Source organism: Chanodichthys erythropterus, chromosome 15 (assembly GCF_024489055.1).
Source record: "Chanodichthys erythropterus isolate Z2021 chromosome 15, ASM2448905v1, whole genome shotgun sequence".
Taxonomy (NCBI): domain Eukaryota; kingdom Metazoa; phylum Chordata; class Actinopteri; order Cypriniformes; family Xenocyprididae; genus Chanodichthys; species Chanodichthys erythropterus.
Window position 1 is genome coordinate 12,847,507 of NC_090235.1, and position 134,994 is coordinate 12,982,500.

Consider the following 134,994-nt stretch of genomic DNA (forward strand, 5'->3'; position numbering starts at 1 on the left):
ATATGATTGATCATAAAACATTCACCACAGAATTATGAACGGGTAAATGTTTGTAGATGAGTAACTGTGTTTAATCTTCTGTGAAGATTGCTTAAACACTATAACCAGGCTTTTGAACTAAAATTTCAAAACCATAACACCATTTATCAAAAAGCACACCCATTTCCCTAAACTATAAACACTATTCCCCTTTTTGACACGAATCAGATTTGTTGAACCGTCACTGCAAAACTCTACACACAAATCCCTTCATTTCTCATTGCCTACACCATGTGGTCATTTATAAAGCACTAGCATTCAATATTGTTCACTCAAGTCAGCGCAGCTTGAGCTCATTTAGCACACAGTTACCCACGTGGAAACACTAAGAGTCAAAATTTATCACAACAATCAGAACCTTCAGTAGAGAGAAAAAAGAGCCTGAGTCACTTCATTCAGTTTTGAAACAATGAATCCAGAAAGACATGATTGAAAAGCTTGAGCATACCAGAGAGGAGGAGGAAGAGGATGAGCAAAAGCGGTAAGGAGTGGAGGAAGAGGTGAAGGAAGAGGATGAGGATGATGGGCAAGGAGACAACGAGTCTCAGATGAAATTTGTGCTACTAGTTGACCATGTCCTTGTCCATATGCGATGAGTTCAGCTAAACTTAAGTTGCTTCACCATCGCCTTGATCATAAGAATCTTCAGAGAGGAAAACAGATGTGTACCTCAGTGTACTCTACTAAAACTTCTGAGTGCTGTACCCTGTTACAACACATGCATCAAACTGCCTTACATACAGATAGAGTTTCTGTTTCTGTCTGCCATTTTGTAAAAAGGATGTGTTACAGTTAGTTATCAGTACTTGTATTTTTGTAGGACACAAAGACGATGGAATAGAAGAAGCCTGACAGGACATTTCAGCTGATGTGTGCCAGGGGTGGATCAGGCATGCAAGAGGATTTTCCCCCTGTTGTCTGGATGGGGCCAGTACCACCTGTGATGCTGACGAGATTCTCTGGCCTGACCCAGACCAAAGATGTGATGCTGGGGCAGAATATTTTTGTTGTTTGTTGTAAAGTACTGTACAGTACATTATGGAATAAAAAAATGTGCAAATGTATACGTGTGTTCATCATGTGAAAACTTCCTTGAGGAGGAGAACCACAAGCAACATAAAGTTAGTTTGGTTTTTGGTTTTGGTTTTTGTAGTATTGTTTTGAATTGACCTCATCAGTATGTAAGACTATGTTGTAGTGTGTGTGTTTTTGAGGGCTTGTGTGTGATGTCTGAGGCCAAAGTTTGTTTTTTCAGCAAGAGTGAATGGTTTTGAGTGTAGAACTTCATTTTGACCTGAAAATAGGATGTTTTGGGGGAATTGGGTGAGATGTTATGGATTTGTGTTTACTGTTTTGAGAATATGAGGCATAGTTTCAAGAAATGTGTTTAAGCAATCGAGAAAAACTGTAATGTGGTAGGGGGACACTAAGACCTGGGGGAAAATTGGTGAGGCATGACCGGAAAGGGTGTGGAGATTACAGTTTTTTCCAATTGCTAACACACAATTTTTCAAACTAGTCTGGTTTTATCAAAACACTTAACACAATTCACAAAACCACACACCCAAACTGCAAAATACCTCATATATCCTGCAAAATGAAGCACTGCAACCGAAACTACACAGAGCATTATCAAAATCAAACTTTTGCATGAAATGGCACACACTTCATTCATATTACCAGATTTTTGCCTAACCACCTACACACTGTTGGGCATAATGAAAAGCACCCCCATCTTTAGTATGCTTTGCCATAATACTAAAATATGTATCAGATTGTTCACATGCACAGAAATATTTGCAGATACACACACATGCTGTTGCAACATTTTTATTTTTTTTCCTTCACTACAGTAAACAAGTCAGTACAACATAAGCACAGCAGATATATTTACATGGGACTGAACAAAAATATTCTTACAAAAAAAGTAAACTGAAAAAGAAAATTTCTGAAAAAAATATATTACAGTAAAAAAAACAAAAACAAAAAAAGGCAAGAAAAATAATTAGGCAGCATCTTGCCGCACAGCCGGGTCTGGCCACAACGCCTCGTCAACATCACAGGCAATATCTTCCCTTGCCAGACATCGAGGGAAGAAGCGCCTTGAGTGCCTTATCCATCCCTGAATTGCACCCACATCAATCTCATCACATGCCTCTTCCATGGCCTGCACAAGAGGCATGCGCACAAAGGGCTGCCGGTCGTATACCTTCCACCGCCATGCCGAAAAGAATTCTTCTATGGGGTTCAGAAATGGTGAGTATGGTGGGAGGTATTGCACGAGAAATGTTGGGTGGTCAGCAAACCAGTTTTGGACTGGGGCTGCACGATGAAAGCTCACGTTGTCCCATACTACAACGTACCGGTTTCTTTGATGGTCTGCATCATTCATACGCTCTGGTGGTATGAGAATGTTGTGAAGTCTGTCCAGAAATGTGAGAATATGGGCTGTGTTGTATGGTCCAAGTTTGGCATGACGGTGGAGGACACCATGCATATTGGAGATGGCAGCGCACATTGTGATGTTCCCACCACGTTGGCCAGGAACATCTATAATGGCTCTGTGGCCAATGAGGTTTCTCCCTCTTCTTCTGGTCTTTGCTAGGTTGAACCCAGCCTCATCTATAAAGATGAACTCATGTGGGATTGCATGAGCATCCATTTCCACTACTCCCTGAAAACAAAGAACAAAAATCACTCAATATGGTGTTATCCAGTACACTGGGAAACAATGTTGTGTGTAGTGTACTGCAGTCAATATAGTACTTACATCCACATATGCTCGTCTGAACTCTTTGTTTCTTTGAGAGTTTCTCTCAAACGGCACCTTATAAAGTTGTTTCATTCTGATTTGGTTTCGCTTGAGAATGCGAGCCAATGTGGACAGACTAACTCGTTGAATGTTGTTGAATAAGGTGTTGTCTTGGATGATGTGGCTTTGAATTTCTCGTAATCTGATTTCATTATTTTCCAAAACCAAGTTTACAATGGCAGCTTCCTGTACCCCGGTGAACATTTGGCCCCTTCCTCCACCATGGTGTCGTCTCTCAGTCCTTTAGAAAAAATAAAATAAAAATATATATAGGGCTTGGACAATGCAGCCTAAATATTTTCCCCCACAGTAGAGTACATTGTACAGGAAACTTGTACAGTTCATGAATGGCCGATGTCATACACTAAGTAAACAGGTGTCACCCAACTGATACACTATGACATGGGGTATACTACATGTGTACTACATGAAATTTTGGTTACATACCTGTTCTCCAGTCTAAAGGTCCGGATGACAGAGGCGACAGTAAAACGGCTCAAGTTTGGCTGCACTCTCTGTCCAGCCTCACGCATTGTCAACCCATGGTTGATGACATGATCTACTAAGGTTGCTCTGATTTCATTTGAAAGTGTTTGTCTTCTTTGGCCATGAACTCCTCTACCTGCTCTACCCCTACCTCTCACTCTTCCTCCCCCTCTTATTCTCAACCTCCCTCTTCCTCTTCCTCTTCCTCTCTCTGCAATGTCTTCCATTGTTGTTGTAAAAAAAAAAAGGTTCTCACCTGTGGTCTTTTCATAGTGCTTACATCCTGATTGAAGTGTTAACAATTAACCACTGAGGTGTTTGGCCAGGTGGCACATGTAATTGGCCAATTAGCTCATGTAGTGTCATTTTGAATGGCAGTGTTTTGAAATGGCAAACATGTGACTTTATGTCAGATTGTTGTGTCTTATGCAGAGAACTGTATTTAGTGAATTTAAAAAGTGCTATTTTGAAATGCAAAATGTGTGTAAAACAGAAAAGGTGTTTAGACTTTTGGAGACTTGAGAAGAAGTTTTGCTCTCTGTGTGTCAGTTTAAATAATTGTGCTGTGCATGTCATTTTAGTGTGTTAGCAATTGGAAAAAACTGTAAGAGATCGTTATGAAAAATATAATGAAATTAAACACATTTACAAGGCAGGAATAAACACTGCTGCTGAAGTGAAAGTTCATATTTCAAATTTTATCAAAGTTTTATTATTCTCATATATCAAAGTTTATATTAATTGTCAGCTCTAAAATGTGCAACAGGCCACAGTTGTACAGGAGTCAGTGTCATCAGAAGCATTTTAAGATACAATTTAAACAATGAACAGAAGCAGCTGATTAAGCATTCTTATTAAAGTAGAAGCTATACAGATTAGAAACAGCTAAAGGAACGAAATCAAAAACTACTTTCTTTCTTTTTTTTTCTTTCAGAATGGAGCCAGAATGAAAGAACAATGTCTGTTTAATGAACCAGAATGAGTAATTTCTCATCAGTGCCCATAAACATGTTCACATCTCAGACTATCACTGCTGATCCAGTTTGTACCTGCTGCAGTTTGGACTGATATTTGATTTGATTTCTCAAACGCTCATTGCATAAACAATAATTTTGATGTGGAGATACCCGTATGTAGATGATGATATGTGGTCCTCATCATAATAATCTTTTCCTCTATTATAGTCTTTACAGTTCATCTTCTGACTGATCATCTTGATCAGTCTTATCTTGTGACTGCTCATCTTGATCAGTCTTCTCCATTGAGCCATAATTGTGCCCGTTTCTCATCAGACCTAAAAAAAAAAAAAAAAAGTGGATGTGGATGTAAACTAGGGTTAGGGTTGAACGACATGTTTCCTGAAAACGGTGTGCAACGGGTTTGAGATACGTTTTCTCTTGTTTGGTGGGTGTGTCAGAAATGTCAGAAATGCCCAATCAGCGGCAAGATGCATATAAACCACGCGGTATTAAAGAGACAGCTCGCACAATGGGTATTAATGTAACAAAAATACTTTACTTATATATTTTGCTGTTGTATTGTGAAGTGACACTTTAATGAACTTTTCTATACTCCTCTGATTATATAATGGTAAATATTACAATATCATAGCACAACAGTGATCAGCAATAATGATAAGCCTAATACTCACAATAAAAAAGCAAGGCAAATGTTGTATCACAATAATTAGTTTCCACAAATCCCTTCACTCGATTGGGATGTTCTCTTTTATTCTGGACAGGGCAGTGACTGTAACATTGAGAGTATTTTGTAGTATTAAACACGTATTTATACCGATTTAATCAGGCTCTGAAAATTCTTCAAAAAGAACACAAAGAATGGCCTTCTCAGCTGCCATAGCTGCAACTCTTGCGTCATCAGAACAGGCGTTGCGTTCCAAACGGGATATATCGCCCTCCGAAGGGCACTTCGGGGTGAAAATAATCATGGCCGCCATATTGAAGGGTTGTTCCATACCGAAGGGCTCAAAACTGGCCACTTCAAAGGGCCCTTCGGAATGAAGAATTTTGAAGGGTACAACTGATGGACACTTCGAGGACCCATGATCCTTTCCACAGGGAAGTTGTTTGACTTCGCAGAATGGGTACAGGAGGGTTGGAGTTCAATTTTAACTATAAAGTATTTTTTTATACTACTGTAATATTTATATGAGTTAGATTTGGTACATTATTATGGTCAAAACGACATTGTACTTCAACAAAAATACTTTACAGCTCCTCTTATCAGTCCATTCAAATGTTTCAAATACATAGACACAATATACATCATGGTGTGATAAATCAATAATAAATAAATTAACGTTAAACAAAGGGCACAGCTTGCACAATCTATCCTCCTTGATTGTCTCATTAGGATGACGCAGAAGTGCATTCCAAAAAAAGAGTTTTTTAGACCCCTACACCCTTCATCCCTTCGAAGCTCTCACTCCGGAGGGTAAACACTTTGAAGGGATTAGGGCATAGGGATGAGCCCTTCTGAATGGAACTCAGGGAGGGTGTTCAACACACCTCTGTTTCCGTTTAAAAAACGTTTTGCAACGTTTTGTCAGGGCTGAACGCAGCCCTGGTGTGTTTACTGAACCAATCAGAATAGAGTAAATTGAGAGTCAGCGAGAATCTCATTTGATTGGCTACAAGAAGAGGGACCCGCCTTCCTCCTCACACATGCAAAACTCAGTGAGTGAGAGAATTGTGCCAAAAGTGTAAGCGCAGCTAAAAGAAATACAGAACTGTACAAATCCGGATATTTCGGACCTTTTTGCCCTACGTACACAACAACCCAGCTAACAAAAAGGAGTTGTCAGAACGTTTTGTTATCATTCTCTTTAAGTTATGAAAACGTTATTTTGGAATGTTTTCTAAACGTTCAAAACGTCCAGTTTTTTTAATGTATCAAGAATGTTTTTTCTTGGTTTTTTTCTTTCATTTTCTGAAAGTTCAAAACCACCTGCCCCGCTAGAAATTTTTTCCCAGAACATTCCCCACTGGTGTTAAGGACGTTGTCTAATAATGTTCCCAGAACGTTCAGAGACGGTCATGATGTGGAGGTCTTTTAAGGTTTGGGGAACGTTATTTGGCGGACATTCACAGAACATTTAGGGAACCATATATATATATATATATATATATATATATATATATATATATATATATATATATTTTTTTTTTTTTTTTTTAAAAACATCCCTGCTGTCCTCATCAAAAATGTCGATTAATAAAAGTATCTACTCAAATAAAAACTAATTTTTCTTAAATGTCTTACAAAAGACAAAAAAACAACAGCACATGTATGCGCTAATGCAACTGCTGTATCACTGCATCAGTAACTACACAGTTACTGTCTTTAAATAAATCAACATGCAGCAGAGCATCAGTGTTTCTGGATCATCACTGACTGAAGCTCAGGATCTACTCTCCAGAAACAGAAACAACATTAAACACTAACAGATCTCTGTAGATCTCTGCATCTTCACTTATTACAAACCACTCTGACTTTGTTTCTGTCATACAAATCTTCTTTATGAAGCGTTGATGTTTTATCAAATTTATAAATGTCACCGTTATGGAGGTAAGCGTTGGGCTCCTGAACCTTCACATTTTAATTATTTTTCTCCAATTGTTGCAATTGTGTTTTAAAGCATTAATTGCAAAAGAAAAATCTGATTTGTTTGCTCATTGTTGACTTTCTCATCATACAGTGGCCTTATTCTTTGGTCTCTGAATTTTGTATTTTCTTTCATGTTATTATAGTCCAATGATGGTGTATAAAATCCTGCCATGCTTTGATATTTTGAAAGCTTTCATTATTGGGCAGAAATTATTCAAACAGTATCATACAGATTCACACAGACATCAAGATTCTGCGTATGATCCTCAACAATGGTGACAACATTTTCAGATAAACAGATTAACTCTGAACATCACAAAACAGCTACTAAAGTGACAAAAAAGATTTTTGTTTAGTGTCACCATCGTTGAGGATCATACGCTGATTCATGATGTCTGTGTTAAAGTTAGAAAAAAAAAAACCCTCCTCAAAACTCATCTGTATAAAGAATTAAATATAAAAAGGCATTAATAAAACTAACAATTAATACGTTCACAGTTTGAAGCTTTAGTGATGATCAGTGAATCAGGACATTACATGATGACTGAATCACCAGCACTAAACAACTCAATTTATCGTTTATTGCTATCACTATCATGTCTTGATAACACAGTTAAAGCAGCCACAGACACTAATGTTATGTGTCAAGAATCAAGAGCCCATCTAAAGCAAACGATCTCCTCTATAACGGTGACTTCAAACTTTATTATTTTCTATAAAACACACACGCAGAAGCGATGTTCTCGTGACCTTGTTCAACTTTGCCTAAAAGTTCTCTAAAAGTGACAAAAATTCTGACATTTTACAGAACATTTGTGACATAAACGTCCTCTTTTGGTAATGAAAGTGCTGCAGTTCAAGGTTCCTTATATGACTTTAGGGGGACGTTCCAATTTGGGTCATTTTATGGTCACATAAGAACGTTCAAAACATTGAACCTCAAAAACATTTAGCAAATATTAAAAACATCATAAAGACGTTACGGCTATAGCAATGTTGTTCTCACAACGTTTTCTCTATATAATGAGAACATTCATTATGTACAGATTACAATGTAAGGACGCTTTTTATAAACATTGTACTCAGAACGTATTATGATAACATTATGAAAACATTTAGCAAATAATAATAACATTAAAAGCATGTTCTCAGAATGTTATCCTAAGAACGTTTTCGCTCAACATTAGGAGAACATCAGTCAAGTACAAATAACGTGATAAAGACGTTTCAAGAACGTTGTTATGAGAACATTTTCGCTCAACATTACGAGAACATCAGTCAAGTACAAATAACGTGATAAAGACGTTTCAAGAACGTTGTTATGAGAACGTTTTCGCTCAACATTAGGAGAACATCAGTCAAGTACAAATAACGTGATAAAGACGTTACAAGAACGTTGTTATGAGAACGTTTTCGCTCAACATTAGGAGAACATCAGTCAAGTACAAATAACGTGATAAAGACGTTACAAGAACGTTGTTATGAGAACGTTTTCGCTCAACATTAGGAGAACATCAGTCAAGTACAAATAACGTGATAAAGACGTTACAAGAACGTTGTTATGAGAACGTTTTCGCTCAACATTAGGAGAACATCAGTCAAGTACAAATAACATGGTAAGAACGTTCCAACAATGTTATTCTGAGAATGTTTCCTCTCAACGTTATGAGAATGTATTTTAACTATGAAAACATTATAAGAATGTTCTTGAAACATTATTTTAGAAATGTTTTTTTCTAACATTTACAAAACTTTAACATAACGTTAGTGAAAGTTATGTGTTGTGTGGGTGTTTACACTCACCACAAGGTACTCCACTTTCTTAATAAATATTTATTTTATTTAACAAGGGTTCCTTTTCTTTAAAAAAAACTTTTAGACACTTAATTACACCAAAAGAAACAAAACAACCTACAAAACTGCAAATAAACAAAGAAAATTCAAAATAAATCAAACTCAAAATATGGGTTAAATCAAAACTGAAGCAATCTGTTACAAAAAAAACAAAATTATACAAAAAAATATCAATCACACATCACATAATTCCCAAAGAATAATAATAATAATAATAATACAAACAAATAATTTCCAACTAATTTCATACCTGTTACAAAAAAAACCCACTCTTACTCTATCCAATCTGGTTACTAGGATTCTCAGGGGTGCTTCCGATCTACAAATACATATAATACAAATACAAATAATACAAATAAAATAACTTTACATTTCTTCTCAAAACCCCACAACCAATCTCACACTTCATACCTTTTAAGACACCCAGGTTACACTCTCTTGGTCGCTCTAGTTACTGGGGTTCTCGGGAGCACTCGCGGTCTACAAACACACATCCTTAACCAAACACCCCACACTATTTTCTTGTCAAATCAAACCCCTTAAAAATGACTATATAACTCACCCTATCCTCCGTCAGTGCCGCATTTGTTTGGCGTGTATACCCATACCACGGTGTCTGTGCATCGCTCAAAATCTTCCGTGCTTGTCTCCCTTAAGTATTCCCATAGTTCCTCCCCGACCCCGCCTAACCAGAGCTCAATACCACATATGGAAACGTTCCCTGTTAGCTGGGAAGTCATTTAGACATTTGCAACAGTTTGTTTTTACAGATACAGATCCGTTTTGCAATTCTTCAAACTGTTGTTTTTGCTTGCAAATCACTGTTCACATATGGCGTGCAATGCTTTTGCCCGAATCTTGGCAAAAAAAAAAACGTGTCAAAAGTGTAAGCGCGGAAAAATTGCCCACTGAGCAAATTACGTCCAGAAGACGTCTTTTTGAGGTCTTGTCTCAGGTTGAAAAGACGTCCACTGAGGGGCCAGAATGAAAGTTTTTATGACGTCTTTTTTTGACGTCTTCTGGACATCCGATATAGACGAACACGCAGAATCACCAAAGGAGAAAAATCACAATTTTTAAGCCACCATCGTGGAGATGAGTGTTTGTTTTAGTTGTGCTCTTGTCCTTTGCCTTATTAATTTTAGAGTTTGTTTGGGCTGTTAACTCAGTCATAACAGCCAGACAAGCAAAGAGAAATGATCAGGTGTTGGTTAAGTTTTCACATAACCATTATTTGATCTGATTCACTGAACTCATTTAGAGCCCAATCTCTGAGTTAGATTTACATTATTGATTACAGCAGCACTGTGATTCTACAGCACAAGATCAGCTTTTACAATATGATTCAAATGATTTCAGAAAAGGTGTGTTGAACAAAAAAAAAAAGTTTTCATTTTAGGCACACACAGACATCAAGAATTATCCTGTGAATCTCAACAGTGGTGACCATCAAAAAGCATGTTGCAGTGCATTCTGGGAGCCACCAATCAAAATTCATCCATGGCTCCCATCATGCATTGCTACATGAATAAATTATGAGCTGAATTGTCTTAGTAATTTCCTTTATTCTCATATTTTATTTTGTTCTGTTTTTCTGTGACTTTTTAGTAGCTTGTTTTCTAATGTTCAGAGTTGATCTGTTGATCAGAATATGTTGCTTGTCACCGTCATTGAGATTCACAGGCTGATTCTTGATGTCTGTGTGTGCCTAAGAGAAAGATTTTTTTTTTTATCCTTTATATTATTTTGTTAAAGCTGATCTTCTGCTGTAGAATCGCAGTTCTGCTGTAATCAATAACATAAATTTAACTCAGAGATTGGGCTCTAAATGAGTGATTCAGGTCAAACAATGGTTATGTGAGACCATAACCAACACCTGCTCATTTCTCTTTGCTTGTCTGGCTGTTATGACTGAGTTAACAGCCCAAACAAACTCTAATATTAATAAGGCAAAGGACAAGAGCACAACTAAAACAAACCCTCATCTCCACGATGGTGGCTTAAAAATTGTGATTTTTCTCCTTTGGTGATTCTGCGTGTTCGTCTATATCGGATGTCCAGAAGACGTCAAAAAAAGACGTCATGAAAACTTTCATTCTGGCCCCTCAGTGGACGTCTTTTCAACCTGAGACAAGACCTCAAAAAGACGTCTTCTGGACGTAATTTGCTCAGTGGGGGAAGTCAGAAGAATACAGATCTTATTTATTTTGACGTAGCATGAAACTGCAGTTTCACAATTCATGAAATGCAGTTACGAATAACAGTAAAATGCTGCAAATAATTTTTTCTTGCACTTGAAACGCGATTTACACCTTTACAAAACTAAGCTCGCGCGTGCAAATTTAATTTACGCTTACAGTCTTGTGTACACTTCCACAAATCTTTCCTTGCACATGCGATTCTTTATGGCATCATTTTAACTTTATAAGCTTGACCTGTAGTCTGTGTAAAGTCTAGTCTGTCTGGTATAAATAGTACCCTTACAGTGAAAATTACTCCATTATATGTTACAAGTCACCAATTCTAAATCGACTTGAGTAAAAGTCAGAGTATTTGATTTTAACAGTACTTAAGTATTTTACTCATTCTGAATGTAGGTTCAAAGATGCACTCATCAACACCTGAGAGACAAGCCAGTGAAAAAAAAACAAAAAAACATTGATTTGTAAGATGAGAAATCATGTTCATTTTCTAAAATCAAAATAAAACTGAACACCTCAATAAATCAAGATCGACACAACAACCTCTTAAACATCTAAAAACTCAAGTCTCATTTAAGCTCAAGTGCACAAAAAGGCCAAAATAAAGCGGATAAATTAAATAATGTTAAGTAAAATTAAATAGTCAAAGCTTACTTGCAAGGGATGAGCTGGTTTCATCCTCATTAGCGGCTGCAGTCGTGTCCTCATCTCCTACAGTACATGAAATACCAATTCAGCAAGTTTCTGCTAATGCACTTACATTCAGGTAAAGTAGCCTTGTTTACAAGTTTGGGTGAGTAAAGTCAAAACGCACAAGATATCACTTCTTTATAGCAGAAATAAACTGCTGCAGAAAATGTTAGGTGCCATGAAAATTGTAATGTGTAATTGCATTACTCATCACAAATGTATTGCAGTAAAAAGTACATACTTGTTCAAAAATGTTGTCAAGTGCAGATTAAAAGTTGATAATATATTTGATACTCAGTACTACAAAGTAGCCAAAAAGATACCTAAATACTGACCATAAGTCCTCTTTTTTTTTTTTTTTTTTTTGCCTAAAATGTCTGAGATTCAGCTTTTGCTTTCTGCAAGAGCCCAATCACACGAAAATGCATATCAATAATACCAGTGTGCAATGTCGTGGAATGTGTACCAAAATGAGTTACGCACAGTTTTTCGCGTGCATATGATACGCACTTTATGGCGTATTATTTGCACGAACCGTTAAATATGGAAGGCCATGAGGGCCAAATATACGTGAATTTTAACACGTCAACAACACGTTAAATACGTGTATTTGACGTGTATTTCACACGTAAAATACATGTTAAATACACGTATTTAACGCGTGAAATACGCGTGAAAAATCAACACGTTAAATACGTGTATTTGACGTGTCTACTTCACGCGTGAAGTACGCGTTAAATACGCGTTAAAAATCTGTTTGAACGGGTCATTGTCATTGGCTGCTGAGAACTTGGGTCAAACCATTTCTGTGAGCTTAAGGGGGTGTACCATTCATTTACTAAGATGCCACCATTTAACATGCTAGATCAGCTTATTCTGCTCTTTTATTTGGTCATTTTGTATAATGTAATATATTTAAACTGTTGTTTAATGAAAAAATAGATTTAATTTTTCCACTTATGCATTTTTTATTTTATTATTATTTTATTTATTTTACAACGCCCTTACGTTTACTGACAATAAAATGCAGCATTATAAGCTCACTGAATGCAAGTATGCTCTCTCTCATATGACCTGCAAAGTTTTTTCTCTGGTGTGTGTTGGGGTGGGACACTGAAGAAGATTGGTATATGACTTGAGTCGATAGACCTGCTGCAAAGTTTTGTTCTAAAGAAATAGTACAGTTTAGTCATACACAAATATAATTTTAAACTGATAATAATGTAGATGCTCCCTCTGTGTTTGTGTCAGAATATGGTGCGGAGCGCAAGCTCAAACCTTTGTGACATACTGTATCAAAACTATGTGAAATAAATTATTTCTAGTCGACTAGTAGTAGTTCATTTAAGCCATTAGTGACTAATCACATTTAAATTCATATAATTTCTTAAATACTAGAGAGAATAAACCATATTAATGAGCGTTTACGCAATATCTATATGACTCTGTGGAGTCTTGGGTAGCCTACTATATAGATATAACCTTGCATTAAGAACCGGCAAAAGTAATGATTATAAAAGTGGCAAAAAAAAGAAAAGAAAAAAAAACAGCAAGGAGACATTTTAATTGTTAATTAATAAACTAATGTTTTCTGAATCAGTGTCGGCTGCAAAGATGTTGACATTGCTGACTCTCATCATCTCCGCAGAGATGCACATTTCATTCGATTAGGCCTACATAATCAGAGAGTAGCCTATTGAATTATTTCGTTTAAAAGTAGACATTTCACGCTTTCTGTATATTTCTTATGTATGTGAGGCAAGCAGCCTATACGCTGAGTTTCGGTTCATTTAGCCTATAAGGCACGCTCCAGTTCACCTGCGAGTGATCGCGCCCGCGCATCTATGTCAGGATTATATTTTCTGCTATATTTTGCTTCTTATTTATTAAATCCAGGCAATTGGTTGATGAAACATTGATTAAAGTTAAGATACAATTTTTACAAAACGAAATTCACTTAAGTTTTGTTTTGTAGAAAGCCTTTCTTTAAAGTGAATTTCGTTTTGTAAAAATTGTATCTTAATTTTAATCAATGTTTCATCAACCAATTGCCTGGATGTAATAAGTAAGAAGCAAATATAGTAGAAAATATAATCATGACATGTGCCAGCGCGATCACTGGCGCGTGAACTGGAATGCTTACAATAAATGAACCGAAACTCAGCGTATAGGCTGCTTGCCTCACATACATGGGGAATTTCTCTATAGAAAGCATGCAATATCTACTTTAACGAAAACTAAATAATTCAAAACGAAAAGAAATAGGCTACTCTGTTTATGTAGAATAAACCGAATGGAATGCTCATTCTCTCTCTAAGCGTGTCCATGAGGAGACGAGGAGAGTCAATGTCAACTTCATCTTTGCAGCCGACACCGATTCAGAAAACATTACTTTATTAATAAACAATTAAAATGTCTCCTTGCTGTTTTGGTCACATTCATAAGACCAATATCGAATCCCAGGCTATATGCCTTTTTCAGTTGACACCTCCCACTCAATAAATTGCAAAAGGCTTAAAGCTTTGTGTTGCTTTTGATATGGAACAAAGACTCAGATTTAAAATTCTGTCCATTTCATTAAGAAATTCAAGCAATAAATACCGTTTTGGCGCTTTTTAATGTGGCATAATAGATTGTTGTAGATTCTGGGTACTTGCATGTGCGTTATCAAACACATAGCAAAAGATTCGTGCCAGTTTCATTTTTGTTCTGGATCTTAACCTTAATATATATGCTATATTTATGTAAATAACTGCAGAAAGGCCGCACTGCAGATAGATATGCATTTCATATGTCGGAAAATCAAATTAAATCGGCTGAATTGCCTGTGCGAGCAAGGCAAATCTACAGCGCAACATCGATGCACAAAAAAAATTATTTACTAAAATTCAATAATTTTTTAATCAAATATTAATTTACCGAATTGAATTAGAACAGAATATAGCCTTTTAATATATGTCTTTTTTTTAAACGAAATAATTCAAAGCGAAAAGAAATAGGCTACTCTCTGATTATGTAGGCCTATCCGAATGAAATGTGCATCTCTGCGGAGATGATGAGAGTCAGCAATGTCAATTTTTGTTTTATTAGTAAACAATTAAAATGTCTCCTTGCTGTTTTTTGCCAGTTTCATAATCATTACTTTTGCCAGTTCTCAATGCAAGGTTTATGCGTGCCCCTGCTATATAGATATTGCGTAAACCAGGGATGGACAACTCCGGTCCTGGAGGGCCAGTGTCCAGCAGAGTTTAGCTCCAACCCTAATCAAACACACCTGAACCAGCTAATCAAGGTTTTTAGGATTACTAATCCTAAAGACCTTGATTAGCTGGTTCAGGTGTGTTTGATTAGGGTTGGAGCTAAACTCTGCTGGACACTGGCCCTCCAGGACCGGAGTTGTCCATCCCTGGCGTAAACGCTCATTAATATAGTTTATTCTCTCCAGTATTTAAGAAATTAAATGAATTTAAATGTGATTAGTCACTAATGGCTTAAATGAACTAGTACTAGTCGACTAGAAATAACTTATTTCACATATTTTCGATCCAGTATGTCACAAAGGGTTTGAGCTTGCGCTCCGCACCCATGTTCTGACACAAACACGAGAGAGCATCTACATTATTATAAGTTTAAAATTATATTACTAACCTGGGGTGCGTTTCCCGAAGCGAACTATGGTCGCATGTTCCGTCGTTACCCACACAGCATGGGACTCCTAGGCGGATCCGCATTCAAGTCGCCAAATCCGCGTGACTGTCACATCCGTTTTGGCGCTGCCCAGAGGATCAGATCCGCATCCGGGCGGCACCATAAATTCTACTGTCAATAAGCGGATCCTGAGCGGACCCATGTCGGATCCGCGGACGCGCACGCGCCTTTACTGTAACGGTTGTATCAATTTGCGGGTCCCAAACGGACCCGCCGCGGAGGAAAGGTTTAAATCGCGGATGCAGCGCGGAGCCAAGGCGGGTCCGTGATCCGCCTTCGTTGCGGATCCGTCACTGCGCGCAAGTGGACTCCGATACGGGTCCGTTCGCGGCAGAGGTGGAAAGTCCAGGGGTCAGAAAGTAAAAGTCCTGCCATATTTTTTTTTCCACCCGTTGAAGCGCTGTTAAAGTTAATGAGGTAATTAAGTGATTAATTGTGTGATGATTGAGCATTATTGAAGACACCTGATGATAACAAGCAGAATCACCAAAGGAGAAAATCACTATTTGAAAGCCACCATCGTGGAGATGAGGGTTTGTTTTAGTTGGGCTCTTGTCCCTTGACTTTTTACTATTAAAATTTGTTTGGACTGCTGTAACTGAGTTATAACAGCCAGACAAGCAAAGAGAAAAGATAATCAGGTGGTGTTGGTTATGTTTTTACATAATCATTATTTGATCTGAATATCTGAACTCATTTAGAGCCCAATCTCTGAGTTAGATTTACATTATTGATTACAGCAGCACTGTGATTCTACAGCAGAAGATCAGCTTTATCAATATAATCAGAGGGATTTCTTAAAAGTTGTTCTCTTCAAAAAAAAAAATAGTCTTTCGCTTAGGCACACACAGACATCAAGAATCAGCCTGTGAATCTCAACGACGGTGACAAGCAACATATTCTGATCAACAGATCAACTCTGAACATTAGAAAACAAGCTACTAAAAAGTCACATAAACAGAACAAAATAAAATATGAGAATAAAGGAAATTACTAAGACAATTCAGCTCATAATTTATTCATGCTGCAATGCATGATGGGAGCCATGGATGAATTTTGATTGGTGGCTCCCAGAATGCACTGCAACATGCTTTTTGATGGTCACCACCGTTGAGATTCACAGGCTGATTCTTGATATCTGTGTGTCTACAACATGTGAGCGCATCCTATTTTTTTTTTTCTAAGAACAATTTTTGATGAAACCTTTGAATTATTTTGAAAAAAAAAAAAAAATGAATCACAGTTCTGTAATCAATAACGTGAATCTAACTCGGAGATAAAGCTCCAAATGAGTTCAGTGAATCAGAACAAGTAATAAGCATGTGAAAACATAACCAACAAAACCTGATCACCTTTTCTTTCTGCTTGTCTGACTGTTATAACTCAGTTAAAACAGCCCAAACAAATTCTATTAGTAAAAATTGAAGGGTCAAGACAAGAGCCCAACTAAAGCAAACCCTCATCTCCACGATGGTATCTTAAAAATTGTGATTTTCTCCTTTGGTGATTCTGCTTGTTATCATCAGGTGTCTTCAATAATGCTCAATCATCACTCAATTAATCACTTAATTATCTCATTAACTTTAACACTGTTTCAGCGGGTGGAAAAAAAAATATGGCAGGACTTTTACTTTCTGAGCCCTGGACTTTCACTTTCTGAGCCCTGGACTTTCCACCTCTGTGCGATACCTCCGTGGTGGATCCGCCACGGAGTCCTTTTGCTGTGTGGGCATAATAATTACCATTTACATAATATAGGCTATATAGGACTCAAGCGCATGCATAAACCTTGCAAAACCGGCAAAAGTAATGATTATGAAAGTGACAAAAACAGCAAGGAGACATTTTAATATTTTATTAATAAACTGATGTTTTCTGAATCCGTGTCGGAGGCAAAGATTGACATTGCTGACTCTCATCATCTCCGCAGAGATGCACATTTCATTCGGATTAGGCCTACATAATCAGAGAGTAGCCAATTTCTTTTCGTTTTTAATTATTTTGTTTAAAAGTAGACATGTCACGCTTTCTGTATATTTCTCATGTCTGTGAGGCAAGCAGAGTTTCGGTTTATTTAGCCTATAAGGCGCACTCCAGTTCACGTGCAAGTGATCGCGCCCGCGCCTCCACTTCAGGATTATATTGTCAGATGTATTTGCTCCTTATTTATTAAATCCAGGTGATCGGTTGATTAAACATTGATTAAAATTAAGATACAATTTATACAAACGAAATTCACTTTAAAGAAAGGCCTTCTACAAAACAAAACTTAATGAAGTGATCAAAATCATGTCTGACCCACTCCATGTCTCCCAATATATTGCGCATCTGATGTTTTGATCTTAGTCACGCAGTTCACTTTTCATAATCAAATATTAAAAACTAACATTATAATAGGCCTATTTAAACATAAAGAAAACGTATTTGGTTTTATTTTTAATGGCTACCAACACGTAGAAATTTCATGTCGTGAGCAAGAGATCATCATGAGTCGAGTCGGATCAAGCATCATTTATTTTTAGACTTATCCTACATTATTATCAGTTTAAAATTATATTACTAACCTGCACTATTTCTTTAGAACAAAACTGTGCAACAGGTCTATCATCTCTAGTCACACACTTCAGCTAGCTCGTGTCCCTCCCCAACACACACCAGAGAAAAACTTTGCAGGTCATATGGCTGAGAGAGAGCATACTCACATTCAGTGAGCTTATAATGCTGCATTTTATTGTCAGTAAATGTAAGGGCGTTGTAAAAAAAAAAAAAAATAATAATAATAATAATAAAAAAAAAAATAATAAGTGGAAAAATTAAATCTAATTTTTCATAAAAAGGCAATTTAAATATGTTATTTCTATAGTCTTAAAGGGCCAGCAGTCATACTAGAAACCTGCTGCTGTCATACAACAAAAGAAAAAGAGAAAATCACTCACTTCTCTTGACTGAATAACTTTTGTAACTTTATATCTTATGAAAATGCATATTTAATTAATGTGAAGACTATGCAGTTTTTTTTTTTGTTTATATCTTACTTGCTATACTGATGGTCAAGTTGTAGTGACGCTTTTTTTTCCCCAGAAAGAAAGTTAAACATATATATTGGTTTTATTATTTTAATGTTTTTATATATTTAAAAAAAATATATATTTTAAATTATTTTACAAACTTACAGCAATATCGTATCGCATATAGAATATCGCAACAACTTTAAACACGTCTTGCAAAGACTTTAATGCCTACTTGATTTAAGTACCAGAGAACACAAGGAGTACTGAACTTATTTTTGACAGAGTTATTTGTCATTATTATTCCATTGTTGAGGGCCGAAAAGTTGAATGGAAAGGATGTAGCCTATTATTTTATGTATTAAAGTTCAATAACATAATTACATGGTTTTGAATACAGTTGTCAAGTATTTAGGCACCAACACCAACCAACAACAGTACCTAAATACATTTACTCAAATACTTGACACCATTGACTCTGTGCTCATCAAATAAAATCCAAATAATTTAAATCGTCAGTATTAAAACCATGGAGTCATGTGACGTGCACATGTGCTGAAACAGGACACAAAATGGACCCCTGTTGGTCATGTTTTGGTATTTTTTGCACTTTTATTGATTAGTATTTGAGTTATTCTGTCCTGAGATATGTTTGATCAATCAATTGGTGCCTTATTATATAAAAAAAAAAACTAAAATAGACAATGTTGCCTGGAGGCAACACCATACCATATTAATATATTTCTAATGTAACACAGCATATACGTGAAACAGTCCATTAGTCTATACATTTTAAAATGTCTTTAAAACATGGATATTTAAAAAGAAGACATTTAAAGCAATATTGTTGAACATTTATAACTCACCATTTGATCTTCTCCTATTGTAGGTGAAGTAACCAATCACAATCACAGCGAGAACTACAACTGCAGCTACTCCTGCTACAATATACCATGGTAGATGTTCTGGTTCACAGTTAGAACATGTTCCATCTGCAGAGTTACAAAAATAATAAATTACTCATAATAATAAAAACTCATTATAAATGTTTTTTTATGAAGTGCTAAAAATGAGTTGAGACACATTATTTGTAATTGTAGTGGTTTTTCTATATGCCGTGGCAAGGTGGTAAGATGTTCTCCACTCATAGTTTGGAATAAACAAATAAATAATGTACATAGTGATCTCTGCTTCAATGTGCGGCGAGGGGGGCGTGGTTCAGCGAGGTCTGCAACGGGAGAGAGAGCGTCAGGAGATGCTTGGTGAGTGAGCGGGTTAAATATAAATCAGGAACACCTGTTTCTCATTCCAGTAATCGGCGCGGAGACAGGATAAAACGCCGCGAGAAGCAGGAGTGTGTGTGAGAGAGAGGGGAACTGCTGACTGAGACGCTGGTCACGACAGCAATACTGAAGTGAAGCCCTTTGTGGTCTTTCTGTTGAACAGTTTTGAGTTATTGAATAAAGCTCAGTCAGCAGTTAAACGCAGACTCCATCCTCTTCCTTCCAAACGAACTTTTTTCTTACTACACTGGTGCCGAAACCCGGGAAAGAAGACTGGTGGCCGCTGCCATGCAATCAACTTCCCCACCCCGTTTGCTGACATCATCGCCTCCCTCGTGGTCTTACATCAAGAACAACATCAGGCCCTGCTGGACCTGAGGAACGACCAGGAGCGCTGTTTCCAGACCATCTTGCAGACCCAGCAGGAGGACCGCGAGAGGTTCCGGAGCTGGATCGACCGGGAGGATCGCACGGAGACCGGCGGGCAGCCGGATGTGCCCACCCACCTACCCCTGAATAAAATGGGTCGCCTGGACAACCCCGAAGTCTTCCTCGACCTGTTTGAATGTTCCGCTGAGGCGAGTGGTTGGCCGCGGGACCAATGGTTGATGAGATTGGTCCCGCTGCTCTCGGGCGAATCACAGGTGGCGGCACAGCAGCTGCCAGTCCAGAACCTTCTGGTCTTCAACGATCTTCGGCGGGCCATCATCCAGTGGGTCGGTCGGACCCCGGAACAGCACAGACAGCGCTTCCGCTCCCTGGAGGTGGGTGAGTCGGGCCGACCCTTCGTGATGGGCCAACAGCTCCGGGACTCGTGCCGCAAATGGCTGCTGGCGGAAGGAAGCAACATCGACCAGGTCGTCGATCGTGTGGTACTGGAGCAGTTCTATTCTAATCCAATGGCTGTGCATCTAGGACAAACGGCAACACTAAATCGCCTCATGACCCGATTTTTTTGGCCGGGCATTCACGAGAATGTGCGCAGGTGGTGTGCGTCTTGTCGTGAATGTCAGTTGGTAAATCCACCGGCCACCCCAAAAGCGCCTTTGCGCCCTCTCCCATTAATGCAGGTCCCCTTCGAAAGAATTGGTATGGACCTCATCGGGCCATTAGAGCAATCAGCGAGAGGGCATCGCTTTGTCTCTCTGCAACATTTCCGCTAAGAGTGTTGCGGACGCTCTGTTTAGTTTAATCTCCCGAGTGGGGATTCCGAAAGAAATCCTCACTGATCAGGGCACGGCGTTTATGTCACGCACGTTATGCGAACTTTATGAATTATTAGGCTGGTTCGTACCAGCGTCTTTCACCCACAAACGGACGGGCTGGTCGAACGTTTTAATCGCACGCTTAAATCCATGATTCGTAAATTTGTTCAAGAGGACGCCAAAAATTGGGATAGGTGGTAAGAACCCCTGTTATTCACAGTGCGAGAGGTCCCGCAAGCCCCGTGGGGTACTGGACGTCCTAAGAGAGACTTGGGGAGGATGGACCATCTCAGGCCAAAAACGAAATTCAGTATGTGCTGGACTTGAGAACAAAACTCCACACTTTTGGGTGGCTATCTATGGAGAATTTGTTGCAAGCCCAGCACAGACAGAGCCAGCTGTATGACAGGGGGACTAATTTACGCAAATTTTCACCAGGAGATAAAGTGCTTGTATTGCTCCCCACTTCAAGTTCGAAATTACTTGCAAAGTGGCAAGGACTGTTCGAGGTTACACGGCATGTTGGCGAGCTCGATTATGAGGTGATACGTTCCGATAGGAGAGGAGCACGTCAAATTTACCACCTCGATCTCCTTAAAAAATGGAATGAGACAGAATCGGTGATGTTGGCGACGGTGATTAGCGGAGAGGATGATCTCGGGCCAGAGGCGAATGTCAAATAATAATCCCTCGCTCTGGCCCCAGGAGGAGATCACCTCTCGCCCTCCCAGCTCACTGATTTGACTAAGTTACAAGCAGAGTTTGCTGACGTGTTTTCTCTCCTACTGGGTCGTACAGACCTCATTCAGCACCACATCGAGACAGAGCCGGGCGTGGTGATTCGCAGCCGGCCGTATAGGTTGCCTGAACACAAGAAAAAGGTAGTTCAGGCGGAATTAGGGGCAATGCTTGAGATGGGAGTAATAGAAGAATCCAGCAGTAACTGGGCGAGCCTGATAGTTTTGGTTCCCAAAACGGACGGCTCAGTTCGTTTCTGTGTGGATTATCGCAAGGTGAACTCAGTGTCGAAATTCGGCGCGTATCCAATGCCGCGGGTGGACGAATTGCTTGACCGGCTCAGTACGGCTCGATTTTATTCGACACTGGACTTAACAAAGGGATATTGGCAGATCCCCTTGTCGCCATTATTCAAAGAAAAGACAGCTTTCACGATGCCGTTCGGATTACACCAATTCGTTACACTTCCGTTCGGGCTGTTCGGGGCACCGGCTACCTTTCAGCGTCTCATGGATAAAATTTTGCGGCCCCATGGTGCATATGTTGCTGCCTATCTGGATGATATTATTATCTTCAGTAATGACTGGCAGCAGCATATGCAGCATTTGAGGGCCGTCCTGAGATCGCTGAGAGGGGCCGGGCTCACGGCCAACCCGAAGAAGTGTGCGATTGGGCGCGTGGAAGTAAGGTATCTGGGCTTCCACTTGGGGCAAGGACAGGTGTGTCCCCAAATTGATAAGACAGCAGCGATTGAAAAGCTAAGTACCGCACCATGGAGAAGGAGTCAGGTGGGCCGTCCTCACCCTCCGCTATTATCTCCTGGGACGGGAATTCACTCTCTGTTTGGACCACGCTCCCCTGCAGTGGCTCCACCGCATGAAGGATACCAATGCGCGGATCACTCATTGGTATCTGGCTTTACAGCCTTTTAAGTTCAAGGTGGTCCACAGGACGGGTGTTCAGATGGCTGTGGCCGATTTCCTTTCCAGAAATGGGGGTGGGGGGGGGCTGCAGGCTGAGTGGCCTGAGTCGGGCGGTGGGGGTATGTGGCGAGGGGGGCGTGGTTCAGCGAGCTCTGCAACGGGGGAGAGCGTCAGGAGATCCTTGGTGAGTGAGCGGGTTAAATGTAAATCACGAACACCTGTTTCTCATTCCAGTAATCGGCGCGGAGACAGGATAAAACGCAGCGAGAAGCAGGAGTGTGTGAGAGAGAGGGGAACTGCTGACTGAGACGCTGGTCACGACAGCAATACTGAAGTGAAGCCCTTTGTGGATTGTGTATACCAAGACTGGAGTGAAGCCCTTTGTGGTCTTTCTGTTGAACAGTTTTTAGTTATTGAATAAAGCTCAGTCAGCAGTTAAATGCCGACTCCATCCTCTTCCTTTCAAACGAACTTTGTTCTTACTACACAATGCTTTATAAAAAAAATTAAATAATAAATAATAATAATAAAAAAAAAAAAACAGTTTTAAAAGCATGTGAATCTATGGTAAGAACCATATGTTCCCGCCACCTGTCCCTTCCCCAAAATAACCAAAGGAAAGTTTAAATATATGGCATGAGCAGGTGACCTGCACCTACACCACAGTGAACATCGCCATCTAGTGGTTAAATAATCACTACATTAAACTCCTACAGTAATTGTTTGGATTGTCATGTTCTCTTGCTACAACATTGTGAGTGGCTGAATTTATAGTGATATTTACCCCAGACTACTGTAACTGGTTCAGTCAGACTGCTGTGAATGAGCAGACAGTCATAAGATCCTTCATGGTTTCTGTTGATCTCCACACTGATTCTCATCTGAAAGGTTTCATCATCATTTGGTCTGATTCCAGAAGATGTTTGGTTCTCAAGTTCAGTTTTGTCCAATCTAATGAACATCTCAATATATCTGGGGTAGAAACCAGTGGCCAGACACGTCAAAAGCAGCTTATTTCCATAACTGGAAACTTTCTTTGCAAAGACATGAATATCTGGAGAACCTGGAGCAGAAAATAATAAAGCAATTAACAAACATTTACAAAGTATTTAGTTCAGTCTCTGTGGTTTCCATGCTGTGAAAAATTCATAATCTAACTAATTATAATTCATAATCTAATTTCTAATCTAACTCCTATGTAATCCAATGTGACAGTTTAAACTTTAACCAAATTAAGTGTGTTTCACAATGCAAAGGACAGAAACAGATACAAACCTCAGAAAGTTAAATGAAACACTCAAATGAGAATATCACTAATATTTCTGCACCTGTCCTCGCTGGTGATGATAACGATGATAAATCACCTCCCAGCCAACATAGCATGGTGGGGCCCAGATGGGTGTCACCTGGGCTATCTAACTGGGGCCCAGACATTTTTGTCCACGGTTTCCATGGAGGCCCCACATGGGTTATCCCAGATGAACTGAACACTGCTCAGTGTGCACACTACAGGCTGTTAAATGTAACACAGAAACATACTGGAGTTAATGAGATAATTAGGTGATAATGAGCAGAATCACTGAAGGACAGAGAAACAACAAGAACTACAACTTCAGCCACAGCCTTCGATGAAATCAACTAAAGATAAAAGACATTAAATCATTCAAGATCTGATTAAACATCTCCACAAACAGCATTACCAGCTTCACTTATCACTAACCAGACTGACTTTATTTCTGACATTCATCTACAAAAGTTGTTACTGAGAATTACCAGAGGTTTAGATGTTGATGATTTGTTGAAAATACGTTTGGTTTGATCTCACCGTGATCGAGGTCAGCGCTTACTTCAGTTAGGCAGTTTGACTCTTGACTGTTTTAGTGTTTTTTTGGCTGCTTTTGCTGGTTGTTATAGCAAGAGTAAGAGCGAATGTGTTTAGCTGTTGGCAGCTGTTCAATGATATGAATCTAATTATCATCATGTTATGGCTTTGTTCATTGATCTAATGATTGAGCTTCATATGAAAAAAATGTTAATTTTGTGCTGGATCTTCTCCAGAACAACTAAAAAAAAAGTTACAAAAATCAGATCATCATAATAAATCTAAAAAATACAATGTACATTAAATGCTTTAAAACAGCTGCAAGATTTATTCACACACAGACATCAAGAATCAGCGTATGATTCTCAACAATGGTGACATGCTTCATGCTGCAATGCATTCTGGGTGCCTCATACAAAACTCATCCATGGCTCCCAGAATGCATTGCAGCATGAAGCATGTCACCATTGTTGAGAATCATACGCTGATTCTTGATGTGTGTGTGTGAATAAATCTTGCAGCTGTTTTAGAGCATTTATAGTATCATTGTATTTTTGTTTGAAATGTTTAGTGAACAATATATTTTTGTAACTTTCTGATTAATACATTTTTATTATTGTAATTCAAGAAAAGATCCAGCACAAAGTTAACAACATTATGCTCATAAAAAGCTCAGTCATTAGATCAGTGAATTAAGCCACTAAATGATGACTATAGTTTTATGATTTAGCAGCCAACCACATTGTCTCTTGTTTTTCTTGCCATAACAAACTGCCAGAGACAAAATTAAAAGTTATAGTCAAAAGTCAAACGGCCTAACTGAAGTAAGCGCTGACCTCGATCACGGTGACATCAAACCAAACGTATTTTCAACAAATCATCAACATCTAAACCTCTGGTAATTCTCAATAACAACTTTTGTAGATGAATGTCAGAAATAAAGTCAGTCTGGTTAGTAATAAGTGAAGCTGGTAATGCTGTTTGTGGAGATGTTTAATCAGATCTTGAATGATTTAATGTCTTTTATCTTCAGTTGATTTTATCGCTTTCCTGTAGCTCAGTGGTTAGAGCATGGCACTAGCAGTGCCAAGGTCATGGGTTCGATCCCAGGGATTGCACATACTCAGATACAAATGTGTAGTATAATGCAATGTAAGTCGCTTTGGATAAAAGCGTCTGCCAAATGCATAAATGTAAATGTAAATGTATCGAAGGTTGTGGTTGAAGTAAGCCATAGTTGTTTCTCTGTCCTTCAGTGATTCTGCTCATTATCACCTAATTATCTCATTAACTCCAGCATGTTTCTGTGTTACATTTAACAGCCTGTAGTGTGCACACTGAGCAGTGTTCAGTTCATCTGGGCTAACCCATGTGGGGCCTCCATGGAAACCGTGGACAAAAATGTCTGGGCCCCAGTTAGGCTGCCCAGGTGACACCCATCTGGGCCCCACCGTGCTATGTTGGCTGGGAGCTCTTACAGAGAAACAGTAAACAAATGAGAACATCAGATCAGGGCAGAAAAATAAATTTAATTCTAAGAGAAAATACGTTTATTTTTCCATTGGCAAATATTTGTTCTTGGTTTAAGCAAAAATATTTTATGAAATTTTGATATACAAAACAAGACTTAATATCTTGTGTCATTTTGCTTCTTAAGTTTGCACTGGAAAACAAGACAAAAATAAAAAGAAAGAAATTTTTTTTTTTTTTGCAGTGAAAAATACAAAGAAAATCTGATCAGAACTTACTCTTAATTGTGTTATTAAACTTTAAGATCCAGTCAATGCAGTTCTTGAAGAAATCTTTGAGGAACTGGTTTTGTTCTGTTTGATGATCCCATTTCATTTTAGTATCTTTGGTTTTGCGCATTTTATCAAACCACTGCATAGTTTTATAATTATAGGAAAGATAACTTCCATCATATCCATAATCATTAACAGTCTTAAGACTCTTCACGGTCCCATCAGGAAGTTTCTCCAGTTCACAGCCAATTATTCTCTGAAGAACATGAAGCTCTACAATCACAGAACAACACTCATGACAAACTTGAACAACAGTAAAAACATTTATGAAGTTTGTGTGGTTTTTTTAGCTGTTTAATAAATTTACATATTTACAATAATTTTATATATATGTAATTGTTTAAATGTCTTATTTTTTATATAGAGAAATGCATGTTTCACTTGTTCAAGTCTTTGTATTAAATGTTAATTTTTGTATTTCATCCATTCATATTAAGCACACACTGTAAAAAAAGTTCAAAATAATTTTGGAAATGACATACAGTGAGTCTCAAACACCATTGTTTCCTCCTTCATATGTAAATTTGATTTGTTTAAAAGACCTCCGAAGAATAGGCGAATCTCAACATAACACAGACTGTGACGCAACAGCCGGGATCATTAATATGTACGACCCAATATTTGCATATGCCAGCCCATGTTCAAGGCATTAGACAAGGGCAGCCAGTATTAACGTCTGGATCTGTGCACAGCTGAATCATCAGACTAGGTAAGCAAGCAAGAACAATAGCGAAAAATGGCAGATGGAGCAATAATAACTGACATGATCCATGATATCATGATATTTTTAGTGATATTTGTAAATTGTCTTTCTAAATGTTTCATTAGCATGTTGCTAATGTACTGTTAAATGTGGTTAAAGTTACCATTGTTTCTTACTGTATTCATGGCAGGGGCGGAGCCAGATAGTGTAAACATCCGGGGCTTAGCCCAAATCAATATTTGTCCAATGACATTTTAATTTTCTGTTAACAGCTTTACTGACATGAAAGGAGCTTTTGTTGTAGTATTGTTGTTCAGAAAATGTACATTATTTGGCACTGTATTTGGCATATCACAGTTTCGATTTTAGTTCGTTGGTAAAATACAACTTAGAGACCATTTAAGCTTTGTAGGCCTATGTTTTAAATTTTCGGTTTATGATGAAACGGTGGCGGCGCGCACAGGGTCATTGGGAAACACTGAATGAATGTTTAGCTGACAAATGTACTAAAGTTGTAATATCAGCTGTTCATATCATAACAAAAACCCTTCAACCGGACCGAACGAGAGTCTCGAGCTGGGGGGGGGGGGGGGGGGGGGATGGTGCAGACTTAATGATGCCCCAAAAATAGACAGTTAAAAAAATTAATTTAAAAAATCTATGGGGTATTTTGAGCTGAACAGACACATTCAGGGGACACCTTAGACTTATATTACATCTTGTGAAAGAACTTTCTAGGGCGCTTTTAACATATACTGACAACCACCATAATAATGCAGGTGGTAAAAGAGAAAGCCACATGAAGAATCAGAGTTCATCTCAAGTAGCTTTTCCATGAGCTGAAGTATATATTAATATAAAGAAGGTGCACAGAGTCATTCACGCAAACACAAAACACCATCATGGTAACCCACAATACTTAAATAGTACAATAAACATTCATTAAACAACAGAAGATATAACATAAAACCCTAATGTACATAACTGATAACAAAAACTATTAAGAAACATGATTATTTAAACAAAATACTTACAAAATTTACAGCATTTTACTGTGAAAATTACATAAAATGTCTGGTAAGAGCTTTACAGTTTTTCCCATATAATACAGGAAGTTACTGTTAACCTATTTACATATTTATTTATTTTTTTCCGTAGCATTTTTACAATATTTTACCATTAAAATCACATTCATTTTTTACAGCATTATATTTTACATTGTCTATTTGAGTACTATTTGTAACAACATGAACATGAAGAAAACAGCATTATCACTAATACAGTCAAATGGGAAACAAACACCATTCGGTTACACATTTATTAATATATTAAACATTGCCTACATTTATTTATATAAATTAAAACGTTGTTTATCGTTGAATAACAATGAACTGTTGTGATTACATTACACATTATCAATAAAAGATTAAACGTATTGTCAGTAAACAATGTCGATCCAATCAAACACTCACCAGGACACTCCGGAGATGGTGTGCACTTTGACAGATTGTAGAGCAGATTTAGGGACTCTTCTCTAATTTCAGGTGGTTCTGGAGCTTCGGCCCAGTCAGTCAGATTCTTTCTTACCCAGACTCTTTTTTCATTACTGTAGTAAGCGATCTGTTTGTCATCGGACTCACACACACCACTGAATACAGTAAATGCGTCTGTTTTGGTCTTGACTGTAATCATGTAGTGAAGGTAATGTTCATCTAAAGAAAATATAAACCACAAACAGTGAAAACAGGGCGCGACATATTTTCTCTTATCAGACCGTATGTAAAACAACAGGCGACAATATGGTTTCTAGAACTTCCTAAATTGATTATAGTAGCCTTCTTTGATCGCATTTAGACCAGAAAGAAAGGTGCACACAAAACTAATAAATTAAGTGCTTATACCTTGCTTCGCATTGCTTTGAAAAAAGAATAAAAAAAAAAAAAAAAAGCAAACGCATTTTTATGTGTATAGGCCAACAGAAGATGTTATATAGGCCTATATATATTGCCATTTATATTTCGTACATGCACGTGTGTCTAACGTGTCCTTAATCTCTCCTCAAGGCTTCTGACCTTCATTTTCATCCCTGATGGCATGTGTCACAGAAAAGTCATTGTCAAAGACAAATCCTTTTTTGAAGCTCTTGAAAAGACTTCTGACATTCTCTCTAGACTCCTGTACTGGCATATGATTTTGCTTGTTTTAACGAAAAACTCACTTAATTTTGACTTATTTTTTCCTGAAAACAAGAAAAAACATTACTTGTCAAGAAAATGCTTCTTGATCTAAGAACTTTAAGATATTTTGACTAGAAACAAGACAAAAACTCCAAGAACAGCATGTTTTGCAGTGTAGCATATTTGTAAAGTAACACTGTCGACGTGTTGTTACTTGTTCATGACACTGAGAAAGGCCCTTTCTGTTCTGATCTCAACTAGTTCTGAGAGAAAACTTGATGAGGGCAAATACAATAGAAATGACACTGGTTTGATCCCAAGCACTATCATAGTGGTTGCTCCGTTACATACGAAAAAAAAAAAACCCAATCAAACAAACAACAATAAAAAAAGCAAGCAATTCTTGTTAGCAGGTCCTCAATCCAATCACAAGCTCTACACTAATAATCTGAAGTTAAACCTCCTCCTGGTAGGTTTAATTTAAGCCTCAGTTTAGTCCTGGAGTAGCTCTAGTCTTCCTCCAGGATATCAGCTTATTAAACTCTGGACTAGACTAAGTCTAGAACTATTTTAAACCACAGAGAAAGCAGATTTCTGTTAATCTGGTTTAAAGGGCCATTTTATTCCTTAGGACTAGGCTTAATCTCTGTCCGAGAAACCACCCCAAAAAAGGTTTAGTTTCACTGGTAAAATTAAAGTACATTATTAAAGTAAAATTATAAATCCTGTAAAAAAATAAATAAATCGTGAAATAATGGAAATAATGTATCAAACAGTAGGCCTACACATATTTTTTTTTTTCTATTATAACTTTTATGTCATATTGGTTGCTTGGCTGTTTCCTTATTAAGGTCCAGAAATTAGTCAAGTTTTTCATCATGTGTGTGATGTTCTTTTTTAATGTTCATGTTATCATTATGTTATCAGTGTTGGGAGTAATGCATTACAAGTTATGAATGGCTGTTTTTCCTTCCCATTGCGCTACTTTTCCATTGTTTTTCTAAGTAAACACGTGCTAGACGCTTAGGGGCCGTTCACATATCGCGTCTAAAAACGCGTGGATAGAGATCTATCCCTTGCGTTAGCTTAGATATATTTATGGAGGTGAGCAATAAAAACCTCCCTGGCCTGTACAGCTATGATCATCTGTTTTGCTGAGCTTTCGATGTTATTACTGAAAGGCCGAAGCTGATCGGTTGGTTCTTGTCACATGACCTGCGGTGCGCTTGCGGCATTCTGAAAAATTGAGATGTTTTCATCTCGATGCGCCTGGAAAACGCACCGCATGCGCGTCGCTTTCATTATGAGCGCGCGTGCCGCGCGACTACATTTGAAATAACTGACTTGTTCCAAACCGTTGCGCTCACGTCTTTCGTCTTTTACAGCGTCTCGCGCATAACATGGCGTTCTAAAAACGCGGAGTTCAAGTTCAACCTTTTTTAAAAAAACGCGTCCCGAGACCTTGCGTTTTCCCCCCAGTTCCACTGCCCTTGTCTCGCGTTTGTTCAGTGTGAAGGAGCCCTAGCACGAGTTACTTAATCAGATTCGTTTTTTAAAGTAAAGTTGTAAAGTATAGGCTAGCCTTGTAAAGTAGACTAATACTTTACTTTTAGATGTCCAAAATATTTCAGTTACTTTTTAAAGAAAAATCACGCTGTTTTCCCATGTACTGATAGACCTTACTGTCCCCATGTAGAAAGAAATCGGGAGAAATGTTGCACTTTATTTCTCTTCCCCTCACTTCTACGCATAGGGCTTGGGAAACTGCTACAAAAAGATCGATTTCCCTTATGTAAGATAAAATGTGGATGACGGAACTATAATCTGGAAACAAAACAAAATCAAAAGTTTTAATTTATAAATTTGTAGATAACGGAATGCTGCGGATCAGAAAAAAAGAACTCAGTTCTTACCTTGATGCGCATAGATTAGCCATGAGAGAAAAATAAGCAAAACCATTACTATGTCGTCCATAACGAAAGTGTTTTTAACAAGAGCGTTTTTAATTTTTTTTTTTTTTTTACATGTATTTATTTTGTTGCTATTTATATTTTAGACACACTCCCTAGAAGTACAGTCAAGTTTGTACAGTCTATTTTCTGGTTGTGTCGCGCTGCTTCTATGACTGGAAGAGAGCTCATAGGTTTATATATGTATATTCCTGGACGTCAAGCTGCAACCATTGGCTCGATGTACAACAATCTCCGCCCCCTGCGCCCTGGTTGAGGCTGGTGCTGCTGTTTAGTATCATCTTACAGCTGTTTTTTATTTTTTATTTTTATTTTTTTATTTGTTTGTTTGTTTGTTTTTTTAAATGAAAGCTGTTATCCAAGTGATGACATGTTTCACGCATTACCTTTCCCTTTGTGTGTCTTCCTTTTTAAAGGCATTTGATTGCACAGCAGCTAATGATCTTGTCACAGTTAGGACACTTTGTGCCTGTTGTTGGGTTAAGATGTGGTTAAGCAGCACATTCCAGTGAACGCACGGCAGTTGATTTCCTGTTTCTCGTGTGTTATACAGAGGCTGTACATTGTAAGCTACAAATAATTTAAACACAATAATATACTTTAAACTTTTTTATTGAACTTAAACATTAAAAAAACTTTGATATGCATGTTTTTGTTCATGTAATCATATTCATTCATATGCTTATAAAACACTGTAATGCTTGCTTTACATAGAACTGATTTGAAGTCAGATGTATGGGAATGTACAAGATGTATGGAAAAGTGTTTTAAACTTTCTTACCATGTGTGGAAAATTACAGTTGGGTAGCGTTGTGTTACATACAGAAGGGGACGGAGACACAGGTAAAGTGCAAGTAGATGTTTATTGAACAACCAGAGAGTGCAGGTGAGTGAATGCAGGTATATTTCGTGACAGATGATGATCGCGGAGATGATGCTTATCTTGTTTTCCCAGGGATCGTGGATGGCAGGCAGACGTGGAGTTGACGAGACACAGAGACACTCACGGGAGACACGGAGAACACTAGGAGTCGTGGAGAACGCTGGAGACAGGTAAGAATTCGTTAGAGGAGTCCTTGAGGTAAGCATAATGGGTAGGTGTGTTAACGAGACCGGACAGTGATTGTGTGAGTGAGAGTGTCTCTTGTAGTGCCTGTGATGATGAAGTTGATGTGTGACGGGTGTGGATGATCAGTACTCTGGTGAGGGAGTGCGCTGTGATTGGATGACTGTGGAGCCTGGCGTGTCTGTGACACGTTATAACCTTGAAGGCTAGGAAGAGATATAAAGGTGGGAGAAACCCCCCCTTCTTTGTCACACTCTTCAGCAACGTTGAATCTCTGTATGACTGCTGACCTTTCTTTGTACAAGAAATAAAACTTTTAAAAGCCAATTGGGCAAGTTTGTCTCTTTTGCAGTAAGAGTCTTTTTTTTTTTTTTTGCCACAACCATCACAACAGAAACAAAACAACAGTGCAAGACCCAGGAAGTGGTCTGTGTCAGGAGCTTCCTGTTTTGACACTTTTTTTGTTTTATATAACTGGCATACATACATACAGTGGGTGCATAATTATTATGCAAGTTGATATTTTGATCATATTTTTTTTCCAAGCACATTTGACCAATTCCAAACCACACCAATCTTAATAATTACTATTCTACTAAAATACAAATGTTGTATTTAATCATTTATAAGTGAAATATAATTGTTAAGGAAGGCTGGAAGGGAAAAATCCAGGTGTGCAGGCCTCTCTGAAGGCAAGTGCATAATGATTTGGATACACTCGGCTCAGTTGACGGGCATCAACAGGCCTCTCTGAAGGCGAGTCCCTGACAGTATGAGCATTTGTCAGCCAACAAAGACTTGCTGTCAGGTAGCTGGCCTTTGCAGGCCTCCTTGAGAGCATGCACACATCCTAGCACGGCTAAAGTGGATCACTTTCCTGCTGCTGGCTCCCTCTGTGACCTCCACTGACTTTAGCCTACAGCCTGGTTTACCTATTAGGTCAAGCTTATTACTTCCCTCATCTGAGGGCTGGGTGCACTCCCTGCAAGATAATTAACACTTTCAAATGGCCAGAAAGCTACTAAAGACATATTTAAAACAGTCCATGTGACTACAGTGGTTCAACCTTAATATTATAAAGCGACGAGAATACTTCTTGTGCAGCAATAAATAAATACATTTCAAAACACTGCTTCATGAAGCTTTACGAATCTTTTGTTTTGAATCAGTGACTCGGAGCACATATCAGACTGCCAAAGTCAAGTGAACTATTGAAATTTCAAAACACTTATGACATAATGAAGCTTCACTTACTGAAATCATGTGACTTTGGTGCTCTTATTCGAAAACAAAAGATTTGTAACACTTTGAAGCTTCATGAAGCAGTGCTTGCTAAGAAGTGAGTTGCAGTGTTCAAGGAATTGAAGCAAGTCAGTCAGTGTTCTTGTACTCACATTTTGCTCATGTGTTCAGTTAAAAGCTTTGAAGGTAATAAAGCACACGTTAATGAAACTAAGTCGCTTTATTAAAACATCACAGACAGAGTTCAGCAGCTTCATTCATCACATTTAGATGGTAAATGAGTGAAATCAGTGGGATTCTCCTGACTTTCTTTGGGAATGTCTGCGCATCAGAAACAGGAATCACTGATCATTCAGTCTAAGATCGGCACAGATTGAGAGTTTAATTGAATGCATCAAAGAAAAAAACACTCAAGCCACTGAATGAAATGTTTTGTTCAATTAACCCTTTGAAAGGGCTTGTTAAAGGGCTCAGAGAACAACGATCATAGAATAACGTGTAGGAGATTAAAATGATGCTTTAGTGTTTTGTGACATCTGTGACCAAGTATTTTTTGTTTATTCATATATTTTCTATTCATTCATAAATATGTTAGAGAAATAATTATTATTGGAGTGCAATAAAATATATTCATTTCATAAAAATTCAGTACCCATCTGAACAGCACTAAAGGGTTAAGCTTTTATCCAAAGCAATATGATTGGAATAAATGGGAATTCTGTGCATAAACATCCAGACACAAGAGTAACTTCTTCATTACCACCATCACCACAACATACAAACATCACAAATCAACCTTTGATGCTTTATGCATATTTAAAACATTTTATACATTGTACTCAAATGGTAAGGAAAATAAAAATAAAATATGAGGTAGAATGCGCTTTTTAGCACACCGGAGTCCTCCTTTTGCGAGTCACTTTCACCGTTTTATATCTGATGTCCTCATCTGAAACATCAACAGAGAATTATGCATGTAACACATATTGTGTGTCATCCGTGTGTGTATGCATGTGTTGCTGATTCATAAGAAGTTCTCATATGAATATGAATAATCCACGCAATTATTAGTGCATGAGCCAAAATTAAAACTACTTCATTTCTATTGGTGCACATTAACCTGTTTACATCCCAGTATAGTCAGTAGATGCTCTTGATCAAAACACATCAACACACACTGGACTGTACCTGCAGTTTGGCCTGGGACTGAATCTTCATCATTATCACCATCACTAAGTCGATCTACCATTTTTTTCCCTTTATATTTCAGACACAAGTGAAAGTTTATCTCGACTCTTCCAGGTGTATTGAGCGCATTACTGCCCCTCACTGGCTGCTTGATGGAATCACACTTTCGTTTTCATTCCTGAGGTTCATGATTTCCAGTCGTAAAGGGATTTAAATTCGTTGTCGACCGCATCTTTAAAAATGCATCCTGGACACGCCTCTTCGTGAGTCTCAGCCAATCATCGTCTTAATCAGATCCTCCTCCCTCACGTACTAAATGACATTCTGTTGTATATTTCAGATCTCTGTCTAATCAGTTTCTTTAATAAAAGCTCTTACAAGGCAAGTGTGAGTAACGCCACACAAACATTCAGAATAACATGCAGCAGATTCATCCATCACATTTAGATAATATATGAGTGAAATCAGTGGGATTCTCCAGATGTTTAGGTCTCTTTGGGAATCATTGATCATTATGTTTGAGATCTGAACAGATTTAGTTAATAAAATATGCATTAGAGACAAAGAAAAAAAACTTCTGAATGAAAAGTTTTGTTCATTTAAACTCTGAAAGGGCTCATTAAAGGACTCATGAACACTTAGTGAAGATGCATTCATTTATTACAGTGCACTATGAAAACAGATGTACAAAAAGACACATTTATGTTTCACTGTCAAAATCTGCAGAATGAAGAAAAAAACAAACATTATAAATGCATTTAACCTGTTGAAGTGAAATGAGGCACTTTACTGTAATTGTTTGTGGCAAGCAATATCAATAGCACTGACTTTAAGAATTAAGTTTCATATCATATGTTATACATGCAGAAGGATTCTGCACATATTCACTCAAAAATGAACTGGGACTTTACCCCATTTTACTGTAACTGGTTCAGTCAGACTGCTGTGAATGAGCAGACAATCATAAGATCCTTCATGTTTTCTGTTGATCTTCACACTGATTCTCATCTGAAAGGTTTCATCATCATTTGGTCTGATTCCAGAAGATGTTTGATCCTCAAGATTAATTCTGTACAATCTAATGTTCATCTGAACATCTCTGGGGTAGAAACCAGTGGCCAGACACGTCAGAACCAGAATACTGTCATCATCAGGAGCTTTCCTCACAGAGACATGAACATCTGGAGAACCTAAAAAAAACATAAAATTTTTTAAAATAAAATATTTCCAAATGATTTGTTTCTGTGCTGTGAAAAAAAGTGTTCATGTTCTTAAAAAATACTGATGATGACATCATGATCATTTTTTTAGGTGAACTATCGCTTTAACCAAAAATGTTATGCATAATTCATAATCTAATAACATCATTAGCTGACATACATATACTGTATATATAAGACTTGTCTTTTATATTTTAGACCAAATTAAAAGGGTTTCATTATGTGAAGAGCAGTTTATTAGTCAAAATCAGATCCGTTCAGCAGGCAGAAAGCTGAAACCAGACAGCACATCAACAACAGGACTGATCCAAAGAACAGAATCCAGCTAGCTAAATCTGGTGCAGAGCATCTTTTCTCTGCTTGAGATTAATGTCTTTCTGTGCATTGTCCTTGATAAATAAATAAAAAAATAAATAAGAGATCAAACCAAATGAGAACATTTTCAACAAAAAAGTATTTGTTACTGAATTATGATAAATCACCTCTTTATCAAGATACACAATCAGTTTATTAATTTAAAATGATGTAATCAGAACTTACTCTTTTTTGAGCTGTTAAATGTTGAGATCCAGTCAGTGCAGTTCTTGAGGAAATACTTGATGAACTTGTTGCGTGTGAAGATCCCATTTCACTTTGGTTTCTTTGGCTTTGGGGTTTTTATCAATCCACTTCATATAGTGTCAGAATTAAAGGATATAAAATCCTCTCCATCAAATCCATATTCATCAAAGACAGTCAGATTCACTGTTCCATCAGGAAGTTTCTCCAGTTCACAGCCAATTATTCTCTGAAGAACATGAAGCTCTACAATCACAGAACAACACTCATGACAAACTTACAGTGAATATAATGTCTGATAATGAATGAGAGTAAATCATGAATCTCACCAGAACACTGTGAGTTTGTGCAGTTTGTCAGAGTCCTGATCTGATGAATGAACCAGTCTCTAGAATCAGGAGGATCTTTAGGTGAATTTGTCCAGTCAGAAACAGTCCGACCGTCTCTGACCCAGACTCTTTCTTCATCACTGAAGTGTTTGATCCGTCTGTCATCAGCAACAACCACAGCACTGAACTCTGGGAATGTGTCTGCTTTAGTCAGGACTGTAAACATGTAATGGAGGCTGTAAACATGTTATGTTTTATATGTTCTTCTCTGGAGAACATATAAAACATAAACTGTGTCAACAGAAGCGCGCGCTTCCTGTCACATGTAAAACAACAGGTGCCAAAATTAAACTAGTCTATGGAAAACAAAATAATATATGCGATAAAACTGTACTTTATTTTAGGCTAGGCTATATTAAATTTTATAAAATTATAACATTTATTATAGTTTGTTTATAAGTGACTGCAATTTGATGGTTGCGATTTCAGTTTCTTATCGACAGTCTAAACTAATAAACTGTGTTCTTACCTTGCAGCACATCGCTTTCGCTAAGAAAAGGGAACATGTGTTTCTGCTGAGAGAAATGTCTGATATCAGTGAAGATCTTTATACTGAAGGATCAGGTTTCACCATAACACACACACACACTTAATCAAGACTCATTTATTTCCTAATACTGCACATTTAAAACATGTTGTCCAAAGAATTTACATCTGTCAGAATCTGTCAGACACTCTTACTAGTGGTACATTCCCACTGAGCAAATTACGTCCAGAAGACGTCTTTTTTAGGTCTTGTCTCAGGTTGAAAAGACGTCCACTGAGGGGCCAGAATGAAAGTTTTTATGACGTCTTTTTTTGACGTCTTCTGGACATCCGATATAGACGAACACGCAGAATCACCAAAGGAGAAATATCACAATTTTTAAGCCACCATCGTGGAGATGAGTGTTTGCTTTAGTTGGGCTCTTGACCCTTGCCTTATTAATATTAGAGTCTGTTTGGGCTGTTTTAACTCAGTCATAACAGCCAGACAAGCAAAGAGAAATGATCAGGTGTTGGTTAAGTTTTCACATAACCATTATTTGATCTGATTCACTGAACTCATTTAGAGCTCAAGCTCTGAGTTAGATTTACATTATTGATTACAGCAGCACTGTGATTCTACAGCAGAAGATCAGCTTTATCAATATAATAAAAAGGATTTCACATAAAAAATTTCCTCTTAGGCACACACAGACATCAAGAATCAGCCCGTGAATCTCAATGACGGTGACAAGCAACATATTCTGATCAACAGATCAACTCTGAACATTAGAAAACAAGCTACTAAAAAGTCACATAAACAGAACAAAATAAAATATGAGAATAAAGAAAATTACTAAGACAATTCAGCTCATAATTTATTCATGCAGCAATGCATGATGGGAGCCATGGATGAATTTTGATTGGTGGCTCCCAGAATGCACTGCAACATGCTTTTTGATGGTCACCACTGTTGAGATTCACGGGCTGATTCTTGATGTCTGTGTGTGCCTAAGAGGAAATTTTTTATGTGAAATCCTTTTTATTATATTGATAAAGCTGATCTTCTGCTGTAGAGTCACAGTGCTGCTGTAATCAATAATGTAAATCTAACTCAGAGATTGGGCTCTAAATGAGTTCAGTGATTCAGGTTAAATAGTGATTACATGAAAACATAATCAACACCTGATCATTTCTCTTTGCTTGTCTGGCTGTTATGACTCAGTTAACAGCCCAAACAAACTCTAATATTAATAAGGCAAGGGTCAAGAGCCAAAAGTCAAAATTGTGATTTTTCTCCTTTGGTGATTCTGCGTGTTCGTCTATATCGGATGTCCAGAAGACGTCAAAAAAAGACGTCATAAAAACTTTCATTCTGGCCCCTCAGTGGACGTCTTTTCAACCTGAGACAAGACCTCAAAAAGACGTCTTCTGGACGTAATTTGCTCAGTGGGTTAGATCAACACATGTTCCCTGAATCAAACCCGTGTCCTTGTGCTTGCTAATGATCCTGATTATCCATGTTACAGGAACACTGTAAGGAACGCAGGTTGATATATAATCATGATTCAGCAGCATAATGAAGTAAACGTTACAAAGAGCAGTATAAAACACACAAAGACAACATGTTTTACAGACTCAAAAACTAAAAACAGAATAATGAGTCTCCTGACAGGATTTAAAAACATCATGTGAAAGAAATGACGTTGATTCCAGCAGATGGTCATAACATGAATCCAGTCATGTAGACTTTAACTTTGAATGCTGAAAGTTGAAACACAATAATAAAACTTACAGTAGATCATGTATTGCAAGAGAAGAGAGGCTTTATGAGGTGAGGAATGAGAAATAAAAAATAGGCTATTTTTTGTTCGATTTAGCACTATCTAGTGATTAAACTAGCTTTAACATGTCTAATTTTTATTTGTTTATTGTTTCATAATTATTTAAACAAAACAATTAATCTAGGGAGACCTAGTGACACTCTTCGTTTGAGCATCAGTAACTCAGTGCCTGTTCCTGTCACAGTTCAGACATTAGATATTGCCATCCATTCAATGTGAACTTTGGGATATCACACACTCAAAAAAATGATTCTAGCTGCTTGTTCATTTTATTTAAATAAAATAAGCTGAACCAACACAAATCTTTAGTTTTTTACTTAATTGGCATTCGCACTCAATTGTATTATGTTAAATGAAATTAAATTTGCAAAATGTTAGGTCAACCTAAACCATTTGTGTTGGGACTACATGAATCATTTATGTTGCATTGATTGAACCTGGGCAGTGGATTTCTAGTTCCCAGCATGCTTTGCGTAGGGAAAGATTGGGACAGTAAATGTTGAACTTAAGTGCTGTTTAATGTGTTTTTTTAGTAAAGGGAAATACCTTTTAAAGTTTGAAGTTCAGTTATATTTGACATTTAAAAGAGTTTATGTTATGTCGATTTTTTGAGGTTACCATTATGCTGAAGTGTAGACCTTGTGGTTAGGCTCTAGGTGGCTACGTAAAACAAATTTATATTGTTCTCAACAAGCATTAACTGTGCTCAAGCCAGTAATGAGAAGTTCTTTATCTGATCATTACTTGCATGCTATAAATGTTACTTACCATATGAATAAGTGTTATTTTAGTTTAGTTTTTACAGAAATATAAATAAATTAGTTTGAGGGCCAGCACAAAATTTACACAGTCTACATATGGTCATCAGCTTTTCCCCTCTCAATGGTCATGAAACATGTATGTCTGTGTACAACAGCTACTCAAAACCTAAGCACAAGCGCACATCTTCACCATGATGGTAACAAAAAAACAAAAAAAACAAAGCACTGGTTGGATCAACAAGAATGAATTATGTTCAGGAAACATACACAGAATACGTCAAATGAAACTGGTGTGATCTCATTCAATTAGGATGAATTTCACTCATTAGTACAATAAACCTAGCTTAAGTTCAAATAAATCAGTTCAACTGTGTGGAAATAGGTGTCATAATTGAATTAAGTTAGACCAACAAGTTATTTTTTTGAGTGCATAAAAAAAAAAAAATATATCGTTGGATGGAAATGCAATAAGCAGAAATTCTAAAAAAAAAAAAAAAATCACACACACACACACACATACACACATACACAAACATGAGCTCAATTGAAGCTGATAATGTTTTATACGATAAAAAGATGTGCATAAACTATGATGGAAACATTTATCCCTCAATGTTTTTGTCTTAAAGGATTAGTTCACTTTCAAATTAAAATTTCCTGATAATTTACTCACCCCCATGTCATCCAAGATGTCCATGTCCTTCTTTCTTCAGTCGAAAAGAAATTAAGGTTTTGGATGAAAACATTCCAGGATTATTCTCCATATAATGGACTTCAATGGGCACCAGACGGTTCAAGGTCCAAATGAGTGCAGCTTCAAAGAGCTTTAAACGATACCAGACGATGAATAAGGGTCTTATCTAACGTATACGCAATTACGTTGAAAAGGTCAAGCTTGACAGGCGGAAGTACAGAGACGCTGTTTACGAGTTAAAATTGCAAATACTAACCCTGCGTCTCAATCAGCTCCCTAGTTCCCTAGGTCGTGAATCAGTATATCATGAAAGTGAATGTGGCTGATTCCCTGATCAGTGCCTTGACTACTGAACTGGGGAGCTGATTGAGACACACGGTAAGTCAAACGTGTTTACAAAAAAAGGTAAAACAACTAATAGTTCTTCCATCCTGTGTTGTCAGTGCCATCAGACTGTAATACCCTTCTCCATCAGAACAAAAACACCTCTAAAGGCGGTCACACACCGGCCGTGCACATCATATATGCGCGAGCTCAATTTTGACTCGACTCCTGATAGAAGAGCTGAACAATGGCAGTGTTTTACATCAACAGGGAAACATTACATATGCTTTAATATTTCGCACTGAGGTTAGTGTACATGGAAAATGGCACAACAAAGCAAAAGGAAAGAAAAAGCTACGTTTATTATACATTTTTAGACTTTATTCAAGCTGTTAAACTAAGAATGTAAAACTGATGTATCTTGCAGCAGTCAGAATGTACATTAACGATGATTTGAGAGAACTATAATATACATTTAATGTAAAACAATGTACATGGCGCTCTGTGGCGCGGCAGGATTTTGAACAACTTCTTGAGTTGTAGCTGGGCGCCGCGGTCAGGCGCCGAATGTTGCACAGTAACGTTGGAAATCCATTTTGGCCGGTAAGGCAGCAAGATGGAAACAGGGACTCACCGACTGATTCTAATGGCGGGATTGAAATGGTCCAGTTGTGGCAGCATTTAGATTCCTCCTCTGTTGGCAATGGTTGGTATTTGCCACATGTTCACCACCCATAGACTGGCACCACCACGTCTCATTAGATCTTCGTCTACCCGATGCTTGAGAGGTGTGCAATCTCTTCCATCTGCCTAATTTCTTCCTCTGTGTATTCCGGTTCAAAAAGGCAGGGCAGGGTGAAAAACTCGTCACCTCGTCCGACATTGTTGTTTTACCTTTTTTTTGTAAACGCCGTTTGACTAGGCATTTTCAATTTCAACTCGTAAACACCGGCTCTGTACTTCCGCCTATGTCAAGCATGACCTTTTCAACGTAATTGCGTATTACGTGACGTCACGAATGCGCATTGCAGAACAGAGCAAGGCGAGCATTTGTGCTTATAAAACTTAAACTTGTTTATTTTTTTTTAAACGACCGATCGTTTCACTAGATAAGACCCTTATTCATCGTCTGGTATCGTTTGGTATCGTTTAAAGCCCTTTGAAGCTGCACTGAAACTGTCATTTGGACCTTGAACCGTTTGGGTCCCATTGGAGACCATAATATAGGGAAAAATCCTGGAATGTTTTCATCAAAAACCTTAATTTCTTTTTCGACTGAAGAAAGAAAGGCATGGACATCTTGGATGACATGGGGGTGAGTAAATTATCAGCAAAAGTTTACTAAAAAGGTGAACTAATCCTTTAACAGGGGATGTGACTTTTTTTAAAAAATAAACTGTTACAATTATCTCCTCCCCAAACAACCATGACATGGTTTAATTGAGTAAACTCACTTGGTGTAAATGATCATGTTAATGGTTTTCTTCGTAGAATGTTTGATAAAATTCTACCTGGTAACAGCTGATTGGCCAAAAATACCATTTTAGTTTAGCACACTATTATATCGAAACAGCAATAAGTATTAGATGTAATACTAATTCTTAGTTTGTTTTCCCCCACATTTATGATTTACTACAAGGTCAAATAATGAGATAAACAAATGACTTGGCTTTGCAATTTATAATACTCATTACTTTTTAAAGATGATGAGTTTGAGTTTGACGTTAAATACTATATGCTAATTTGAACCAGAAGTCACTGTTAGTTTGACTTTCTGAAGAGTGTAACACTGTGACACTGATCTGTGTCCGCTGAATGTGTTTGCTGTGGCACTGTGATGATGAACCTGGACAATGCCATCATCACTAGAGCACTAGTGCTCAGCATTTTTTGTGTTTGCATTGATTGTATGAAAAGTTTGTTATTTGATGCATGTTGATATATATGTATTGAGGGACAATACCAGCAGCAATTGTTCAAATATGGTAAATGTAAAAGAGTCACTGTTTTAATATATTTCTTTATTTTTTGTTTGTTTGTTTGTTTGTTTATTTGTTTGAGTGGTTGTTTTGCATATTATAGCAGAGGTTAGATCTTACCTTCCAGGGTTAGTATTTTAGAGGTTGGCTCTGGTAGCACGTGTAGCCAGAGCTTGCCTTATGATCAGTCATACCATTTTCTAAAGTGGGGAGAGATTTGTTAATGCTATGATGTGTTAAATGTTTCTTATGTGTTTATATGTTGTGCTTGTTGGTATTATGATAATTGAATGTAAGAAATTAATTGCTGAATATGTATTTATGTGACATTCTTATGCTATGAAGTTATGTGAGAAGTGTTACGGGGAAAGGTTCCACCCAGGGCCGTGCACAGACCTTTTGAAGGGCATGTGCTGAAACTGAAAAAGGGCACCCCCCCTCCCCCACAACCCACCAAATAAATAACACAAAATAATAGTCTCAAAAGCTATATATATATATATATATATATATATATATATATATATATATATATATATATATATATATATATATATATATATATACAGGGTTTCAGGGCTTCTTTAAAACTAATTATACAGCAAACTTCTGTGAGCCATGTGCTTGAAGATGTTTATGACTTCACTGTGATCCACTGGGATGTCACTCTCAACACACATTAATACACACACATTACTTTCTGCATGATAAAATATAACGAAGCACAGTGACCTGATGATTCTGTTATGTTTTTAGTTTACATTACTGTAGTAAAACCATGTTTATACGTGTGAAGACGAGCGGGGAGTATACAATACCACAAAAAATATATCTAGCGAGCAAACACATATTAACATCGTAAACATTAACCATACTGTGTGACCATATAATATGATTAAATGTTAATGAATGAAGTGTATCAGCAGATAGCCATCATAAATCAAAGAAGAAATTTCTTAGAAATATATTTTACCTAGCTGACGAGGATCACTCAGTCGCTTTGTGTCAAACTCAAATGCAGTTATGCTGGGTTTTTGACACTTCAGTAAAGTTGGTTTTATATTCACACATTCGGACATCCGTATTCAATAGCTTGTTAATCACACTACATTGGACATTCAGTGGACATCCACAAGTAAATATGCCATTAAAACAATACTTGCCTATTTTGATCGACTGTGAAAAATGTTGTAAGTTGACAATCGTTGGTTGTCAATATCATGTCGCTGCTTAAAATTCGCAAACATTAATTTATTGCACATTTATTGGAAAGTCTGAATATATCAGAAGTCCGAATGTGCGAATATAAAACCAACTTTACCGAAGTGTTTTTGACATGGTTTTTGACCAGCGAATGTGTGCAAGTGTGCAAATGTGCAATGTGCAAAAACATCACCACATTAGGCTACGTCATCATCAATAGGTTATGAGCGCTCAGTTTTTCCGGTTGTAAAATACGTTTGGCCAAAATCTCAATTTATAAAAGATGTAATACTACTGTACTGTATGCACAGGCAATTTAAGGCTATTTGTAGGCTATTGGCTATGACTAACTTAGATGGCAAATGCTAGCCCCCTACCTCTCTCTCCGCCGCCGGTCTCAGGCCTCAAATGCATAAAATATGAAACTTTATAGACATTCTCGTGTTTCTTTCGTAGAGACAACGTTGTAGCCTACTTATTCAAACAACAAGATATTTATTTACCGTTGCAAGACGTTCAGCTGCTCTGCTGTGGAACTTCAGTTCGCTGCACTCAGGGGGCGGAGTTAAGAGGTTTGACTGACAGTTTGTGCGGATCCAAAAAGATTTTGTCACAAGCTCGTTTTAATACTTTTATTAGGCTAAATATATTTGTAAATCAGACAGACAGACGTAAACGGCGACCAATAGCATTGATTTATTGAAGAAAATAAATAAATAAAATAAAATAAAACGCCTCCAAAAAAAAGGGCACTTCGTAGTGAAAGGACAAAAAGGGCATGTGCTCTGCACAGGTTGAGCCCTACCTGTGCACGTGCCTGGTTCCACCCCGTGACAATGGTTTGTCCCACTAGTGTTTGGCGGGAAACGTCTAGGCTACTATTAGGCTTGTTTGAGATGCGCCTAGCCTCGCCTGAAGTTCAGCCGAGAGTAGGCGGCTGCAGTGTGGGGAGGAGTGAAAAAAGTGCAGGCAAGACGGACAGTTCTCTGTTCTCGTAGTGGATCAGAACCTACGAGATCAAAGGCGGATATCACGGGATTCACACTCGTGCGCTGTGTTGCTGATAAACTGGATGTAATTTAAGTTCTGTTGCTTTTATATGAAAATAAACATAATGAACAAGACACCCAAAGTACTTGTTATTTATTTCCATTCAAAAGATGTGTGTATCACTCAATTTAACTTTAATTATAAACATGTTTTTATATATATTTTTTATAAATGACAACAATCATAACCCATACAGAGATCGCAGTGTCAGAGAGTTTGGGAACATTCACACATTACTTTTACACATAAAAACATGATATTAGAGTTTTAAAATCAAACATTTTAAATCAGATCAATAAATCACGGTTGTTTAAACCAATAAGCATAAAGCTGTGTCGTCAGCAAGTCGTTTCCCATCGTGCTTTTGGTCAGCGCAGTCGGTGGAGAGCAACTGCGCTCGACTGCAGAATCCGACGCGTCCACCTCGCTCTCGCGAGAGGTTTTTGACACACGTCGGCATGACATCAGAGCAAGGCGGCCCACCCTCGGACACATTTCTTATGGAACGCGAACGGGGCCATACCATAGACTGTAAAAAAATATGGACGTAGTGTCCGTGACGTCACCCATAGAGTTCTGAACAGCAGTTTTGACGCGAAAATGAGGCCGATGCCATCTTAGCTGCGCGTCACAGCACGTCACTCCCGGATAACTGAAAATGGGCAAAGAGGCGGGACGTAGTTGGAGCCCATGCGACTGGTTGCTGAAACCACGCCCGCCTAGCATATCTATCTTAGATACTATCTAAAATATTAATAAAGATAACAATATCATTAGAAAGTACTAAAGGTTTACTGTCAATGTACAGTGTTTTTTAAGATAACGTTATAGATGCTCCAACACCAGTAGGCTAATTAATTTGTGTGGTGTGTGCAAATAACACAAAAAAATCAACTGGGACTTCATACCTTTAATGAAATAGAGATCGCGAGATGAATCCAGTCCATTGCACTTGGGTAAAATGTCCATTTCAAAACATAAAAAAACTACTTTTTGTTCATAAAAGCGTTAAATCCATGAAATCTTTATATATTATCCATCGTTTGCATTATATCTTCAGAATGATTTGCTCTCCATCATCGTTCTTCAAGAAAGGATGCAATCTGAGCATCGTTTATAATGTAAAACTCTATACGTACATATATAGGTACCAGATATCTGTATAACTCTCAAATGTTCTCTCAACATATAATTTTTCAAAATAGTGCAGCAGTTTTAGTTATATCCAAGCAGTGCTGTCAGAGTTGTATATCCTCCTGGTATTGTCACTGTAGTAAATCTCAGGAACAAAACTTTTAGCCAATGCCACGACGATCCAACAACATGTGTTCCGCATGAGAGCACATGTACACAGACTGACATCTGTCTCGAGTATGCAGCAAGCCATATATTGTATAAAATATTCCAGAAAAAAGCACAAATACCGCTGAGATGCCAAATTCAGCGGCTGAAATTAGCTGCTGAGTTGACATGATGGCTCACAGACAGCAGCGCCAATCCACCTGTCACTCAAGTGACCACGCCCTTAATTATGCAGAACTTTAAGGCTTAATATAATTTAAACGGATGAGTTATAAAAAATTCACCCCCCTCAGAGTTGTCATGAAGGGCAAAATTAGCAGTATAGACCAAAACTCAATTTGAACCAGAGTGTAAACATGTTTTTTTCTGCTGTAAACTTGGCTGTTTTAACATGATGGTCAATGAGATTCTGCTCCCTTTTGCAGCCTGTCCCTAGCGGCCAGTCGATGAATCGCAGTTTAAGTTACTTCCGTATTGGCTTCACGAGAAACTGGGGGAGGTTGCCGCTTGGGCCATACGTACCATCGCGTCACATATGCAAATATAGTCTCAAATACAACAATTTCATTGGCTGCTGTGTGTGTTGTCGCGTTGACGAGGACAAACAGTGCGTGTTGACACGGTCAAAAGTCACGCGTTTCATTTAAAGACATTTGGCCCCGTTCGCGTTCCATAATTTCTAACCGGCATGCATCTTGCGGTGATCACCAGTGATCAGTTCTGCACAGAATTTGCTCATCTCAAACAAGCCTAAAGTAACCCCCGTTCCTAGAAGGAGGGAACGGAGACGTTACGTCGATACTGACGTAATGGGGTCCCATTACGTCAGTATCGATGTAACGTCGAACGTGACTGGCTGAATGGGAACTGGTCTATTTAATCCATTGTCTGAGTATGTTTGGGGCATTCTGTGTATGATGCAAGTGTATGATGCAAGTGTTTGAACATGTTTGTCTAAGGTGAGACACGCAGTTGTGGATGTGCCACTAGGCATTGTTTAGTGCCAGGTTTTGCTGCTCACAGCATTTTTTCTTTGTGTTTTAGCACAAGTATAAGTTGAATCAATTTTTGTATTATATTTTGTTTTATTTTCAATTTTTCTTTATTATTATTTTTTTGTACTTTGTTGGCTGCACCAAAATAAAGCATGACTGGCATTTGGGAAAACCACTCCTATGTACTTAGCATTCCTAACTCTTCCCTGGCCTCTCCACGACACACAACATGACAGGCACTTTTGATCAGACCACAAAACAGAAGCATCTCTCATATGTTTCACTGCTGTAAAACACCATTTCACAATTCACCAATGTCCATTTGACTGAAATGATTCAAGAAATTTTATGTAACACATTTAATGTGATCTTGACCCTCAGAGTCATATTTTAATGGAGCATAAAGAACACAATAAACAAGAACTGTCATAAATATTGTTAATAAATAAGAGCTTTAGAAAAATAGAAAATGCTGATGGGTGTAACGAATGTAGCGGTTCGTACAGTTATTAATCAATTTATGGATGAAATATGAATATAATAATTCATAAGGTTTTATGAATAAATTATGATTCATATATCGACCCAACGGGGAATTAAAGATATATTGTGAATCAATTACAACGAATTATAATCAATTACATATATGATTAGTTCTGGTTTAATAATTATTTAGAGAAACTGTTCGTTTGTCCAGCAAACTTAGTCCCTCACAGAATATTATAAACGGAGTTATTCTCTGGCCATGAAAATAACTTGCTATTATAGCATCAAAGCATAAAGCGATCGAAAAACGTTAAAGTGACTTGGTCTTCAGTTGAAAGAACAAACAGAACAATCGAGCATGAATTAAGTGTTTAATATATGCAGCTATGACTACAGGGATTATACTACGTCTAAAATATATACAGAAGGTATACACATATATATACACAAGAGTGAAAATGAAGAAAAGACAGGAAAAGAAAGATGATCAAAGAATGGCAAATTACACAGTCAAACCTTTTTGAGAGAGCAAGCACAGAAATCAGTTTAAACAAATTTCAGGTAAATTCTAATACTTGCGTATTGGTTCAAGTCCGTGTGTAGCAGTTTCAATGCGCCTAGCTGGGTTGGTCCTTTCCGAGAGGGTTTCTCCGGCGGGGTTTTCAAAACAAGGTTTAAACTGAAGAGTAACTTAGCCGAAGAGAGAGAAGAGAGAGAGAGTCTAAGGAAGTGGTCCTCCTGAGCTGCGCGCGTGGTTGGTAAGCGCGGTCACCTGAGGCGTCCGGAGAGACGTGCACGAGACGATCGGGAGATCACCGGGAGAACAAAGGAAAAGGTGTGTGTCGTTGTTTTTATGGAAACCCAAGCTAACACACCTCCTGAATTGTAGCGGCCAATAGATGCGCAGCACTATTTGGCGGGCAAAGTTCCTTGGTTTGGTCTCCTAGATGAATTTGCTTACTTAATGGCTATCAGACCGGATTTCGAGATCGAGTGCTTTCTTCACAGTATCATTAAACACATAGAAAAATGCATATGTCAGCCATGTGACCCACCTCAGTGAATAACTCGAGTCCGGAGCTTTACGGAGAGACCAAACTCGACAGATCAAAAAGGCATAGACAAGAAGTTATGGTTTACAGACAGAATTCCACTATTAAAATGCAAACTAGCACAAATACACTCATTTAAACACTAGGAAACATGCATAGGCCCTAAAATATATGATGTATATATTTCAGCATAGTGGTAGTTTACATATACAGTTAAAAATGTATGATTGTGTGTTTCTGTGTGTGTCTGTGTGTGTGTTTTTTTGTGTCCCTGTGTGTGTGGGGTGTTGGAATGTGGATCTGGTCAGTCTCTGGGGGGGTGCTCCTTTTGAAGTCACCGAAGTGAGGAAGTTGGGAGTTTTTCTGTTTACCCTCGCAGGTCCACAAAAGTGTCAAGTGGGCTCATCTTATGGCAGACTGTTCGGAGCCGGGATGGTTTTACAACCCAGTCCAGCATGCTAAAAGCGTTCTGAACATTCCAAAGTTTATTGATTATCCTGATACGTGTGCATATGCTACATGGGGAAAAAAAAAGAAAACTGTGTGCATTCAAAATAAAAGCAGAATTAAAGGACATGAAAGACATTTAATTTAATGCCTAAACCTGTGCACGTCCCAGTCCAGTCTGTAGATCCATCAGCATTGAGCTCATGAGTGAATCACATCAGCAGAAGCTGCACTGGTCATCTGTATCTGATCACTCACTGCACCATTAGAGGAAGAAATTATCACCCGACCTATAAGATACAGTATAAAAACAGATATTATGTTCTTGTAAAAATGTAAATACAAACATTTTTACATTTATTCACACTACTCGTTTGTTTGATAAATACTATAATATGGATAAATTTACCTTATAGTCTGTCGTCAAATGAAATCCACGTCATGAAATCTTACCATCATCAAAATCTCTATCACCATGTTCACTTATATCTACCGTCATTTACTGCCAAACTGCCCATACATTTTAAAATGTCTTTAAACAATGCTATATAAAAACAATGGATTTAAAGCTACAAAGATCATGCTGCATATGTATAACTCACCATCTGAGTTTCTCCTATTGTAGAGGTAGTAACTCATCACAGCTGAAACTAGAGCTAGAACTAGAACTACTAGAACAGCAACTGCTACTCCTATAGGCCACTGAGGTTCTGTTTCACAGTTAAAACATCTTCCATCTGCTGAATGAAAATAAAAATAATTAAGACAACCGAATATATATTTTTAAATAAATGTTTTATATCAAAATCATAAACTGTTAAACTGAATTGAGGCACTTTAATTGTTTGTGGCCAGCAACTTTATTCCATCATTATCATGTTCTCCTGTTACAAAAGCGTGAGTGACTGAATTCATGATGATGTTTACCCCATTTTACTGAAGCTGTCAGACTGCTGTGAATGACCAGACAATCATAAGATACTTTATCATTTCTGTCGATCTCCACACTGTTTCTCATCTGAAAGGTTTCATTATCATTTGGTCTGATTCCTGAAGATGTTTGATCCTCAAGGATGTTTCTGTCCAATCTAATGTACATCTCAACATCTCTGGGGTAGAAACCAGTGGCCAGACACGTCAGAACCAGCTTACAGTCATCAGCAGGAACTTTCCTCGCAAAGACGTAAATGTCTGGTCGACCTGGAGCAGAAAATAATAATGAAATAAACATTTACAAAAAAAAAAAATTCTGTCTCAGTGGTTTCTGTGCCGGGAAAAATAGGGTTGTGAACGTGATCCACAGAAGTAAGTTGCTCAAAGACATAATGAGTAGCCAGTTCCCTTTTAAATGGAAACTCACACTGTGTTCTAGGACACTAATGGGGAACACCTCAGTGTGACTGATGTCTGAAGCACGTGTTGAAACATACCAATCGTATTGGCTGGCGACAACCTATGACGTCACTACTAGTGCGACCGTGAGGTATAAAAAGGGCACCTAGAGAAGATGTCATCCTCTTCTTCATTTTCAGGGTGGCCATGTGGGTGATCCTGACCAGCATAGGGGGAAAGAAAAGGGCTTTCTTCCTAGTGTGCTGCTTTCGCCCTCTGAATTGTTTGGCACATCTGTTGAAGCAGTGGTCAAGTTTAGACGCAATCAGTGTCCTGGAGCTGGCAGAAGTAGATAACATAAAAGGAAGTTATTACATCTACATCTACCTTTTCTTTTTTTTCTCAGATGTTCCCTGTAGCCCAAACACAGAGTCCTTCCATTTGGCCTTGTGAGGTGAATGGTAAGATTGTACTTCCTCAGTGAGGCATGTTTGGGCAGTGGCCATAGGGATAATGTCACTGACAGCGAATTACTGGTGTGCAACTTTGGGGAATTCAACTCAGGCAATCAGGCCATTTGAGTTATTTTTCTTGTGTTTAGTCACAGTCAACATGGCATGCATTCCCCTCAGCATGGCAGAGTGGGCATTTGTTCCCTATTAACATCCTTAGACGCAGTGCGAGCTCTCATTAGAAAGGGAATGTCTCGGGTTACAAATGAAGAGTTCATTTGCAGTTAAAAAACAGTTAACTCCATTTTTATTAATTCTCACAAATCATGTTTTTTATTGTGCATTCCAAGTAATATCAATCAAACTGCAGTTGGGTTGTTTTGATTAAGTAATAATAACTCTAAAAAATACAGTTAAATTAAAAAATTAAAGTTCATTGAAAGGATGTGTCTGCCACCGAAACACACAAACAGCTGCTCAGAGTGCCTGAACTGAGTCGTGCGGTCAATGTAAACTCGCAAAGCTCGCACTGGGCATAACTCCTTATGTGAACTCCGCTGACTCCTGGGTGAAAGCCAAAAGAGTTATCACTTGCGCTCTGAACAGCGTTGACAGCGATTTAGGCACGTAACCTAACCTCGGTTTGTGTGTGACGTTACAATCATCTGGCCCAAACTGCATGCAATCAGCGCTAACAGAAAGCGCTTGCAAATTCCCCGCGTGTTTTACTGAAGCAAGGGCGAGTAGCAGCGCGGTTTTAAGTGAGAGCTCCTTTAAGCCGACTGACATGAGCGGCTTAAAAGGCAGCCGCATCAAAGCTTCGAGCACAAGAGCTAGATCCCATGACGGCACCATGGGGGGGCGAGAGGGTCTAAGTCCTCTTGCACCTCTTTCAAAAATTTTACCACTAAATCGTGCCTGCCCACCGAGTGCCCATCGATAACGGCGTGAAAAGCTGAAATAGCTGCCACATAGACTTTAAGAGTGGAAGGCATACTGCCGCCGTCCAACCGATGTTGTAAAAAATCCAGAATGTCTGACACGGGACAGTTTTCCGGTTTGTGACCATTCGATTCGCACCATTTCACAAATACTGCCCATTTAGAAGTGTACAGGCGTCTTGTAGAAGGGACCTGCGACTCTGTAATCGTGTCCATAACACGGCGGGACAGAACGCTCGGTTCTACCGGTTCCCCTGCACTACCCACACATGAAGTTTCCACCATTCGGGGTTGGGGTGCCAAATCGATCCGCCCGCCTGCGACAGGAGGTCTTGTCTCAGTGAAATCATCCACAGGGGAGCTTTTAACAGTTCTAGCAGATCGGGAAACCACGGCCTGTTCGGCCAGTACGGGTCGATTAGAAGCACTTGTGACAAAATGTTCAGCGGGGGAAATGCACATAGGCGAGCATTCGGCCATGGCATCGTCAGTGCGTCCCCTCCCAGGGGAGAGCGCGACAGAGATAAGAACAGAGGTTAATGCGTGTTCTCCTCCGTCGCGAATAAGTCCACCTCCGCCTTCCCGAATCTTTCCCAGATCAGTCTCACTGTCCCGGGGTTCAATCTCCATTCTCCTTGAGGGATCCCGTCCCTCGTCAGCATGTCCGTGCCGCTGTTCAGGTGGCCCGGAACATGCGCTGCTCGGATGGAGAGCAGATGGTGGTCGGCCCACAGTAAAAGCTGCGCAGCCTGCTCGTAAAGGGCTCGCGAGCGCACTCCGCCCTGGCGGTTTATCTACGATACCACCGAAACATTGTCTGTATGAACCAACACATGATGACCCCGGACTTGTGCAAGGAAGCTTCGAAGAGCCAGAAAGACTGCACTCAATTCGAGGCGATTTATATGCCACATCTTCTCCGTCTCCGTCCAGTAGCCTGATGCCGGAACGCCATCTCAATGAGCTCCCCAGCCCGTCATCGACGCGTCCATCGTGACCACTTTCCGCCGCGTAACCACGCCCAGCTGGGCGCTGCGTTGGTACAGGTCGGGATTCCGCCATAGCGCGAGTGCGCTCAAGCACCTGCGAGTGACCACAACGCGGGCATGGCCCGTTCTCCAAGCTCTCCTCGGCACCTGTGTTTTCAGCCATAACTGGAGGGGACGCATATAGAGCAGCCCGTGGTGGCATACTGTCGCAGCGGGACGGCCCAGACTGAAAGCATTCAGGGCGGACATCAAATCGCAAACACGCTCCTGACCTAGATGCACTCTCATTGCAACCGAGTCCAACTCCACCCCTAGATACGAGATTGACTGGCTGGGGCATAACATGCTCTTTTGTGTATTTACGCATAGACCCAAGTTCTCCAAATTAAGCAGTAGAGTGCGTTTGTGGCTGTTGAGCATATCCTCTGAATGGGCTAAAACTAGCCAATCATCCAAATAATTGAGTATGCGTATTCCGCTCGCTCTCAGAGGGGAAAGCGCTGCATCCACACATTTTGAAAACATGCGAGGAGCCAGGGCTAATCTGAACGGCAGTACTGTGAACTGATATGCAGTGCCGTCGAACGCAAATCTCAGAAAGCGCCTGTGACGAGGGGCTATCTGAATATGAAAATACGCGTCTTTCAGGTCTACTGAAATAAACCAGTCTTCGGGCTGAATCTGCGCGAGGATCTGTTTCAGTGTCGTCATTTTGAAAGGCCGTCTGAATAAAGCCTGGTTGATGGGTCTCAGGTCCAATATTCTTGGCGAATGGGCGCGTTGAGAGGCGGCGAGTGTCTTGCATTGCCGAATAACGGGAAGCGCGAGCTTTCCACAGAATGTGCGTTTAGTGACACGGGTGCGTGTATGTGAGAATTGTCATGGGTGCTCCGCTGCAGCGGAGGACCTATATTCAACACCAGAGCGCGAGCATCGCCGATTACACGGGGGAGCTGCGAGCCTGACTGTATCTGCAGCATCTCGCCTGAGCATAGAGTGTGAGAAGCTGCCGTTGCTGTGAGGGTGTAACAGTCTTTATTACATTTTGACCAGAAACAACAACAGAAACATTCTCGTAGTTGCCTGCAACCACCAAGGGGACTTCGTGAGAACACCTTGGCTCTCCTCCTCTGCACCCTCCCGTCAGGAACGAGGCTTTTGCTCTGACGAACTAGGAGCAGTCATGGGACGGCCGCCTTTTTTAAAGCCGTGACGTGACTTCGGCGGTCTCTGCCAGGGAGTTTTGTGGCAGGCAGAAGGCTCCGGGTCCGGCGCTGATGGGGTGGGAACAGAGGGAGCTCGCTTCGGCGGCCTGTTCGAAGTAGATGATGATCTACTGTATGCTGGAGGTGGCGCGGGCGCCCGGCGTGGGAGGAAGTGACTCATCGCCCTGGAGAAGTGCTTTGCAATCGCTTCCACGGCGTCCCCAAAGAGGCCGGAGGGAGATAAAGGAGCGTTGAGCAATGCCTTCCTGTCTGCATCTTTTAACTCGGTAAGTGTCAGCCACAGATGACAGTGGAGCACTACCATGAAGCCCATGCTTCATCCAATCGCCTGGGCTGTTTTCTTCGTTGCCTTCAGGGCAAAATCAGTCGCAGCGCGCAGGTCCTTAAATGCCTCGGGGTCCGCTTCACCCTCGTCCAGGGATTTCAGGAGCTGAGCTTGAAAAACCTGAAGCACCGCCATCGTGTGGAGTGCTGAAATTGCTTCATCTGAGGCGGTGTTCGCCCTATCTGCGATATGCGCGGTCAGGCGGCAGGGTCTCGACGGCAGCATAGCGCCAGCCTTCACGGAAGCTGACGAGGGGCAGAGGTGTGCCGCGATAGACTCCTCGACTGGCGGAATACACGTGTATCCACGGGCTTCAGCGCCATCAACTTTAGTGAAAATCTCCGAGCCGCTGGCGTGGGCGCGAGCCGAGTGGGGCGCAGTCCAGGTCCTAGCGGCCTCGTCATGCAAGTCTGGAAAGAAAGGGGCTCGCTTCCTCAGAGTGGCGGCTCGGGGGCCTGAGTGAAGGAACCAAGAATCCAGCTTGCTCTTCGCCGGTTCGGCGGGGGAATCCCATTCCAGACCGAGATCGCTCACGGCCTTAGTAAGAATTCTGACAAGCTCATCTTAAAACGCCGCCTGCCCCTCCGCCTCAGGGTGCTCCTCCGGGGAGTTGTATGCCCAGTCCCTCTCGGACGCCATTAGGGACATGGCCTCATCGGGATTGTCATCCCCCGCTGCGCCAAACGAGACCATCTCTGACACGCCAGGGGCGTGTGAAGTATACTTCGGTGAAGTATACTGGAGGGTGGGGTGGTGAATCACACCTAATTCCCACGCAATCGCCCATATGTGGCCATCCCACCAGCGGCTCATCGGCGGCAGTGGGACGTTGCCTAGAACATTCACCAAGGGCGATGCTCCTCCGAGCCCTCAGCACCCGCACTGGGAGATCCTCGCAGTGCAGTCAGCCCAACCCGGCGAGTGCTGCTTCTGCATGGGCGAGTCCCAGGCACAGAATACAGTACTCGTGGGGGTCCGGAGCCTCGATGGGTCCTGAACACAGCGTGCAAATATTGGACATGCTGGAATGCCAAGAGGGTAATCCGTCTTCTTGCGTCTTCTCCACAGCTGTCTCAAAGTCGAAGTCCATAGAAGATCGTGAAAAGGACGATTCTGAGCGTATGCCACCAGGACGGCACATTATATAGTGGCAGGTACCGCCCCCTTTTTGCCGTCTTGGCTGGCATTGGCCAGTGAGAGTTGCAACTTCACTGGCGTTGTGCAATAGGATTTCAGGAAGGATTAGGAAGGAAGGGAGTCCCCAAAGCGACAGCTTCTGACGCATGTCGAGAGACCGTTCTCGAAAGGGAACCCAAGTAATTGCTTTGTAATTGCATTTAAAACAGACTCAAACACACGTGTGCGCACAAACGCGCACACACACTAACAGATCGACACACACACACACACACACAAGAGCTAATTAAAGTGATCTGATTAAAACTTACTTTTATTTGTGTTGCTAATTGTGGAGATCCATTCAATGCAGTTCTTGAGGTAAACATTGATGTACTGGTTGCGTCCAGTTTGAAGATCCCATTTCTCTTTGGTTTCTTTGGCTTTGGGGTTTTTATCAATCCACTTCATAGTGTCAGAATTAAAGGATATAAAATCCTCTCCATCAAATCCATATTCATCAAAGACAGTCAGATTCACTGTTCCATCAGGAAGTTTCTCCAGTTCACAACCAATTATTCTCTGAAGAACATGAAGCTCTACAATCACAGAACAACACTCATGACAAACTTGCAGTAAAAAGATATATTCAGTTTCATAACATGTCTTATAGTTGATAAGAGTAAAACTTCAATCTCACCAGAACACTGAGAGTTTGTGCAGTTTGACAGAGTATTCAGCAGATCTTTGTACCAGTCTCTAGATTCAAATGGTTCTGGAAGAGGTTCAGTCCTGTCATGTTTAATCACATTCGCACTTATCCAGTTTTCAACTTCATTACAGAAGTAAGTGATCTGTTTGTCATCATATATGCCCACAGCACTGAACGGAGGGAATGGGTCTGCTTTGGTCAGGACTGTAAATCTGTAGTAGACATGGTGTCTCTCTGAGGAACATAAAACACAAACAACAATAAAAACACTTTTTACTGGGACAAAAAGTCTTGTCATGTAGGGTGAATAAAATATGAATATACTTGTTTAGAAATGAATATACTTATGTAATTAAATTGCAGCCTTTTGCAATTTGATAAGTGCAGGGAAGGTAAGGTTAGGCTACATATGATGATGAAAGCCCTCCCAGAACTCATTGCACTGCAGTGCCTGCAGTTCAAAAAAAAAAAAAAAAAAAAAAATCTTTGTATGGAAGTCTATGAGAACACTCTGGGCGATTCTCGGCCAGAGTAAAACCTGTTCCCAAAGGTGCTCAATTGGATTGACAGCTGGTGACACTGGAAGCAAGTTGAGTTTAGTGAAGTCATGTCATGTTTAAGAAACCAGTTTGAGATTATTTGAGCTTTGAGACATGGTGTATTATCCTGCTGGTTGTAGCCATCAGTAGATGTCCACTGTGGTCATAAAGGGATGGACATGGTCAGCAACAATACTTAGGTAGGCTGTGGTGTTTAAATGATGCTCAATTAGTACTGAGAGGCCCAAAGTGTGTCAAGAACATATATAACACACCATTACAGCAGCAGCACCACCAAACCTATTCACATCACCTATTCACTTTGGGTGCTTTCTAATATGTGAAAAATAAACCCATTTTATTCAGACATCACCAGAGTTATTTTTGGGAACATTAATTATTATTAAAATTTTTCAAACAGCTGGCCCATCTTGACAGAATGACTGACAGTGTGGGGCGGGGACTTGATCAGCTCTGAATGTATTTTCAAATGCACATTGAATTTTGCTACATTCATTGCGAGACATTTAATGAAAATGCAATCGCAAGTGTCTTAAAGAGTTAGTTCACCTAATTTCAAAACACTGATTCACAATGCTCTGATGCTTTCTGAAGCAGTGTGTCGAATCTGCAGTTCGGAACGCCAAAGTCACGTGATTTCAGCAGTTTGGCGGGTTTGACCCGCGATCTGATTCATGATTCGATACACTGATTCATTTATGATCCAAAGCTTCCTGAAGCAGTGTTTTGAAATCATCCATCACTACATAAGTTGTTATTTTGTTTTTTTGGTGCACCAAAAATATTCTCGTCACTTTAATATATTAATATTGAACCACTGTACTCACATGAACCGATTTAAGTATGTTTTTAGTACATTAATGGATCTTGAGAGAGGAAATGTCATTGCTCCCTATAAAGGCCTCACAAGCCATCGGATTTCAACTAAAATATCTTAATTTGTGTTCCGAAGATCAACGAAGGTCTTACGGGTGTGGAACGACATGAGGGTGAGTAATAAATGACAGAATTTTCATTTTTGGGTGAACTAACCCTTTAACTGTGAGTGTAAATGCAATTAAGAAAAATAACATTTAAATGATCATTTTGCTACAATTTTAGCTTTAACATGTTAAACATATCTAATAATTTCTGTAATACATTTTTATTAGGGGTTCAAGCACGTAGCGCTGAAACCGTATTGTAATTGTTACATTTTCCAATTATAGGCATTCTCTCCTAAAAGTGATCGGGCAGACCAAACCTTACGTCATAGAGACTTGAAACATTGAAGGCTGGTAGTACTCCTACCGCCTACAACGTCACCAAGGCTCACCCCGATCGGCCTGACGGGGGCGCTACAGCAGTCAATAGTACGAAATGGCTCATAACTCCTGAACCGCTAGGCCCAGGCTCAAGTGTCTTATATCAATGGAATCCTTGGCTCAAGGTGGATGTCTCGGATTTGCTGCGAAATTTTCAGGTATTTTGGGTTTGTTGAAAAACCTACTTTCGCGAACTAGTCCTAGGTTTTTCGCCCGATTGGAACCAAACCAGTGCAGAAATGTTCTCTTGGCTAAAATGGATTAAACCATAAACTTGCTTAAACCATAACTTATTATGTGCTTAAAGGGCTTAAATGCTTGAACCCCGGTAAATGCTGCTTGCAGCTTTCATTTTAATTTTGCAACTTATAAATCATTAAAATATATGTTTAAATTATATGTTAAAACTAGTGTAGAAAATAGCAAATGTAAATTATATTATTATTAAATATATTAAATATTATTAAATTATATTATTGCTGCCAATGTTGCACATATATGGGTATGGAAAATGTAATTTTAAATACAGAAATGCATTGCTATTTTACATATTGCACTTGAAATTGAATATTGCTACCCAAATGCTTCCATAATTTGAGACTGAGAAACTACGAGACATTACACATTTTGGTAAGTTATCTTTCAACCAGTGTTAATTTCATTAACGAAAACCATGACAAAAAATGTTCATTGATGACCTTTTTTCTCATGATGCTGCCTTCACGTGCTCTCAAAATGATCGTAAATACGAGGTAAAAATTGCACATATATGCCCTCCTATTTTGATAGCACATAAAGGCAGAATAAGACAAGTCGATGACGAGATGACACCATGTCATTAAACGATAACTGTAGGCTTGTTTGACTTCATGCAGCACTGACTGTGACATATGGCATCAAAGTACCGCAAGAGTGATTCGAAAGCAGCCGACTGTGTCTGCCAGCGCAGCTTCTTAAGAGCAGCTACACGAGCTCTGATGACGACACAGCTGTTCCACGATTGGCCGGATTCACCGCATGACAACAATCATTCTCACACCTTTAGTTCCACTAATCACAAATCTGTTGCCAAAAAACTTACCTTTGTCAGCAAAGGTGTTTTATTACTGAGGAAACTGATGATTCTTTTACAGATTGTCTTTGACTTTTTCCTTTAGCTCCATTAACAGTTCCCCTTCCGGTTCAACTCGATCATTACTCATTCTTACCTATGTATGTGTGCAACCTTTGTGTATGTTATGTGTTTGTTAGTTTAGCTATGTGTTTCTGAGTTAGTTAATAAAGAATTGTGCACAATACATCAGGGGCGGACTGGCCATCTGTGTGATCTGGAGAATCACAGAACGGCCGCCTACTCCAGGACGGCCGGCGGGCCGGCCCACCACCTGCCACGCACGCAGTCATCACCTGTTTTTTTCCCCCACTAATCTGTTTCACACTCCAGTATTGTAGGGGGCAGCAATGCACCTTTAAGTTGGATGTCAGCTGCACTGGCTTTGGCCGCCAAGTAAGGAGAAGAAGAAGTGGAAGAGTAGGAAGAAACCAACAGCAAAGACGTTAGATAGAAGAAGCATAGAAACAAACAAACAATATGCATAACACGGCCGCGGTAAAAAACGGAAAGAAAAGGGTGGGGCTGAGAAGGCGAGAGGAAAAAAAATGCGGAATTTAGATACTGAAGCCGCTAAATGTCGCAAAATAACTGACCACATGCAGTAGCTAATATTAAGAAATACTTAAGATTTTGAATACAGAAGCTACATTTGTAATGGTGTATTTTCATTTAGATGTGGTATTATTATTTGTGCAGTAAGATTAATTACTGCATAAATTAATATTATTAAGTAATAAATTCATTTTAAGACAGCATGGAATATATTATATAATATGCTGTTATAACAGCATATTATATAATATATTCCATGCTATCTTGGAATAAAACCTGTTTTTTTTTTTTTTTTAATCCATTCCATCATTTGTTTATTCAGGTTGAGCTTCCGCGCGCCGATTGCTTTGGGCCGGGCCTAGTCAAAGTCCAGGTCCGTTTTTAAGTCCCAGTCTGTCCCTGCAATACATATTTGGTTCTGACTCCGTCTGCTAATAAATTGCCTCTTAAGTGATTTAGATCCTGACTACATGCTCTGAGTAGTACTGTACAATAAGAATGTTGCAATTCCATAACCTGGAAATGAACATTTCTTAGAATTAATAAACAATCAACACTGAGTGTCCACTGGACAAACAGGTTAATTGATTGTAACATTAATCTTAATGTAGCTACATCCAGTTAATCCGATCAACTGATTTACATATTCATAATTAATCATAATTAATAATCATAATGAGTTATGAATAATAATTAATATTTCCCCTTTGAGTTAATTTTGCTACACTGTATTTTTATAACAGTAAAAGCTAATTTCACGTAGTCACGATGTTATATTCTCCCCAGTGAATCCATTTCAAGCCCTATATATACTTAAGATGTGTGAAAACTGCTGCGCTGTTTTAGGTATTATTAGGTATATTAGGTAGCAAGTGAACATTTTGTGCTCAAAGTTGATGTGTTAGAAGCAGGAAAAATGGGCAAGTGTAAGGATTTGAGTGAGTTTGACAAGGGCCAAATTGTGATGGCTAGACGACTGGGTCAGAGCATCTCCAAAACTGCAGCTCTTGTGGGGTGTTCCTGGTCTGCAGTGGTCAGTATCTATCAAAAGTGAACCAACTCCAGGGTAAGGAAATGTGATTCCCATTTAAAAACACATTTAAACAGATTTCCCTGAAATAGTTTTAACTCACTTGTCACAGCACAACCTATCCCAACATAAACACTGCTGATAAATTATTTGTTAATAAAGTGTTTATGTTCACAAACCACTGTTAAAGGTGCCATTGAATTGAAAATTTAATTTACCTCGGTATAGTTGAATAACAAGAGTTCAGTACATGGAAATGACATACAGTGAGTCTCAAACTCCATTGTTTCCTCCTTCTTATGTAAATCTCATTTGTTTAAAAGACCTCCGAAAAACAGGCGAATCTCAACATAACACCGATTGTTACGTAACAGTCAGGATCATTAATATGTATGACCCCAATATTTGCATATGCCAGCCCATGTTCCCAACATTATGAAAGGCATTACACAAGGGCAGCCAGTATTAATGTCTGGATGTCCACAGCTGAATCATCAGACTAGTGCCTCGTTTCCACTGAGCGGTTCGGTTTGGTACAGTTCGGTACGGTTCGGAGCGGTACACCTTGATCAGGCTTGCGTTTCCACCGCAAACAGTACCCTTACTTGATAGGCGTGGTGTAGCCGGAAAATAGTGATCGACGTCATTCTCGCGCGAAGAAGAAAACGATATAGTAAACAACAATGGAGGACATACTACAGCAGATCTTGTTCTTGCTTCTCGGCTTGAGGCTGTCTGTCACAAAAAGAAGACGAGTTTTGCATTCGGCGTTTCAGAATACCAAGATCGCAAAGTTCAGACGTCCATGCCGCAGCACCTACCAGCAAGCGGAGGAGAAAACCTGCGTAATTTAAAAACTATTTTACTGTCATGAAATGTAGTTTTAAAAGTTTTTTCAGGTGAGAATGTAGTTGTTTAAATCTCAAATCTGTGGTTAATTTATAAAGATAGCGCCTATTTGAAAATTTGATCTGACGTTGTCGGAGTTGTGAGATCCAGGCGATCACCGGGCGCTCGGTGCTCATGTACCCAGCCGAGAGCAGCTGTACCTCGGCTAGTACTTCTGACATTCGCCGCTGGCTCTGATGTCTCTGTAATGGTTAAAAACAAGATATCATTCATCTTGTGTATAAAGGGCAATCTTTGGTCTCATGAATTTATAATTTGTTCCCGGGCAAATCGTTTTGGCCGAGGGGAAAATGAAGTTTTATAACTTTATATATTTATTTAACTTTACCGTTGTAGTGCGCTGTACGTTTGACTGAATTGTTTGCTTGTCTTTATTTCTTATTGTATAGCTTCTCATATTTTATTTATAATGGTTTTTATTGATAATTAAAACTGACGTTTAACAAAAAGAGAAGGTTGTTTTGTCTTATTTCATTTTATTATAGGCTACATACAGTGAAGATAATCAGAGTACATATGCTCATATTGCCTGAACCACACATATTAATGTTTAACATATATGAAGGTTTCATATTTTTTAAATAAAAACGAAAAGAGGCAGGGTTGTGTTTTATATTTTGTTTTGTTATATAGCCTACATGAAGTGAAGATAATTAATGCACGCGTTGTCTGAACCACATTTGTGTGTGGCGCCTCTTGTGTTGTCATTCCCCTTGTAGCACGCGCAAGTGACAATTCTCTGTCAACCAATCAACGTTCTGCAGAGTGTAGCTCCACCCTTTTGGTACGGTACTATTGTGCTTGGTACCCCAACAAAAGGGTCCCAAAAAAGTGGTACGGTACGGTTCGGAATTAGGGTACCATTCACAACTTTTGACAATGGAAACGGAAAAAAATGTGTACCGTACCGAACCGTACCGTACTGTACCGTACCGCTCAGTGGAAACGAGGCATAGGTAAGCAAGCAAGAACAACAGCGAAAAATGGCAGATGGAGCGATAATAACTGACATGATCCATGATATCATGATATTTTTAGTGATATTTGTAAATTGTCTTTCTAAATGTTTCGTTAGCATGTTGCTAATGTACTGTTAAATGTGGTTAAAGTTACCATCGTTTCTTACTGTATTCACGGAGACAAGACTGTTGTTATTTTCATTTTTAAACACTGTATAATTCATAAACACAACTTCATTCTTTATAAATCTCTCCAACAGTGTAGCATTAGCCGTTAGCCACGGAGCATAGCCTCAAACTCATTCAGAATCAAATGTAAACATCCAAATAAACACTGTACTTATGCGATTAGACATGCTGCATGATGAACACTTTGTAAAGATCCATTTTGAGGGTTATATTAGCTGTGTGAACTTTGTTTATTCAACGATAGAGTCGAGAGCTCGGGGGGGGGGCGGAGAGCACGAGCAATTAAAGGGCCAGCAGCATGAATCGGTGCATAGTTAATGATGCCCCAAAATAGGCAGTTAAAAAATTATTTTAAAAAAATCTATGGGGTATTTTGAGCTGAAACTTCACAGACACATTCAGGGGAAACCTTAGACTTATATTACATCTTGTAAAAAAACGTTCGATGGCACCTTTAATTTTAACAGATTACACACATGGGATTTGGCAGAGAGTGCGCAAAAGGTGCTCCCTATAATCACTAAAAGTCTCACACATCTTAGTTCATTGCGATCTCAACAAGTTCTGTAACAATAAATTAAACTGGCTGCATAATTAACAATTTACATAATTGTTTGTTATAATGAGGGAATATTTGCCAGCGTCCACAACTCAGAATCCACTCATCGCTCAAAACGAGTTTTTGTTCAGTGCTAAATTACACCTCTGATTGGTCATTGCATTCCAGAAATCAATGGATTTGTTCGTGATTGGCTGCATTGCTCAACGCTGCAAGAACATGTTGTAAAGCCTTGTCGTTATTCAGAGCGCAAACACAGATAAGCACTTGATCGTTTGCCATATATGTTTCGCCAATATGCTAATATTAACTGATCCTAGACCAGTAGTTATGTGCAGTTTTTCCCTCTAAAAATCAGAAGCAGCAGCAGGTAGGCAGTGGTTTGTGTGAGAAAATAGTCTCAAATGACCATGTACACCCTTTCATGGAAACGGCATTCCCTGGTGGCTGTGGCCTCTTTCAGCAGGATAATGCTCCTGTCACAAACCAAAAATGGTTCAGGAATGGTTTGAAGAGCACAACATCGAGTTTTTCCCAGAATGTTTGAGTTAAACTAGTTTATTAGAACACAATTATGAGCATAATGAGGCTGCAAAAGCAGACTGAGCTTACCTTTTTGGTGTGATGATATTTAATGTCCCTGACTGCCTGTCGTAGAATAAAACGTGAAACTGTCTTGAGCTTGCATTCACCACAGACCTTATTTCAGCCATTTAACCAAAATGCCATTAAAAAAACCCATTGACTTCGGGGCAATGGAACCGGAAGTACTAAAATGCTAACTAACTTTATGTTTTTCCAAGCAGCAGCTATCCCTGTCTTAACAGAGAGGAGGCTGTGCAGCTACTCTTGGTCACGCATGCACCACTACTTCAAAAGAATAATGTGGACCAGATCAGAGCGCCATTATTGTCAAATATCAAAAGAAACATTGTTATCGGTTTCAAGGTAGTAACATACTAACTATTTATGTTAAATTAAAGTAATACTGTTTGTATGTGTGTTATGTGGGTACTTACACTCAGTACGAAGGACCCAAATTTCTTAATAAATGCTTATTTAAAAGTTCTTTAAAAATACCCTTTCAGATATCCACCTTCACAAAGGCAGGAAACAAATCCTTTAACGAAAAAAAAGCAATTCAAAATAAAGCAACTTCTAAAAATAATGACAAATTTCAACAAAATTAATTAACTAAATCAAAACCGAGGTAATCTGTTACAAATAGACAAAAATAAATAAATAAATAAATAAATTACACACATTTAATTAATTCCAAATAATAATACAAAAAATAATTTCAAATTCATTTCATACAAAAAACAACATTACAACTCTGGCCGCTCTGGTTACCGAGGTTCTCGGGAGAGCTCACACTCTACAAATACACATAATAAAAACACTTTCTTTAGACCTATCACACAAAACCCCTTAAAAATTACTATACTCATATCCTCCGTCAGTGCCTTACGTTGCGTCTTGTCTTTACCACGTCTGGTGTATGGGGGTAGGATTGTAGCAAAATTCCAAATAAATTGATTATGATCCATAAATAAATGTAAAGATATTCACAAAAAATAATCGTATCCACAAATGAATAAAATGAGATCCACAACTATATGCTAGGTGTTTCACAAAAAATAATTGAATTCACAAATAAATAAAATGAGATTTGCTAATAAAAAACATGTTCACAAATATGTTTTTATGTCACAAGCACAACTCTGCCTGCATTTATTTGTGAATCACCACCTGTGCATTTGTGAATTGCTTTCTGTGCATTTGTGGATCACTGCATGCATTTGTGGATTCTAAAACAATTCTAGCGTCAAGACCTCAGACAAATCCACAAATAGGTCGACTCCACCCACCGACTACTCAAGCCAATCAGATAACGACCACGTGGCGCTGACCAATCACAGCACACTTTCGCTACAACCAATCACGTTTTCACGGGAACAGACTTTGAAAGGGGCTCCATATTTCACCATGGGCGCTTGTTCGAATTGAGCTGAAGCTGTTTGCGTGATAAAAACAATCCATTTACAAAATGTAACAGACTTTATTGTGATTGATCTTTTAATTTGGTTTGTACATATTTTTGTGGGTGTAATTATATAAGGTCTGCATTATCCGTCTTACAAAGAGGGACTCTGATATTTTGACGGGTATTATTTGTCTGAGTGATCACTGCAGTAATGAACAAGAGAACATGTCGTGCACATTATTACGGTTCATCAGAGTTTTCTTACGGATAGAAAGTTTACCAGTTTGTTAAGCAACCCTGAAAAGGCATAAGCTCTTACAGTGATTGTCTAGAGTTAAAAACGGACATTTCATGGTAGCTAACGTACAATAAAACTTCATGAAACTCATCAGTAAAGTTTCAGCCATCATTCAGACGGGGATAATTTTTGGAGTATATTCATATTGCCATCGGGATCAGTGAATCAGGATAAAAGCTAAGCATGAATTATGATCATACACAGATCCCCAGCTGTAACACCTCTACCTGACGCGAGCCAGCGGCGCGGCACAGCGCGATGCAGCAAATAGAAGGCATTATAAACAAATGGATTACATTAGTGTCCATGTCCATGCAGCTATACTGTCTACAAGCGGCACGGTGAGAAACGACAAGTCAGTGGCAGTAAACGTGTGTCCCGTTTTACCATAGCTATAATACCACACTTGCACGTATAATACCAAATATGAGCATGAATGAGCTTCAGTGATGTACCAGTAGGCTACGAGCCTCGGCATCACTGCAGCTATGGTTTTGGATAATGCAAATAAAGAGGTTGCAATGTTGAAAAAAAAAAAAAAAAAAAAAAACCTTTTAATAACTTTTTCTAAATAACTTTTACAATAATAATAAAAAATAATAAGTCTGATTCATCTGAAACATTTTCATGATCAAGTGTTTGACTGCTGGACATTTTACTTTTAAATGAAATGCATAATCTATAGGCTATGTAATTCAATAACCTGTCACATTTAAAAAGTCTTTATCTTCTCTACAAACAATGGTAACGCTAAAACGTTTAATGTTTAAAATATTATTTAAGGGCGTGTTAATGTTTAATAGCTGGTTTTCTGCTCATATCCGTTGTTTGATTGATAAACTGGGAAATGCTGTTGTCATGACGACAGTTTCATCTATTTTACAAACTCGCATGTTTATCACAAGGTTATCCGGTTAGATAAGTTACAAGCTAATCATTGAGGCTGTTCAATCTTTAATAACGTGACGCTTCCATAACGCATCTGTATCCATTGTTGTTCCCATAACAGAGAGCGTTTTTAAATGGCGCATAAAATATAATAGTTTGGCTTGGCTTGAGACACAGTCTAATGGTCTAACGAAATATAAGTTTTAAACCTCTTTTTACTGTACCATTGTTTAAGAACCCTCTACTTCATTTCTAAGCCAAAGCAGGATGAGACCGCCCCAATTGTAAAGCAAAACGTGATTGGTTGTAGCGAAAGCGTGCACAAATGTACAGGCGGTGATTCACAAATAAATGCAAGCAGAGTTGTGCTTGTGACATAAAAACATATTTGTGAACATGTTTTTTATTAGCAAATCTCATTTTTTTGTGAATATCTTTAGTATTTGTGGATCATAATCTATTTATTTGGAATTTTGCTACAATCCTACCCCCATACTGCTGCATCACTTAAATTATCCAGTGCTTGTCTCCCTTAAGTATCCGCATAATTCCTCCCCGACCCCGCCTAACCAGAGCGCATTGCCCCACAACGTTTATACATTGATTTATGGGAACACAACTGCGTGTTTCTGTGCAGATGAGAAGTAAAACAAGTGTTCTTACCTCTTTGTTTACCTTGAAGTGCATCGCTTAGAAAAGGGTGAAAGATAAGCCAAACTAGCTCTATAAAGAAAATATTTTTAGACGTGTGAAACATTATAGTACTATTTTAGACTCGCATCCTATAATACATTACATATGGAATTTAAGCGTCTCCTTCTTGTGGCGTTCAGTGTGCCGGACAGAAAAAGCCACTTTCAGTTTGTCTACCAGCAGACTGTGCTGTTCACAGAGTAGCTACCATACAAATTTCCGTCCCGCTCCACCCATGGCTCTGCAGCATCGACTATCGTCAGAGTAAAACATCATTAGCTCATGATATGAACCCAGCTAACAGGGAACGTTTCCATAACTTTCACTAACGTTATGTAAAAGTTATGTAAATGTTAGAAATAAACATTCCTAAAATAATGTTTCAAGAACATTCTTTTAATGTTGTCATAGTTAAAATACATTCTCATAACGTTGAGAGGAAACATTCTCAGAACAACACTGTTGGAACGTTCTTACCATGTTATTTGTACTTGACTGATGTTCTCGTAATGTTGAGCGAAAACGTTCTCATAACAACGTTCTTGAAACGTCTTTATCACGTTATTTGTACTTGACTGATGTTCTCGTAATGTTGAGCGAAAACGTTCTTAGGATAACATTCTCAGAACATGCTTTTAATGTTATTATTATTTGCTAAATGTTTTCATAATGTTATCATAATACGTTCTGAGTACAATGTTTATAAAAAGCGTCCTTACATTGTAATCTGTACATAATGAATGTTCTCATTATATAGAGAAAACGTTGTGAGAACAACATTGCTGTAGCCGTAACGTCTTTATGATGTTATTAATATTTGCTAAATGTTTTTGAAGTTCAATGTTTTGAACGTTCTTATGTGACCATAAAATGACCCAAATTGGAACGTCCCCCTAAAGTCATATAAGGAACCTTGAACTGCAGCACTTTCATTACCAAAAGAGGACGTTTATGTCACAAATGTTCTGTAAAATGTCAGAATTTTTGTCACTTTTAGAGAACTTTTAGGCAAAGTTGAACAAGGTCACGAGAACATCGCTTCTGCGTGTGTGTTTTATAGAAAATAATAAAGTTTGAAGTCACCGTTATAGAGGAGATCGTTTGCTTTAGATGGGCTCTTGATTCTTGACACATAACATCAGATTTTCTCTGTCTGCTTTAACTGTGTTATCGTGGTAGTTATAGCAATTAATGCAAGAGAAATACTGTTCAGATGAATTGAGTTTTTTAGTGCTGGTGATTCAGTCATCATGTAATGTCCTGATTCACTGATCATCACTAAAGCCTCAAGTTGTGAATGTATTAATTGTTAGTTTTATTAACGCTTTTTTATATTTAATTCTTTATACAGATGAGTTTTGAGGAGTTTTTTTTTTTCTAACTTCAACACAGACATCATGAATCAGCGTATGATCCTCAACGATGCTGACACTAAACAAAATCTTTTTTGTGACTTTAGTAGCTGTTTTGTGATGTTCAGAGTTAATCTGTTTATCTGAAAATGTTGTCACCATTGTTGAGGATCATACGCAGAATCTTGATGTCTGTGTGAATCTGTATGATACTGTTTGAATAATTTCTGCACAATAATGAAAGCTTTCAAAATATCAAAGCATGGCAGGATTTTATACACCATCATTGGACTATAATAACATGAAATAAAATACAAAATTCAGAGACCAGAGAATAAGGCCACTGTATGATGAGAAAGTCAACAATGAGCAATCAAATCAGATTTTACTCACAATTTCTTTTGCAATGCATACTTTAAAACACAATTGCAACAATTGGAGACAAATAATTAAAATGTAAAGGGTCAGGAGCCCAGCTAAAACAAGCGCTTACCTCCATAACGGTGACATTTATAAATTTGATAAAACATCAACATCTCATAAAGAAGATTTGTATGAAAGAAACAAAGTCAGAGTGGTTTGTAATAAGTGAAGATGCAGAGATCTACAGAGATCTGTTGGTGTTTAATGTTGTTTCTGTTATCTGAGTTTTGTGTGTCACCATTGTGCTGGAGAGTAGATCCTGAGCTTCAGTCAGTGATGATCCTGAAACACTGATGCTCTGCTGCATGTTTAAAGACAGTAACTGTGTAGTTGTTGATGCAGTGATACAGCAGGTACATTAGCTCATGCATGTGCTGTTGTTTTTTGTCTTTTGTAAGACATTTAAGAAAAAATTATTTTTTGTTTGAGTAGATACTTTTATTAATCGACTTTTTTGATGAGAGCAGCAGGAATGTTTTTTAAAAAAATGTATATATATATGGTTCCCTAAATGTTCTGTGAACGTCCGCCAAATAACGTTCCCCAAACTTTAAAAGAACTCCACATCATGACCGTCTCTGAACGTTCTGGGAACATTATTAGACAACGTCCTTAACACCAGTGGGGATGTTTTGAGAATGTTCTGGGAACGTAAAATGTCTAGCGGGGCAGGGTGTTGTGAACGTTCAGAAAATAACGTTTTCATAACATTTCCAAAATGATAGAATGGAATGTTCCTCTAACGTTCACATAAACCAAGAAAAAACGTTCTTAAAAACAGTTAATTTGAACGTTCCAAAAATATTACAAAATAACGTTTTTATAACATTTCCAAAATGATAGAATGGAATGTTCCTCTAACGTTCACATAAACCAAGAAAAAACATTCTTGATACATTAAAAAAACTGGACGTTTTGAACGTTTAGAAAACATTCCAAAATAACGTTTTCATAACTTAAAGAGAATGTTAACAAAACGTTCTGACAACTCCTTTTTGTTAGCTGGGAAGCAAGTTATGAGAAGGAGGAGATACATTCGTTAACCCTTAAATGCATACCTCGGGTCTTTCTCTCTTCCTCATTCATTTTTCAAAGTTAGCACATCATTCTTCTTAGTATTCCTCAATCAATTTATTATAAAGAATATAACAAGAAAAAAAATCATACAATTATAAAAGAATGCATGTTTTCCCATTCATTTTTTGTAAAAACTTGAAAAAATGGTATAGGGTAGCAGAAGTGTTTCTCTGAAGAACATACAGTATAAACACAAGCAATGACAAAATATAAAACAATTGACAAACGGTGGATAAAACTAACTTAAAATCTGAAATCAAACTCTTCTAAAGTATACTGTAAAAATGTATTTTATTTTACATTCAATTTTATATTACATTCTACATACACAGAATCAATAACATCAAGTTATAACAGTACTCAAATACTCATAACTGACATAGCTCTTCTTGTTTTCAGACAGGACTGAAGAAGATCTTCTCAAGGGCAGTTAATGACCTTAAATCATTTAAATCATCATGGTCTTCAATCATAAAACATCTTGGATTTAAATAGCATCTGCCATAGACTCAGTGTATTCAAGCTACAGAATTTATTTTTTCAACACGTTGTCCGTTGAGCATCTGTTTTCTCTCAGATCAGTCCAGTATTACCCACATCACACATTAACAGCAAGAAGAAAGAAAACTTTCCCCAAGTATTTTTTAATTTACATTTAATTTAATGTATCTTGTACCAGGGCTGGTTCTTGACCTCTAGCTATGGAAGAGTGGGTTTCTATCAGAGTATAACTGCAGCTCTACATGATGACAGGAATCATTTTATTTTCACTTTAACAGTCTTTACTTTTCCACCATCCATGCAATGACAATTCTGAAAGTAACGGCACCTTGTTATTACTGCTATAACGAGTGTGACTTTAACATGCATCTGAGACATAAACCACAAACTCTCTTATGTTAGTGTTGTTGATAAGATTGTATTGAAGCAGATACTCTGTTATACATTCAGTTTAGCAGCATAAACAACAAGTCAAACAGGACAAGCTTTCAAGTTAAAGCATGTGCATGTTAAACACGTTTTGCATAAACTAAACTGCTCAGGTAATGTCAATAATATGAGCCATTTCAGGGGCGACCAAAATTTCACTTAAAAATAAATCAGAGCAATAGAAATGCATATTCACATTTACAAGTGCATATGAAGATGTGCCTCAGATTGCTTTCATAAAATAATAATAATAAAAATAATAAAGAATATTAAGAAGTGAACAGGATTTTTCCAGTAATAAATAATATTAGAACTGCTATTAAAAACCAGAGGCTCAATGTCACATCACCAACAGAATAATTTTAGGTTGGGATTATTGTAAACACAGATATCGGATACCAGTCGTGTCTAAAGTGAATCGGATAAAAAGATTGGATCTGTGCTTTAAGATTTGCAGTGTAAACACAGGCTGACACTCCTCAGATCCCGGTCAGTAGTGTGACTCCTGTCTCATAGTTGAACAGACTGTCCGCAGCTTGTTCAGTGTCAGGATTAGGGACTGAAGTCTGTGCTTCTACAACATTACGACTTTGAACCTAGAAAAACATAAAAGATAAAGCAGAAGTTTATAAACACTTCAGTATGAGAATTCAACACGTTAATGCATTGATCTCAGAACCACATATTAAACATCAGAGTAAGCAAAGATGTTTCAAAACAAGATAATGATCATGTTGAATATTTATAACTCACCTTTTGAACTTTTAAATAAAGCCAAAACAAAAACCCTAGACCTGCGACCATTTCTTGTGGAAATCCTGCAGGAGCTGGTTGTGTTTTGTGTGAAGATCCCATTCCTTCTTGGTTTCCTTGGCATTTGGACTTTTATCAATCCACTTCATAGTGTCAGAATTAAAGGATATAAAATCCTCTCCATCAAATCCATATTCATCAAAGACAGTCAGATTCACTGTTCCATCAGGAAGTTTCTCCAGTTCACAGCCAATTATTCTCTGGAGAACATGAAGCTCTACAATCACAGAACAACATCACTGATTAGACACATACAGTAAATATAATACCTGATAAATAATGAGTAAATAATTTAACTCACCAGAACACTGTTTGTGCAGTTTGACAGAGTGTCCAGCTGATCTTTACCAGTAGTGTGGTAATTCATGTCTTTTTTATTTTTAAATAAAAGTGTTTTCTATCACATGTTGTATTTCTTACATTTTGAAACATTTGGTTTTACAAATGGAGACAATCTCAGAAGGATGAACAAATAATGTTTGTGGTCATCACATTAAAAATAACATTTGAAGTGCTGGAGAGATGTTGCGTGTGTGTGTCTAATTACAGACACCACATTTCTTATTCAAACGTTCCCATAGCGTTGTCTTTATTGCAATCAATAAAACTGGTTTATTGTCAAATTAGGCAAGTGTAATACATTAAAATATGAATTCAACATTGAAAAGTCAACCACTGATGGTTTTGTGTCAGTGTACAGTGAGTACAGAATGGCTGAATGACTTGATGACTTGATTAAAGCACTTAAACATGGAAAAAGTCAGATTTTCATAATTGGTGAATATTTGTACTCTTTGGACTCAGTCTTATAAGGCTTTTTTCTTTCATGTTTGTGATCAGATTATCTACCTTTTTAAATCATTCAGTAACTGATAGAGCGAGTTTCAGTTGCAAAGAGCTGCTCGTAAAGTTTAGACAAGAATAGAGTAAAAAAGTATTAAAATAAAAATATTTTGACATAATTACGGAGGAACTGAAGACATTATTCTGTTGACAGTTCTAGATTTGTTTCTCATCAGGTTTTTAAGGGCTTACAGCTCTGAAAATGTAAGTTCAAAATAAATATGAAAAACATTTTATTTGGCATTATGAGATCTGAAAACATCTTTTTAAGCAGTTATCATTTTCTGCATAAAAATCCTCTAAATTACAGAATTTTCTAGAATTTGGGAGAAATGTCAGTATTTACGGAATAAAACCAATTTAATTTTACTCAAACATGTACCTATAGACAGTAAAGCCAGAGAAACTGATCATTTTGAGGTGGTCTCATAATTTCTTTTTTTTATTCAAAGAACAAAAATATCACAAATCACTCTGTTACCAGCTGCTTTATGTTTGATGTATTTTAAAAAAAAAAACATTAAAATACCATATATACAGACATTTTATACATACACATAAAAAAACATTATACAAATGCCCCCCCCCCACCCCCATCAATATGCAGAAAACTGTGTAGCCATTTGTGCTACAAACCAGCAACACAAATCTTAAAGGGGTCATTAACTGCATTGTTTTATTGTTTTATAATGTCTCCTGGGGTGCACTTATAATATTAGTACGATTTTTACATAAAAAAACATAATTTAGAAATAAAAGGCATTTTTCCTACTCTGATTAGCCCTCTGATCTGAACGCTCTTAGTTAAGGGGCGTGTCTGCTGCGAGACTTAAGTGTAAACGCCCACTGCTGTGATTGGCTAACATCTTTGCATATTAAATAGTATAGTGTAATAGTATTACTCTCTCAAAAACTTTAAACATTTTACTATTACAGCTCTTAAGGTTAACTAATCATGAAAAGTGTTGCATTACATTTAGGCATTACATTTATATACCGAATACAAATATAAATAAAGTTTAACTGAGACATTCACATTATTGAAAATAAATAACCATATTCTTTGAAAGATAATGTTATTATAGTGCTGTATCGCTCTTCTCTCCTCCTCATCTCACTAAAACACAATTGGACGGGGCTAACTTTGCAATGATGAAGTAGGCGTTAATTTCTTCTGTGGAGGCGGAGTTTCATCAATCTATAGACACATTCCGGGACGAGTCGTTCACTGGTCCTGGTGTCAATAAAAGCTTGTATTGGAAGATTTCAGTTCTGAAACTTACAGTATATTCTTAGGTATGATGACCTCATATATCAAAAGCTCAAGCAAAAGTTGATTTCTCAATTCATAACCCCTTTAAGACAATACATTAAAATACTAGATGGTAATATCAAGCAGCATAACAAGCTGTTTTGTACAGCTAAAAAATAACTATAAGTTATTAATGAGTAATCCATAAGTTATTAAAAAAATTAAAATGAGGACGATATTCAGAGTCATTCCGTGTCAACTAAAAAAGAGGTCCCCGGCTCAAATGTTTGATCTTTTTAATATTTTTTCTGTAGAAAGACAAACATAAATACTGATAAAATCCAAAATATTAAATGTCACAGATGTATATTTACTGAGTAATCCACTGTTTTGTAGAGCGGGATCAAAATGATTATTTTCACCTGAGATTTGGAGCCAAATTAGAGGGGTTTCAAAATGACTTAGGAAAGATGGCAGCATCATTATTTTATTTTCACACAGAGATTGGTAGATCCGTTTCTACAGTAAAATCTGTTGACTTTAAATCTTTTCATTATATGCCAAAAGTGACCGTTCAAAAATGGCAAAAAACACTTCTTATGTTTTTTACCTCAAGCTGTCATGCCTGTAACTCAAGAAGTATTAAGGATATCCTAATATCCTTCTAGATTCTCATTCTTAATGAATTTCTCATGGAATCTTCATTTTTAATGCCCTATATAATTCAGTCCCATAGATATTGGGACCCCAGTGTGACTCCATGTCCAAATTATTGAATTTTACTAATATTTAATGGTCAAGAATGAAATGTTGGTAACTATTTAAACAGCTGATAGTTATTGTGTTTAAAGAGGAATGTCTGAAGAACAAACAATACTGAAACTAGAAATGTATCAAAACAATCGAACACAATACACCTCTCTGAGAGCCAAAAACAAACATATTTCTGAAGTTTACATGTCTTTAATTCAAGAAGTGTTAAAGATATTAATGTCATTTTAGATTCTTGTTCTTGTTAAACTTTTCTTTTGGAATCTTTATTTTTTAAGGCCCTATATGGTTCAATCTCATAGATACAGGGATGTCAAAGGGGTGACGTGTAGTTACGATACTGTGTATCTGAACTCTCTTGGTGGCTTCAAAAGCTGTTAAAATGAACAAAATAATTTCTTTCAAATATCCCTTAAACTGATTCAAATAGAGATTCTTATAAATACATTTTTAAGAGCAAGTTAATGTGCCTCAACCATTTTCAGTGGATTTTTGGTACTCAGAGAGTTATGTTTTATGCAATTATTTTGATTGAGGGAAACGAGATAAATTTCTTGTTTAAACATCATTTATTCTCCAGACATTCCCCTTTAAATGCAATAAGTATCAGCACCACATTTTGCACCACATTTGGTTTTTGATGACTGAAAATGGGTAAAATTCAACAATTTGAACAAAGAGCAGCAGAGATCCCCATATCTATGGTTTTGAACTATATAGGGCCTTGAAAATGAAGATACCAAAAGGAGAGTTTGTTAAGAACCAGAATCTAAAGGAATAGTAAGATATCTTTAATACTTCTTGAAATACAGGCATGCAAACTTGAGGCAAAAAACACAAAAAGTGCTTTTTCCCATTTTTGAACTCTCACTGTTGACATATAATGAAACAAAGATTGCTAAAGTCAACAGAATTTACTAAAAGACCTACCAATCTCTGTGTAAAAATAAAATAATGATGCTGCCATCTTTCTAAAATTATTTGTACACCCTTCTAATTTGAAAATTGTCATTTTGACCCCACTCTAGAAAATAGTGGATTATCTGACATACATCTGTGACATTTAGTATTTTGGCTTTCATCACTATTTATGTTGGTCTTTCTACAGAAAAAATATCAACAAAATCAAAAGTTTGAGTGAGGAAGTTTGCGAAATTTGGTTGATTTGACACGGAATGACACTGTTTATCTTTTTTGTTAAAAGCTTGAATTCAGGAGTTCATCTAGAACACCCCAAGATATTTATTTCTTATTAAAGGGTTAGTTCACCCAAAAATGAAAATAATGTCATTAATAACTCACCCTCATGTCGTTCCACACCCTTAAGACCTTCATTAATCTTCAGAACACAAATTAAGATATTGTTGATAAAATCTGATGGCTCCGTCAGGCCTCTATTGAGAGCAAAGCCATTAACTCAAGATCCATTAATGTACTAAAAACATATTTAAATCAGTTCATGCGAGTACAGTGGTTCAATATTAATATTATAAAGCGACGAGAATATTTTTGTGTGCCAAAAATAAAACAAAATAACGACTTTTCAAATATCTATGGCCGAATTCAAAACACTGCTTTGGAGCTTTACGAATCTTTTGTTACGATTTAGTGATTCGGATCGCAAATGAAACTGCTACACTGATGAAATCACTTTGGTACTCTGAACCACTGATTCGATTCATAAAGCTCAGTTTTGAAGCCCAAAATAAGTGCATCCATCCATCATAAAAGTAATCTATACGGCTCCAGGGGGTTAATAAAGGCCGTCTGAAGCGAAGTGATGGGTTTTTGTAAGAAAAATATCCTTATTTAAAACTTTATAATGTAAAATAACTGGCAGACGGTCGTACGCAACGATTTGCGCCAGAAGAGTGACCTCTGACCCGACACATGACACAATGATGAACGCGGAAGCGCAGAGAAGAGAGCAAAACAAAACACCGGTCACAAATTAGAACTCTAAAATGAGAATTTTTAAAGAGAAATGTTGGAGGATTTCAATAAAAAGGAGCTTGAGTTTAAGCTTACGATACTCGTACATCCTGCGTCGTACATCGCTTCACGAGTTACGCGTACGGTCATCTGCTGGAAGCTAGTTTAGATTGTATTTTTAGATATATTATTAGATTTTCTAACAAAAATGCATCGCTTCGCTTCAGAAGGCCTTTATTAACCCCCTGGAGCCGTATGGATTACTATTATGATGGATGGATGCATTTATTTTGGGCTTCAAAATCTCACCCCTCCATTCACTCCCATTATAAATCTTTGGAGAGCCAGGATATTTTTAAATATATCTCCAATTGTGTTCATCTGAAAGAAGAGTCATATACGCCTAGGATGACTTGAGGGTGAGTAAATCATGGGATAATTTTCATTTTGGGGTGAACTATCCCTTTTAATAGAGGTCATACAGTTGGAAACATAATACAGTATAATACAAAACATGATGTAACTGTTGTCATCAACCGTCATTACCTTCTTTTCACAGACTGTGATGACATACATTTTTACAGTTACGAATACTGCATATAAACTTCTATAATTATCAAGTATATTTTCATTTCTAAGAAGTCTAATTAAATTACATTAAATACTTTATTTATTGAATTATTTTAGAGCTTTGATGTTGTCTCATTTGTCTCACCATTTCCATTTGCCTGAAAAAAACAAAACAAAGAATAATATTGTTACACACATAACAAATATGAAGTGTTCTTGATCCTATAAATGTTTCAATAAATTGTCAAATGTGAAGTTTGTAGCATCATATTTCAATTGATCATAAAGAAACATAATAAACAGAGACTAGCATGATTAATTATTGTTATTAAATTAAAAGTGACCCATAAACAGACATTAGAAACAGCTGAAGGCAAAAAAAAAAGTAAACTGAATATTTATACAGTCATAATAATCCTAGGACTGTTTCTCCTCAGATTTAAAGAAAATGAAAAACATTTCATTTCTAATCAGAGCCCATAAACCATGCAGCGTTTATCAAAAGCGTTTACACTTATCAAAAACATTATTTGAAGAACTTTATTATTGACAGAAACTAAGAGTGGCAATATATGAAAATAAAATCATTATTAAAATAAAATCATTCCATGATTAATCCAGGTTCAATAACTGAATGTTCAAGGTTTACAATTTTTATGACTTTTCCAGTCATTTGTGATTATCGGGATATTTTTCTAATTAAATTAAATTAAATTAAATTAATCAAATTAAATTTTTCATTTAGATTCATTAATTTAACAAATTCCAAGACTTTAATTAAGATTTTAATTTCCAAGATTTTTCCAGGTCTAGAAAGCACACTTTTCAATTGTCCTGATTTATTTATTCAGCTATCGACTGCAGGTTCACTGTTTGAAGCTTTGGACTGGATTATGATTCTCTGCACAAAGATAGACATTAAATGTGATGTAGATACCTGTGTGTGGAGATGATGATTATTCAGTTTTCATCATAATATTATCCTCCACTGTTTCCTTCTGACCTAGAAAAGATAAAGCAAATTATATAAAAACTTGAGCTTGAGTACAGCTAATTTGTTTTTTGTTTTTTTTGTAAATACAGAATACAATGCATGTTCATACAATAATGTTCTTTCATATTTAGCTGCAGAGTAAAATTAATCAAAAATCATCAAAATCTCTACTCGTTCACATATTTCTACTGTTGGTATTATAGACAAAATTGTTCATCCCTTGTTCATACATTTTCAAATGTCTTTAAAACAAGGATATTTACAACAACAAGACACTTAAAGCAACAGTGTTGAATATTGATCACCATTTGACCGTCTGCTTTTGTAGATGAAGTAACCAATCACAGCGAGAACTAGAACAGCAGCTGCTCCTGCAATGACAATCCATGTATAATCCATTTCACAGGCAATAGATGTTCCATCTGCATAATGAAGAAAAAAATATAAACAAAACCATTTTCAATATTTTTTAAAGAATGTTTTTTTTTTTTTAAATCAATATTATGAACTTTTGAACTGAATCGAGGCACTTTAAATGTAATTGTTTGTGGTAAGAAACATTAATGTATCTCAGCATCTTGTTCTTCTGTTACAAATATGTGAGCAACTGAATTTATCATGATATTTACCCCATTCTACTGTAACTGGTTCAGTCAGACTGCTGTGAATGAGCAGACAATCATAAGATCCTTTGTGATTACAGTCGATCTTCACACTGATTCTCATCTGAAAGGTTTCATCATCATTTGGTCTGATTCCTGAAGATGTTTGATGATTAAGATTAATTCTGTACAATCTAATGTTCATCTGAATATCTCTGGGGTAGAAACCAGTGGCCAGACACGTCAGAACCAGATTACTCTCATCATCAGGAGCTTTCCTTGCAGAGACATGGACATCTGGAGAACCTGGAGAAGATAATAACTGTTTTTATTACGTAGTCACTATTGATTTGTCTGTTATAACAGATCGCTTGATATGAACTAAATATTTATGCGTTACTAAATTGTGATTAAATTATATACAGAAGCGATCAAAGAACATTCTCCTTATAATGGCTGAAGCTGTTAATCACACAGTGATTTATCTGGACTCTCACCAAAACTCCCGTTATAATCAGTGACTGCACAATGAACCACTTGCTTTATTTACATCATGTTTGCATAGCTAGTTCAATCTCTAACTGCCTGGCAGCACCAGTTCCACATGTAAGACTTATTTCATGTGCAAACATGTCAGCCAATCACAATCACAATTACACTGAAGTCTCACAGCAGACACGCCCCTTAAAACTGAGCGAGGGCTAAAATCAGGGTAGAAAAATAGCCTTTTATTTCTAAATTATGACTTTTTTTATATAAAAATCATACTAACATTATATGTTTACCTCAGGAAACACTATGAAATTATAATAAAAAATCCAGTTCTTAACCCCTTTAAAGGGTTAGTTCCCCCAAAAATGAAAATTCTGTCATTAATTACTCACCCTCATGTCGTTCCACACCCGTAAGACTTTCGTTCATCTTCAGAACACAAATTAAGATATTTTTAATGAAATCTGAGAGATTTCTGTCCCTCCATCCATAGATAGTCTATGAAACTACCACTTTCAAGGTCCAGAAAGGTAGTAAAGACATCATTAAAGCAATCCATGTGACTGTGTGGTTTAACCTCAGTTTTATGAAGTGACACAAGTGCTTTGTTTGCGAAAAAAAAAACTAAAAAAAAAAAAAAACGATTTACCACTTTATTTACAAAATGTGTCTTACGGGTTTGGAATGTCATGAGGGTAAGAAATGAATAGGGGTGTAACAATACACAAAACTGACGGTTCGGTTTGTACCTCGGTTTTGAAGTCACGGTTTGGTTTGGTTCAATTAGGTACAGCAGGGGGAGAAAACTGCTTTTACAAACAGTTTTGCTCTTATTTTATTCAACAGTATTTTACTGAACAAATTGTGTCTCTGTCTTTAAATGAAGACAGAGACACAATTTGTTCAGTAAAATACTGTTCTTAAGGATAAAAAACACCAGGGGGCCCTTACTTGCACATTACTATAATAATAAAGGTCCAGAGCCCAAACTATTAGCCTAAATTCAGTTGCTATTTATTTTTTGATATAATAATCAACACTCAAATAACAAATCATATGTAAACATGTAAACTGCACATAAGGTAGTTTTTGCATTAACTTCTAAATCTAATTATAAAATTATGTTTTTACTCCAATTCGTTGTTGAAATATAATCATTTACACCGTGGCTGTCATTTTCATGATAGAATTATTTGAACAAACAGTGTTTACAAGCTGTTTTAATGACGTCTTTCTGCCATTGAAACACTGACTGAGCGATTACATGAGATATTATATGTTTCTGTAAGTTGTACTATACAGGTGCTGGTCATATAATTAGAATATCATGAAAAAGTTCATTTTTTTATTGTAAATTATTTTTAAAAATGAAACTTTCATATATTCTAGATTCCCTACATGTAAAGCAAAACATTTAAAAAGTTTTTTTTTTTCTTTTTAATTTGTTGATTAGAGCGTACAGCTCATGAAAGTCCAAAATCCAGTATCTCAAAATATTAGAATATTTACATTTGCGTTTCATTAAATGACCATCCCTACAGTATAAATTCTGGGTATCTCTTGTTCTTTGAAACCACACTAATGGGGAAGACTGCTGACTTGGCAATGGTCCAGGAAACAATCATTGACACCCTCCACAAAGAGAGTAAGTCACAGATGGTCATTACTGAATGTGGTGGCTGTTTACAGAGTGATGTATCAAAGCATATTAAATGCAAAGTTGACTAGAAGGAAGAAATTGGGTAGGCAAAGGTGCACAAGCAACAGGGATGACCACAAGCTTGAGAATACTGTCAAGTAAAGCCGATTCAGACACTTGGGAGAGCTTCACAATGAGTAGAATGAAGCCGGAGTCAGCGCATCAAGAGCCACCACACTCAGACATCTTCAGGAAAAGGACTACCAAGCCACTTCTGAAACAGAAACAACATCAGAAGCATCTTACCTGGGCTAAGGAGAAAAAGAACTGGACAGTGAACAGTGGTCGAAAGTCCTCTTTTCAGATAAAAGTAAATTTTGCATTTCATGTTGAAATCATGGTCCCAGAGTCTGAAGGAAGACTGGAGAGGCACAGAATCCAAGCTGCTTGAAGTCTGGTGTAAAGTTTTTGAAGTCAGCAATGATTTGGGGGGGCCGTGACGTCTGCTAGTGTTGGTCCATTGTGTTTTATCAAGTGCAAAGTCAATGCAGCCATCTTCCAGGAGATTTTGGAGCAATTTATGCTTCCATCTGCTGACAAGCTTTATGGAGATGCTGATTTCCTTTTCCAGCAGGACTTTAGCACCTGCCCACAGTGCAAAAACCACTTCCAAGTGGTTTGCTGACCATGATATTACTGTGCTTTATTGGCCAGCCAACATGCCCCTGAATCTATGAGATATTTTCAAGAGAAAGATGAGAAACAGTTGATCCAACAATATACAGATGATCTGAAGGCTCAATAGTGCCTCAGCAGTGCCACAGGCTGATCACTTCCATGCCACACTTCACTGATGCTGTAATTTGTGCTAGGAGCAAGTCATTTGCTGTAATATGTGCTGCCGACCAAGTATTGAGTGTACAAATGAACATACTTTAAAGAACTTGAACTTTTCTGTTTTGAAAATCCATTTTTTGATTGATCTTAGGAAATATTCTAATATTTTGAGATACTGGATTTTGGACTTTCATGAGCTGTACGCTCTAATCATCAAAATTTAAAAAAAAAAACTTTTGAAATGTTTTACTTTACATGTAGGGAATCTAGAATATATGAAAGTTTCATTTTTAAAAATAATTTACAATAAAAAATGAACTTTTTCATGATATTCTAATTATATGACCAGCACCTGTATCTTCGATTGTACTAGATGTTCATTCATGTTTATTCTGTAAGTAGCATTAAAGAGGAAGAAATGATTGCGTTCACTTGTGCTCCCGCTTGAAATGTGGCGCCTGCATAGTAATCTGTCACGCCACATTAAAGAGTGCCAAAACAGCATTTTTATGTTTGAATGTCATGATAAATAGACAGATTTTTAAAGATGACACTTTGTTTCTTATTGGAAGTAAAAAAACGTGGAGTTTATTGCGATTAATGGTGGTTAGGCTACTGTATTCGTCATTTAGGATCAATAGGCCGGGGCAGAAGGGGGTGGGGCGCGTTCGGTACACCATGAGAGTATCGTGGTTTACCCAAGAGCAGTCATGGTACAGCTTATTACTGAAAAATAAAGAGTAAAACAAGCACAGGTCACCAGCTGGCAGGGCAGAGTCCAAATTGGCAGAGCGGTGGTGAAGAGAAACAGGCAACCAGCAGCCAGACAGAAAGGATCTGAACCAGGAGATCCATCTGAAAGAAGCAACAATAAACAAGAGAGCTAGAAGAGAGCAGATCCATACACCAGGCAGAAAGATCAAACCAGACTGAGCCAGAGAGCAGAATCCAACCCAGACAGAAAGACTGGACTGAGCAGAGCACTGAAGCCAAACAGGATTAGACTAAACCCTGACACTCAAAAGAACATTTTCAGCTGTCTCAGTTGGTATTTATTTGTTATTGAATGATATATAAATAATATAAATAAATAAATTTAATAATTAAATGATGTAATTAGAACTTACTCTTTTTTGTGTTGTTAAACGTTGACATCCAGTTCATGCAGTTCTTGTGGAAATCCTGCAGGAGCTGGTTGTGTTTTGTGTGAAGATCCCATTCCTTCTTGGTTTCCTTGGCATTTGGACTTTTATCAATCCACTTCATAGTGTCAGAATTAAAGGATATAAAATCCTCTCCATCAAATCCATATTCATCAAAGACAGTCAGATTCACTGTTCCATCAGGAAGTTTCTCCAGTTCACAGCCAATTATTCTCTGGAGAACATGAAGATCTACAATCACAGAACAACACTCATGACAAACTTACAGTGAATATAATGTCTGATAATGAATGAGAGTAAATCATGAATCTCACCAGAACACTGTGAGTTTGTGCAGTTTGTCAGAGTCCTGATCTGATGAATGAACCAGTCTCTAGAATCAGGAGGATCTTTAGGAGCTTTAGTTTGATCATCTTCAGTCAGAATCCAGACTCTTTCTTCATCACTGAAGTGTTTGATCTGTCTGTCATCACACACACCCACAGCACTGAACTCTGGGAATGTGTCTGCTTTAGTCAGGACTGTAAACTTGTAGTGGAGAAAGTGTTTCACTGAGGAACATATGAAACACATAACAATGAAAACACAAACACAATAGAAGTGTGCAACTCTTTTTATTAGGACAAAAAGTCTTGTCATGTATAGTGACCATGCATGTCCTCTTTTATTGACCTTAAAAATGCAAGACAGGGATTTCTTAATTGCCTAAAATGTCCAAGACGTGATTTTGTTTTCTCACATTGTGAGACATCAGTTGAGAAAATGTCAGTCTATGCATTAGTCCAGCATTTGAGTTGCTTGTTTCTGCAGATGCACATTCTCGAACAACACAATCAATTAAATACAGTGCAGGTGTGATATTGGTCAAAATGCTTCGTTGTAATATGTATATATTACATATTATTTGTAATATCCCCTTCAAGTGGAGTTGGAAACACTGAAATCTTGTTATGTGATAAATCAATAAAGTAATTTCTGCCTTCAACTGCACCTGGAAAACTCGTACCTCCAGGCCAGGGGTTTGTTACAACATGTCACGCATTCCTGTCAGAACATAACACTGAATAAATAAGTGGCCGCATTTCTGCACAATATAATTCTTTTGTTTTGTTTAGACTACTTCTATCTTATGTTTCTGTCTTGTATATATGGCATGTCGCACAAAAACCTAACAGGATTTTTCCGTTGGCTTTCAGTTTATTACACATTTTGTTCATCATGACTGAAGGAGCCATATGTATCTTATTTAATTTGAATACATTTGTTCATTTAAAAATCTTTTGGTCTTGCATAGAACAATGATAAATCTGAGGTATTTGATCAAATTTGGGAACAAATTTTAGAACATCTTAAGGTAATTGATGTAGTGCACTCATAGCCAGTGGCCCCTATTAATGCCAAAGTTATTAGTAATGGAGTGTAATCTCTCTGTATTCATTGATAATGTATTTAATGTTGTGCCTAAAGTTTTATTAGACAGCTGACAATAGTCAGGATCATGCACTTTATCTCTCTTTCTGTATTGTACACAATCATTGTTACCAATGTCATTCGAGTCATAAAGGTAGTAGATTTTATTTTAATAATACACTGCCCTCCAAAAGTTTGGAAACACCCTAGAATAGTGGGGTTTTGGACAATATTGGCATGAATCCTTTTTAATTTGTGATAATTTTGCACTGATAAGGGACAACACAAACTATGAAAACATATTTTATTACATAAACAGTTTATACATAGAAAAAACTTAAAAGTTTTGATTCCTTAAAATATCCACCATTAGCAGCTATCTGACCTAAACTGGGTTCTGATTGGTTCATTGTATTCTAAACTTAATTGGCAATCAATTGTTGAAGCTATTAAGGTGTGCTGACCCAAAAATCTTTTACAAACCTGGGCCAAGTTTAAACCAGTAACCAGGCATCACAGCTGGCAAAGGGGCATGTCTGACTTTGACATGTATATATTGTCATTATTATGGAATCAAAATGAAAATTATTATTGCTGGTCTTCAATGATAATGTCAAGTTACTGTAAAGTATTTGCACCAAAAAAAAAAAGAAAAGATAAGGATTTATGCTTGATATCGTCCAAAACCACACTTTGCCAGGGGTGTTTCCAAACCTTTGGAGGGCAGTGTATACATATATATATTTTCATAGGATTAAGAGACTCCTCTACAACATTTGAAATTTGTATCCAGCTTAAGCATTACCTGTCCAGTCAAAGGATAATTTGTCTTTGCATGCATTTGTCCCTCAAATGTTCTGTTGTTTTGTCATTTTTTATTATTATAATTATCTATTTTTTTCTTTTCTCCCTCATTGTTGTCTTTGTTCTGTTTGATCCGTTTGTTCTGTTCTGTCACTAAAATAAATGTGTATAAAATGTTTGTGTCCTCTGTAGCTGTGAAGGGGAAAAGAACATTTAAAGGATGCCACCCCCAGACAGGAGGGAGGGGCTGGTGCAACAGTCTACTACATTTTAACCATTCAAGTTAACATTATAAATTAACATTAATATAGAACAACTTATTATGAACAATTAACCCTTCCACAATATGGTTGCTGAAACTATTTTAAATATGCACCGTCAGAAAAAAAGGTAAGCTACACTGCTGTCACTGGGGCAGTACCCTAAGGCACAAAAGCGAAAAGGCACTAATATGTAGCTTTAAGGTACTAATATGTATTATTTAGGGGTAAGTAAGGTACAAAGATGTACCTTTTGAATTTTGTACCTGCCCCAGTGACAGCCCCGTACTTTTTTTTTCTGAGAGTGTAGCCTAACCTGAAAGCAAACGCAACATGTTTATACATTAGTAGATACGCCTCAGCAGTAAACAAAGGAACTCTGTTCTTACCTTGATGCGCATCACTTAGACAAGAATGACAAATAAGCCAGACTATTACTGCGAATGTAAAGGAAATGTTTTCAAACGAGAGCGTGTAAAGCATCTCGCCCATCTCGCCATTTGATTGTGGCACAGCCATAGACTCACTGTAGGGCACAGCTAAGCACAGCTGACGCATTTGCTGCCCCTCACTGGCTGCTTGCTGAAATCACACTTTCACTTTCAAAGAGCTGCTCATAAAGTTTAGACAAGAATAGTGTAAATGTAATAAAATAAAAAGTAACTTTATAAAAAAATTTTCAAAAATAAATTCTATACATAAATTTAGAGATCATTACTGTTTTATTCTGCTTTGTAATGACTTAACTTTATTGCATTTGGGAGAAATATTGTCAGTAGAGTGGTTTACAGAATAAAACAACTCAAACTTATACCTATAAACAATAAAGCCAGAGAAACCGATCATCATGAGGTGGTCTCAGTCTTTTCTGGTGATTTCAGCATGTACTTATACAACTTTTGATTTTAATAATGTATTTGTAAACTAACATGAACAAACAATGAACTGTTGTATTTTTTTAACTAATGTTCGCAAATATGAATAAATACTGTAACAATATTGCTCACTGTTAGTTAATATATTAATGTGAACAAATGCGATCTTATTGTAAAGTGTTACCATTTTCCTTATGGTCTCAAAGAACAAACTCTCTTACCAGATGTTTTGTGTATTATGTATTCTATTTTTAAAAATGTAACATACCATAGACACAATCAGAACATTTCGTTTTCGAAACATTTACATTTATTTAGCAGAGTCTTATCTGAAGTGACTTAAACATGAGAAATACAAGTGATTCATCTTAAGGAGACAATAAATTGGAGATGTGCAATTTTTTTTAAACAGTGTCTAGGACAAAAGGTGATGTAAAGGATTAGTCCACTGTCAAATAAAAATGTCCTGATAATTTACTCACCCCCCCATGTCCAGGGGTGCCGTTAGGGGGTGGTGCAGAGTATGCCGGGTATATGGGCCCAGGACGCTAGGGGGCCCCAAATCACAACTTTGGATTTTTTTTGTGTGTGTGTGTGTGTGTGTATGATTTTTTTTTTTTTCCTTCTTACACGAAAACATTAACTAATAATATTGTAGTAAAATACAATTTAAATCTGTGAATTATAGAAAGTAAGAAGTGAATGTGAGCACGCTCTCTCGTCACTTTAAAATACAGTGCATGACGTGTTAACCGCATTAAAAATAAGAACAGGATAGATGGAAAGAAGTGCCTGTCAGGAACACAAAAGTAAAAATGTAAAAAAAAGTCAGGATGAAGATGTTAAAAGGAAGTTTCCCTTACAAAATTGGCCCTTATAAATAAGAATAAACAAAATATTGGAGATTATTGTTGGTCATGGATGTGTGTTGAAAGACCTAATCTTCTGTTTGGGTACAAAACCGCAATTGAAAAACGTAATTTTATTCTTCAGAGAAACCTTGATGGTCCCCATCATCTTTGGGGCTGAATGTCCATTTTTTTTTCCAAAAACAAGCTGAAATGTGGACTCATTTCCACTGTGTTTTGAACTATCTGAGATTAGCTCGGGCCCAGAGAACTCAGTGCCATCTCTGCATTGAACAGATGTACAGCCTTCTCCTAGTGTAACAAAGTATTCTTCTTCGTCTTGCATCGTATCCTACACTACCTGCCGTGACACCATGACAGTTAACTTGCAAAAAAGGTTGCCTATATTCGGCTATTTCCTGGCTAAATGTTCCACTTGAATGTTACTAACTAAACACGTCGACTTGATAGTAGAGTAGTCAACTCATCAACTCACCTTGTCCTTAACTGCCCATCAAAATAATTTTAGCCTCTTTTCTTGAAAAAAAAAAAAAGCTATAACATGTATATTTTATGCATTCATTTATTACAGTGCACTATGAAAACAGATGTACAAAAAGGCACATTCATGCATTTATCAGACACTTTCATCCAAAGAGACTTACAGAGTATTCAAGCTAAAATAGCAATTTTTTCAACACATGTTGTCCTGTGAGCTTCTGTTTTCTCTCAATATCACACCTTAACAGCAAGAAGAAAGAAATCTTTTCCCAAGTATTTTTTAATTTACCTTTCATTTAATGTATCTTGTACCAGGGCTGGATCTTGACATCTGTGGGCTGGCAGATATCCTGATTATGACACAATAATAGGAAGATATTTTATTTTCACTTTAAATAAAACAACCATTTGTACTTTTCCACTTTTCCATTCTGAAAGTAACGGCACCTTGTTATTACTGCTATAACGAGTGTGACTTTAACATGCATCTGAGACATAAACCACAAACTCTCTTATGTTAGTGTTGTTGATAAGATTGTATTGAAGCAGATACTCTGTTATACATTCAGTTTAGCAGCATAAACAACAAGTCAAACAGGACAAGCTTTCAAGTTAAAGCATGTGCATTTTAAACATGTTTTTTCTCTGTCCATGCAATACATGCGTGTTCTTGCACAAGTTTTCTATCTTGCATAAACTAAACTGCTCAGGTAATGTCAATAATATGAGCCGGTTCAAAATTTCACTTAAAAATAAATCAGAGCAATAGAAATGCATATTCACATTTACAAGTGCATATGAAGATGTGCCTCAGATTGCATTCATAAAATAATAATAATAAAAATAATAAAGAATATTAAGAAGTGAACAGGATTTTTCCAGTAATAAATAATATTAGAACTGCTATTAAAAACCAGAGGCTCAATGTCACATCACCAACAGAATAATTTTAGGTTGGGATTATTGTAAACACAGATATCGGATACCAGTCGTGTCTAAAGTGAATCAGATAAAAAGATTGGATCTGTGCTTTAAGATTTGCAGTGTAAACACAGGCTGACACTCCTCAGATCCCGGTCAGTAGTGTGACTCCTGTCTCATAGTTGAACAGACTGTCCGCAGCTTGTTCAGTGTCAGGATTAGGGACTGAAGTCTGTGCTTCTACAACATTACGACTTTGAACCTAGAAAAACATAAAAGATAAAGCAGAAGTTTATAAACACTTCAGTATGAGAATTCAACACGTTAATGCATTGATCTCAGAACCACATATTAAACATCAGAGTAAGCAAAGATGTTTCAAAACAAGATAATGATCATGTTGAATATTTATAACTCACCTTTTGAACTTTTAAACAAAGCCAAAAGAAAAACCCTAGACCTGCGACCACAGCTGCTGCTCCTGCTATAAAAAGCCACTGAGATTCTGTTTCACTGTCAAAATCTGCAGAATGAAGAAAAAAACAAACATTATAAATGCATTTAACCTGTTGAAGTGAATTGAGGCACTTTACTGTAATTGTTTGTGGCAAGCAATATTAATAGCATTGGCTTGCATTAAGTTTCATATCATATTTTATACATGCAGAAGGAGTGTTGCTGTATAAAGGTCATTCTGCACATATTCACTGAAAAAATGACTTTACCCCATTTTACTGAAGCTGGTTCAGTCAGACTGCTGTGAATGAGCAGACAATAAATAAAATAATGACTTATTTAGTGATGGCCGATTTCAAGAAAGCATTGGAGTGTTATGAATCAGCGTATCGAATCATGATTCGGAACACGTGTCAAACCGACAAACTGCTGAAATCACGTGACTTTGGCGCTCCGAACTGCTGATTCGACACACTGATTCATTCATGATCCGATTCTTCCTGTTTTGAAATCGGCCATCACTATATAAGTCTTTTTTTTTTTTTTTTTGGCGTACAAAAAATATTCTCATCGCTTTATAATATTAATATTGAACCACTGTACTCACATGAACTGATTTAAATATGTTTTTAGTACATTGATGGATCTTGAGAGAGGAAATGTAATTGCTTCCTATGAAGGCCTCACGGAGCCATCGGATTTCAGCTAAAATATCTTAATTTGTGTTCAGAAGATGAATGGAGGTCTTACGGGTGTGGAACGACGTGAGGGTGAGTAATTAATGACAGAATTTTCATTTTTGGGTGAACTAACCCTTTAAATAGAAATCTTTTGTAACATTAATAATATCATATTTGATCAATTTAATGCATCCTTGCTGAATTAAGTATTAATTTTACTCTTTTTTTTAATATACCACAAATGTTTGAATGGTATCATGGTTGCCACAGAAATCTAAAGCAGCACAACTATTTTCAACATTGATAATCATAAATGTTTCTTGAGCAGCAGATCAGCATATTAGAATGATTTCTGAAGGATCATGTGACACTGAAGACTGGAGTAATGATGCTGAAAATTCAGCTTTGATCACAGTAATAAATTGTTTTACTATATTCACATAGAAAACAGCTATTTTAAATTGCTATAATATTTTACAAAGTTTTTACTGTATTTTTGATCAAATAAATGCAGCCTTGGTGAGCAGAAAAGATTTCATTCTAAAACATTACACAAATCACTTCAGCAATGATGCTGGCCTGTGGTCAACAGCATTTGAGCAAAATGCAAACAGGCTCTATAAATAGGCTATTGACTTTTTCACCTCTCCTGGAATCTCCGGGACTCGCCCGGATCTGAGAGAACGGAAGGGAAGATTTGTTCGCATCAGATCTCGAGTGGTCAGTTAAGACGCACTGCGGTTACCTGGTACTTGCGTTTCAGATGAAATGCGTCTCCTGAGTCATGTGACCACTAGCGTTCTGATGCTCGTCAGATTCCCTCTTATTTTGTGAAACTCATAGCCTACACATCACTTTCAGCTCACAAATACTATTGAATGAACGAGTCCGTGTTGTTACGCGACTTACGCGAATAATAATATAATATAAAACTCAAAAGGTTTTGTTTATTGCTATATTTGTTAATAAACTGCGTGGTTTCTCTGCTGATCAGAAGTAAAATGTGCTTACCTTTGTGCTCAGCTTGATGAGCATCTCTTAGAGGAGTTTGAAAAATAAGCCAAACTATAAAGAAAATATGTTTAGACGTGTGAACCATTATACTATTTTAGACTCTCTTCCTATTAAAGATGAAAGCGTCTCTATGGTGCCGACTGTGCCACCTGACAAGCTTAAAAAAACACTTTCATTTTTGTTATCAGCTTGCAGTTTGCCAGCTCCTCTGCCAACACATACTGCAGTGAAAAGAGTGTCACAGTATCATCATGTGTCGAAGCACAAAATACAACGCTTATCACAGCTTCTTTGATGATCATAGTTATTTTCCGTTATTAAATGTAGGCTACGTTAGATTTTTAGTTTTTTTGTAAATTAGATATTTAAAAAACTTTTTTTTTTTTAAATTATCATGTTACACCATGTCCTGGACACCAAAACACACTCACAATCAAGACAGTTATTGCTTTTATTGCACATTGAACAACATGTTGTCCAAAAAGGCACAATCATGCATTTGACACTTTTATTAGAGAGACTTCAAGCTGTACATTTGATCAATACATGTTTCTCATTGCCAACACTGATCACGATTAGATTAACTACTGGTGCACTAGGGACACACAAGTGTCAACGCATTATTACGGATTAAAAAATACAATCAATAGGCCTATTGTAACGAAGCTGGGATCCAAGTGCAAAGCTTTTATTAAAGGTGAGCGTGGTCGTACAGGCAGGGTCAGACAGGAGCAAACAGGAACAGGCGGTAGATCAGGACAGGCAGATATCACTCACAGGTCGGTATACAAAGCACAGGTCAGGGGGAGGCAGCAGAGGATTCTAAACAGGTAACAGGCAGGAACGGTAACAGACAGGCAGACAGGATACAAACGCTCAAAATTGCAACCGTGGTAAACAAGACCCCCTTCCGGAAGGCGCGTCCTCGCGACGTACATGGCACAGATAGGGAGGGGGGGTGGGTGCATTGGAGACGCAGACGGGAACGGGGTCTCCAATGCAGATCCAGGAACTCAGGCAGCCACGGTTGGTCAGGTGCCACGGGCAGCCATGGCGGGTCAAGAGTGTCTGGAAGCCACGGCGGGTCAGGTGGCTCACGGCCATAGTGGGTTATAGTCCATGGGCGGCCATAACAGTTCAGAGGCCGTTGATGGCAGTGGCCGGGCAGGGTCTCCACCCACAAGCTCCCCACCCTCAGGTGTATGCCCCCCCCCAAAAAAAGTTCTTGGGGAATTCAACGGAGACCGTGGCGGGTTCGTGGGCAAGCCGCTTGAGTGACGCCGACAGGGCAAGACGCTTGGGCTCTGGAGCGGACTCAACGGCTGGAACGACCCCAATGTTTACAGACACCGAAGGGGCGGCCATCTTGCCCGTGGGCACTGGCGAAGCGGCCATCTTGTCCATCGCATCCAGAGAGTCTGAGTGCGTTACAACCGACGAACTTGAGTGCGCTGCAACCGGCGAGCTTGAGTGCGCTGCAACCGGCGAGCTTGAGTGCGCTGCAACCGGCGAGCTTGCGTACGAAGTGGCCGGCTGGCTTGTGTGCGAAGCGGCCGGCGGGCTTGAGTACGAGGAGGCAGGCGGAGGCTTAGGAATGCCAGCCGCTCGTGCTGAAATTAGCATTGGATCAGCCACACTGGAACGCAACCCTCTTCGCTTTCGGACAGATCCAGAGACATGACGTGATTCTAGAAGATCAGCGGCGACTTGACTGGGCTCTGGAAGATCAGCGGAGATGTGACGTGACTCTGGGCGATCAAGGGAGACTTGACTTGGCTCATGAAGATCAACTGGAACATAGACTGGGGTTGTTGTGATGGTAGCCTTTGGTGTGGAGGCCATTACATGATTCAGCGAGGTGTCATTTCTCCGCAACACCCACAGTAAACGGTGAGCCAGCAGACAACAACGCATAATCCAGAAAGCAAGTAAGTGATGAACGCGGTCCCTCTTATCTAAGTTTCTGAAGGGGGTTGATTAACACCATCACAGAAAAAGTCTATCAGTGCACAGTCAGGCCAGTCTGCATAATAGACAATACCCAGAAACTTCTGAATGTGGTCCTCCAGGGTACAATTACCTTGACGAAGGAGGACGAGACGTATGACTGGGTCCATGTTGATGCTGGAAACGCTCATAGAAGAACGGTAACAACAAACAGTCAGACAGGATAATATACGCTCAGAAATGCTACAATAGTAAACAACACTGTAAAAAAAATTTTGTTCACTCAACTTATATTTTTTAGTTATCTTTTTGCTTTGACTCAGTTAAGTTTTATTGACTTAATCTACTAAGTATGTTCAACTTAAAAAATTTAGTTGACACAGTTAAAATAGTTGGCCCAACAACTTATTTCAACTAACCTGGACTTGTAAAGATTAGTTGAAATACGATAACTTAAATTTTCAAGTTATCTGTACTAAAATTTATGTTCATTCAACTACATTTTTTTCTCAACTTGCAACAGCACATTCAACCAAATAATTAGATTTTTCCATACAAATGATTTTATTTTCCCTTACAATTCAATAACTGTTAAGGGCAAACTCAGTTAACATTCAAAGGATTACAATGAATTTTTTTGTAAAAACTTTTTAACTGTAAAATATAGCATAAACTTCTCTTAGTAGAAATTCGAAACAATTCTGAATATTTTCAAATACAAACTCAAAACTACATTATACATTACAGAAAAATAATTGCATTTCCAAATAAATAAACAGATACATGCAAAAATACATATACACAAAGAAATAACTTGATTAGGCTACTTTAAATAAACCAGTTAAAAAAAAAAAAAAAAACATGGCTTGAATAAATAAATAGGCATTCACACAATAAATCGTGTTTGTTTGTAAATAATCTGTATGTGAAGAGTTCAGATGCAAAAGCCTCTAAGTGCCATCTGAATTTCTTCTAGAATGATCATTTTTATAAAGCAAAATCCCCAGTGTTAAATTAACACCCAAAGTGAACATATGAGTCCATCATACCGGGTGTTAAAAAGTAACACTGAAGCAGTGTTAAAGTTAATAAGATAATTGATTGATGATTGAGGGATGATTGACAATTAGTGGAGACACCTGATGATAATAAGCAGAATCACTGAAGAAACAACAAGAGAAAAAGAGAGAGACACAACAACTACAACTGACTTCCAGCCATTAAACATTATTACACTTATTATTAACCAGTTTGATTTGATTTCTGTCACACATCAACAAAAGTTCTTACTGAGAATGAACAGATGTTTAGATGTTAATGTTTGAATGAAAGTTTAGTTTGAAGTCACCATGATGGTGAAAAGCATTTCCTTTAGTTGGTCTCTTGACTCTATTAACATTAATATAACTCTGGCTGCTCCAGCTTTGTGTTTGTAAAGCACTTTTGTTATGGTCAGAGAAACTATGATCTGGGCTGTGTTTCCCAATAGTGATGTGAGCTAAAGGTTATCAATTTAGGTTTACAATGCTTTGGGAAGCACAGTCATGATGGTTGTGTTTTATCATTGTGAAATAGCCAGATTCATTGCTGACATCCAATATTGATGGGTCATATAGATGTTATATTATTTCCTTTTAGTACATCTGTTACAGCTTGAAATCCATAAGAGCTTTTATAATCTGAAGATTTAAAAAAAGAAAAAAAAAACCACCCACACACACAGACATCAAGAATCAGCACATGACCCTCAACAATGGTGACAATAAAACAAAGTGCTTCATGTTGCAGTGCATGATGGGAGCCACCAATCAAAACTCATGCATGGCTCCCATCATGCATTGCTGCATGAATAAATTATGCATCTGAATTGTCCTGTAATTTTCATAGATTGTTCATGTTTGCTTTATTTCTCTGTAGTTTTGTTGTGACAGTAGCTTGTTTTGTGATGTTCAGAGTTGATCTGTTTGTCAGTATTTTGTATTTATTTATCATCACTGTTCTTGAGAATCATATGCTGATTCTTGATGTCTGGAGCTGTGTCCCAATTAAGGGTCTGTACACTTCGAAGTGCATGAAAGGGGTGGGGTTTTGGAGTGGAGGGTTGTCAGGTCTGTGCAACAAAACCATCCCAAAGTTAGTGCATTTTAAAAGCTTTATTACTTTCTATTGGGATTTGATATGCTTCACTGTCGATGACGATGGGTCACTGGACCAAAATATGGTTAAACTATGTAATGTTAGTTTTTTATGTTAAATTAAATGTTAATTTGGAAAATATATTCATTCATATTTACACATTTACTCTGTATTTAAGTCTAAATTTAAAGTACAGAACTTTAGGATTTTATTCAACTGCACTCCATCTCAGAGACAAATATTGCATTTATGAAAAACTGACGATTTGGACATCACGGATATTACAGTTTGATTGGTGAAACCGGGGCATTACTACATTTATTTGAATTCACACCTGAACTCCTGTCGTCACTGGCGCGCAATGAACTGTGGGATAGTGTAGTCGCTCTCGAATTACGTCAGCCCTCCTCGCGCCGCGGTGAATCGCACTTCAAAGGCAGCTTTTTCCCCCGTTTTCTCAAGAACCGAACCCAGTCCATTAAAATGGGTTGATTTAAATATTATTTAAATGTCATTTTGTCATTTCTCTACCGTTTTTTTAATTTAAGTTAGCAAATGCATAAGTTGTATACATATATTTGTAATGTAATTTATTTGTAAATGAGCCGGAGTAATTCTGTTAAACATTATATATATAGCAGAGTTGGGTAATCCAGGGTCCAAAGAGTAAAAGTCCTGCCATATTTTTATTCCATCCACTGAAGCATTAATGAGATAAATAAGTGATAAATTGAGTGATGATTGAGCATTATTGAAGACACCTGATGATAACAAGCAGAATCACCAAAGGAGAAAATCACAATTTTTAAGTTACCATCATCGAGGTCAGGGTTTGTTTTAGTTGAGCTCTTGACCCTTTAATTTGTAATATTAGATTTTGTTTGGGCGGTTTTAACTGCATTAAAACCAACCAGACAAGTAAAGTTAAAAGATGATCAGGTGATGTTGGTTATGTTTTCACGTGATCATTTTTTGATTTAAGTCACTGAACTCATTTAGAGCCCAAACTCTGAGTCAGATTTACATTATTGATTACAGCAGCACTGTGATTCTACAGCACAAGATCAGCTTTATCAAAACAATTTTATTTTTTTTTAGAGTTCTGATTGAAAGAAAAAAAAAACAGACATCAAGAATCATCCTGTGAATCTCAACAGTGGTGACCATCATAAAGCATGTTGCAGTGCATTCTGGGTGCCACCAATCAAAATTTATCCATGGCTCCCATCATGCATTGCTGCATGAATAAATTATGAGCTGAATTGTCTTAGTAATTTCATTTATTCTCACTATTAAAATGTTGCTGTTTTTCTGTGACTTTTTAGTAGCTTGTTTTCTAATGTTCAGAGCTGATCTGTTGAGATTCACAGGCCGACACTTGATTCTCAAATAATTAATAGGAGAAAACAACCAATATCATCTGATCATCTTTTAACTTTGCTTGTCTGGTTGATTTTAACGCAGTTAAAACTGCCCAAATAAAACATAATACTAAAAAGTCAAGGGTCAAGAGCTCAACTAAAGCAAACCTTGACCTCGATGATGGTAACTTAAAAATTGTGATTTTCTCCTTTGGTGATTCTGCTTGTTATCATCAGGTGTCTTCAATAATGTTCAATCATCACTCAATTAATCACTTATTTATCTCATTAATACTTCAGTGGGTGGAATAAAAATATGGCAGGACTTTTACTCTTTGGCCCCTGGATTACCCAACTCTGATATATATATATATATATGTTCACGTGTAAATAAAAGAGAATTGTTCTGTTCACATCAGAAAAATAGCATAACATTTTAAATTATCAGTATATAAAACAACAAAACATATTTGTGTACACTTTCATTCGGCTGAGAAGGGAGATGCTGGTGGAGCGCATTATATAAATATATAAAAATCAGAAATATTTGAACATTCAAAACAGATCTATGGCCCATTCAAATTTCTTGGTCATCATAGCTTTAAAATTGTTGCCTGTTACAAATAGTCATGCTCAGCAGGTATGTCAGGGCAATTTATTTTAGTTAAAACAACTGACACAGTTAACATTTCATTTAACATAAAATAAAAAACAAGGTAAACTTGCTAACGATATAAAACTAACATCACATAGTTTAACCATACATATTTTGGTCCAGTGTCCCATCGTCGTCGGCAGTGAAGCAAGTCAAAACCCAATAGAAAGTCATAAAACTTTAAAATGCAACACAAACATCAACTGTCTCTGTCTGTCACACTGCCGCTAGCCATGTAATGACGCTCAGCTCATTGTTGCCACGTCTGGGATTGGGATACTTTTACACTTGTGCTGTGATTACACTACTTTTGGATGGTTTTGTTGCGCAGACCTGGCAACCCTCCACTCCAAAACCCCACCCCTTTCATGCACTTCGAAGTGCGCAGCCCCTGAATTGGGACACAGGTATGGTCATTCAGACTGAAGGAACACACGGAGTTCACACTTGATATTGCAGAACAATGTCTAGACTGAAATTATATTAAATAGAGCAAATGAAGCATCTGCTGCTTTCATAAATGCAAAGAGAGATTGAGGTGTATGTCAATACATATCTGTGTACTCTTAATCTAATATTATTAGTATTATCAATATAATTCCATGATGCATCATCATGGTTAATGAATATGGTAATCATTTGGTAGCATGATATATATATATAAATATATATATATATAAAAATATATATATATATATATATATATATATATATATATATATATCAGTGTATCATACAGTGTTATTTTAGATACTATTATAGTTTTTACTCTTTCCCTGCCAGTGTTTGTTTTTTTGTTTTTGTTTTTTGCCAGTTAGTCAGTTTCAGTTTCTAGTTTCATGCATTCTTTAAATGTTTTTATGTTCTCTCAAAAGTTTTGTGTAGCGTTCACCCAAGAAACCTTGCATTCACTCGCAAAGAACTTTTGACTGGTTCATCTCTTATGGTTCTACCAATTTAGTTTACAACTTTAAACTAAAAATAATATTTTTGTTTGATATTTACAGCTGTTTGGGAAGTATTTTATGCTGCCAAAATCTCTTTTTTAACTTTACTCTAGGCTGTCAAAGACTTAAAGGGTTAGTTCACCCAAATGTGTAAAAACCTGTCATTAATTACTCGCCCTCATGCCGTTCCACACCCGTAAGACCTTTGTTAATCTTCTGAACACAAATTAAGATAATTTTGATGAAAACCCGATGGCTCAGTGAGGTCTCTATTGAGAGCAAAGCCACTGAACCTCTCAAGATCCATAAAGGTATTAAAAATATATTTCAAACAGTTCATGTGAGTACAGTGGTTCTCCCTTAATATTATAAAGCGATGAGAATACTTTTTGTGTGCCAAAAAGAACAAAATAACGACTTTTCATGTCTAGTGATAGCCGATTTCAAAACACTGCTTTGAAGCTTTTGTTTCTAATCAGCGGTTCAGATCACGTGTCAAACTGCTGAAATCACGTGACTTTGGTGCAATGGAGGCCTCACTGAGCCATCAGATTTTATCAAAAATATCTTAATTTGTGTTCCGAAGATGAACGAAGGTCTTACGGGTGTGAAACGACATGAGGGTGAGTAATTAATGGCAGAATTTTCATTTTTGGGTGAACTAACCCTTTAATATGTAGCCTAAGTGTTAGATTTTGCTGTATTTGGCCGACTGGGTGGCTCGCCAATGTATTAGATTTCTCTAATTAATACATAACATAAGTAATCTTGACCAGAGTTCTTGTGGGGAGAAGAATTTCTTGAAGGTAGTAGTGTAGCACAGTTCTTCAGCACCGATGTCAGTGTCTCAGCCTACAGAATATCTTAAGGTTCTGTGGGACAGAACTTTATACATGAAGACAAAAGGGCTACAAACAATAGAACACTGTTAGGACCTCCCACAGGAGATCGATCTACTCTGCGATCTACTCTGAGCAATGCTGTTTCTTTGTCATTCACACCCATCAGTTTCTGTGGGCCATACATCTGTATTTTGACCAGTTTGAAATCCACCCTTCTGCTGGGATCAGTATAATCCTGATTTTTTGGATCAAAGGTATTTTTGACACAAAATGATGATTTGATCCAGATGAAAACCAAGATTGGATTTTGTGATCTAATCTGATTTCAGAATCTTTTTTTTCTTTTGAACGACCCAGTTTCAGGATCCAATCCGATAGCCGAAATGCAATCAGATGAACAACTGGCCCCTAGAGATTCAGAAGAGATCAGTATCTCCAGCTGTGCTCAGATTCATCGTGATACAAAACACAGAGACATCAAACAGAAGGAGCGTTGACGCACCAGGCACTGACGCACACCTCTTCTGGATCCTCGCAGGTGGACGTGATGCTGCAGGAGGATTCGCAGACGCCGGTGGCGTTACAGTCCGTAGATTCAAAGTCACAGAACTTACAGAGCTGAGGCAATATGAACGGTTTATTTTCTGATGCATTCACTGCACAAACACATGGAGAGAGAGAGAGAGAGAGAGAGAGAGAGAGAGAGAGAGAGATTAAATGCCTATATGTACACAAATACACACCTATTCAGTGCTGATGACATATTTTTGCACAGGAACCACAGGAACATCACGTCTGCACTCACTTATAACTAACTCCGAGTCCTCACTGGGTTTGTTCAGCAGCATGCGCTCGTTGCAGTCACGTCCCGTACAGGCGCACAGACGGAGGTTATGGCCGGACACGTGTCTGATGGTCAACACACAGTCTGAGCTGCTGTAGTCCTCCAACATCACGCCACGCAGCGGCTGCGTCGGGTCGTGACACCTCGTCTCCATGGTAACGATGCCAGCTTGCCTCCACCTGAAGGAGAGAGACGAAGTTAGTGCAACATCAGCATATTCTACTGTAATAATACCATCTGCAGCTGTTCTCAGTGCATCAATATCCTGATGTTCTACTACATTCTCAAAATGTGCAGAACGCAACGGAACATACTGCGTGCAATACGACATCCCAAAATGCTCAACCTTTCATTTATAGTGTTAAAAATAAACTGGAAGTGATATTAACTTTAAAATTTCAGCAGACTGTGGATTATTACAACAGACAATTATAATCAGTTATGGTAGTCAACTAAAATTATAAAATATAAATCTGTAAAATATATACAAAAATCTAATACAAATAACTAATTACTAAAACTTAAATTAAAAAAAATTAACTATATATAGAGATATTTGACAAAATAAAAAATTAATAAAAATGGCAAAAACACAACAAAATTACTAAAACAACTCTTTACTCTTTACAAATCCATCTATGATCTGGTGCTTTAAAGAACTAAGCAAGCAAAACACTGATCTGGAGAATCTGAAAAGAAACCTAGAGAACGGCATGAATCTGTAAAGAATTTGTAAAGTAATGTTGAAATGTAAAGAGATTGTTCGTTTAAAAAGGCAAATGAGGGAGAGTAAATAATGACAGGATTTTCATTTTTTGAGTGCACTATCCTTTTAAGAACGATATTCAGATTTAGGTGTTTGGCTTTGACTTGTTTATTTAACTTGCATGAAGTGAAGAGCTCTGATCACTATGGAAGGCCAAAAGGGCCAAAACACGTGAATCTACACGTTTTGTTTGTGCGTGAAATATATGCATGAAATACGCATTAAAAATCTGTTTGAACGGGTCAGTATCATTGGCTGATGAAAACTTGGGTCAAACCATTTCTGTGAGCTTAAGGCGAGACACGGCAGGTGAAAACATCATTTTTTCATGCAGTGGTCAATTTTGAGATTTTGGGCCAGTTTGCTCCCTTAACATGTAAGCTTTCATGTCAAAATAAAAAAATATGTCAACATTACACATTAAGGTGGTTATTTCATTATATTTTGTCAACTTGCGCCTTTAGATTTCTATCGGAAATCACCAAAAGTTAGCATTCTAAGGCGAGCTCCCGTGCCGTCTCCATTCACAGAAACATGTCATGCCTCGTATCATTGTAAAGCTCTCAGTCTCATTAACAGCGCTGTCTAATCCAAATATGGACATTTCCTTTGTAGAAATAACCAACCGCGAAAGTTTGCCGGGGAATCTACAGCCGAAAACCACATCTGATTGATCGTGTGAATTTCCGTCTACGTGATTGGTTCTCAGGCGTCACGCTTCCTTGTTTATTCTGCGCCTGAGAGAAAATGCGACAGCACCGAAATCAAGTCATAAAATTTCACTGAAAATACGGCAACAGCTGTCACTTGCAAAAGCTAGTAAAAAAGAAAGTAAACAACAGATTAGACGATGAAACCCCATCAGCGAGTGTCTCATCGCGTAACCTATTGTTTGGAAAGGGAAAGAGTGTTGGAGGGATTGGGAATGACAGCCGCGCCACACAGGAATGGCTCATAATTCACGTCACACGATTGTATGAATTAGTCAGTGGTTTATGTTGTCCTAACTGTGCTGGATCAGGGCTGAAAATTAACATCGATCCACAGAATCGTGGGTTTTGTAGTAGTGTGTTGCTGGAGTGTAGTCTGTGTGAGAGAGATAGGTACTGCAGAAGTTTGCAGTTTTTGTGACTGCTGTTATGTGTGTTTGTTATGGTAGTTCTCTTCAGCTTAAGGATATTGTTATTAATAATTTATTCATTTATCAATTTCCATGTGTTTTAAATATTAAATAATACTGATATTAATAAACTGAATATATATTTTGTTTGTAGGTTGGGTTTCAATAGAAATAAATGAAATTATACAATATAAAAACTTTAAAGGCCGTTTTCTCAAAATGAGTTTTTTCTCACACTCAGAGTCAGATATCTTCACTTCAGTAGCACCTACAAGCACCAACCTTTCCAGACTTATACTTAGCTATATTCTGAAGGCTTTTACAGAGGGATTTGTTGATATAGCATTCCTATCCTGAGTTACAGGTCATTTTACTCAAAAAAACATGGCGAAAATAGTTTTTTTAAGGCTATTGTCAGTGTCCCAACTTTTTTGGAATCGGGTTTGTAATTAATCAACTATAATACATCTGAAATGATGCTATGAGCATTCTGAAATTCCAAAGCTAGAGTTGAATTTAAACTTGAACTTGTTAAAAAGCCTTTTTTATTTTAATTTAATTTTACATTTTTTAAATAGATCAGCAATCCAAAGTCATAATGATGGAGAACGCATATGAGCCTTCTGTAGTACTGTTGTTGTCAATCCTAGAAATGTTTTACCATTTTTGTCTGCATGTTTTTAATTGATAATATCTTATATTAAAATCTTGGGACTTATTCGCATGACGCACGATTATGGATGGCTGCGCTACAGATGTGAAGTTCAGGCAGTAACAGGCAAAACACCAAAGATTAAAATATATTGACAATAAGATCCATATCAGTATTGATTAAAAATTATAATTAGCGGCACAAACCAGCACAAACAAAGCACAAACGTTCGAGACTATTTTGCCGACGTTTTGCGTTGGGTGGGGGGCCAACTTCACGCAGGTCAAGTGCAGTGCCCCTAATGCACAGGCAAAGATAAAATAAGATTATAGCTGTCAGTGATTTTTGTAATTGATTATATTTTTTGCACTACTTTATTTTATTTTACAATTTATTATTTTTGTTTGCAAAACTTATTTTCTCCGCTCAATGCTTTATTTTTCCTTTGCAATTCTTTATTTTTATTTGGAAAAAAAAATATTGCTCAATTCTTTTTTTGTTGTTGTTGTTGTTTTGCAAAACTTTATTTTTGTGCAAAACTTTAAGGCATTAATTTGACTCCATATGAATCCCTTTATTTTGACAAGACCAAAACACTGCTGAAAACAATGATGGATCATCATCTTATGCTGATATTTGACCGTCTGTGAACATCTTTTAAACAAATCTTAAGAATTTTAGTACCTCAGCTGATAAACAGCATAAGCATAAGCATAAGCAATCAACATAACACACCAGAAAATCATCTTACATGTTACGTTTTCAATTTACACCAAGATTTCAAATCATTAATATGCATTGCTTTTGTATTTATTTTATTTTCTGGCATTTATAGTTGAAATCTCCCAGAAGCCTCTGCTTTCCCTCGCAGTCAGTGTCCAATCACAGTCCGTCTCCAGACAGGAAGTCGTTTTTTAGTCCATGTTGTCTGTGATCAAGAGCACATAAAGTTAATGTGGAGAGTGTTTTATTGACAGTCTGTTGAAGCAGATTATCTCCTGTTTGCAAAAATACCCAAATCACACAGTAAAACTGTGACTCTCAGTGGGCCCCTGCAGGGGCCATCCACTCTCAAACATTCAGAACAACACACTCACACTATCATTTACTGCTGCTGTGGTCTGTATTGACATGACAAACTCAATCTGCATGACGGAGAGAAAGAATCACAGCCAATGGAAATCAAAATCATTTAGTGCTCTCATGATGTATGAACTAATGAGATGTTTTTATTTTTACATGAATCTCCTGCAGTTGTTGGTGTTTTACTCAAGGTCACAGTGCATATACTTATGTGTATAAGTGCAATCTCTTAAACAGAATCATTCTGAGCTCTTAACTAAAGTCACACAAGTGCCAAAAAATAAATAAATAAAAGCTGTTATTCATTTAAAGCATGAATCATTTCAATATGATTCCTGTCCATGCATCTACTGTAAAATGAACTCATCTGTGTCATGTGACCTGCTGATCCTCATGTCATCTCAACTACAAACATTTTTACCCTGTCAAACTATACAGCAGTCATCTACCCGTCTGTCTCCTATCAACTGCATTGCATTATGTCTTACCAAGCTCCTGGACAACAATATGTAGTTCAACTGTAGGGCCAAACATACTAAATTAGCTATATGTTTTAGAAATTTTATTAAAAAAAATACATATATATACATAATGACATTTGATACATTATTTATACACATTAAACACATTCACTCTATAAAACAATTATGAGCCTTTTGCAGCTTGTAAGAAACACATGAAATGCAACCATGAACAGAATTGGACCTGAGGAGGAGGTGATTTATCACAACATGCACATTTCATTCAAGTAACAATGCTAAAATCGCTAAAGTGACAGGGTTCTTAGAGGTGATGAGTGTAATTTTTGGATGTTAAATGCTTTCTTGTATCTTAATTTGCAACTAGAAGTCATTGGTGGTTTGACTAACTGAATAGTGTAACACTGTGACACTGATCTGTTTGAATCAACCAATGGCATGAGTTTAGAGGCGGGACTACAGGAATTTGTCCATGCATTAACAGACAAGATCAGTGTCCAGACTGCTCACTGTCCAGGATACAGGTTCAAACCACATTTTATTATGCTGGGTACACACCACATCAGACTGATTTTGGGCCTGATTATCTTGATAGCTCTACAAATTCTCTTTGAAAAGCTCGAGGACAAACACACACATGCTTGGAGATTATACCGTGAAACGTAACAATATCCAGTCAGAAAGCGAGCTGACAGAAGACTGAAGCATAACAAACGCAGTCACGGCGCAGAACAAAGTTAAATGGATTTGGACAGCAGGATGGAGTTGGACACTTTTTCAAAAATCTTTTAGTTTGTACCCAGCATTAGTGGTAGAAATTACACACTTCACCTTTAAGAACACAACCACCAACACAATAAGAGTAAATTCATTGTGTCATTTTACAGTAGTCAGTGCACTCAGAAGCATTTTAAACTCGGAGAGGCTTCACATGTCCTTCATCATGTCTATTTGTCTGAAACAACAACAGAGAATTTTGTTACAGAACATGATAAACAGAAGTGAGCTGAAATGCAAGAATATTGTCTCTTCTGAATGAACCACAATGACATTCATCGCATTTCTAAACTGCCCATAAAGCAAAACAGCTCCCATTCAAGTCTAGTCTATATTTCATATTTCATCACATCAAAAGCATCACTAAACACTGGACTGTGGGTTTATATCAGCAGAGTTTACTAGGATTGTGTTTTCCAGCTCTCTCTGCACAATGAAAGATAATGAATGTAATATGGAGATACCTGTGCCTGGAGATGGTGATTAATTGGCAGTTATTCTCCATCATCTCTCCAGTCATCTGTCTTTTGAATTTGACCAGCTAAAACAGATTATTTTATTTTAGATTAATTTTAAACATTTCACTTCAGACTTTTCCTGCTGATGTCTCAAACTTTGTGTTTATCAAATAAAACTCAAATAAATTCTAAATAATGAAAATAATCCAATCTCTACTGCTTCACTTATTTTTATCTTCATACAGCACATATAATGTCAAACTGACCAGCTGATATATTTTCAAATAAAGGCTTTAAAAAAAAAGGATATTTATTAAGACATTTAAAGCAACAGTGTTTAATATTTAGAACTCACCTTGTTTTCTTTTGTAGATGATGTAACCAATCACAGCGAGAACTAGAACTAGAACCGCTGCTGCTCCTGTTATAAAAATCCACCTATAATCCATTTCACAGTCAGAACATTCTCCATCTGCAGAATTAAAAAAAATGCATTTAAACTCTTAAACTTTAGTTTAACCGTAATTATTTGTAACAAGTAATATTAACTAGTATTATTGAAGTTCCATTTGTTATTGATGCAAAAACACTGTTGGTGTATAAAAACCATATTCACTCAAGACTTAATTACGATATTTACCCCATTTTACTGTAACTGGTTCAGTCAGACTGCTGTGAATGAGCAGACAATCATAAGATCCTTTATCATTTCTGTCGATCTTCACACTGATTCTCATCTGAAAGGTTTCATCATCATTTGGTCTGATTCCAGAAGATGTTTGATCTTCAAGATTAATTCTGTTCAATCTAATGTTCATCTGAACATCTCTGGGGTAGAAACCAGTGGCCAGACACGTCAGAACCAGCTTACTGTGATCATCAGGAGCTTTCCTAACAAACATGTGAACTTCTGGTGGACCTGGAGCAGAAAATAATAATGTACAGTAATTAACAAATGAATATCAAGAATTCAGTGGCTCCCATGTGAAAAGAGTAGTGTTCTTTAAGATTTCGTATTATTATTTATATTTACAAAACACACACAATTGCATCTAATAATATTGTAGAGAAACCTGCATATGGACAAAACCCTGGACTTAATGATATCGCATGCATCCAATATAAAATGACACAATTTAAACCAAAGTACTGTAAAATTTTGACAATTTCAAACTCTAAAGGTGATGATACACGGGGCAACTTTTTGAGCAATGTTGCTGGGCAATGTTGCCGTCAACGGGCAACCTGATGAGACACAGGGCATCTAATTAGGGCAACAGACAGTTGGCAGCAACTAATCAGAGAGGAGCAAATCTATTGCCAACTCAATAAATACTTTATTATAAACACTTGTTAGGCACTTTATTTTAACTTTTCAAATATTTTCTTCATTTTTATTAAAAATAAATGCCTTTTCGATCTGATTTGTGACAGGAAAATGGAGAAAAGGGAGAAGAGCGAGTTCGGCAAAAGGCGGATTCGAACCCGCGTCGATCGCATCAAAAGCTATTCAAATGTCAAACGCCCTGCAGCCTACGCTACAACAAATGTTGAAAATTCTCGTCTTTTTAGTATGTAACTTTATTACAGCATACACACATTACTTTCGGACAGTTGTTGGTATTTTAAGCAATATATGAGGTAAATTCCCTGTTTTGGGTTGACGCATGACAACTTACTAGCGTAAAAAGATAAAAGTTCACACTCCTTTTCTCCGCTTCACTGCCGCTGAGGGGCCGCCATCTTGTTTGAATTTTTTCTGAAATCTCCGAACCGGCCACGTGATCGGCTGCTAACATTCTGATTGGAGGATCTCAAAAAATTGCCCACGACCGATCTAACGTATCCAGATATATATTTGTTGCTCATTCTTAGTGGGAAAGTGCCCAAGCAACGTTGCTCGGCAACATTGCTTAAAAAGTTGCACCATGTATCATCACCTTAAGATCTGTTTTGTCAATTTCAGACAAATACACACAACGACACACAGAAAGACCAGGTACAATTAAACTGATCTGATCAGAACTTACTCTGTTTTGTGTTGTTAAATGTGAGAATCCAGTCAGTGCAGGTCTTGAGGTAATGTTTGATGAACTGGATTCGTTCTGTGTGAAGATCCCATTTCATTTTAGTTTCTTTGGCTTTGGGGTTTTTATCAATCCACTTCATAGTGTCAGAATTAAAGGATATAAAATCCTCTCCATCAAATCCATATTCATCAAAGACAGTCAGATTCACTGTTCCATCAGGAAGTTTCTCCAGTTCACAGCCAATTATTCTCTGAAGAACATGAAGCTCTACAATCACAGAACAACACTCATCACAAACTTACAGTGAATATAATGTCTGATAATGAATGAGAGTAAATCATGAATCTCACCAGAACACTGTGAGTTTGTGCAGTTTGACAGAGTCCTGATCTGATGGAGGATCCAGTCTCTAGAATCAGGTGGATCTTTAGGAGATTCAGTCCAGTCATCTTCAGTCAGAATCCAGACTCTTTCTTCATTATTGTAGTGTTTGATCCGTCTGTCATCACACACAACCACAGCACTGAACTCTGGAGATGCTGTGGAAATGGCTGTAAACTTGTAGTGTAGATAATGTCCCTCTGAGGAAGATAATATAACATAAACATACGTTCTTAAACATCCCTAAATTGATTATGTTTAAGCCACAATGCATGTGGTCAGGTAAACACGTTAACCCATTTACTAGAGTTCGGTTTTTATGAACAGTCCAGTCAAACTGTATTTGTAGAGTCCATTTTACAAATCCGCGGAAGACCTAAAGTGATTTACAGTAGGAGTTGCACCGACTAGTCGACTTTAATGCTCTGCCTTGATGGTTTAAGCTTGACATTAAATAATCGCTGGTCCTATAGAGGGCGCAACAGTACAAGAAATCTTTGAAGTCCACAATGAGTTTCCAAAATGACAAATGAATGCTCCACAATAAATGTGTGATTATAATCGCCGTTCTAAACTAATGTGTGCTGCACTGTAACACACACACATTCAGTATAGCTTGTAGACTCATACATCACGCTCAGGCCGCACACACAGAATCATTCAGAAGCGCAGAAATGTATTGTCAACACTATTCTGGGATTTCTCAGTAAAATAGCTTAAAAACTTAAACGTTCTAACATAGGCCTATATATCTTAGTAAATAAAAACCCACAGCTTCAAAAAAAAAAATTGGAAATACATTTTGTATATATTTATCATATATTATTCTTATATTTAAATAATTCAAAAGTGTATTTTCTATGTCTGATGAATATTTATATATTTAAAGATGGGTTCAAGTGTACTACAAATGGTAACTAAATACTTTTTTAATACAGACAGTATGTTAAAAACACATTTTATTTGCTGTCTCAAAACAGCACAGTTGAGTACACTTAGATGTTCTTAAGATTGTCTTAAGAAGAACTTTTAGTATATTAAGGACAAAAGTACTGCACGAAAATAGAGCACTTTAAGTGCATTATGGAAGTGTACTAAGTTTACTAGAATAACGTGTATTTTACTGCACTTTTTTCACCTGGGGAGAATACAGTTATGTAATTTAGCGATATGTATCGTGAAAAGCACTATAAAAATAAATGTGAATTGAATTAATTTAGGTAATATATTTTCTATTTTCTAATCCGTAGCCAATATTAGGCCTGCTTTACCTATTTCAGCAACAAGGGTGATTTGAAACATGAATATTGCATTGTTTGATATTGAATAAACTGATTATTAAAAGTATACTAAATTGAAAAAAGATCATACTGTTGTGTTTCAGTGATTAACAGTCAAAACAGTCGTCAGTGATTTAAATATCATTAACCACACACGCTCTGCAAACAACCAAACTGCATTTAGTCTAATGTCACATTTATAATGTGAATAACCATCACATTTGCCATCATTTCCTTGTGGTTTGAATTTACGCTGTTTGACATGTATGTTAGACCCAATGCCGACTAAACTACTGATAGAAATGCTTCCAGAGGTCGTAGGTCCACTTCTTGATATAATTAATAAATCTTTAACACTAGGACATGAGCCAAAAACCTTTAAGCAGGCTATTATCAAACCTCTTACACAGTAAAATCCACAGAGTTAAATCAACTCTGCTCAGATAACATTTGGTCCCTCTCTGAATAGTGTTAAAATAACACTGAAGCAGAGTTAAAGTTAATGAGATAATTAAAAGCTATTAAAAGCTATTAATTAAGGGATGATTGAACATTAATTATGAACACCTGCTGTTAACAAGCAGAATAACTGAAGAAAAGAGTAACACAAGAACTATGAGTGACTTCAGCCAAAACCATTTAATTGAAATCAACTGAAGGTAAAAGACATTAAATCTCTCAAGATCTGATTAAAAGATCTGATTACTTATTACTAACCATATTGACTTTATTTCTGTCACATGTCTAAATAATTTCTTATTGAGAATTAACATAGGTGTAAATGTTGGTGTTTTATTGGTCAATAAATTATGCCACCATCGTGGTGGTCAGGGTTTGTTTTAGTTGGGCTCTTGACCTTTTTATGTTTTTATAATAATTTGTGTTTGAGCAATTGCAATAGTGTTTCACAGCAAACACTTGTGCTTTGCCGAATCAAAAGACTAAAGGAGCAGATCCACATAAGTTTGCAGCTTGAAAGCCATTTCAAATAAGCATCCCCAAGAGGTCTCGTTCTCTTTGATTTCTTGACTGAGATTCAATTATCAAAAAATTACAACAGAAACAAAAAAATTCCACTAAACAAATGTCACCGTAATACTTCAGTGCTAAAAATGAGCAGCTATTACAGCTCAAGCTTATACAAGAAAATATAGCATACAATCCTCAACAGTGGTGACAATAATTATTCATACTGCAGTGCATGATGGGAGTTTTGTCATATGGTGATACCCAGCATGCATTGTAGCATGAAGCATCTTATTTTTATCACCATTGTTGAGATTCATATGCTGATTCTTGATGTCTGTGTGTGTCTAAGTGAGTCAGTAGTTCAATTTTTTATGCACTGCATGGTTTTAAAATTAAATATATCTGTTTGCTGCAGCACTTTCTTCTCATGCTGTAGTTTCACAGGGTTGCTAATGCAAAACCAAAATGTACAAATGACTAAACATATGATCAGTTGCTTTGGATATAATCAGGCCATCTCACAATGATTATATCAGCATATAAGCACTGACTTTACAACAACATATACGTTGTTGCAGAGAAAAACATGACATAGAAAGGATCTGCTCCTTTAGTGTTTTGATTCGGCAAAGCACAAGTGTTTGCTGTGAAACACTATTGCAATTGCGCAAACACAAATTATTTTAAAAACATTAAAAGGTCCAGAGCCCAACTAAAACAAACCCTGACCACCACGATGGTGGCAAAATGTATTGACCAATAAAACACCAACATTTAAACCTATGTTAATTCTCAATAAGAAATTATTTAGACGTGACAGAAATAAAGTCAATATGGTTAGTAATAAGTAAATCATATCTTGAGAGATTTAATGTCTTTTACCTTCAGTTGATTTCAATTAAATGGTTTTGGCTGAAGTCACTTGTAGTTCTTGTGTTTCTCTTTTCTTCAGTTATTCTGCTTGTTAACAGCAGGTGTTCATAATTAATGTTCAATCATCCGTTAATTAATAGCTTAATTATCCCATTAACTTTAACTCTGCTTCAGTGTTATTTTAACACTATTCAGAGAGGGACCAAATGTTATCTGAGCAGAGTTGATTTAACTCTGTGGATTTTACTGTGTATTAAAAAACCTCAACTAGATCCGAGAGATTTAGTAAATTACAGGCCAATCTCAAATCTACCTTTTCTGTCAAAGATACTAGAAAAGGCAGTTTCAACACAACTGTGTTCCTTTTTAGAAAGAAATGGAATCTGTGAGGATTTCCAGTCAGGATTTAGACCATACCATAGTACTGAGACTGCTCTCGTTAGAGTTACAAACGATCTACTCCTATCATCCGATCGTGGCTGTATTTCTCTATTAGTGTTATTAGATCTCAGTGCTGCTTTTGACACTATCGATCACAACATTCTTTTAAAAAGACTTGAAAACTATATTGGCATTAGTGGAATTGCTTTGGCATGGTTCAAATCATACTTATCTGACCGTTATCAGTCTGTGGTAGTTAATGAAGAGATGTCGTATCGATCACAGGTTAAATATGGGGTACCACAAGGCTCAGTATTAGGACCGTTGCTTTTCACTCTGTACATGCTGCCCTTAGGAGAGATAATTAGGAAGCATGGTGTTAGTTTTCACTGCTACGCTGACGATACTCAGCTCTATATTTCCTCGCGCCCTGACGAAACCTACAAATTCACAAAACTAACAGAATGCATAGCTGACATTAAAAACTGGATGACAAGAAATTTCTTATTATTAAATTCAGAAAAAACTGATATCCTAATCTTTGGACCAAAAACTTCCTCACGAAAAAACCTTGAATACTCTCTAACACTTGACAGGTGCTCCATTAAACCTTCGTCCTCAGTTAGGAACCTGGGTGTGCTCTTTGATACCAATCTTTCATTTGAAAGTCATGTTTCTAGTATCTGTAAAACTGCATTCTTCCATCTAAAAAATATATCTAAATTACGACATATGCTCTCAATGACAAATGCGGAACAGCTGGTTCATGCATTCATGACCTCAAGACTAGATTATTGTAACGCTCTACTGGGTGGTTGTTCTGCTCGGCTTTTAAACAAACTACAGTTGGTCCAAAATGCGGCAGCTAGAGTTCTTACTAGAACCAGAAAGTATGACCATATTAGCCCAGTTCTGTCAACATTACATTGGCTCCCTATTAAACATCGTATAGATTTTAAAATCTTGCTACTTACTTATAAAGCTCTAAATGGTTTAGCTCCCCAGTACCTAAGTGAGCTCTTAATGCATTATAGTCCTTCACGTTTATTGCGATCTCAGAATTTAGGCCAGTTGATAATACCCAGAATATCAAAATCAACTGAAGGCGGCAGATCCTTTTCCTATTTAGCGCCTAAACTCTGGAACAATCTTCCTAGCATTGTTCGGGAAGCAGACACATTCTGTCAGTTTAAATCTAGACTAAAAACACATCTCTTTGCTCTTGCATACCCAGCCAGCAGAGCCATGTGGGGCCCAAATGGGTTTGACCTGGGCTATCTAACTGGGACCCAGCCAGTTTTGCACCCAGTTTCCATGTAGGCCCCACATGGATTTGCCCAGATGAACTGAACACTGCTCAGTGTGCACACTACAGGCTATTAAATGTAACACTGAATTGTTATTGGAGTTAATGAGATAATTAGGTGATAACGAGCAGAATCGCTGAAGGACAGAGAAACAACAAGAACTACGACTTCAGTCACAGCCTTCGATGAAATCAACTGAAGATAAAAGACATTAAATCACTGAAGATCTGATTAAACAACTCCACAAACAGCATTACCAGCTTCACTTATCACTAACCAGACTGACTTTATTTCTGCCATTCATCTACAAAAGTTGTTATTGAGAATTACCAGAGGTTTAGATGTTGATGATTTGTTGAAAATACGTTTGGTTTGATGTCACCGTGATCGAGGTCAGCGCTTACTTCAGTTAGGCAGTTTGACTCTTAACTATAACTTTTAATTTTTTCTCAGGCTGTTTGTTATGGCAAGAAAAACAAGAGACAATGTGGTTGGCTGCTAAATGATAAAAATATAGTTATCATTTAGTGGCTTAAATCACTGATCTGACTGATTTTAATGAGCAAAATGTGTTTAAATTTGTGCTGGATCTTTTCTTGATTTAAAACAATAAAAATGTTTTAATCAGAAAATTTGAAAAACACATCAATTACTAAACACTTCAAACCTCTTGCAAGATTCACTTACACAGACATCAAGAATCAGCGTATGATTCTCCACAATGGTGACATGCTTCATGCTGCAATGCATTCTGGGAGCCATGGATAAGTTTCATATGATGCACCCAGAATGCATTGCACCATTGAAGCATGTCACCATTGTTGAGAATCATACGCTGATTCTTGATGTCTGTGTGCGAGTAAAACTCACAGGAGCCCAAAATATGTAAATGGTGTGTTATAAATCGTTTGACGTTCTGATTAAATTCTATTATTCTCTTGCTGTAGAATCATAACAATAAAACAGAATTAATAACATACTACCCGTATAAACCTCCCACATAATATCAATGAGTAAAGCCAATATATGATGATTATATTCTTATCATCAATCAGCTTACAGCATCTGATTATATTTTCTCTTGCTGTTCTCGCCATAACAAACAGACACAGCTGTCAAGAGAAAAACTAATGTTAAAAAGTCAAGAGCCTGACTAAAGCACACACTGATCGCCACAATGGTAACATCAAATCAAACTATTACTTTCAAATAAGTAATCAACATCTAAGCCTCTTCTTAATTCTTAATACGAACTTCTGTAGATGTCTGACAGAAATAAAGTCAGTCTGGTTAGTAATAAGTGAAGCTAATGTTGTTTGTGGAGTTGTTTAATCAGATCTTGAGAGATGTAATGTATTTTATCTTCAGTTGATTTCATCCAAGGCTGTGGCTGGAAGTAGTTCTTGTGTTTCTCTTTCCTTCAGTGATTTTGCTTGTTAACAGCAGGTGTTCTTCACTAATACAAAATCATTATTCAATCACTTAATTATCTCATTACCTCCAACACTGATTAAGTGTTACATTTAACAGCCTGTAGTGTGCACACTAAGCAGTGTTCATTTCATCTGGGCAAATCCATGTGGGGCCTACATGGAAACTGGGTGCAAAACTGGCTGGGTCCCAGTTAGATAGCCCAGGTCAAACCCATTTGGGCCCCACATGGCTCTGCTGGCTGGGTACACATAACACATTATCAATACATTAACATTTTTCAAATCCGTTAAAGGATTGTTACGCTGCAATAATTAGGTCGGCCGGAACCGAGAACATTTCCTATAACACTAGATATACCTGTACATCAGAATAAGAATGGCATCTACGCTAATATCTGTCTCTCTGCTTATCCTGAGGTTTGCCGGGTGCTGGATCCAGGCCGTATCCAGATCAGATGGAGAACCTGTGTCTGGACCTGACTACAACGTAGCCCAGGAGACAATGGGCCTAAAGATCCAATTCTGGCTGCATCTATAATTCAGATTTTTAATCCCTGTATCCGCTTACATATATTTATATATAATCTATTTTTAATCTCTATTATAAAAATGTACAATTCAGATTTTGATCTCCATATACATTTACATATATATATATCTTCCAAGGGGTTTTTTCCCTCCTAGGACTTTTTTCCCAGTGCTAGCACGCTGGGTTTTTCTCCTAGGGGTTTTTTTCCACCCCTGGAAGTCAGCCGACATTGGCTTAATGTAGCACCATCTTGTATATGTTACATATTACCACGCTTGTTTGTACAGTTTTAACCACTTCCCTTTTTTCTGTGCTTCTAATATGTAAAGCTGCTTTGAAACAATTACCAATTGTAAAAGCGCTATATAAATAAATTTGACTTGACTTGACTTTGTGTGCTGTAATCGAGATCATGCGGCACAGTGACAACAGTGCCCTCTACGGTCTAGCCCACTGAACACTGGATGTTGGATAGACGTGCAGATCATGTCTATATTAGGTCCGTCGGTCCATGACCATTTCTGAACATCTATTCAACGTCCAAACTAGGTCCACTATTTGGACGTCCAACCATGACCCAACTTGGACGTCATCTTGACGTTCAACATTTGACCTTTGAACGGGGTAATTTTTTTGGACGTCATTTGGACGTCAATAACAGATGCAGGAAATGTACATGATTAATATGTAATATTTGTTTTATAGGGCCTATCAACATGATTAATACATGAAGAGCTCAGATGCAAAAGCCTTTCTGAAAGTGCCATCTGAAATTTTCTTCTAGAATTATCATTTTTATCAAGCTTGTATATTTAAGTTCAATAATTTCACTTAAATGGCAATGCAAATTACATATTAATTGTCATTTAAGTGAAAGTACTTAACTATACCACAGCAAAATCCCCAGTGTTAAATTAACACCCAAAGTGAACTTATGAGTCCATCTTACCGGGTGTTAAAAAGTAACACTGAAGCAGTGTTAAAGTTAATAAGATAATTGATTGATGATTGAGGGATGATTGACAATTAGTGGAGACACCTGATGATAATAAGCAGAATCACTGAAGAAACAACAAGAGAAAAAGAGAGAGACAACATCTACAACTGACTTCCAGCCATTAAACATTATTACACTTATTATTAACCAGTTTGATTTGATTTCTGTCACACATCAACAAAAGTTCTTACTGAGAATGAACTGATGTTTAGATGTTAATGTTTGAATGAAAGTTTAGTTTGAAGTCACCATGATGGTGAAAAGCATTTCCTTTAGTTGGTCTCTTGACTCTATTAACATTAATATAACTCTGGCTGCTCCAGCTTTGTGTTTGTAAAGCACTTTTGTTATGGTCAGAGAAACTATGATCTGGGCTGTGTTTCCCAATAGTGATGTGAATCAAAGGTTATCAGTTTAGGTTTACAATGCTTTGGGAATCACAGTAATGGTTTTGTTTCCTTGTGAAATGGTCAAATTCATTGGTGACATCCAGTATTGACAGTCATGTAGACAGGGGTGCACTTAACTTTTTTGGTCTGGTTCTCAAGGGAGTACCTGGAGATTTTGCTTGGTACTCACACTTTACACGACACATCCTAAAAGCTGTCCTAATCACTTTCCTCCTGACTGCTCTCCTCACTATCTTCTTTTCTCTCGTACATAGTAGATGATGATAATGATTTTTTTTTTTTTTTTTTTTTTACTAACATTAATGACAGCAAAGGCTGCTGTCACTTTAAGAAGGAAAGCACGGACCAAATAACTGACACACATCCGGTTTCTTTCTCAACACTACACTTATGACATAACCGAGAGAATACTTGCCGAGACAGGCATTTTGACATAATGTTGTGTGTATGTTTCCTTTCAATCGCAAGTAAACGCGAAAGCGGAATTCATTCGGTGTTCGAGCGCTGTCTGACTCTCATCATGCACGCGTTTCGGGGGGCTGTGCGCACAGATTACAGTTCGCGAGTCCCGATTTTTACCTCTTCTTCCTCTTTTAAAGTCGTTTGAATGTGTTAATTGGCGAGACAAAACACGTCCAAATTACAAACTTTCACTCTATGATGGTTAAATATAGCAGTTAATCCGCGAATCACATGCGTGCCGAACCGTTGGACCTTATCCGTATGGATCACGGATTAACTGCGATCCGTTGCACACCTAATAATTAAAGAACACACATATTATGATGATTGCTATCTTTGTATGGATGTCATCAATGAATCTGACTATTTCACAAAGAGAATATCACCATCTTAACAAAACCCTTATGACTGTGATTCCCAAAGCATTGTAAACCTAAATTGATAACCTTTAGCTCACATCACTATTGGGAAACACAGTCCAGATCATAGTTTCTCTGACCATAACAAAAGTGCTTTACAAACACAAAGCTGGAGCAGCCAGAGTTATATTAATGTTAATAGAGTCAAGAGACCAACTAAAGGAAATGCTTTTCACCATCATGGTGACTTCAAACTAAACTTTCATTCAAACATTAACATCTAAACATCTGTTCATTCTCAGTAAGAGCTTTTGTTGATGTGTGACAGAAATCAAATCAAACTGGTTAATAATAAGTGTAATAATGTTTAATGGCTGGAAGTCAGTTGTAGTTGTTGTGTCTCTCTCTTTTTCTCTTGTTGTTTCTTCAGTGATTCTGCTTATTATCATCAGGTGTCTCCACTAATTGTCAATCATCCCTCAATCATCAATCAATTATCTTATTAACTTTAACACTGCTTCAGTGTAACTTTTTAACACCCGGTAAGATGGACTCATAAGTTCACTTTGGGTGTTAATTTAACACTGGGGATTTTGCTTTATAAAAATGATCATTCTAGAAGAAATTCAGATGGCACTTAGAGGCTTTTGCATCTGAACTCTTCTCGTACAGATTATTTAGAAACAAACACGATTTATTACGTGAATTCCTATTTTTTTATTTATTTATTTATTTATTTATTTATTTTTACATTTTCCTGTTTTTCTTTCACTGGTTTATTTAAAGTAGCCTAATCAAGATATTTCTTTATGCATATGTATTTTTGCATGTATCTGTTTATTTATTTGGAAATGCAATTTGTGGGAAATTATAGTTCAGAAAATAATTTCATGGTAGCATATACTATCCTCCTTATTTCTAATTTAAAAAGAACCAACAGCAGCTAAAGGACAGGCGAGGACAACTCTCTATCAAGGGCTTTGGATTTCAGCCAAAGAGACAAAACCAGTCAACATCACTCTGATTGGTCGAGGCAGCACATCATCATAACCCAACCAATAAACGCCACTCTGATTGGTCGAGGCAACACAACAGGCATTTCGCGCGAGTTTTCAACCATTGCAAAATGACGGCACAGCTTTTCAGCCTCGCTGCATTTATTTTTGAATATAGATGAAAATGGTGATATTGAATTTATTTGTATAACTGTAGTGTTGTATGTAGTCCCATGTATCCAGAGGGTGGAGGACATGTTGTGCCAGTTAATTCTCCTGTAGCTTTAATTTTAACTGGCACAGAAAAGCATGTCCTCCACCCTCTGGAAACATGGGACCACAGTTATAGAAGTTATAAAAACGACGTCCAAAATAAGTCTAAAGTTGATGTTGAAAAGACGTCCACAAACAACCACATTTGGACTATAATAGCCCTTACACGGAGGTTCACGGACGTCAACATTAGATGTGCAGAAGACGTCGAAAAAAGACGTCGCCTGGCGTTACAAAACAACCCCTTCAATGAACCGAATTTGAACGTCCAAAAATTACATGAAAAAGACGTCACCCCGACGGCACATTGCGCAGTGAGAGAGGTCTGCACTGGCTTTAAATTAGGGCCCGATTCCGGCCCGTATGCGGGATCATTTGACCTGACCCGACCCGAACCCCAAATCTGTCGCTATAGAGATGTACCATTCTTGCTATCCTAAGCCAAGACAGCTTTGTAAGACCTACAATACACGTAACGGTTGAGCTTTTTATTGGTTGAATAACAAGATCATATCATACAAGGTTTAAATAGACAGAAACATCAGGCTAAGTAGTAGAAAAGATGGACAGAGCCCATTTGACATGCTATCTTGTTTCATTTCATTCATATTGTTTGCAGTTGTACTCAGTCATGTATTATATCAGACAATGTTTTAAACATTTAACCCTTGTGCATGCAAAAAAAAAAAAAAAAGTTACACATAGCTGCAAAATGGACAAAAATGTCCATGCCAAAAAACTGTCATAGAAATATTATATATTCATATTTTTTTCCACTTTCACTGATGTAAATTTTTTAACCAGCATCTATTCTTTCCATAGATACCAAACATTCATTCATTTTCAGAATTTTAATGCTTTACAAATCGGTTTCTTTACATCCTCGGCTTCTAATGCACCTGTATCACTGTCAGTGGGCAACACTAGCTTCAGAGCTTCCTCTGCTGAGTAACATCTCTTCAAACAATGAAATGATCAACCCCTCAAGCACCACATATTTATAGGTTTGGCTGTGAGGACACCTGTGTGAACTTAACCTCTTAACTGTCACGATCCCGCTGGCGGGACGCCTCTCAGCCAGCACACCCATGTAGGGCCCACATGGTTTAGCCCAGATGAAATGAACATTGTTCAGAGTGCACACTACAGGCTGTTAAATGTTACATTGAATCACTGTTGGATTTAATGAGATATTTAAGTAATTAATTGAGTGATGATTGAGAATTAATGAAGATAGCTGCTGTTAACAAGAAGAATGAACGAAAGAAAGAGAAACAAGAACAAAAAAAAATTGAAACACTAGAACTATAACTGACTTCAGCCGCAGCCTTAGATGAAATCAACTGAAGATAAAAGAAGACATTAAATCTCTCCAGATCTCAGCAGAGGATTAAACAACTCCATATACAGAAGCTCTTATTGAGAATTAAGAGAGAGTTTTTTTGTTGTTGATGTTTTATTGATTTTTTTTATGTTACCATCATGGTGATCAGTGTTTACTTTAGTTGAGTAGTTTGACTTGTTTTTATAATGTCAGGGTTTCTCTGGCTGCTGTAACTGAATTAGTTATGGCAAGAAGAACAAGAGAAAACACAATCTGATGCTGTGTCAGCTTTATGATAATATAATCTCTGCGCAGTGGCTTAATTTACTGATCTTATAACTGAGTTTAATATGAGCAATATCTTACTAACTGTGTTTTAATGTGATTCATGTAAAGATCCAGCACAGTTTTAATCAGAAAATCTGAATGATTTTAAAACAGAGGTACACTAAGCACTTTAAACTACGGTGAGATATCCTCACAAACATACATCAAGAATCAGCGCATGAATCTCAACAATGGTGACATGCTTAATGCTGCAATGCATTCTTGGGTCCATGGATGAGTTTTGCATGATGCACCCAGAATGCATTGTGGCATAAAGCATGTCACCATTGTTGAGATTCATACGTTGATTGTAGATGTCTGTGTGTGAGGAAGTTTTGCTGGAGTTTAAAGTGTTTAGTGTACAATGCGTTTTAAAATTCATTCAGCTTTTCTGACTAAAACCGTTTTATCATTGTATTTCTAGAAGAGTCAACACAAACTTAATATTTTACTCAAATAAAGCTCAGCCATTAGATCGGTGAATTAAGCCACTACATGACAGTTATATTCTTATCATAAAGCAGCGGATCATATTTTCTCTTGTCATTGTTGCCAATAACAAACAGCTATAACAGACACAGAAAAACTAACACTAATGAAGTCAAGAGTCAAACTGCCTAACTGAAGCAACTACTGACCTCAATCATGGTGACATCAAACAAAACTATTATTTTCAACAAATCATCAACATCTAAACCTCTGGTAATTCTCAATAAGAGCTTCTGTAGATGTATGTCAGAAATAAAGTCAGTCTGGTTAGTAATAAGTGAAGCTGGTAATGCTGTTTGTGGAGATGTTTGATCAGATCTTCAGTGATTTAATGTCTTTTATCATCAGTTGATTTCATCGAAGGCTGTGACTGAAGTCGTAGTTCTTGTTGTTTCTCTGTCCTTCAGTGATTCTGCTCGTTATCACCTAATTATCTCATTAACTCCAATAACAATTCAGTGTTACATTTAATAGCCTGTAGTGTTCACACTGAGTAGTGTTCATTTCATCTGGGCTAAACCATGTGCTAAACAAGGGTGTGCTGGTTGGGAGGCGCCCGACCAGTGGGACTGTGACAGTTAAGGGGTTAAACTTTGTATAAAATCTACCAGACTAAAAAATCAGCATTTTCTTGTGGTGAAAACTAAAATAATGTGTTTAGGGGCTTCTGAACTTCTACTTCAAATTCAAGCGTACCTTTTATCTCCGTACAAAAACAATAACAAGTGAAAAAATGCAATCAAGGGTTAAGATGCGTGTTTGGGTGAAAAAGAATAACCTCAAAGCTCATTAACCTTCTTTGACTTTTTTTCATATGGCCCTACACATGACCCTATGACCCTGCCAAGGGTGTGACTCATACATGGAGTGGGATTTTTGATTGCCAGTACAATATAATTTTTTCAAACTAATTACACACATTACATTTTCAGTAAACACAAACTACACTCTGACATCCTTACCAACATACCCACACAATTATAGCTTTTCCAATTTACTCTATAATATGCATAAGCAGAAAACACAAATAAAGCGAGTATTTCTTTTATATGCCAAATTTGAAAATATAGCACAATCTAGTAAAAAATGGTAAAAATGTCAAATTTGAAGCCTTGCTGATAGAATGAATGCCTATTTGCAAATATTGTATCATTTTATAGTCAAATGGCCCTGGGTTAAAAAAATGCAGTTTTAATGGGTTTCAATGTGGACATTTTTGTCCAAATGCTGCTGAGTGTGAGTATTTTTTGTATGGAGGCTAAAATTGATTTTTTGAAGGAAATTAGGGTAAAATATTAAAATTCCAATAAATATAAACACCTGAGCCAAAATTCATGTAGTTGGCATTAACTAAGGCACACTTATAACAAAAAACTAAACTGAAATGGACAAAAATGTCCATAAGGTTGCACAAGGGTTAAATACACACATCAAATTATACAAATTGTGTATGATGTAGTGTTTAAGTAGCCTACACTTGACAAAGCTGATTTCTGAGAGACGCAAGAGAAATGCAGCTATTGGATTTACGATTGCACTTGGCTCATTTCATTAATAGAGTTTACAGTACACTTATTTGTCTATGATATTATACAATGTTTAAAACATTTAAATATACACCCTTGACCAAGCTCTGATTTCTGAGACAGAGACGGCAGCGCGGTTATTTGATTTGTGGCTGCTCTTACAGTCCTTCACTTCACACACACATAATTTCAGAGGCTTGTGTATAATTGTGATATCCACTGGCTCACCTGTCTTTTGCTACAATTCATTGTGCTGCTTTCCCTGCATCATTTGGCACGGTAGTTTTCCCTGTGATTCACGAGTTCACATATCCATATAATTAAATGGAGTAAAGTTTTGCTTATTTGGCGTGCTGTCCAGGGATAGGGCTCCAAGCTCGGAATTTTGTCCCGAAACCAGAGTTCTCCCCCCGGTGTGGTAAAAGTAGATAGAACTATAAGTGAGGCAATGGCATGGAGGAGGAACACTGATAAACTCTCAGATGAACAGAAGTCAGTCTGCTGAATTTATACCTTTTGACATTGGTTGAGTTGATTAACTGAATGCTCTCCACCTGTGCTAATTAGGTTAATTATTTGAACTTGATCCTCTCGAATTCTGTTAATAAAACATCATCAAAAGGAAGTGACAAATGACCTGGACGCATTATTTGGAGAACATGTTGCACATACAAGTAGCAGCAGTGGTGATGAGAGAACACGCTTGGAAAACAGTTTAGAGAGAAGAAATCAATCTATATTTAAAACTATTTGTCACAAATTATTGGCCACTTTCTAAATAATAAAAGTATTGCGCATCTACTAATAATTATTTATTAATAAATCGGTTTTGACTGATGCAGTTATATTAGAACTGATGCATTGCGATACAAATGCCAACTTGTATCTGATGCACACTTTTTTAAATCGATGCACCGCATCGTTAACTTTTATACGGATACACCGATGCGAATCTGTGAATCTTACCGTCCCTACTGTTCATGAGTTTGTCTTGAGAAGTTAAACTGCCCACTATAAACTTTTTACTTACTTTTTTCAAAGCACTGTGAATGATTAATTAGATATTAAATGAAGACATGATAATGTAATTATGTCAACCACACTTGTGACTTTGATGAATATGACATTGAGCAATTGATGAAATGATCAATTATGCAGAAAATCCAAAGGATTCACAAACTTTTTCTTGCAACTCTATACTCTATCCCCTAACCCTCACAGCAAACGTCCTGCATTCTTACTGTCGATTTAACGCATTATTGATTAATTATGGTAAAAAAAAAAAGGCATTAAGATTTTTATTGCATTTAACGCACTTGCCCCGCCCCAAACATTTGTAGGTCATCTGATATTACATACAGTTGCCTGATGACGAATAATGCAGGGCAACAACTCACTACACGATGGAGCTTATAGAATGCATTTAGAATGTCCATAAAATTCAAGATATTGGAGCAAAAATGCCAGATTGAGATTTTTGTCTCATATTTATCATGTGAGTTAAGCAGTAGCCTATCACAACAGAGTGCAATATTGCACGAGTGCTGTTTTTGTTACAAATATAATGAGTGCAAAATTCAATACTGATTTTCAGTAAGTTTATATTGTGTTATTTTAGGCAAAATATTGTCTGTTTTGTTCAATTTTGGTAAAATGAAACTATAAAGAGAAAGCTGAACTGTTTGTCTCCAGCAATACACGTTTCATTTCTGAATCTGCGTTTTGAACGAACTTAGTGAAACTGTGATTTAGCGGACCACTCATAAAAGACTTGAAGCGGAGCTACACACAGACCGATCGGTGTATGACATCAAAAGGCACAAAAAACACACCATCCCGACGATCGGTGGTTTTTGTTTGTGGGCGAATTAAGTTTTCTCAGTGTGCTCCGCATTCGGCTGAAGTTGGTCCTCGTTGTTTTTTTCCGAATCGTGTGGAATCAGCGTCGGTCCATTGGACCATCTGATCATTCTGATTGGCTGTTCAGCTACTGCCACCTGCTGGTACGGAAATGCATTTCATTTTACTCAGGCGCAGAATGGCCGTCGGCCGTAGGTTTGGTGTGTCAGAGCAACTTTGGACACAGACGCTGCCGACGTGATCCAACCCCACAGTCTGCTTTCATCGCCACTATACACTGTAAAATGTAATTAGTTGAGTTTACTTAAAAAACTTAATTAAACTGTGGGGTTTGCTTAAAAAAAACTTAAGGAAACCGATTGCCTTAAATTTAGCAAGTTAACTCATTATTTTGAATTGATAAAACTAGCTACCACACAGTACAGAGTACTTAGAAATCTTGAATATTCACTGTAAAATGTAATTAGTTGAGTTTACTTAGAAAGCTTAATTAAACTGTTGGGTTTAGCTACCACACAGTACAGAGTACTTAGAAATCTTGAGGATTGGTAATTCAGTTTTACAAATTGAGTACTTAGTTCAGTCATGTTAAAAATCTTGTTCACATTATGTAGAAACTGCCTTAATTTCTCAAGCATTTTTACTCAGTTGCAACAATGGACCATACATTTATTTGTATTTATTAAACTGGAGATACTGTTGAAAATAATAAAGTTTGTGATCACCATCATGGTGGAAAGTGTTTGCTTTAGTTGGGCTCTTGACCTTGACTTTTAACATTAGTGTTTCTCTGGCTGTCGTAACTCAGTGTTTGTAAGATGCAGCTGTTATGCTGAAAAAAGCCAAGAGAAATACTGGGATTGATCTGTTGCATCTTTCCTGATGATGTCATTGAATACCCACAGATTTAATCCTGAGGTTAACACTTGGTCAAAAGTTTGGTTTGTCATTAAAAACAATTAAGTATTTTTTAATAAACAATGAAACTGTAGCGAGAGATAGAGCACTGTTGAAATCTAAAAGTTTGTTTAATCAAAAAACATTTTGGACTATATAGACACACAGAGACATCAAAAATCAGCGTGTAAATCTCAACAACGGTGACATGCTTCATGCTGCAATGCATGCTGGGAGCCATGGATGAGTTTTATGATGGCTCCCAGCATGCATTGCATGTCACCATGGTTGAGATTTACACGCTGATTATTGATGTCTCTGTGTGTCTAAAAGTATCCCAAAATGTTTTTTGAGTAACATATTAAAAATATATGATCTCAACTGTGCTTAGTCTCTGGATCTAATTTCAGCAATCAGATATTTAGTTGTTTATATAAACAAACCACAGTTTTGATCAAGTACAAACCTCAGAATTAAATCATCTGGATTCAACGATATCATCATGAAAGATCCAACAGATCAATCCCAGCATTTCTCTTGGCTTTTTTCACCATAACAGCTGTGTCTTACAAACACTGAGTTACGACAGCCAGAGAAACACTAATGTTAAAAGTCAAGGTCAAGAGCCCAACTAAAGCAAACACTTTCCACCATGATGGTGATCACAAACTTTATTATTTTCAACAGTATCTCCAGTTTAATAAATACAAATAAATGTATGGTCCATTGCTGCAACTGAGTAAAAATGCTTGAGAAATTAAGGCAGTTTCTACATAATGTGAACAAGATTTTTAACATGACTGAACTAAGTACTCAATTTGTAAAACTGAATTACCAATCCTCAAGATTTCTAAGTACTCTGTACTGTGTGGTAGCTAAACCCAACAGTTTAATGAAGCTTTCTAAGTAAACTCAACTAATTACATTTTACAGTGAATACTCGAGATTTCTAAGTACTCTGTACTGTGTGGTAGCTAGTTTTATCAATTCAAAATGATGAGTTAACTTGCTAAATTTAAGGCAATCGGTTTCCTTAAGTTTTTTAAGTAAACCCAACAGTTTAATTAAGCTTTCTAAGTAAACTCAACTAATTACATTTTACAGTTCGTCTCCGCCTGTTTGGTGTGTTTCTGCCTAAAGTCTTACAATGATAATGACAGGTTATGCTTACCAATTTCTTGTTATCCAATTGGACATCGATGTCCTCATTATAAGACACAGTTTTTCATTGTCTTTTCTTATGTTTTCTGGTCTGCGCCCATAATGCTTCACTCCTCTGTCCATTTTAGACATGTGGCTGTCCGTAGCAGAACAACTGGTCTTGTATGTCGAAACGGTAAGGAGTTGATATCACTTGATAATGCCAGATGCTTTTCTGTGTCCCTCCTGGCTGATGCTATTCTGCACCAGAGGTGGGTAGTAACGAAATACATTTACTTAGTTACATTTACTTGAACACTTTTTTTTAGAAATTTTTCTCTTTTTAGAATAGATTTAAGTTTGGGTACTTTTACTTTAACTTGAGTAGGCCTACATTTCTAATGAAAAAAAAATATTTTTACTTCGCTACGCTGGCCGTCGTTCCTCTCGTTACTTTAATGCAATACTGTACGAATTAATGTTACAGTACGCGCAAGTTTCTTTTTTTCATGAACGAAGCCCCATTCACAAAAGAATTACTCTTTTGAGTCGATTCTATTAAAGTAATTGATCAAACAAGTTGGCAAAACTGTCTAAATTGGTTCGCTAATCAGTTTGTTTTGTTCAGTTCCTGCTCGCACTGAATCATCTGAAGCGGTTTCTCACTCGGAGCGGTGGAGGAAGTGACAGTGGACCTACAATTAATTAAAAACAAATCTGCAAATACATCCTATTGTTTGCCAGCGACGAAGATCCTATTAGTTGAACTGTGTATCCTGTCTGTGAACAATCCCGCAGGTATCGATTTTATTTTATTTCAATTCATACAGCCATAACCTACATTTTGCAATCAAACAGATTATTACGCGCCATGATAGTAGATGTGGCTACTGGCATCTGTAACACAACCCACTGAGCAAATTACGTCCAGAAGACGTCTTTTTGAGGTCTTGTCTCAGGTTGAAAAGACGTCCACTGAGGGGCCAGAATGAAAGTTTTTATGACGTCTTTTTTGACGTTTTCTGGACATCCGATATAGACGAACACGCAGAATCACCAAAGGAGAAAAATCACAATTTTTAAGCCACCATCGTGGAGATGAGTGTTTGCTTTAGTTGGGGTCTTGACCCTTGCTAATATAAGACCCTTATTAATATTAGAGTTTGTTTGGGCAGTTAACTGAGTTATAACAGCCAGACAAGTAAAGAGAAATGATCAGGTGTTGATTATGGTCTCACATAACCATTATTTGATCTGAATCACTGAACTCATGAAGAGCCTAATCTCTGAGTTAGATTTACATTATTGATTACAGCAGCACTGTGATTCTACAGCACAAGATCAGCTTTATCAATATGATTCAAATGATTTCAGAAAAGGTGTTGAACAAAAAAAAAATATATTCATTTTAGGCACACACAGACATCAAGAATCGGCCACTGAATCTCAACAGTGGTCACCACTGGTCACATCAAAAAGCATGTTGCAGTGCATTCTGGGAGCCACCAATCAAAATTCATCCATGGCTCCCATCATGCATTGCTACATGAATAAATTATGAGCTTAATTGTCTTAGTAATTTCCTTTATTCTTATATTTTATTTTGTTCTGTTTATGCGACTTTTTAGTAGCTTGTTTTCTTATGTTCAGAGTTGATCTGTTGATCAGAATATGTTGCTTGTCACCGTCGTTGAGATTCACAGGCTGATTCTTGATGTCTGTGTGTGCTTAAGAAAATTTATTTTTTAATCATGTGAAATCCTTTATATTATATTCATAAGGCTGATCTTCTACTGTAGAGTTCTGCTGTAATAATGTAAATCTAACTCAGAGATTGGGCTGTAAATGAGAGATTCAGGTCAAACAATGATTATGTGAGACCATAACCAGCACCTGATCATTTCTCTTTGCTTGTCTGGCTGTTATGACTCAGTTAAACTGGCCAAACAAACTCTAATATTAAAAAGGCAAGGGTCAAGAGCCCAACTAAAACAAACACTCATCTCCATTATGGTGGCTTAAAAATTGTGATTTTTCTCCTTTGGTGATTCTGCGTGTTCGTCTATATCGGATGTCCAGAAGACGTCAAAAAAAGACGTCATAAAAACTTTCATTCTGGCCCCTCAGTGGACGTCTTTTCAACCTGAGACAAGACCTCAAAAAGACGTCTTCTGGACCTAATTTGCTCAGTGGGAAATGTTTCTTGAGCAGCAAAGCATCATATTAGAATGATTTCTCAAGGATCATGTGACACTGAAGATCAGGGCTGGACTGAGGCTAAAATTCGGCCCTGGACCAACCCAGCCCATGCGGCCCACGAGTTCCCCTGTGAATGTCTTTGCTGGGGTTAGGGCCTTAAATTGGACTAAATTAATAAATAAAAGAAGGACAGTGACAAATAATGATGGATATTATTGAATTCACTACAAATGCAGTTAACAATTTTAATATTGCACTTTTGTCACATAGAAATTCACTTTGGCAGTAAAGCATTGATTTTCATGCCGTTAAGTAAATTTAGTGCTATTAAATCCTGTCATCATTTACTCACTCTCATGTTGTTCCAAACCTGTATGACTTTCTCTCTTCTGTAAAACACAAAAGAAGATATTCTGAAGAATGTTGTCAACCAAACCATTTTGGCTAAGCTACCCTTAACTCCAATGATTTTCTTTTTTATGTTACACAGAAAGAAAGTAATTCATGTTTGTAATGACATTATGGTGAGTAAATATGACATTTTGGGTTGAAGTACTCCTTTAAAACAATAACATTTTTAAAGAGTTAACACCTAACTTATGTAAGACACTGATATCGATCTTTCATGATGCTCTCATGGAAACAACATTTTACTTCAATTAAAATTCATTAAAAATGTCATAAAACATATTTAAATAAATAAAAACTAAAGCTTTGCCCTTATTCCATGGGATACAGGTTTTAAAGCTGTTTTGTTAAATTATCCTTTAATTGCCCCTAATGAAATTTACTATGGTTTAACTTTAAGAGCACACTGTAAAAAAAGTCAGTAAAATATACAGCAAAACACCGTCAAATTCCAACGGTAATGGAGCGTAAAACCAAAAACTTCCTTTTACTGTATTAAATAGATTGAATAACCGTTAATTGTGAGACTGGATAAAACTTTGTTTTTTACTGTAATAAAATGTTGAAATTATAAATATTTTCTGTGAAAACAAATAAATATGCATACATTTTACAATTAATTATTGTAATGTTGAAAATGTCTAAAAACCTTCACGGTAAAGACATTGTCAAATTTACGGTAAAATACCGGCAGCTGTGGTTGCCAGGAATATACCGTGAAAAAAATGTGGAATCTGTAAAAGACAATACGGTATACTGGTTTTGTAACCCTAAATTTTACAGTACACAACATATTTTTTTACCGAAATCATGGTAGAAAAAAACTAATATATTTGTCAATTATACAGGTCCACTATTTGGACGTCCAACCATGACCCAACTTGGACGTCATCTTGACGTTCAACATTTGACCTTTGAACGGGGTAATTTTTTTGGACGTCATTTGGACGTCAATAACAGATGCAGGAAATTGACATGATTAATATGTAATATTTGTTTTATAGGGCCTATCAACATGATTAATACACGAAGAGCTCAGATGCAAAAGCCTTTCTGAAAGTGCCATCTGAAATTTTCTTCTAGAATGATCATTTTTATCAAGCTTGTATATTTAAGTTCAATAATTTCACTTAAATGGCAATGCAAATTACCTATTAATTGTCATTTAAGTGAAAGTACTTAACTATACACACAGCAAAATCCCCAGTGTTAAATTAACACCCAAAGTGAATATATGAGTCCATCTTACTGGGTGTTAAAAAGTAACACTGAAGCAGTGTTAAAGTTAATAAGATAATTGATTGATGATTGAGTGATGATTGACAATTAGTGGAGACACCTGATGATAATAAGCAGAATCACTGAAGAAACAACAAGAGAAAAAGAGAGAGACACAACATCTACAACTGACTTCCAGCCATTAAACATTATTACACTTATTATTAACCAGTTTGATTTGATTTCTGTCACACATCAACAAAAGTTCTTACTGAGAATGAACAGATGTTTAGATGTTAATGTTTGAATGAAAGTTTAGTTTGAAGTCACCATGATGGTGAAAAGCATTTCCTTTAGTTGGTCTCTTGACTCTATTAACATTAATATAACTCTGGCTGCTCCAGCTTTGTGTTTGTAAAGCACTTTTGTTATGGTCAGAGAAACTATGATCTGGGCTGTGTTTCCCAATAGTGATGTGAGCTAAAGGTTATCAATTTAGGTTTACAATGCTTTGGGAATCACAGTCATGGTGGTTTTGTTTTGATGCTGACATTCTCTTTGTGAAATGGTTAGATTTATTGGTGACATCCAGTATTTGTCAGTCAAATAGATGTTAAATTATTTCTTTCTGGTAAATCTTTTACCACTTGAAATCTAGAAGAGCTTTTATATTATATATATAAGAACAGAAAAAAAAAAAAAAAAACCACAGACATCAAGAATCAGCACATGACCCTCAACAATGGTGACAATCAAACAAAGTGCTTCATGTTGCAGTGCATGATGGGAGCCACCAATCAAAACTCATCCATGGCTCCCATCATGCATTGCTGCATGAATAAATTATGCAGCTGAATTGTCCTGTAATTTTCGTAGATTGTTCATGTTTGCTTTTATTTCTCTGTTGTTTTGTTGTGACGTTAGCTTGTTTTGTGATGTTCAGAGTTGATCTGTTTGTCAGTATTTTGTATTTATTTATCGTCACCGTTCTTGAGAATCATGTGCTGATTCTTGATGTCTGTGTGTGTTTTTTTTTTCTTGAGTAGTCAGATTATAAAAGCTCTTTTCAACTTCAAATGGTAACACATTTCCTGAAAATAAATAATATAACATCTATTTGACCGTCAATACTGGTTGGCACCATTGAATCTGACCATTCCACAAAGAGAATGTCAGCATCTAAACAAAACCACCATGACTGTGATTCCCAAAGCATTGTAAACCTAAATTGATAACCTTTAGCTCACATCACTATTGGGAAACACAGCCCAGATCATAGTTTCTCTGACCATAACAAAAGTGCTTTACAAACACAAAGCTGGAACAGCCAGAGTTATATTAATGTTAATAGAGTCAAGAGACCAACTAAAGGAAATGCTTTTCACCATCATGGTGACTTCAAACTAAACTTTCATTCAAACATTAACATCTAAACATCTGTTCATTCTCAGTAAGAACTTTTGTTGATGTGTGACAGAAATCAAATCAAACTGGTTAATAATAAGTGTAATAATGTTTAATGGCTGGAAGTCAGTTGTAGATGTTGTGTCTCTCTCTTTTTCTCTTGTTGTTTCTTCAGTGATTCTGCTTATTATCATCAGGTGTCTCCACTAATTGTCAATCATCCCTCAATCATCAATCAATTATCTTATTAACTTTAACACTGCTTCAGTGTTACTTTTTAACACCCGGTAAGATGGACTCATAAGTTCACTTTGGGTGTTAATTTAACACTGGGGATTTTGCTTTATAAAAATGATCATTCTAGAAGAAATTCAGATGGCACTTAGAGGCTTTTGCATCTGAACTCTTCACATACAGATTATTTAGAAACAAACACGATTTATTATGTGAATGCCTATTTATTATTTCAGGCCATGGTTTTTTTTTTTTTTTTTTTTTTTTTTTTTTACATTTTCCTGTTTTTCTTTAACTGGTTTATTTAAAGTAGCCTAATCAAGTTATTTCTTTATGCATATGTATTTTTGCATGTATCTATTTATTTGGAAATGCAATTTGTGGGAAATTATAGTTCAGAAAATAATTTCATGGTAGCATATACTATCCTCCTCATTTCTAATTTAAAAAGAACCAACAGCAGCTAAAGGACAGGCGAGGACAATTCTCTATCAAGGGCTTTGGATTTCAGCCAAAGAGACAAAACCAGTCAACATCACTCTGATTGGTCGAGGCAGCACATCATCATAACCCAACCAATAAAATGCCACTCTGATTGGTCGAGGCAACACAACAGGCATTTCGCTCGAGTGTTCAACCATTGCAAAATGACGGCACAGCTTTTCAGCCTCGCTGCATTTATTTTTGAATAAAGATGAAAATGGTGATATTGAATTTATTTGTATAACTGTAGTGTTGTATGTAGTCCCATGTATCCAGAGGGTGGAGGACATGTTGTGCCAGTTAATTTTCCTGTAGCTTTAATTTTAACTGGCACAGAAAAGCCTGTCCTCCACCCTCTGGAAACATGGGACCACAGTTATAGAAGTTATAAAAACGACGTCCAAAATAAGTCTAAAGTTGATGTTGAAAAGACGTCCACAAACAACCACATTTGGACTATAATAGCCCTTACACGGAGGTTCACGGACGTCAACATTAGACGTGCGGAAGACGTCGAAAAAAGATGTCGCCTGGCGTTACAAAACAACCCCTTCAATGGACCGAATTTGAACGTCCAAAAATTACATGAAAAAGTTTAAGGTTTATAAGCACAAATGCTCGCCTTGCTCTGTTCTGTGATGCGCGTTCGTGACGTCACGTAATACGCAATTACGTTTAAAAGGTCACGCTTGAAAAATTTCTGTCCTGAAGAACATTTTCTTTTAGGCTTTTTATTATTAAAGCACCCAGGATACACACACGAAATGGGCATTTTAAACGATAAACTGACACAAATACATTTGAATATGTGGTGTATATGGTCCTCCTTCCGCACATTTGTAAACACGTCAACTTGACCTTTTCAACGTAATTGTGTATTACGTGACGTCACGAACGCGCATCACAGAACAGAGCAAGGCGAGCATTTGTGCTTATAAACCTTAAACTTTTTTATTTATTTTTGAAATGAGTGATCGTTTCGCTAAATAAGACCCTTATTCATCGTCTGGTATCGTTTAAAGCCCTTTGAAGCTGCACTGAAACTGTCATTTGGACCTTGAACCGTTTATGTTAACCGTAATATAGGGAAAAATCTTGGAATGTTTTCATCAAAAACCTTAATTTCTTTTCGACTGAAGAAAGAAAGACATGGACATCTTGGATGACATGGGGGTGAGTAAATTATCAGCAAAAGTTTTTTTAAAAGTGAACTAATCCTTTAAGAACTGCATACTTTACACCTAAGAAATCATTTATCATTAGATCTGTTTTTGACAGCACGTTTTGTTCATTTCTGTGCATTTTGCTCAAGCACTGATCAAACTTTTGAAACTTTATCCATTTTTTGCTGCAGAGGGGATCCTGCCAGTCCAAAGTGAACTCCTGATGGACATTGAAGTACTCCTGCAGAGCTTGTATCTTCGACACCATGCGCATTAGAAACTCCACTGAGTGCTTTCCTTCACCAAGGCAGGACACAGTGACTCATTACTGTTGATCGGTCAGGGGCAGGTCATTTTTTGTTTCATGTTTATTCATTTCTCCATGGATTACCAGCCATATATATGGACGCATGCTGTATTCTCAAGATCTATGCTGTTTGGTAGGAATAGAGAAAATGATATGTTTAGTCTGTTTTCAAATGGTATGTCAAATTTTCTCATTGTTTATCAGTAATATTCACTACCTTGGTTATATATGAGCATCTTTAGATTTTTCTATATTTAGCGGTTGCAAGTGTAAAATGTACGGTAAACTATTTATGTTCCTTATATTGTACTGTATTTTTAGCGGTAAAATACCGGCAGCTGTGGTTGCCAGGAATTTACCGTAAAATGTATCTGGTCAAAATAAAATGCTGTAATTTGTTATACAATTTCACTGTGTTTTTTACTGTCAAAGGTTTTAATAAGGTTTAACATATTTCTGTTATTTTTACAGTTATTTACCATAATAGGGTCTATTAAAAAATGACTGTGATTTTAACAGTAAAAGACTGTAAAAATGCTGCGGTGAAAAACTATTAATTGGTTTACAGAAAGTTTCCGTACTATATACGGTGAATAACTGTGATAAATCTAATGGTAAAAATTCCATTAAATTCACAGTTTTTGGAAGTGAAAAATAACAATTCATTGTAAATATTACAGTGAAAAACCATAAATTAACATTCCCACAATTCCCTGCGTGACACTTCACATTTGATATATTTTCGTTGAAATAACTCTTTTTCTTCTTAGTTTTTCTCATTTTTTTTCTAATCAGTTATGTACATTAGGGTTTTATCTTACATCTAATGTTGTTAAATTAATGTTTATTGCATTTTTAAAATTTCATGCATGTTACCATGATGGTGTTTAGTGTGTGTGTGAATCACACTGTGTGCACCTTCTATATGTTAGTGTTGTCCTTCTCAGCTTGTGGGAAATCTGCTTGTGATGAGCTTTGATTCATCATGTGACTCTCATCACCACTGTGTTTGGTGACTGTCAGTGTATTATAAAGGTACAAAACAGGTATTAGCACTTCATTAGATTGGTAAATTAACATTATATCAGTTAATGAAGTACCTTATTTTACCGTAAATTTAACAGATTTTTTTAACGTTGCTACTGTATTTTTTACAGTAAAGTTCTGGCAACCACAGCTGCCGTTTTTTTACCATAAATTTTACTGGGATTTTTTTTTTTACAGTGTATTACTGTTAAATTTACAACAAATTACTGTATATATTATTATATTATAACTTTTTTTTACTGCAAATATCCGTAAAAAGCTATGGAAAGTTGCATTTTTTACATAAAATGACTGTATAATTGACAAATATATTTGTTTTTTCTACCATTATTTTGATAAAAAAAATACGTTGTCTACTGTAAAATTTAGGGTTACAAAACCAGTATACCGTATTGTCTTTTACAGATTCCACATTTTTTTCACGGTATATTCCTGGCAACCACAGCTGCCGGTATTTTACCGTAAATTTGACAGTTTTTTTTTAACAGTGCACAGGTAAAACCATGCCTCTTGGGTATATGCTTTCTAAAATAAATAATAACCTATAGACTGTGTAATAAAATATTGTAAGCATAGAAAAGTCTTTAAAAAGTCTTTAGGAAAGAAAGTGATTTGTATTCCGCAATATTAAATATAAGTAGGCCTAATAATAGCAGAATCTTAATAATTTCTGCCAAAACACCATATTTCTTCACTGTTAGTTGCTGCAAGGTAAATTACTATAAAGGAGGTGGTGTTGGATTGACAAGCTTGTAGTTGTGTGTATTGGCGTTTTCCAATTTACCTCCCCAGCCAGCAGAGCCATGTGGGGCCCAAATGGGTTTGACCTGGGCTATCTAACTGGGACCCAGCCAGTTTTGCACCCAGTTTCCATGGAGGCCCCACATGGATTTGCCCAGATGAAATGAACACTGCTTAGTGTGCACACTACAGGCTGTTTAATGTAACACTTAATCAGTGTTGGAGGTAATGAGATAATTAAGTGATTGAATAATGATTTTGTATTAGTGAAGAACACCTGCTGTTAACAAGCAAAATCACTGAAGGAAAGAGAAACACAAGAACTACTTCCAGCCACAGCCTTAGATGAAATCAACTGAAGATAAAATACATTACATCTCTGAAGATCTGATTAAACAACTCCACAAACAACATTAGCTTCACTTATTACTAACCAGTTCATATTAAGAATTAAGAAGAGGCTTAGATGTTGATTACTTATTTGAAAGTAATAGTTTGATTTGATGTTACCATTGTGGCGATCAGTGTGTGCTTTAGTCAGGCTCTTGACTTTTAACATTAGTTTTTCTCTTGA

General features: G+C 37.2%; 4 protein-coding genes and 1 pseudogene across 6 annotated transcripts in view; all 5 read right to left on the reverse strand.

The window, feature by feature from the left end:
- Positions 1-2,397: 2,397 nt before the first annotated feature.
- Positions 2,398-31,337, reverse strand: LOC137037715 (BOLA class I histocompatibility antigen, alpha chain BL3-6-like). Of its 2 annotated transcripts, XM_067411929.1 has the most exons (8): positions 30,992-31,330; positions 28,374-28,613; positions 26,145-26,411; positions 23,359-23,637; positions 19,292-19,417; positions 11,674-11,730; positions 2,810-4,631; positions 2,398-2,713 (listed from the first exon to the last, which is right to left on the reverse strand). In XM_067411929.1, the coding sequence occupies exons 1-7, from the start codon at positions 31,050-31,052 to the stop codon at positions 4,525-4,527; spliced, it is 1,137 nt and encodes a 378-aa protein (XP_067268030.1). In that variant the 5' UTR covers positions 31,053-31,330; the 3' UTR covers positions 2,398-2,713; positions 2,810-4,524. The 2 variants fall into 2 exon arrangements, with proteins under 2 accessions (XP_067268030.1, XP_067268031.1); XM_067411930.1 differs by lacking the exons at positions 2,398-2,713; positions 2,810-4,631 and adding an exon at positions 10,974-11,439 and having other exon boundaries at positions 30,992-31,337.
- Positions 31,338-34,243: 2,906 nt separating this feature from the next.
- Positions 34,244-49,323, reverse strand: LOC137037147 (H-2 class I histocompatibility antigen, K-B alpha chain-like; annotated as a pseudogene).
- A 191-nt stretch (positions 49,324-49,514) lies between these two features.
- On the reverse strand, positions 49,515-69,299 carry LOC137037149 (zinc-alpha-2-glycoprotein-like). Its single transcript, XM_067410968.1, has 6 exons — positions 69,294-69,299; positions 61,943-62,057; positions 56,395-56,640; positions 56,027-56,293; positions 50,241-50,513; positions 49,515-49,603 (listed from the first exon to the last, which is right to left on the reverse strand). Exons 1-6 carry the CDS (start codon positions 69,297-69,299, stop codon positions 49,515-49,517), a joined length of 996 nt encoding a protein of 331 aa, XP_067267069.1.
- Positions 69,300-78,367: 9,068 nt separating this feature from the next.
- On the reverse strand, positions 78,368-92,011 carry LOC137037150 (H-2 class I histocompatibility antigen, alpha chain-like). Its single transcript, XM_067410969.1, has 7 exons — positions 91,844-92,011; positions 88,950-89,019; positions 83,453-83,689; positions 83,103-83,369; positions 79,035-79,313; positions 78,711-78,827; positions 78,368-78,414 (listed from the first exon to the last, which is right to left on the reverse strand). The coding sequence occupies exons 1-7, from the start codon at positions 92,009-92,011 to the stop codon at positions 78,368-78,370; spliced, it is 1,185 nt and encodes a 394-aa protein (XP_067267070.1).
- Positions 92,012-102,731: 10,720 nt separating this feature from the next.
- Positions 102,732-134,994, reverse strand: part of LOC137037511 (zinc-alpha-2-glycoprotein-like) — a 37,692-nt gene continuing 5,429 nt past the window's right edge. The window contains exons 2-7 of one of the 2 annotated variants that reach the window (XM_067411548.1): positions 107,355-107,585; positions 107,005-107,271; positions 105,615-105,893; positions 105,330-105,446; positions 104,981-105,057; positions 102,732-103,105 (exon numbers count right to left, since the gene is read on the reverse strand). In XM_067411548.1, coding sequence (XP_067267649.1) covers positions 105,011-105,057; positions 105,330-105,446; positions 105,615-105,893; positions 107,005-107,271; positions 107,355-107,585 — 941 coding nt within the window. In that variant the 3' untranslated portion in view covers positions 102,732-103,105; positions 104,981-105,010. Of the gene's footprint in view, positions 103,106-103,132; positions 104,695-104,980; positions 105,058-105,329; positions 105,447-105,614; positions 105,894-107,004; positions 107,272-107,354; positions 107,586-134,994 lie in introns of those variants that run through there. The other variant, XM_067411547.1, reaches the window with a different exon arrangement.

What these genes read in the sequence shown, in the direction of transcription:
- LOC137037715 (XM_067411929.1), bottom strand. Translation starts at nt 31,052, where the DNA reads ATGGACGACATAGTAATGGTTTTGCTTATTTTTCTCTCATGGCTAATC. An exon ending in ACCATCTCCGGAGTGTCCTG is followed by an intron (nt 26,412 to 28,373) that starts GTGAGTGTTTGA and finishes CTGTGATTGTAG; the next exon opens with AGCTTCATGTTCTTCAGAGA. An exon ending in GTTTAATAACACAATTAAGA is followed by an intron (nt 23,638 to 26,144) that starts GTAAGTTCTGAT and finishes TTTCTGCTCCAG; the next exon opens with GTTCTCCAGATATTCATGTC.
- LOC137037149 (XM_067410968.1), bottom strand. An exon ending in CACAAACTCTCAGTGTTCTG is followed by an intron (nt 56,294 to 56,394) that starts GTGAGATTGAAG and finishes CTGTGATTGTAG; the next exon opens with AGCTTCATGTTCTTCAGAGA. An exon ending in GACAGCTTCAGTAAAATGGG is followed by an intron (nt 49,604 to 50,240) that starts GTAAACATCATC and finishes TGTATCTTATAG; the next exon opens with GTCGGGTGATAATTTCTTCC.
- LOC137037150 (XM_067410969.1), bottom strand. Translation starts at nt 92,011, where the DNA reads ATGGCCGTGAGCCACCTGACCCGCCGTGGCTTCCAGACACTCTTGACC. An exon ending in CACAAACTCACAGTGTTCTG is followed by an intron (nt 83,370 to 83,452) that starts GTGAGATTCATG and finishes CTGTGATTGTAG; the next exon opens with ATCTTCATGTTCTCCAGAGA. An exon ending in ACCAGTTACAGTAGAATGGG is followed by an intron (nt 78,828 to 79,034) that starts GTAAATATCATG and finishes TTCATTATGCAG; the next exon opens with ATGGAACATCTATTGCCTGT.